At 38.6% G+C, this 137,801-nt stretch overlaps 1 protein-coding gene across 1 annotated transcript; it reads right to left on the reverse strand.

Moving 5' to 3' along the window:
• Window positions 1-57,197: 57,197 nt before the first annotated feature.
• phf8 (PHD finger protein 8) lies at window positions 57,198-114,833 on the reverse strand. Its single transcript, XM_039776268.1, has 21 exons — window positions 113,381-114,833; window positions 102,918-103,003; window positions 102,053-102,173; window positions 90,188-90,348; window positions 89,690-89,831; window positions 89,400-89,586; window positions 86,187-86,349; window positions 85,488-85,575; window positions 84,216-84,322; window positions 82,119-82,210; window positions 81,935-82,024; window positions 75,288-75,617; window positions 74,718-74,809; window positions 73,041-73,228; window positions 72,659-72,744; window positions 72,173-72,297; window positions 67,764-68,059; window positions 66,250-66,345; window positions 63,284-63,393; window positions 61,690-62,038; window positions 57,198-59,530 (listed from the first exon to the last, which is right to left on the reverse strand). The coding sequence occupies exons 1-21, from the start codon at window positions 113,476-113,478 to the stop codon at window positions 59,442-59,444; spliced, it is 3,096 nt and encodes a 1,031-aa protein (XP_039632202.1). The 5' UTR covers window positions 113,479-114,833; the 3' UTR covers window positions 57,198-59,441.
• Window positions 114,834-137,801: the final 22,968 nt, after the last annotated feature.

The raw sequence follows: 137,801 nt of genomic DNA on the forward strand, positions 1-137,801 counted from the left end.
TGCCTCTTGACAGCCCCCCAGCCTTGACTCAGAAGGCAAGAAAAAACTCCCAAAAAAACCTTGTAGGGAATAATGGAAGAAACCTTGGGAAAGGCAGTTCAAAGAGAGACCCCTTTCCAGGTAGTTTGGGTGTGCAGTTGCTGTCAAAAAGAAGGAAGTCAATACAATACACAGAACAGAACAAATCCTCAATACAGTAGAAAATTAAAATTTTAGAAGTACGGCGCAGAATTTAACAGTAGATGATATCACATAATAAGATTTGGATATTTTTAGAGTCCTGGAGACCTCATCCATCAAGCTTCCTCCCCCATTTGGCCATTCCACGGCTGAAATGTTACTCGGCCAGCCAATCCGATGAAAGGACCCCTCTTTCCCATGATTCTTGCGATCCTCCATCAGGGATGACTTTCCCATAGGCAGGCAAAACAACTTGGCAGGTGGGCCGTGGCATTGAGTGCCACATTTGAGTACCGAGAAGAGAAAAATAATAGGTGAAAGTTAGTATCCAATTATAACTATCATGTTACTTATGTTATAGTGCTAATGACTAACAACAGAGATGCAGTCTGTACAGTTAATCAGCAGCTCTAGTCTAGTCTAGGCTTTAATAACAATAATACAGTATATAAAATGATCTCGCGGGCCGGATATAATTACACGCCGGGCCGGATGTGGCCCGCTGCCCTTGAGTTTGACACATATGGACTAAATAGAACTTGAAAAGATATATTTTTGAAATGTGATCGCAATTCAGATAGAGTTGACGCGCACTACAGCCTGCATGCCTCAATAAGTCATCCTCCCCTCGCTCTTACTTTTTTACCGTTCATCTAATGAATACACTGAGTATGGCTTTACCAAAACAATCATTGATGGCGAATAAAGTATCCATTATTCGAGTATGTAGATCGGGATATATATATATATATACATACATATATATACCCGCGTATCGCAGCGGAGAAGTAGTGTGTTAAAAAAGCTAGAAAAGAAAAGGAACATTTTAAAATAACGTAACATGACTGTCAATATACAGTATTTGTTTTGTGAGTGTTACTGAGTGTTGCTGTCATCAAGGATTTGATTATCATTATTTCTTTCAATCAGGTTCGTATTTGTAGGATGTGTTGTGTTCAAGTTACATTCCGTGTTTGTCAATCGTTGTAAAGATGACAGGTTTCATTCATCGATTCGTTTCTTACTGCATCAATAAACAGCTCGTCTTCTTCTTTATCTGAGACCTGACACACTGCATGCACGGGTTTTTTTTACACTGTCTTCCTTTAGCGGGACATTGACTTTTTCCACCGTGTGCTTTGTTTCCGCAGTAGCTGGATTTATGAATATGCTTATCAGACGCTTCATATTTTTTGCTGCCTTTTCAATTGTGTAATTCGGTTTTGTTCAGCGCTCTTTGGAGCTGTTGTCTTTTATCTGTGCACTGCGTCAGTTCACGTGAGCCGCTCGGTGTACATGCATCGAAGGTTCCCAGCTGTGCTGGTGCCATCTCGTGCTATGTCCGTGGCTGTATTTAATGTTACCTTAGTCCTGGCACTTAAAACTTTCTCTCGCAGTTTCGCTGAGTTTGTGTCAAATACCACCCTGACCATCTCATCTTCCTCTCCATAAGCACAGTCCTTCACCCGTGAATATTTACCCGTGGCAGTTTGCTATTGGATTGCGCTGACGGACGGCCTTATATGGGCAGGCACTAAATTACAAACGCCAGCGCAGCCTGTCTATGAACTTAATTTAAAGTGTAGGTTTACATCGTGCTTTGTTTCCAGTAGCAGAACTCATGAATATGGTTGTATATGTCACTTTCGCCGCTTCTTATTGTTTCGCTGCCTTCTCAATTATATAATGCATGTTTTCTTCAGCACTTTTTGGAGGTCTTCCTGGTTTTCTATGTACTGCGTGATTACGTGGGAGGCGTGATGATGTCACACGAAACTCCGCCCCCACGGCGTTCAAGCTCATCTCCATTACAGTAAGGCCTTGTTCACACGGGCGTTAAGTTTTTGGATAAACAAACTTGCTCTGAACGTCCTAGACGTTTATGTTGCATTTTGTGGTGGCGATCAATTGACTTCTACACCGGCGTTCGTTTGTCTCTGTCTAACGCCAGCCTGCAGCCCAAATTGTAGTTTGTGTGTTAACCTGTGGAGGCAGTGTCGGGAACTGGATATGAAAGCCCTTGTTTTATTTGAGGTGCCTCCTTTCAATATGGACCATTTTGCTATGTTAGATATTAATCTTCTTGTTTTAAAATACTCGTATCTGGCGTAGGGAGAGAAAAAATCGCTGCTGCTACTGGGTTCATCCTCTGACTGCACAACGTCGGGTTAAAGCAGTGCTTCTCAATTATTTTCTGTCATGCCCACGCGACTATAAATAGTATCATTTGTCTATAAAATTGTTATAAGTACAACTCTGCATAACACTGTATCCTTATTAACGTATAAGAGAATAAAAAAAGAAAGAAATATGGACCAATTTACAACAACGTATTAAATGTAACAGAAATGATTTAAAGTGCATTCTAAATTCAAAAAAAATGTAAAAGAAAAATAAAAAAAGCATGTTCCCCGAGGTCAAAGCGACCCCTTGAGACCACGGCGCGCCTATTTGAGAAACCCTGGGTTAAAGGAAGTTTTTTTGTGCTTTATGAAGAAATGCAAAATTTCCGCGCAGGTTTTTTAATTACTGTCGGATGTCGGTTTCCACTTTTGATTGTCTGCTGCAGCTGGTGCAGTGCCACATTGCACGCCGATCAACCAATATGCGACTTGGTGTTAGCCCCGAAGAGAGACTACTTGTCACTTAAGAGGTAAGTAAACAGTAGTCGAGTGTGCGCTTAGACACCGGTGTTATGCACTGAAATGCCCCCGCCATGGATTGCCCCCCCTACATAATCGTTATCAAATATTATATTAGAACATAAATTAATAGGTTCATGGTTTACAAATTACATGAGACAATAAAATAAAATAAGCAATATGAATATATATATGTTTTATATGAAAACATAAAAATATTAATATTTTTCATATACAACATGTAAACTTATATATATCCGGTCCTCCGAAGCGTAAAATAAACGCGCAGAAAATGAACTAGAAGCGGTTTCCTTGCGTTCGTTGGGGTTTTGAACGCCAAGAAAAGCTGCATGCAACGCTTTTTGATGCCGATAAACGCGCTGCGGACAAACGCCGTCACCAAAGCCCGTGTGAACACTCTCATTGACTCCTCGTGTAGAAAACACTCGGCGCTTGATCCGCGCTCACCGGACGCTACGAACGCAAAAACGCTCGCTTTTAATGCCTGTGTGAACAAGGCCTAAATGGAGAAAAACTGCTTCCAGTTATGACCATTACGCGTAGAATTTCGATATAAAACCTGCCCAACTTTTGCAAGTAAGCTGTAAGGAATGAACCTGCCAAATTTCAGCCTTCTACCTACACGGGAAGTTGGAGAATTAGTGATGAGTGAGTGAGTCAGTGAGTGAGTAAGTGAGGGCTTTGCCTTTTATTAGTATAGATGGTTAAATGTGTTTGATGATCAGAAACGTTTTGTGTGACAAACATGCAAAAGAATAAGAAATCAGGAAGGGGGCAAATAGTTTTTCACACCACTATATATATCTGCGGACATTCACATTTCTGGTCTCCCTGTTATTGCCTACATTCCCTTGATAAAACGTAAGATTCTAGGGTAATGATAGGCATGATGTGGAAGGAGCGTGTAGTAAGTTTAAAGCAATCTGTGCTCCATGGTGTACTGCCTGGTAGTAAGTGTTTTCCCCCTGCATTTTAATGATTGTTTATGTGATAAACGGCCCCATAACTTATAGCAGTGTTTCTTGAACTATGGGATCATGGACATGCTTGTGTTCAGCCTTCACTCGATTTTGTTGCAACAGTTTCTGTTCCCACAATGCTGTTCATCAGCTGCCCTCCATCACTACCTGCAGCTGTCTGCAGTGCAGATGTTTGAACTCAGAGTTTTTGTGAAAAAACCCTAAAATTTTTGCCTCCAATTTTAACGGGGTTGAAGGGACAAATGGAAAAAAAAAATTTTAAAGGGAAAAAAACTTGGAGTAACAAAAAAATTTAAAAAACCGAAGAAGATTGTGAACTTCAGATGTAATATGAAAAATACAAATTACTTTATCTATCCTGTGTAAAATGTTGTCTTATTGTCAGTCTTAGGGATGATGAATGAGGGCAAAGTACATGGAATTTTACAAAGTTACTGCTCTGTCATCATGCATATACGCCAAGGGGAGTGAGTTTTGAAATTGAGGTCTTTTACACCAGAAACATAACCTAACAAACCTGCTTTCCTTGGACGAGTTTCAGCATCATAACATCCACACAGGTTCAGCTGATTCCAATGACTATGTAGAGACCAAATATCAGCTCATTATATCATCAGTTGGGTCCTAATATGCAGAGAGCTGCAGGTAGTGATGGAGGGCAGCTGATGAACAGCACTGTGGGAACAGAAACTGTTGCAACAAAATCGAGTGAAGGCTGAACACAAGCATGTCAATGACCCCATAGTTCAAGAAACACTAAGCCATGGGGCCGTTTATCACATAAACGATCATTAAAATGCAGGGGAAAACACTTACTACCAGGCAGTACACCATGGAGCACAGATTGCTTTAAACTTACTACACGCTTCCTTCCACACCATGCCTATCATTACCCTAGAATCTTACGTTTTATCAAGGGAATGTAGGCAATAACAGGAGACCTGAAATGTGAATGTCCGCAGATAGATACCGTGGTGTGAAAAACTATTTGCCCCTTCTTGATTTCTTATTCTTTTGCATGTTTGTCACACAAAATGTTTCTGATCATCAAACACATTTAACCATTAGTCAAATATAACACAAGTAAACACAAAATGCAGTTTTTAAATGATGGTTTTATTATTTAGGGAGACAAAAATCCAAACCTACATGGCCCTGTGTGAAAAAGTAATTGCCCCTTGTTAAAAAATAACCTAACTGTGGTGTATCACACCTGAGTTCAATTTCCGTAGCCACCCCCAGGCCTGATTACTGCCACACCTGTTTCAATCAAGAAATCACTTAAATAGGAGCTGCCTGACACAGAGAAGTAGACCAAAAGCACCTCAAAAGCTAGACATCATGCCAAGATCCAAAGAAATTCAGGAACAAATGAGAACAGAAGTAACTGAGATCTATCAGTCTGGTAAAGGTTATAAAGCCATTTCTTAAGCTTTGGGACTCCACCCGAACCACAGTGAGAGCCATTATCCACAAATGACAAAAACATGGAACAGTGGTGAACCTTCCCAGGAGTGGCCGGCCCACCAAAATTACCCCAAGAGCAGAGACGACTCATCCGAGAGGTCACAAAGACCCCAGGACAACGTCTAAAGAACTGCAGGCCTCACTTATCTCAATTAAGGTCAGTGTTCATGACTCCACCATAAGAAAGAGACTGGGCAAAACGGCCTGCATGGCAGATTTCCAAGACGCGAAACCACTGTTAAGCAAAAGAACATTAGGGCTCGTCTCAATTTTGCTTAGAAACATCTCAATGATTGCCAAGACTTTTGGGAAAATACCTTGTGGACTGATGAGACAAAAGTTGAACTTTTTGGAAGGCAAATGTCCCGTTACATCTGGCGTAAAAGGAACACAGCATTTCAGAAAAAGAACATCATACCAACAGTAAAATATGGTGGTGGTAGTGTGATGGTCTGGGATTGTTTTGCTGCTTCAGGACCTGGAAGGCTTGCTGTGATAGATGGAACCATGAATTCTACTGTCTACCAAAAAATCCTGAAGGAGAATGTCCAGCTATCTGTTGGTCAACTCAAGCTGAAGCGATCTTGGGTGCTGCAACAGGACAATGACCCAAAACACACCAGCAAATCCACCTCTGAATGGCTGAAGAAAAACAAAATGAAGACTTTGGAGTGGCCTAGTCAAAGTCCTGACCTGAATCCAATTGAGATGGTATGGCATGATCTTAAAAAGGCGGTTCATGCTAGAAAACACTCAAATAAAGCTGAATTACAACAATTCTGCAAAGATGAGTGGGCCAAAATTCCTCCAGAGCGCTGTAAAGACTCATTGCAAGTTATCACAAACGCTTGATTGCAGTTATTGCTGCTAAGGGTGGCCCAACCAGTTATTAGGTTCAGGGGCAATTACTTTTCACAGAGGGCCATGTAGGTTTGGATTTTTTTTCCCTAAATAATAAAAACCATCATTTAAAAACTGCATTTTGTGTTTACTTGTGTTATATTTGACTAATGGTTAAATGTGTTTGATGATCAGAAACATTTTGTGTGACAAACATGCAAAAGAATAAGAAATCAGGAAGGGGCAAATAGTTTTCACACCACTGTATATATATATATATATATATATATATATATATATATATATATATATATATATATATATATATATATACACACTTTGACCATTAAGAACTATGGATGAGTACAGGAGGAACAGCTGATGCACCAGCAGGGTGTCCCCCAATTTAATTAGTAAAGAGTCTTGCCTGGATAACTTATATATATATATATATATATACTAGCTGAGTACCCAGTGGCTTCGCTCAGTGAGTGCAAGAGAAAAAAATAAAATATAGTATTTATAAAATAAGTTATTAAGTAGTAAAACATTTTGATAAAAGAATTTGAAGAACATACAGGTGCCGGTCATAAAATTAGAATATCATGACAAAGTTGATTTATTTCAGTAATTCCATTCAAAAAGTGAAACTTGTATATTAGATTCATTCATTACACACAGACTGATGTATTTCAAATGTTTATTTCTTTTAATTTTGATGATTATAACTGACAACTAATGAAAGTCCCAAATTCAGTATCTCGGAAAATTAGAATATCAATTAAGACCAATGAAAAAAAGGATTTTTAGAAATGTTGGCCAACTGAAAGGTATGAACATGAAGAGTATGAGCATGTACAGCACTCAATATTTAGTTGGGGCTCCTTTGGCCTGGATTACTGCAGCAATGCGGCATGGCATGGAGGCGATCAGTCTGTGGCACTGCTCAGGTGGTTATGAGAGCCCATGTTGCTCTGATAGTGGCCTTCAGCTCTTCTGAATTGTTGGGTCTGGTGTATTGCATCTTCCTCTTCACAATACCCCATAGATTTTCTATGGGGTTAAGGTCAGGTGAGTTTGCTGGCCAATCAAGAACAGGGATACCATGGTCCTTAAACCAGGTACTGGTAGCTTTGGCACTGTGTGCAGGTGCCAGGTCCTGTTGGAAAATGAAATCTGCATCTCCATAAAGTTCGTCAGCAGCAGGAAGCATGAAGTGCTCTAAAACTTCCTGGTAGACGGCTGCATTGACCTTGGACCTCAGAAAACACAATGGACCAACACCAGCAGATGACATGGCACCCCAAACCATCACTGACAACTGTGGAAACTTTACACTGGACCTCAAGCAACGTGGATTCTGTGCCTCTCCTCTCTTCCTCCAGACTCTGGGACCTTGATTTCCAAAGGAAATGCAAAATTTACTTTCATCAGAGAACATAACTTTGGACCACTCAGCAGCAGTCCAGTCAAGACGCTTCTGATGCTGTCTCTTGTTCAAGAGTGGCTTGACACAAGGAATGAGACAGCTGAAACCCATGTCTTGCATGCCTGTGCGTGGTGGTTCTTGAAGCACTGACTCCAGCTGCAGTCCACTCTTTGTGAATCTCCCCCACAGTTTTGAATGGGTTTTGTTTCACAATCCTCTCCAGGGTGCAGTTATCCCTATTGCTTGTACACTTTTTTCTACGACATCTTGTCCTTCCCTTCGCCTCTCTATTAATGTGCTTGGGCACAGAGCTCTGTGAACAGCCAGCCTCTTTAGTAATGACCTTTTGTGTCTTGCCCTCCTTGTGCAAGGTGTCAATGGTCGTCTTTTGTACAACTGTCAAGTCAGCAGTCTTCCCCATGATTGTGTAGCCTACAGAACTAGACTGAGAGACCATTTAAAGGCTTTTCAGGTGTTTTGAGTTAATTAGCTGATTAGAGTGTGGCACCAGGTGTCTTCAATATTGAACCTTTTCACAATATTCTAATTTTCCGAGATACTGAATTTGGGACTTTCATTAACTGTCAGTTATAATCATCAAAATTAAAAGAAATAAACATTTGAAATACATCAGTCTGTGTGTAATGAATGAATCTAATATACAAGTTTCACTTTTTGAATGGAATTACTGAAATAAATCAACTTTGTCATGATATTCTAATTTTATGACCAGCACCTGTATAAGTAACTTATAAATTATTAAACAGTAAAACATTAACATTTAAGAAGTAAAGATACATTGAGTACTACTGCAATGGTTTCGGGTAAACTACCTGCTTGACAACTTTGCACTACGTGCCTGTGATTTAAGAGAAAAATTATTCTGAGAAATGTGGACGCTGCCATTTCATGCTTAACGGGCAGAAGGTCCAAACAATTCCCAAGTCCAATACTTAACATGAAGAGGTCAGTACATCTTCTTAGATGTAAACCCTCCATCTTCTTAAAAGAATTCATCACAAGAGCAACCTTGAATGCTGCGGTGTTTTAGTGACCTGAACTCACCTTAAGGGACAGTAAGAAGTCGTGCAGCGCAAATTACAAAGAGACTTTTGCTTCGATGGCGCCGATCACACTCAAGGAGCTGACGGGGCACTTGAAGTGTCACAAACAGTGTGAGAAGAGAGGATGCCGCCTGAAACTGCGAAGTTGTTGACCCGGCGGAGCAGCCCGACATTCCGCACCTCCCAGCGTCTACTTTGTTGTCACGACCCCTCGCCGCTGAAGGTGGTCTTATCTTCACATTGTTTACAGCTCAGCACAGCTAAAAAGTAGAAAGAGGCAAAGCTGTTTTCTTCATCTCTTCTACTATCAAGTACTGCCAATTAAAAATAAATTACAATGTGGCAGTTTCCGCGACAGTCACTTGGATGAATAAATAAAACTCTGTCAGAATACACCTGGCGGTGGAAGGCTCAGCGCTGGAGTCCAGAGAGGAGGGCTGGGAGAGGGTAACGCGTGGCGCACTTCTATAGGATAGATCGACGTGTTTGTGTTTACTTCTTTTCAATTTCAGTAAAATAACTCTCACACAAATAACAATAATTCATAAAGACGATATAAAAATAGCATCCACAAACAAAGTGATTAGTTCCTGTATTATAATATGTTCTGTGGTTATACATAATTTCCATTTCAAATGTGAAAAGAATTTTTTATATATATATATATATATATATATATATATATATATATATATATATATATATATACTGTATACACTAGGGGACTCTGCCCCCTGCTGGCTTTGCTTGCCAACTCCCTACATGCTAGTCATTTCCCGGATCTGCCGCTTGTGACGAATTGTGCTGTGCTTTTGGATAAACATGAATATCAACTCTGTCTTTGAGATCTCCGTCTTTCAAAACTATTATCGCTGACAATTCGTCACATGTTGGTTTATTGTATATGAGAGTGTGACCTTTCAGATTCGTATCGAAATTCAAGAAAACTTCTTTGTCCGTGTTTTTCAGATAAATTTCGTGTAAAGTGTGATACTTTTGGACGTATAGATTTATATCCATTATTGGCTGTAGAATTTCTAATACGTCCGATCATTTTGTTGCATCGCTTCTCTGTGATCATAAATATAAACCTCACAGAATTGTGGTTGCTTTTAAATTAAACTTGTAGTAGCTTTAAATGTTATGGGACCACAGATTCTTATAGAGTATGGTCTCGAATCGTGTAAATCTATGTTTTGAGCATTGAATGATGGGAATGTGAACAGATTACTGTTAATGCCTATATTTTGCCTGTAGCGTTTGAAGATTTCACTTTCACCAAATAACAACTCTTTTATTTCTCGCGGATACAAATGTTCATTGGGATGTAACCTTTACTTTTCCCTGATGACAACATGAATTAGATGATCTACAAGTCTCCGACTTAAACTTTAAAGCCAAACAATATCTACATACTTCTGTCATATCAACTACGAGTTGTCCATATATTTGATCTCGTTTCGCTGTTCCGTTATTTCACTGAGTAATAATTTCTGTTTTTTTTCGAATTTTAGTACTTTCATAATCTCTAACCTGCTCTGCCTGTGTATCATGCCAATGTTTTTGGACTTCTTTATGAAGTTCTACTTTGTCTTCTGCGCTTTGTCTTTTATTCCTCTCCCGCTTGGACCTTTCAGGTTTTTAATTCCACTTGGTCCGGGCTGATTATAAATTTCCTTAGTTTCCAAATTTGCACTTAGGTTATTATTGTTTGCTGGGATTGGCTCCAGCAGACCCTTGTGACCCTGTAGTTAGGACATAGCGGGTTGGATAATGGATGGATCGATTATTATTGCTCTTTTTTGAATTCTTTTCTCTCCAACGTTTTTTGGCCTCTTTTCGACAAGCTGGCCTTTCTTTGTCGCTTAGTTGTTGACGTTTCATCTAGAATGTATAAAATTAATTGTCCAGAAAAGGACTACATCGAAGGAAACAAATAGATTGTCTGTCTTGTATTAAAATGAGGAAAACGAAATTCCACCTGGACCTGTCAACATCAATTCTGGTTCCAGACCCGATGAAATCCCTTTCTCCACCCAACTTTAAAAACTCCATTTTGTTAACCATGAATCAGCTCTGTTTTGGACTCAACTCTGTAAAAACCTATTGATAATTTTTTGCTTTCTGTTTTTGGCCAAATCTTCAAGTATACAGGGTGGCTACCCCAAACCTTTTTCCGTGTTTCTCTGTTTTATTTACAATATACACATACTAGTTGCAATACCCATCAAAGATGGATTTAAATCGAAGTAATCCTAGTAGACCTCAGTGTTAATGTTTGCAGTGCACCATGCCATGGACTGTATACACCTCTGTTGAATGCCATTTGGAATGGGATTGCTAGAAGCAGTTTTAATGTTTGTGATGTGCCATCCATTGGTATGACAGGGACATAGCAACTGGACGGACACAAAGGTGTAAAAATATATGTAGTGACCTGTAGGGGGTGCCACAGAGCCCAAAGCCCCAAACTCCAGACTCCAAACACACAATTAGAGGCCATGAAATGATTGATCTTCTGAGCAGCAATAATCACAGTATAGTCAAGTGTAAAATTTATAGTTTCATTTTTCCAACCTGTCAGTTTCACTGCAGAGTTACGGTTTATGGACGTGTACACACTGACACTCAATCATGGTGGGCCAAATTACAGACACATCAGTGAAGGTGGGAGGACACTGGCGTGCCAAGAAGAAACCAACACAAACACAGACCCTGCCTTACTTCTGTCCTTTGGAACATTCATAGTCAAAACTCAATGAGAAAAACACTTTTAGAAGACAGAATTGCAAATGAAAAACTCCATGAATTGAAAACGCACTGGTCATACCAAAGAAATTTGCTCAGTTTCTTTGAGTAATGAATATGACAGACTTTGAAAAAGTCCAATTGCCAAGATTAAACCTGAAGCTAGAAGTCATCACGTCTAAGAGCTGTTTAATGGGCAGGAGACAAAGAGCAAGATATGTAAGAAGAAGGGGTATTATGGTGTGGCAGAGTTACAGATCCAGCATGCAGAGTTCAAACCCTGTGCCCAGTCATCATCTATGTGGCGTCTATACGCCCCCCCCCCATTGTCTTTTTATACTTTTGCTTTGATTTTCCACTAATGTCCAGACAGACAGACGTGTTGGTGATTCTTAACTGGCTCACTGAGAGTGCGAGTTTGCACATAAGCAGGTCCTACATGGACTTAAGCCCCATCCTGGGATTTTTCCAACCTCGCGCCAAGTGCTGCTGGCCTCCCTACGCACTGAATTGAGCTCAGAGGGTTGGAGAATACCTTGTAGGCATGGAGGAGGTCATCAGTCGAATCTCTCAGGGGTGAGTGCTAGGACTTCTACTTTCTCTAAATTACTTTCATGCTTTTGAGTCTGTTAAATGACACAATAATCAAAGGAAGAGCAAATGGTTACCTGAAATTAAGAAGAATTACGACAAACAAAAAAAATGGCCAAACTCTTTCCAAATGTAATTTCCGATGACTGCTTGGGGGTGCTTAGAAAGTCATGAAGGTAAGCATTACCGGCGTATTGAGACAATAATAATTCTTTTTTTTAAATCTATTACATAAAAAAATCCTGCGATGAGACAAGACATTTTGGGAGATCTTTTCAAGTCCCGCGGGACAAGACTTTTGACATGAGATTTTTCAAGTCACGCTCTCCTCTCAACCATACACTGCAAAAAATGCACATACAAAAACTAGACAAAAAAAACTTTAAATGAGAGCTGTTTTGCTTTTATTTAGCAAAAAAATCTGCCAATGGGGTAAGCAAAATTTACTTGACAAGATTTCTCAAAACATGCTAAATAATTGTAAATACAAGTTTTTTGACAAGTCAATAATTCTTACAATAAGGAAAAAAAGATTTAACGTCATGATATAAGTACATTTCACTTGCCTAGATTTCGTTTTTTGCAGTGTATTCAAACACCCACACTGTCCACTCACCTCTCATTCGTGTGAATGCTTTTGACAGACACATTTCCTGCTCCCTCAGCTCTTCTAAATTTTGTACGTTTTCCTCACTTTAAGTTCCCAATTAACAGATGTAATTTGTCCAAATCTTATTGATAAAAATGACCCTGAATGGATATCAACAGAAGAAATGAGTACACGGGCAATCCTAGCACCGAGAAACGACGAAGAAGTCAAATGAATTAATGCGAAAATTGTCGATCAGTTACATGGCAAATTGGTTAAATGTGTATCAATAGACTGTGCTGAGGAAAGTTGGTGGTGATGGTGTACAAGATGAAAACATCATCTTACAATATCCCAAAGAATATCTCCAAGCGTTAACACCGTCCGGTCTTCACCGATTTACTGCTGAAAGAAGAATGTATCCAAGAAAGGTAATGTAGTAAATCTTCCCCGGATAACATTAGATAACAATGGAGATCTTGATGTGCCATTTTTATCAAAAACGTTAACCGTCTCCCGTTAGAATCGATTTTGCAAAGACAATTAACAAATCGCAGAGACAAACATTCGAAAAAGTTGGTTTATTTATTACAGAGAAAGAAACGAAATTCTCTCACAGGCAGTTACACGTTGCATTGTCATGATGGAAGTCCAAACACAGAATCAAAATCCAGTGCAATACTGATGAAAATTGAATTCAGAAAATTGTTTCTACTGAAGTTTAAAAAGTATTTGTGTGTTAATTTCAAAGCCAAACAAAACAAAATCATATTACCCAACGAATAACTCGAATGCAACATGAAAGATACTTTACTTTCAAATGATTACGTTTGACTCTTGTTTAATATGGTTGATTACACACTGTAACGTAAAACAGTTCTATTGTGCATATGTAACAATCCCCATGAAAATAACAATCTGTTTAAATTGCACATCATAGGTGAGGCCAGTGCGTAGCGCAGTTCCGGGGGTTGGCGAGCGAAGCAGAGCCCCCTAGTTATATGGAAATAAGACTCACGATATTTAAAATTGGGTGGTGGGTTAATATAGGACTATTTAAAAAGGTATACTGCTTTTTTGAAGCAAATAGGATATGTAAAAAAGATTCTAGAGCTCATAATGGAAGCCCAAATATTGTATTCATTGTGGAGTTTGACGTGACCGGGTGGACAGGTGCTTTCAGGCAGGACGCTAGTCGGAGAGCAAACTGAACATTAAGGAGCAGTCTGAGGGATTTATGCAAATGCAAATGCAAGCACTTTTTATCGTGCCATAGATTTATGAGCTTCAAACACGACAATCATGCTTGTTGTATTTAACTATACAGTATAGCAGTAGTAAGAGTGGCCGCACTGACAAGCTATAAGGCCATGGAGAAGTTATCAGTCTTCCACCTTTAGCGTGATGCAACTCTGGCTTTATGCAGACTGCGTTACTTGCTGTACCGTGCTGTTCACAAGTACGTTGCTAAGAGAATTACCTCAGCGAGGCAGGCTATAAAAGAAAGAGTCCGAGAGGCCCTTCTTTGACATTGTTGTTAAGCTTGCCACTTACAACAGCACCTCAACAATCACAAGCATCCCAACTGGCTTAAGAAGAAAAGACTGCAAGTTACGCAGCTGCTCAAGGCAATCCCGCCTGTGGACACCGCTGCAAATTGCACAGGCTGTATGTTTTAATTTATTTAACTTCTAGTGTCTGATATGCCTGGCTTCTCTACAAAATAGAATACAAAGGTTAAGCTGAAATAAAGTTTGTTTTACCTCATTGAAACAACCTTGTGTTTGCTAACTTTAGCAATTGCTGAAGGGTCCTGGGTCCTGCCTGTGTTGGGTTTGCGTGTTCTCCCCATGTCTGAGTGGGTTTCCTCCCACAGTCCAAAGACATGCAGGTCAGGTGGATTGGCGATCCGAAATTGTCCCTAGTGTGTGTGCTTGGTGTGTGTGTCCTGTGGTGGGCTGGCGCCCTGCCCAGGGTTTGTTTCCTGCCTTGTGCCCTGTGTTGGCTGGGATTGGCTCCAGCAGACCCCCGCGACCCTGTTAGGATATAGCGGGTTGGATAATGGATGGATGGTTGAAGGGTTGGGGTCATTTTCCATCCTAGTCCAGGTCTTGCAGGGACATGAGGGGATACCACTGTCCAGCTCTCACAACAGTGGAATACTGGAGGAAGTTGAAAGGAAATTTCAATGACTGCAAGTCACCGTCCTGGAAGTGAGCAGCCTATCACTGTTGAGTTTCCGAGGGGTGGTCATTGCAGGGTGTGCATGTAAGCTGAGGTATTGTTCAGGGGCATTTCTTGTTCACTAATCACAAAAGAACCTAAAGGCATATATTGTGCCTTTCATGATAATGTAGCATACAGGGTTAAATGTGGTAATTCACACAGTCATACATTCGGTGGCTGTCCCGAATCAGGGAGTTCTCCATAATCTTGACGGGGCCTCTGAACTAGCTGGGTAGCAAGCCTGGAGCCCAAAGCAGCCTGCTGGCTACAGCCGGGAACAGGCCTTTGGAATGGGAAAGTAACAATCTCTATATATAATCTTCATTTGGGTCTTGATCTTTGTTTGTCCGCGAATGAATTAGAAGAAGCACCTAGATGGCAGTAGAGAGACAGCTAAAACATAGGCATTGCATTAAGAATCTCCTCCAGGCTTATACTACTGAAGACTGCAGTACTCTAGTCACACCTCAAAACGCAGACATTCCAACTAAACAAATTGTTGTGCTTTAAATTAACTAACGAGATCTTAATTTAGATCTTGATCTTTGTCCGCAAATTCCACACATGCGTAGACCACCTTCCAGTTTAGTACGTTGTTGTTACTCACGGATGTCAACAATGTGCCGGAATAACGAAAGGGGTGGTGGACAGTGTTACGCTCGTTAGCTCCTGAGGCCTGGTTAGAGAATGAGATGGCTGAAGATAAAAGGTACGTGCCTACGTAACATATGATTGAAAGAAAAAGACAGTGGGTAAAATGAATGACAAAGTAACAGCACGTTCCGGAAATTATTATTGTTACGTTGTAGCCTGCGTGTGCTGCGCGTCTCACAGTTGTACATGCTCACATGTCAGTGAAGTGATCTCTATTTATGCTTTAAAGAGCCTGGATACCTATGTGCCCTCTTTAATAACCATTGCTCTGTGTATATTGCCTTACTCTTTGGATTGCCACAAAGTAACCTGCAAGATTGTAGAAAGGTTGAGAAGACATTGTGAGAGGAAACGACAGCGTCCTGAAAACGAGACAGACTGTGAACGGACAGAAACATAAATGCTCCTACACCACCACGTAATTACGTTTCGGATAGTGATTCCGAGTGGGCCGTTCTTATCGAATCAATGTCTAAGGGTTTTCTTTTTTAATTTTGTTTCCCTTATAAAAAAATCATAATGCTGTGCGACGAAGGGCCCAGTTCACGACTAGCAGCCACGTTTAAACAGGTAGCCCTTCACAGACAACTTTAACACGCGCAACGTAGTTGGGCGCACATGGCTAGTAAATCTATAAAGTGCCAAATACTGGCAAATGAATCAAAGTGCAAAATGATTATGTCTGACTGTATAAGAAAGACAGAGGAAAAATATTTTTAAAGAAAAAAATCTTTATTTTCCAAGAAAATGTTCTGTACCACGTGAACGCACAAAAGAGCACAAAAAAGTGAAATGAATCCAATACAGAATCTGAAAAGAGTGGTGAAAAACAGAGCAGAGCTTAGGAATCCAGAGGAATAAATAAGAAATTAAATCCCAGACAAATGGCAAGAGAATGCAAATGAACCGCATTCCACCAGTGGGCCTCCTCGGCCTTTATAGGGTCTGGCGGCGGTTCAACACAGAGACAGATAGTTGGCCCCACCTCTTGGGGACCACCCATGAAGCACAAGGGACATAACAGAACATGTGACCACACAGAGATGCCAAACTTCACAATAATTAAATATTATAAAGCCACCCGTATAATATCCCTGGCTGCAAAAAGGTTTTAAAACTGCCAGAGATGTTCACAACACTGAGTCCAAAACAGAACTGATTCCTTGGTGGTAAAATGGCGGCTTTAAAAGCCCATAGAGGAAGTGACATCATCGACGAGGTGGGACCCAGAAGTGACAGCACCTGGACCTGAAGTGATGTCATTGAAGGGGCAGGACCAGGAAAAGACGTCTTCTGAGGTACCGGAACCTGGAAGAATTTCTCGGGGAAGGTCTGCAGGGAACTGAGAAAGACAGTCAGTGCACCCCGCCGCCCCCTGGTCAGATGTGGTATTACCGTTACTTAAGCCCTTCAGCTGCCTCCTATTCACACGTGTGTGACAAAACATATGAAACATACTCTAAATTACACAAAGAAGACATAGAAAAGGAACTTAAAGGGAGAAGAACACAGTCAAAGAGAACCATGATAGCAAAGAGGAAAAGTTATTCATGATCAAACAACCCAAATCTTTCATTTATTGTGTTTTGACAGCTGTTTTGTTGTCAGTCAGTCATTTTCTAACTCTCTTTGTTCTGAACAGGGTCACAGTGATCTGCTGGAGCCAATCCCAACTAGCACATGGCACAAAGCGTGGTACAAACCCTGAAAACGGCACCAGTCCATTGCAAGGGCACATGCATACACACACCAAACACACATTAGCCTTATAAATATTAGGCCTCTACTCAGTGCTTCAACATTTTCCAGGATTTCTGGAACAGCCTCTGAGAGTTGTTCTTCCTTACTGAGATAACAGTGAAGTGCGTCTTCTTGGTCTCCTCTCCTTTCATATTCTTTTGAGAGGAGTACAATCAGAGGGGAAGTTCTCCAGCTTCCTCTCTGACACTCCAAGGCTCTGCTAATTTTTATGTTTCTTGTGGGGAAAATGAAGACAAAATTCATACAGCTGTAGGTCACTGACTCACAGTCCATGTAGCAGGGATTATAAAAAGTCACCAAATATAAACGGAGCCAACAGCATAGACATCTCCTTTCCAGGGGAGACAGACTTTGGTGAACTGGGGGCTTTATACTAGACAGGGCCGTTTCTAGGCAAACACCTAGGGTGCCCTGGTCCAGGCGCATTACTGCAGCCCCATGTAGAGATTCCCATCTTTATTCTGTTTAGAAGGATTGACTACTGCAATGCGGTGTTCACTGGATGTTCAAACTGTTCTCTGCACAGCCTCCAGTTAATCCAAAATGCTGCTGCAAGAATTATTATAAGAACAAGAAAATGTGAACACATAACTCCAGTTCTTAAATCCTTACACTGGCAACCCGGTTAAGTTTAGGGCAGATTTCAAAATCCTCCTTTTAACATATAAAGCATTAAATGGCCGAGGTCCGGCTGACTTGTCTGAACTTATCATGACTTACAAACCTGAGCGCACTTTAAGATCTCAAGATGCCGGTCTGCTTAGGATTCCAAGGATTAATTAAAATAACAGTGGGAGGTCAAGCTTTTAGTTACAGGGCCCCTAAACTGTGAAATGGTTTTCCTGCTTCTATAAGAGATGCCCCTTCGGTCCCAGACTTTAAATCGCAGCTGAAGACTCACTTCTTCAGTTTAGCATATCCTGACTGGAGCTGCTGATTAACTGTACAAACTGCATCTCCATTGTTAGCATGTCCATTGTTGTTATGTTAGCATTAAAACATAAGTAACATGATAGTTATAATTTGTTACTAACCCTCACCTATTCTGTTTCTCTTCTCTGTACTCAAATGTGGCACTTGGTGCTACGACCCACCTGCCAAGTTGTTTTGCCTGCCTAAGGTAAAGTCATCCCTGATGGAGGATCGCAGGAATCGTGGGGTAGAGGGGTCCTTTCATTGGATTGGCTGGCCAAGCAATGTTTCAGCATGGAATGGCGAAATGAGGGGAGGCAGCTTGATGGCTGAGGTCTCGAGAACTCTAAACAAATCCAAATCATATTATGGGATATCATCTACTGTTAAATTCTGGTCCGTACTTGTACAATTTTTATTTTTATACTGTATTGAGAAATTGTTCTGTTCTATGTATTGTATTGTATTGACTTCCTTCTTTTTGACACCCACTGCACGCCCAACCTACCTGAAAAGGGGTCTCTTTTTGAACTGCCTTTCCCAAGGTTTCTTCCATTTTTCCCTACAAGGTTTTTGGGAGTTTTTCCTCGTCCTCTTAGAGAGTCAAGGCTGGGGGCTGTCAAAAGGCAGGCCTGTTAAAGCCCATTGTGGCACTTCCTGTGTGATTTTGGGCTATACAAAAATAAATTGTATTGTATTGTATTAGAAAAATGTGCCCGGACCAGACTGGAACACAAAGAAATGTTTATGTTGTGCGCCTCAGCAGCGCCTGCACTGTCTGCGCTATGCACAGCACAATCTGTTGCCCAGAAACAGCATTGGGTGACGCAAAACAATACAGAACTAAGAACATTCGGACACAAAGTGAATGTCCGATTATATTGTTTTATATTATTTTTGAATACTAGCGATGTTTGGTCTTAAGGTCTGACAGCCTACACAGTCCAAGAATAACATGAACAACATCATCAGTGATGCTGATGCCAATAATAATAATCCTCAAAACTGTAGCACAGAAAAGACAGACATGGTGAAATAAAATGTCAACAGGACTGTAGCTCTTCAGTGAACTGCTAAAGGCTGATTTAACCCAAACTATGATCGCCTCCAAAATGGACATACATGAAAACTTGTGTTAAAACTTAGTCAATAGCGTCCTCTGTTCCTCACCACCATTTGTGTCAGTTGCTCTGGGCACACCGAGAGGTTTAATTGGATAGGTACATTGCATTATTTGCATACATATGCATATGGTAAGTAGGAATTGTGGGTAAAGATTCCTATTTAAGGAGGATCATTGTATTCTCAGTTTCACTGAATGTTGTCATTATGCTAAGTTTTCAAATTATTTTATTAATTTAAATGACATGCATATGTTATGGTAATGTCTTAGTTAAAAATAAATAAATATTATATGTCACCATCATCAAAAGGCACACGTGTAGCTAGCCATTTAAATAGGTAACTATGGAAACTAATCCACAGTTTTAGCAATAACTAAAAGTATTTCATTTTTAGAGTTACTTAGATAAACATTAAAAGCAATAAATAAAGACTACTAATACAGTCCGATTCCCACCTATTTTCTGAAATGGCATCCGTCGGGAGCGTATTTTTCTGAGACAGTCTTGTAAACAGACGTTGCTATAACTTGAATTTGAGGCCCTAAATGCTTTGCAGTCCCCAGTCCCGTCTCAAGGTCTCAATGTACAGGACTGGCAGTGAGGATTCCTCTCAGAGCAAAGGGGGTGGCGGGGCACCATTTACAACTTTGCCCAGGGCAGCAATAATCCTAGAAAAGGCTGTGATACTAAAATTACCGCAGATACTCAGATATAAATTGGGTCTAGAAACCTGAAAAATTGATCATAAAATCAGACCCGACTTATACGCCATTTCAAAAATGCAACACTTAATTTTTATTTATTTATTTTTTTTTTTTTACATCTTCTTGCCTCCTCCAACCTCGTATCAGTTTCTCAGACAAATTGAATTTTGTTACAGCAGTGCAGTTACTAATTTCTTTCACTACTTCAACGACGTTTAATTTAAAATCAGCTTCATATTTTCTTCTTATTAAACGCTCCATTGTAAATAAGCGTTTTTAGTGCAATGAGAGACCGATAAACACAATGCCAGGTTTTAGTGCTACAAGGGACCCAATAAACGTAATGCCAGGTTTTAGTGCTACAAGGCACCCAATAAACGTAATGCCAGCTTTCTTTGGATCTCTCTTAGAGCTTTATGCTGTGACAGTGATCATGTGATGAGGTATTGACCAGATTTCCATGGGTGCTGGACCTACATTTAGCATATGACCCTGCCATCAAGACCAAACTAATGTGGGTAAGCAGGGCTCCTGAAATTCATCATAATGTATGAAAACTATTTGTTCTTTGATTTTCAAAGAAATAGTCCAGCTGCTACTGGCAGATGCAGTCCTCTTTAGCATTACCACTGTGATAACTTACCCATCCTAGTCGCATGCATGCCATCATTCATCTCTGAGTTCAAACATCTGCACTGCAGACAGCTGCAGGTAGTGATGGAGGGCAGCTGATGAACAGCATTGTGGGAACAGAAACTGTTGCAACAAAATCAGTGAAGGCTGAACACAAGCATGTCAATGACCCCATAGTTCAAGAAACACTAAGCCATGGGGCCGTTTATCACATAAACAATCATTAAAATGCAGGGGGAAAACACTTACTACCAGGCAGTACACCATGGAGCACAGATTGCTTTAAACTTACTACACGCTCCTTCCACATCATGCCTATCATTACCCTAGAATCTTACGTTTTATCAAGGGAATGTAGGCAATAACAGGGAGACCAGAAATGTGAATGTCCGCAGATATATATAGTGGTGTGAAAAACTATTTGCCCCCTTCCTGATTTCTTATTCTTTTGCATGTTTGTCACACAAAATGTTTCTGATCATCAAACACATTTAACCATTAGTCAAATATAACACAAGTAAACACAAAATGCAGTTTTTAAATGATGGTTTTATTATTTAGGGAGAAAAAAATCCAAACCTACATGGCCCTGTGTGAAAAGTAATTGCCCCTGAACCTAATAACTGGTTGGGCCACCCTTAGCAGCAATAACTGCAATTAAGCGCTTGCGATAACTTGCAATGAGTCTTTACAGCGCTCTGGAGGAATTTTGGCCCACTCATCTTTGCAGAATTGTTGTAATTCAGCTTTATTTGAGGGTTTTCTAGCATGAACCGCCTTTTTAAGGTCATGCCATAGCATCTCAATTGGATTCAGGTCAGGACTTTGACTAGGCCACTCCAAAGTCTTCATTTTGTTTTTCTTCAGCCATTCAGAGGTGGATTTGCTGGTGTGTTTTGGGTCATTGTCCTGTTGCAGCACCTAAGATCGCTTCAGCTTGAGTTGACGAACAGATGGCCGACATTCTCCTTCAGGATTTTTGGTAGACAGTAGAATTCATGGTTCCATCTATCACAGCAAGCCTTCCAGGTCCTGAAGCAGCAAAACAACCCCAGACCATCACACTACCACCACCATATTTTACTGTTGGTATGATGTTCTTTTCTGAAATGCTGTGTTCCTTTTATGCCAGATGTAACGGACATTTGCCTTCCAAAAGTTCAACTTTTGTCTCATCAGTCCACAAGGTATTTTCCCAAAAGTCTTGGCAATCATTGAGATGTTTCTAAGCAAAATTGAGACAAGCCCTAATGTTCTTTTGCTTAACAGTGGTTTATGCCTTGGAAATCTGCCATGCAGGCCGCTTTTGCCCAGTCTCTTTCTTATGGTGGAGTCGTGAACACTGACCTTAATTGAGGCAAGTGAGGCCTGCAGTTCTTTAGACGTTGTCCTGGGGTCTTTGTGACCTCTCGGATGAGTCGCTCTGCGCTCTTGGGGTAATTTTGGTCGGCCGGCCACTCCTGGGAAGGTTCACCACTGTTCCATGTTTTTGCCATTTGTGGATAATGGCTCTCACTGTGGTTCGCTGGAGTCCCAAAGCTTTAGAAATGGCTTTATAACCTTTACCAGACTGATAGATCTCAATTACTTCTTTTCTCATTTGTTCCTGAATTTCTTTGGATCTTGGCATGATGTCTAGCTTTTGAGGTGCTTTTGGTCTACTTCTCTGTGTCAGGCAGCTCCTATTTAAGTGATTTCTTGATTGAAACAGGTGTGGCAGTAATCAGGCCTGGGGGTGGCTACGGAAATTCAACTCAGGTGTGATACACCACAGTTAGGTTATTTTTTAACAAGGGGGCAATTACTTTTTCACACAGGGCCATGTAGATTTGGATTTTTTCTCCCTAAATAATAAAACCATCATTTAAAAACTGCATTTTATGTTTACTTGTGTTATATTTGACTAATGGTTAAATGTGTTTGATGATCAGAAACATTTTGTGTGACAAACATGCAAAAGAATAAGAAATCAGGAAGGGGGCAAATAGTTTTTCACACCACTGTAGATAGATAGATAGATAGATAGATAGATAGATAGATAGATAGATAGATAGATGGATAATTAATCCCAAGGGAAAATTCACATTCACATGCATATATGCCACGTCACTGAATTACAACAGGCAGCATCAGTTAGAGAAGAATCAGAATAATTGTGCTAAACAATTGGTAACAATTAAGATTTTTAGAGCCAATCAGAATCGTGATTATTGAAATGTAATAAATATGTCAGTTTGTGTTTTTTCTTTACTTGTGAGCGGTGGTTTGACAATTCGTAGGTCTTTGGACACACTGACTGTATGCTTATGTGAGCTGACCTGCAAAGCAAAAACAACCCTGGGTGGGATGCTAGGCCTTCACAAGGCCCCTTCACTCAGAGCAGATGACATTAGTGTGAGCCATTAATCTGGAACGTTCAGCACTGATATTCGGGAGGACATTCATAAAGACAGCAGAAAGCCAAAGATGTCTGACAAACGAGAGGACTCCATTCAGTCCATCAAGCTACGTTTTCCCAAGATTTCATCCACATCTTGCCTGATGAAGGTGCCAGAGTTTGCTTGAAAGGTTACATATTGTAATCTCTTTCGTTAACCAATAAAAAGATCATTTTGCTTCACTTCTCACTACATCCATAACGGCTAACAGGGTACAACACCCTAATACTACATCCAGATACTCTTAAAAGTTGTTGAGGTGCCAACTACAATTGCATGATATTCTAGATTGTTCCAGATTCTGACGCTAGAGCAGATCTTTGCGACTTTGTGCTTAAATACACTCGCCTTTAACTTCCACAGGTGTCCCAGAGTGGATTTGCTATTTGATCCAAAAATCCTACTGGATCAGTTTTACCAAATCCTTGTGAAGACCTGGAACATGTCCACATAACGAGTTTAAATTCCCTTATACTGTAATGTTACAGTAGGACAGGCCTACAAGACTCCTCTGGAGAACTTCAAGTGCTGTGAGGTGGAATAGTTGTTTAAAATGCTGAAAAAATTAAAAGGATCTAAAATTCAACTTAATTCACAGCAGGGCTGAAATACAGTAAATCCCCAACATCCAAACCTTCAAGTTATGAACTTTCAAAGATTTGAACGTGCTTGTCCAATAAATTGAAAAAGATTTAAACAAGTAAAAAATTAAAAATTGTACCGTAACTTCAAATGTTGAGCAGTGCGCCAGTTAGTTGGTGTGTCAGCCCCTAAAACCCACGCTGTTGTTGCTTACATTCTGAGTCACATGTGTGCATCCTCTACAAATGGCTGTGCTTTCTCCGTTTACATTGAGTTAACAGGCTTTATTTCAAGCCAAACATGTGATGTACTGCTAAGAAGCGGCAGGCGATAACGATAGGAACAAAAGTGAAAATAATTGAGAGTACAGCAAGGTGAGAAGATGGTGATGTTGCTCATTTCTATAACATGAACCATTCAACCACACTGGTCAACAAGCATTTTGCTACTGGGAGTCTTTCACCTTTACGTTAACAGGTTTCACTTGCTGACTCCAAATCTGAAAACCGTTTTCGTCCACGACATCCCGTTTTTTAGTTATGATGTTCCAGGACTTGGACAACTAGGGTGACTGGACAGTAAAGACGATGCATTTCAGTATTTAAGAAATAAGTCTGGTCTCGAGAAAAGTGAAGCCAAAATTAAGGAAGATGTTTTTGTTGTTCCTGAAATCCGTGAACTGATGCTTTGACGATGACTTCAAAAGGAAACTGAAGCCCACTGAATCAACAGCATGGGAAGCATTCATGCAGGTTGTCCAGAATTTTCTTGGCAGTCACAGAGCAGAGAATAATGCTGAGCTTTTGGAGAACCTGCTGAAAGTGTATCAGCTTATGGGATTCAGAATGTCACTGAAGACGCATTTTTTACATTCTTATCTCAACTATTTTCCACCAAATCTTAACAATATCAGCGATAAGTGCAGGGAAAGATTTCATCAAGATATAAAGGTGATGGAAAACTTATATCTGGGAAAATTCATTTAGAGCATGATGGGTGACTACTGTTGGTTCTTGCAAAGAGAGCCGGATGTGCAGCACAAGCGCAAAAACGAGTGCCTCCAACATTTTTGCGGACGCTGACCTCACTTTTATATTGAGGTACATTGACATAAATATGCTTTAACAGGTGTTCTGGTAATAATGTGTGTAATAAAAACACATCAGAACAATTTTGGAGGGACATAGTCCAAACTCCAAATATCATGTTCATATATTATATTTATATTCAAAAGTGACAAAATGTCAATGATGTGTATTTAAAAAACCTGACATGCTACCTTAATTGAAATTTCATATATGAACTCAGTATAAAAACTTAAAGAGCTGCTCTGAAGTTCCCAGAAGCAAACAAACAATATTTTTTTGTAGACCAGTGATCAGCATGATTCTAAAAAACAAGGACAAGATCATAGAACATGGAACGCGTTTTTGCTACGTATGCCAGCTCACCAGCCATTGTTTGTTGTTAAAATGCATTTGAAATCAATACAAAAATACTGTACATAAATAATATGTGGGTCAAAGGCTTGCACAAGAAAGAAGAAGGTGAGTCTAGATCTCGCTATTATAAAAGAAAATCCTGAGACGAGACGAGACTGTTTCCAAGAGATTTTTTCAATTCCTGCGAGATGAGACTTTGGCCATGAGATGTTTTCAAGTCACGACCTCCTCTCAAGCATATTAAACCACACGCACAGTACTCTCAACTCTTATTCGTGTGAATGCTTTTGACAGACACAGTTGTTACTCTCTCAGTTCTTATAAATCTTTACGTTTTCTTCACTTTAAGATCCCAAATAAAGAAGACGTATTATGTCCAAATCTTATTGAAGAATTTCATCCCAAATGGATATCAACCAAAGATAGGAGTACGAGGGCAATCCTAGCACAGAGAAACAATGAAGTCAAATGAATTAACGCAAAAATTGTGAATCGGTTACAAGACAAATTGGTTAAATGCGTAGCAATAGACTGTGCTGAAACAGTTGGTGGTGATTGTGTGAAAGATGAAAACATCAACTTACAATATCCCGTAGAATATCCACAACTGTTAACACCGTCCAGTCTTCCACCGGCCTAATAACTGTAGAAAGAAGAATGTATCCAAGATAGGTAATGTAGTACAACTCCCGCGGATAACATTTGATATGCCATTCGCATTAAAACTTTAATAGTTTCCCGTTAGAACAGCTTTTGCAAAGACAATTAACAAATCTCACTGCGAAACATTCGAAAAAGTCGTTTTATTTAGTAGAGAGAAAGAAACGAAATTCACTCACGGGCAGTTATATGTTGCGTTGTCACGATGAAAGTCCAAACACGGAATCAAAATTCAATGCGATATTGACGAAATGTAATTATAAAAATACTTTTACTATAAAACTTAAGTAAAAAAACCTAAGTTTAAAAAGTATTTGCATGTTAATTTCAAAGCCAAACAGAATGATATCGTATAACGCAACATGAAACATCATTTACTTTCAAATTATTACTATTTTTTTTATATGGTTAATTACTCGCTGTAAGGTAAAATAGTTAGTTTTATTATGCACGTGTAACAATTCCCATGAAAATAAAAATCTGTTTAAATTGTACATCCGCATCCCCAAACATGAGCAGTAGAAACACAAAAGAGGTCAGTGCGTAGTGCAGGCCTGGGGTTTGGCGAGCAAAGCCCCCTAGTTTTTTAAAAATAAAAGATCGGTTTTATTGTCATCTCAACGTTCTCCAAACGGGAGCTGCCTCTTGAGCACTCTCAGAAACCCCAGCATGCACGCAGTGACATCGTCGTGATCTGGCAGTTGCTCCCTTCTCAGATTAAAACAGTAGACAGACTTCATGCACAAGTGAACACACAGCCAAGTCAGCGGGCGACAGACATGATAGCCTCAGAACTTGCAGCTGCACCGGTAGCGTAGCAGATAAGCAAACCCGGCCCGCGTTAACAGAGCGCAGTTGGAGGCTTGTTGGAGTCTCAATAATCTCACAGTAAGAAAGGTAACTTTTAAAAGCTGTTGTCATAGTGTGTATGAGGAAGCTCAATGTCATAACAGCTCCTGTGACTATCAACAACATGAAAAAGCGAAAATAAAATGGGAAGGTAAAACAAAATACTGTACACAACAAAAATAACTAAAGCAACATATCCAAAAGAACGAAGACACTGACTGGCTAAGTCCTGGCACTGCCTCTTTTTAGAAGATGTGGTGTCCTTAGGCCATCTACACTCTGGGAATGAACGGCTGACTGTAGTGAGTTTTCATTTGGGCTCCCCAGCTCATTGCAACTCATTTCTCAAAGCTCTTGAGTTGTTATTACTTTAATTGTTGTTTTGTCAAGTAGGGTCTTATGGTGACCCTGATTCTCTTTAATGTGTAAACTTAACCAAAACACCTCAATTTCCACACACGTACAACTCTATGGTCAGATTCACTACTTTAGTTCTAGTGCCTTAGAAGAAAATAGAAAATGGCTTTTAAACCAAGACGACACAACCTGATGATACCACATGTATACAGTGGAACCTCGGGACACGAACGGCTCTAGGTTACGACCAAAAAGTTTGCCAAACTTTTGCATCTGTTCACGACCACACACTCGGGTGACGAACAAGCCAGTTTCCCTTCCGGTTCGTAGGCGCCGATGATTTCCGCACATGTTCAGTCTCTCCCTGTGCATTCGCTGTGAAATCTTTGTGCTCTATTTCGTTTCCCTTTCGGTTCGTTCGCGCCGATGATTTATTTCCGCACGTGTTCAGTCTCTCCCTGTACAGTACATTGTTCTCGGTCAGACGTGCATCGCGCAGAGGGACTTTACCTGAAAACTGTAATCTCCTCTCCACCCAGTTCCTCCTCTTTCCTTCATTCCAGAACTCGACTCATGCAAGGTTAGTTTTCTTGGTTGTTTATTGTTAGTTTTTGTATAAATTACGGATTTTTCAAATGTTAATTTTTTTCCCTGTGCTTAAAACTCATTAAAAAAAGTGTTTACAGTGAGCAGTTTGTAAGGCTGTAGCGTGAACTCTTGCAACGTTAGTTTTCTCTGTTGTTCAAGGTTTTTACATTTAGTTTACTATTACACTGTGCATTCGATGGTATAATTAACTATTCTTGTGCTTAAAAATCTTTAAAAAAATATATATTTATATACAGCTCATATGGTCCAGAACAGATTAATTGTATTTACATTTACATTTATGGGGGAAATTAGGGTCACGACCAAATCGGGTTGCGATCAGAGATTTGGAACGAATTACGGTCGTGACCTGAGGTTCCACTGTACTTTCAGGTGGCTTCACAATAACTTAAGGGCTACATTTGATTCTTATTGGTCAGTTCGTCATCGGCATTGGCCCAGGCAACCTGCTTTCTTCAGGTCATTATCTGGTCTGCTTTCATCGGGATGCAACATTTATAATCAAACTTTATACTAAAATGATATTTTCGCACTTAGGGAGGTCAAAAACAGTATTGGAATTTTTTCATGATTACATAAGCATTACCTAGAATACATGCAAAGTAAAGAGTTATAGTCACCTAAAAACATAGAAAAAGTTTTAGCATTATATACTATTTGTTGCAATAAATTGCTAATTGGTAAAAAACTTCATGTAGCCACATTTAATTATGATAATGATGTTGGAAATAAAAAAAAAAAAAAAAACATAAAATTAAATGTATTTTCAGCAATATGATGGGGAAGTGGCAGCTTATTTTTCCCATTACATCTTTATTTTTACATGGCATGTTCAATGTTTACACATTATTGTTAAATAAAATTAATAATAGTTTTTGAAAAAATATGCGTTATATTGAATACAGTTTTTAATATCGTGGACACGTTTATATTTCCATGATACAAAAAATTTGGATGGTTGTTTAAATAAAATACTACGTCCGGTTGAGTGTTTTCTCAAATTTCATATCTGTTTGCTTTTTGTCATTAAAAATATCTATAACAAAATTTGAATCATCTATCAGTAATTATAACCAAAGTTTACTTGAAAATTCACAAAAGTATTCAGTTAAAGTGCCTGAAGTGGCCCAAAAGTTGTTAGGATTCTTTATTTTCGCTATAAAACAGGAGTAGAAATCCTCATTGACCGACGTCAACGCGTTTTCGACACCAAATAACATAGATAGTGGTACTTTCAGACTCCGGAAGGGCTAAAATGTTAACATTCATCAAAACGTTTTTCACGATTCCTATACGAGACGTAACAAAACACACCACACGTCCACAAATTAAAAAAAAAAAAAAATCAAAGGCAAAATAAAAGAAATCAAAAGATCCAAACGTAAACGGTCCAAAAAGGCCAACAGTTTTACAAAAGAAAGGTTAAACGCAAAGGAAGCCGAAACACACTTGCCAACAGCAGCTAACGCCTCAGCACAGAAACGTGGCAAGCGGGTGAAATACACGGCTGGTGTGGCACAGCCACAGGGTTTCTTCTCTGGCTTACACGTATTTTCAGTTTTCTTCCAATTTTTGATCATTACTTTTTAGGTGTTTTTTGTTAATACTTGAATGCCAATTTATTATTTAGTATAGAGCTATGATGTATTTTAATTGTTGGAACGTGGCCCTGGTGGTCTGTGGGTGGGACCCCCATGACATTACTTCTGAGGTCCCCTCCATGACCCCCTGCCTTATTACTTGGGTGGAAAAGATGAAAGCTTCAGAAGCGTCTTTGCAAGCGAAGTCTTTCTATTGCGAGTATTCCTGGAGTTACTGGGCCCGCTACTGTTTGTTGGGATTTTCATATTGGATTGTGGATGTGGACTTGTTTGCCTTGGCTCACCTTTTTAGCCACATCCGTTTCCCTTTCTGCTTTGCAATACTTTGTACTTTTTTTTTTAACAAATGCTTTGAAATTAATGAACAAAAAGGATTTTTTTTGATATCAAGCAAGAAGGGATCACAAATTTCCTCTCTCTAAAAGGTCATTTTTGTGTATTTGGGGCATCGAGAGACGTCTTTGAACTGTTTAAGGCCTTGAAGCCTGCCTGTTGCTAGGCAGAGCCGTGAATGGCCTGTCTGGTTTTGCTCCTTTTTTTGTGGCCTTACACCATTTTTGCTATTTTGTGCTGATGTTTCACATCACCGGAGTTCTTAGGGTGCACCACAAGGGTCTAACTAGAAGTTAGTGGTGAATAAGGACAAGGACAGAACTACAAACATTACCATAAATGTAAAAAGAGAACAGATTGGGGAGTAGGAAAATACAAGCGTTCTACAAAATAAAAAATGTGTAAACATAAACACCCAGTCATAACTGCTTATTTGAAAATCCAATAAACTAGCAGGAGTTGTGATGGACTACAAAGGGTCCCACAATGCCAGGCCAGGCCCTTCACTGGCCCTCTAACCCCAGGCAGCCCTGAGGATCAAGCAACAGGCAGGCCTCTCTGGCCAGCACAGGCCCAAAACAGCTCATGTTCTTAAAGTAAAAAAATAATATTTATAGTCTTGTATATTTAATAATATCTATAGGAAAGGTACAACAAAAAAGAATGACAAAAACAGTGAAATCGCCTCCAAGTACAACCAAACAACCCAGAATGGGGTTCAGGTCGTTAGCCAATCAAAATACTCTGAATTCAAGGGAGAGAGAAACTGTAAACCTCCGGTTTAAAGGGACAAATTCCTAAAAAAAAAATGAAGAATTCATAATTAATTGCAGGATTACAGTGTTTGTGGGTTCCTCTAGAGCACAGGTGCTGAACTCCAGTTCTGGAGGACTGCAGGTCTTCATCCTAACCTTCTTCTTCATTAGTGACCTGTTCTTGCTGCTAATTAACTTCTTTTGCTTTAGTTTTAATGAACTCGACTCCGGGCCCGCAGTTGTCTCTTTTTTTAATTAGCAGCCAAGCAATAGTAAACATGAGCAACTCGCCTGTGTCCATCACACAATATCTGAAAATAAAGAAAAGTGAAGATCTCAGTAAGGTTCGTCTCTCAGGTCACCAAAACATTTGGACAAACAGAAAATCAACAGTTTTGGGAATGTCTGCTGTGGCAGAATGAGAGCAGCAACAGACCACAAAATTAAATAACGGGCTTAATTAATTAATAGCAAGAATCGGCTTCTCATTAAGAGATTAGTTGGAGTTTGAAATCCCAGGTTAGCTGCTCATCTGTCGGCTCATTTCACGTCTCATTTCTGTTTGGCTGCCATGTCATGAAGAAACAAATCAATTCAGAGGACTGAATCCTTAAAAACAGGGCTATTAAAATGAAGGGAAAAGAAGTGAATTAGCAGTGAAAACTGCTTGCTGATTAGGAAAAGGGTTAGAATGAAAACCTGCAGCCACTGCGGCCCTCAGGGCCTGGAGTTCGACACCCCTGCTCTAAAGTGCGTCTTTCTTTTGCTCAAAAACTAATCGGCACATCGTCACCTCATAACACGCTGAAGTTTCAAGTTTGGTATTTTTCTGTCCAGCCATTTTAGCTCTGAAACTGTCCTGAAGAAACTGTGACACAATCATCAAGATATCGATGTTTATTTGGTATCTGAGCACCCTAAAACATCGAGATCCATCGAAAACCAGAGAGTGAAAGTTTTGACGAATCTAAAGCGTTCGCTTCTCCCCCATAGAGGACAGGTTGTGAAAAAAGGACAACAAAATGGCAAAGCAAAGCAAAAACAAAAGAAAATACAAAAAGGGTTTGCCCAAAAGGCAATCCAAGCCTACCAAGATCCTTCTGTAATCCACAGAACTGGAGGTCACAAATCCAAAAACAGAGCAGAAATCCAATAACTGGACAAACTGAAGCATTCTTACAGAAACTCCAACAACTCTCAGCGAACCTCAGAGGGACTCAACCTGAATATAAATGAGGCAGGGCGGGCCAACTGCAGTGATGTCATGGTGGCCCCGCCTCTTGAGGACCACATATACAAACAGCATAGGCACACAATACTTAAATATTAAACCATAAATAAGCATAAAATGACAAAAAAACAAAACACCACATGAAAAATAACTCAGAAACAACAGAAATAAACAAAATAATAAAAAAAACAACCCCTGGCTGAAAATTCATTCAGGTAAGCTCTTTAGTTTTAATGAAAATGTTGAATAATGCTTACTAGTTTGTCCTTAACATGAAACCATTACAAACATTTTTGTATTTTTCATTTGCGGTGCATTTGTGAATTATTGAGAGAGAGATTAGGAGCAGCCACCACATGACGAACCAACTCAGGACCCCAGGTTAGGACCCGAGTGCAGCCATGTAGCGGGTGACACCTCAGCACCACACTAGTTCAGGTGGAATGGAACCAGTGTGAGGTTCTGTATGGTGGCTGGAGTGCCAATTCTGCCTAAAACCCCCAGGTTTTTCCCTGCAGGTTGGAAGGGCTGGATGCAGATTAACGTCACACCCACGACGGAGCAAATTGCAGGTTAAGGGCCACTCAAGGGCCCAATGGAGTAGAGTCACTTTTGGCGTTTTATGGGATTTGAACCAGCAACCTTCCAATTACCAGTGCAGATCCCTCGCCTCAGAGCCACCACTCCGCCCATAATTGTGAATTATTAAAAGCTATTTAAAACTGGTTACTGCAGCCCGGAGCATGAATCACCTCTGAAAATATGCAGCCTATAAGACCTCCATATATAGTTTTTGTAAATGAAGTGCTTTGAATGTGATACACATTTAAAGAAATATACAGCATTTATCTTAGAAATGACATGAAGAGACTGCTGAAAGGCTGAAGTAAAGAGACAGAGTGTTCCAGAACTTAAGAAACTGGCCGATGTCATGTGCCCAGTAAGATCTGCCAGTCGTCATGTACACAGTTTTCATAAAAGAGTAAGGGCTGAACTTAAGAGATACTGGAGATGTTCATTTTGGATATGTAAGCTGGCTATGGTTTCTAATTTAAACACCTCAAGACGTTTAACCAGAGTACATACTCAGATGGTGTTAGCCAATGAACCAATCAGATTAAATGTCAGGATAAATTCTGCACTGTTATGCAAATTCAGTTGTCTATAAGAATGACCATCTGAATTTATTCTGTGACCGTTTGCCGACAACCTCTGCCCTGGGCACTGCCCCTTTGTAGACTGCTGGAAGAAGAAGCTCCCTGTTCAGCAGTTGCTGACGAGAAATATACGTCACAATGAACAAGTTTCCTTCTGCCTGGTTCCTGACTCAAAGAGGTGCTAATTAAGGACAAAATATCTTTCTTTATTTCCAATGTAATGTCTTCCACAGTCTGTGGTGCCCAACATTAAGGGTGTCCAACTTCTGCCAGTGAGGGACACCCAGTGGATTGGGATTCTCAAGAGAAGGGAGGCCCACGAGGTAGCTACGTCCGGTGGGAGTAAATCCGGTTAAATTTAGGACCAGCACGTTTTCATCTGCTTGGGAACCGAAACTCTGCTGAGGAATGAACCTGCACGGGTGGGAGAGAGCTTACTCATTTGTTCTTTTGGGGATAAGGTGGATCCGAGTAACTGCTGCTGACAATAACAGGTTCAGATCCTGGAGAAACAGTCCAGTCCAGACTCCAGTCCTGGAATATAACAAGTGAAAGTTCTACTCTTACATTTATTGTGCACACAAATTTAAAAATACTTCATATAAGTTTCTAGAGGTCCAAGTTATTTTGGGTTAAAGTCTACAATTTCTAGAGAAACCAAAAGAAAATAGGGTTAAAAAGTAGAATAAGTGTGATTTGAGGTTTAAAGAGACACAACTTCTTCTGTCAGCTGCTCCCGTTAGGGGTCACCACAGCAGATCATCTTCTTCCATATCTTTCTGTCCTCTGTATCTTGCTCTGTTACACCCATCACCTGCATGTCCTGTCTCACCAGATCCATAAACCTTCTTTTAGGCCTTCCTCTTTTCCTCTTCCCCGGCAGCTCTATCCTTAGCATCCTTCTCACAATATACCCAGCATCTCTCCTCTGCACATGTCCAAACCAACACAATCTCACCTGTCTGACTTTGTCTCCCAACTGTCCAACTTGAGCTGACCCTCTAATGTACTCATTTCTAATCCTATCCATCCTCGTCACACCCAGTGCAAATCTTAGCATCTTTAACTCTGCCACCTCCAGCTCTGTCTCCTGCTTTCTGGCCAGTGCCACCGTCTCCAACCCATATAACATAGCTGGTCTCACTACTGTCCTGTAGACCTTCACTTTCACTCTTGCTGATATCCATTTGTCACAGACCACTCCTAACACTCTACTCCACCCATTCCACCCTGTCTGCACTCTTCTTCACCTCTCTTCCACAATCCCCATTACTCTGTACTATTGACCCCAAGTATTTAAACTCGTCCACCTTCCACAACTCTACTCCCTGCTGTGGTAATGCGCGGGTCGCGTCTTACCAAATTTAAGTATGTAGCAGCATTTATATTCGCTATAAGAAAGTGCACTTACCGTTGGTGTGTTCAGGGCGCTGTCGCGGGAATGCGGGGCAGTCTAGCGGGTGAGCGCTGTGAGGAGCGGGGTGTTGGACACACGTGGGGCCGGTATAATGGCCAGTACGGGCTCCGCCGCGTGTGTTCATTTTTACGCTCCGGTGTCCTCGCAGCCTGCCTAGTGCAGGCGGTTTAAAGTGCGCGCGCCTAAAGAGAAAGCCGGCATTTGATTGATTGAGTCAGAGATGGGGATCCCATAATGTAAGAGAAATGATTTTACTTACTGGTGAGTCAACCACGGTCGTGCTTGAGCTCAGCATAGCCGTTGGCTGTACCGGAGGGCTTATACGCGCGCGCGACCCGCAGGAGTTTGGTTTTAAATACATAGTTGCTCGGGGCGTGTCGCGGCGTGTGGCGTGAATGCGCTACCGTCTACCGGGATAGGTGCATGAAGTAGACATGTTGGCAGATTGGCTGGACAATCTTGCCGGTTATATTTAAAGAGTTACCGGCCAACAGGGGTCGTCAGTGGACCTAAGAGCGAGGTAGGAATAAGCACTGCTGAGCTATTTGTAGGAGCAGTTGTAATTTTGGCGGCTTTTGCATATATTCTTTTTGTATATAGAGTTATAGATCTCCTAGTGATTATTTTGGTGGAGGTATATATACTTATTTGGTGCTGGGATAGTTTTTGACTTTTGGGTTTGGTGCAATTGTTTTATTTTTGTATATACACACACTTGTTTTTGTGCATATTTCTTTCCTGCTGGAGGAACGTCTTGAACCAGGGATAAAAGAAGACAACCTTCATTATTGGAGCGTGTGTGTGTAGTTTTTGTAGGAGTGCACTGTTTTTGTAAATACACCATATTTTTCCTTTTTGTTTGTTTTTATTTATTTTTGAAGAGTCAGGGTTGAAGGACTGTGTCTTAAAGCCCACCTGACACTACTATATTTCTTTGTGTACAGCACTCTTGTAAATAAATTTGCACCATTCACCCTTCAATTTTTGTCTGTGTCTCATCTCTCCATTTGATCCCGTTCGGTTCATGAACTATCAGATGTCCAGAGTGTAGGCTGGGGCCACTTCTCACTACACGGGATATCACACCTGCATCCTCACAATTCCACTGACCTCCCTCTCATTTACACACATGTATTCTGTCTTGTTCCTACTGACCTTCATTCCTCTCTTTTCTAGAGCATATCTCCACCTCTCCAGTGTCTCCTCAACCTGCTCCCTACTATCGCTACAGATCACAATGTCATCAGCAAACATCATAGTCCACAAGGACTCCTGTCTAATCTCGTTTGTCAACCTGTCCATCACCAATGCAAATAAGAAAGAGCTCAGAGCTGATCCCTGATGTAATCCCACCTCCACGTTGAATGCATTCGTCACTCCGACCGCAGACCTCACCACTGTCGCACTTCCCTCGTACATATCCTGTACATCTCTTGCGTACTTCTCTGGCGACTTCCTCATACAATACCACAACTCCTCTCGAGGCACCCTGTCATATGCTTTTTCCAGGTCCACAAAGACGCAATACAACTCCTTCTGGCCTTCTCTATACTTCTCCATCAGATCCTCAGAGCAAACATCGCATCTGTGGTGCTCTTTCTTGGCATGAAACCATACTGCTGCTCACTAATCATCACCTCCCTTCTTAACCTAGCTTCCATTACTCTTTCCCATAACTTCATTCTGGGGCTCATCAATTGTATCCCCCTGTAGTCTACTACACATCCCCCTTATTCTTAAACATCAGCACCAGTACACGTCTTCTCCACTCCTCAAGCATCCTCTCACTTTCCAAGATTTATTAAACAATGTGGTTAAAAACTCCACTCCGTCTCTCCTAAACACTTCCATGCTTCCACAGGTATGTCATCTGGACCAACAGCCTTTCCATTCTTCATCCTTTTCATAGCTGTCCTTACTTCCTCTGGTAATCCGTTGCACTTCCTGATTCACTATCTCCATATCATCCAACCTCTTCTCTCTCTCATTCTCTTCATTCATCAGCCTCTCAAAGTACTCTTTCCATCTGCTCAACACACTCTCCTCACTTGTGAGTACGTTTCCATCTTTATCCTTTATTACCCTAACCTGCTGCACATCTTTCCCAGCTCAGTCCCTCTGTCTAGGCAATCAGCATAAATCCTTTTTAGTATCCAGCCTCTCATACAACTCATCATACGCCTTTTCTTTAGCCTTTTCTTTAGCCTTATCCCCTTGTACTCTTGTCTACTTTCATCATCTCTCTGACTGTCCCACTTCTTCTTTGTCATTCTCTTCCTCTGGATACTCTCCTGTATTTCCCCATTTCACCACCAGGTTTCCTTTTCCTACTTCCTCATTCCAGATGTTACCCTTACTACATCTGCTGTAGTTGCCCAGCAGTCTGGTAATTCTTCACTGCCACCCAGTGCCTGTCTCACCTTCTCCCTAAACTCAACCTTTCAGTCTTCCTTTTTCAACTTCTACCATTTGATCCTTGGCTCTGCCCTCACTCTCTTCCTCTTCTTGGTCTCCAATGCCATCTTACAGACCGCCATCCTATGGTGCTTAACTACACTTTCCCCTGCCACTGCTTTACAGTCTTCAATCTCCTTTAGATTGACTCTTCTGCATAGGATGTAATCTACCTGTGTGCATCTTCCTCCACTCTTGTACGTCACCCTATGTTCCTCCCTCTTCTTAAAATATGTATTCACCACAGCCATGTCCATCCTTTTGGCAAAATCCACTATCCTCTGACCTCCTTCATTCCTCTCCCTGATACCATCATAATCATTACTCTGTCTGACACTCTTTTCACCTCCAAAATACTCTTGACATACAGTTCCTTTCAGAATAACCCATACCCCATTCCTTCTCCCATCCACACCATGATAGAACAATTTGAATCCACCTCTGATCCACCTGGCCTTACTCCCCTTCCATTTAGTCTCTTGCATGCACAATACATCAGCCTTCCTTCTTTCCATCATATCTGCTAACTCTCTCCCCTTACACGTCATACTGCCAACATTCAAAGTCCCTACCCTCAGTTCCACACTCTTTTTAACTTCCTCCTCTCCTCCTGCCTCCGGACACATCTCTCCCCACTTCTTCTCCTTCTTCGGCCAACAGTAGCCCAATTTCCGCCAGCACCCTGTTGACTAACAGTACTGTTGGTGGTCGTTGTTAACCCGGGGCTCGACCGGTCCGGTATGGAAAGTTGTATTGTCCACATAATAATCTGGAAAAATTTTACACCGGATGATCTTCCTGACATAGCCCTCCTCATTTATCCGGGCTTGGGACTGGCATGAAGAAACACTGGTTTGTGCATCCCCTGTGGCTGGGTTTGAAGAGAGTGCTAATTGACAATATTCTGGACATAGTTAATTTGTCACTAGATAGGGGGGTCTTCCCAGACTGTCTTAAGACTGCTGTAGTTAAACCCCTGCTCAAGAAAAATAATCTTGACCCCTCTGCTTTTGAAAATTTTAGACCCATCTCTAACCTGCCCTTCTTAAGTAAAATTCTAGAGAAGGCAGTCATTTTGCAATTAAATGACCACCTCAATAAACATGCTATTCTTGATAAATTTCAGTCAGGCTTCAGAACAAATCACAGCACAGAAACTGCACTTGTTAAAGTAGTAAATGACTTGCGGGTAAATGCAGACAGAGGCCATTTATCTGTTCTCATCCTCTTAGATCTGAGTGCTGCATTTGACACCATTGATCACAATATTCTTAGAAATCGCCTTAGTCAATGGGTGGGCCTCTCTGGCAGTGTCTTAAATTGGTTTGAATCCTACCTGGCAGGAGAAAATTCTTTGTGAGTTGTGGTAATCACAACTCAAAGACACATGATATCCGATATGGTGTTCCACAAGGCTCTATCCTGGGTCCGCTGCTTTTCTCAATCTACATGCTTCCGTTAGGTCAGATTATCTCAGGTTACAACGTGAGCTACCACAGCTATGCTGATGACACACAGCTGTACTTATCAATAGCACCTGATGACTCCGACTCTTTCGATACACTAACACAATGTCTTACTGGTATTTCTGAATGGATGAATAGTAATTTTCTCAAACTAAATAAAGAGAAAACTGAAATTTTAGTGATTGGCAATAATGGATTCAATGAGGTTATCAGAAATAAACTTGATGCATTAGGATTAAAAGTTAAGACGGAAGTAAAAAACTTAGGGGTAACTGTTGACTGTAATCTGAATTTTAAATCGCATATTCATCAGACCACTAGGACAGCATTTTTTCACTTAAGAAACATAGCAAAAGTTAGACCTCTTATATCATTGAAAGATGCTGAGAAATTAATTCACGCTTTTGTTTTCAGTCGACTAGATTACTGTAACGCACTCCTCTCAGGACTACCCAAAAAAGACATAAATCACTTGCAACGAGTGCAGAATGCAGCTGCTAGAATCCTAACTAGGAAAAGAAAATCCGAACACATTTCTCCAGTTTTGATGTCACTACACTGGTTGCCTGTGTCATTCAGGATTGACTTTAAAATTCTGCTTATGGTTTATAAAGCCTTAAATAATCTCACTCCATCTTATATATCGGAATGCCTGACACCTTATATTCCAAATCGTAACCTTAGATCTTCAAATGAGTGTCTCCTTATAATTCCAAAAGCTAAACTTAAAAGAAGTGGTGAGGCGGCCTTCTGCTGTTATGCACCTAAAATCTGGAATAGCCTGCCAATAGGAATTCACCAGGCAAATACAGTGGAGCACTTTAAAACACTGCTGAAAACACATTACTTTAACATGGCCTTTTTATAACTTCACTTTAACTTAATACTGATACTCTGTATGTTCAATTCATCACAATAACTATTCATAGTGGCTCTAAAATCCATACTGACCCCTACTCTCTCTTCTGTTTCTTTTCCGGTTTCTTTGTGGTGGCGGCCACCACCACCTACTCAAAGCATCATGATGCACCAACATTGATGGACTGAAAGCCAGAAGTCTACGTGACCATCATCATCAGGTCCTTCCATGAAAACCCTAAATACAAAGAGGACTGTTTGATTTATGTTAGGTAGATTGCCCAGAGGGGACTGGGCGGTCTCTTGGTCTGGAACCCTACAGATTTTATTTTTTCTCCAGCCTTTGGAGTTTTTTGTTTTTCTGTCCACCCTGGCCATCGGACCTTACTTATTCTATGTTAATTAATGTTGACTTATGTTTATCTTTTATTGTGTCTTCTATTTCTCTATTCATTTCGTAAAGCACTTTGAGCTACATTTTTTGTATGAATATGTGCTATATAAATAAATGTTGATTGATTGATCGATTGATTGTTAAATGCTTAGCAAGTTGTACAAAGTGAAAGGCTTAGATTATGTTTGAAAAAAATGAAAGGTGTAAAAAATGCTGTTTTAGTTCTAACATGCATGAGGAGAAATTATTAAAATGTATTAAAAGAATGCAAGATGTGTCTGAAAATGTTGTATTATTATGCCTAAGAAACGATGTGTGAATAGGATTTCTTTGTCTGAAATACATGCACAGTATTTGGTAAAATGAAAACGGCTCCAGTTTTGCTTATAAAAATTTTTGTAAATGTGCAAAATAGCCTTCCTTCAAGCCCTGATCAACTTCTCAGAAAAAAAATGTTCTGTGAAAATTATAAAATACAAAGGAGACAATTCCTTTCAAGAGTAAGAACGCCACTGGTGTGTGTGAGGTCGAGTACACTGTGATGCTTTTGGGAAGTGTAGAATGCACGTTGAGTACAGATAATACTAGCAAGTGTATGGATATTGTTATAAATAATTTAAATGTGAGTTCTTAGGTAACTATTAAGGAGTAGTATGGTGGCACAGTGATTAGCAGTGATTAGCACTGCTCTCCACCTATAGGACTGCTGTATGTCTCTCTGCGTCTGGGTAGCTTATCTTGGGGCAGAGCCGGACTACTTGGGTGGGTTATCCTTAGGGGAGACCCAAGCTGGCTTGACACTTTGTGAAGTGTGGTTTCTTGCCCATGTGGTTTCCTAGTTGTTGGATATTTTCGTTGTTGTGGCAGAATCAGGGTTGCCAACGGAGTTCCGGTGACCTGGAGGTCAGCGCTGTGTGGAGCAGAGCTGGATGGTATTTTATTTCAGTAGATTTTGCGGCTGTGCTCCCAATTTAAAGTTAGCAGTGGCAATCAGAGGATTGTGTCAGCAGAGGCTGTTGGGAGTTTGTTTGCCCTGATCATTATGGTGACTGAGAGCAGAGTATAAAAATCAAGTAGTTAACTCGGTTTATTACAATTTGTATCTTTCCATTTCTTTTTGTTCACTGATTTGTTTCCAAACGGTATTTAAGTTCATACAGTGCATCCGGAAAGTATTCACAGCGCATCACTTTTTCCACATTTTGTTATGTTACCGCCTTATTCCAAAATGGATTAAATTCATTTTTTTCCTCAGAATTCAACACAGAACACCCCATAATGACAAAGTGAAAAAGTTTACTTGAGATTTTTGCAAATTTATTAAAAATAAAAAAATTGACAAAGCACATGTACATAAGTATTCACAGCCTTTGCCATGAAGCTCCAAATTGAGCTCAGGTGCATCCTGTTTCCCCTGATCATCCTTGAGATGTTTCTGCAATTGGAGTCCACCTGTGGTAAATTCAGTTGATCAGACATGATTTGGAAAGGCACACACCTGTCTATAGAAGGTCCCAGAGTTGACAGTTCATGTCAGAGCACAAACCAAGCATGAAGTCAAAGGAATTGTCTGTAGACCTCCGAGACAGGATTGTCTTGAGGCACAAATCTGGGGTAGGTTACTGAAAAAGTTCTGCTGCTTTGAAGGTCCCATTGAGCACAGTGGCCTCCATCATCTATAAGTGGAAGAAGTTCGAAACCACCAGGACTCTTCCTAGATCTAAACTGAGCGATCGGGAGAGAAGGGCCTTAGTCAGGGAGGTGACCAAGAACCCGATGGTCACCTCTGTCAGAGCTCCAGAGGTCCTCTGTGGAGAGAGGAGAACCTTCCAGAAGGACAACCATCTCTGCAGCAATCCACCAATCAGGCCTGTATGGTAGAGTGGCCAGATGGAAGCCACTCCATAGTAAAAGGCAAATGGCAGCGTGCCTGGAGTTTGCCAAAAGGCACCTGAAGGACTCTCAGACCATGAGAAACAAAATTCTCTGGTCTGATGAGAGAAAGATTGAACTCTTTGGTGTGAATGCCAGTCGTCACGTTTGGAGTAAACCAGGCACCGCGACATCACCAGGCCAATACCATCCCTACAGTGAAGAATGGTGGTGGCAGCATCATGCTGTGGGAATGTTTTTCAGCGGCAGGAACTGGGAGACTAGTCAGGATAAAAGGAAAGATGACTGCAGCAATGTACAGAGACATCCTGATGAAAACCTGCTCCAGAGCGCTCTTGACCTCAGACTGGGGCGACGGTTCATCTTTCAGCAGGACAACGACCCTAAGCACACAGCCAAGATATCAAAGGAGTGGCTTCAGGACAACTCTGTGAATGTCCTTGAGTGAGCCCAGACTTGAATCAGATTGAACATCTCTGGAGAGATCTTAAAATGGCTGTGTACCGACGGTTCCCATCCAACCTGATGGAGCTTGAGAGGTGCTGCAAAGAGGAATGGGCTAAACTGGCCAAGGATAGGTGTGCCAAGCTTGTGGCATCATATTCAAAAAGACTTGAGGCTGTAATTGCTGCCACAGGTGCATCGACAAAGTATTGAGCAAAGGCTGTGAATACTTATGTACATGTGATTTCTCAGTTTTTATCTATACTAATAAAAGGCAAAGCCCTCACTCACTCACTCACTCACTCATCACTAATTCTCCAACTTCCCGTGTAGGTAGAAGGCTGAAATTTGGCAGGCTTATTCCTTACAGCTTACTTACAAAAGTTGGGCAGGTTTCATTTCAAATTCTACGCATAAGGGTCATAACTGGAAGCTATTTTTCCCATATAATGTAATGGAGTCTTGAGTTGAGATGGCGTGGGGCGGAGTTTCGTGTGACATCATCACGCCTCTACGTAAGTACGTAGAGAACAAGGAAGAACTCCAAACAGCGATGAGCACAAAACGCCATTTCACAATTGAGAAGGCAGAAAAACATTATGAAGCAAATGATGCATACAAGCATATTCATAAGTACAGCTACTGGAAACAAAGCACGGCGTGAACCGTAAGTTTATATTAAATTAAGTTCATAGACAGGCTGCCACTAGCGTTTGTAATTTAGTGCCTGCCCATATAAGGCCGCCCATCAGCGGCAATCCAATACAAACACTGCCGGTAAATATTCACGGGTGAAGGACTGTGCTTATGCAGAGGAAGATGAGATGGTCAGGGTGGTGTTTGGCACAAACTCATTGAAACTGCGAGAGAAACTTTTAAGTGCCGGGTCTTAGCTGACATTACACAAGATGGCACCAGTACAGCTGGGAACCTTCGATGCAAGAACACCAAGCGGCTCACGTGAACTGACGCAGTGCACAGACAAAGAGCAACAGTTCCAAAGAGTGCTGAACAAAAACCGAATTACACAATTGAGAAGGCAGCAAAAAATATGAAGCGCCTTATACATAGAATCATATTCATAAGTGCAGCTACTGCGAAACAAAGCACACGGTGGAAAAAGTGAATGTCCTGCTAAAGGAAGACAGTGTAAAAAAACAAACCCGTGCATGCAGTTTGTCACATCACAGATAAAAGGAAGACGAGCTGTTTATTGATGCAGTAAGGAACTAATCGATGAATGAAACCTCTTATCTTTACAACGATTGACAAACACGGAATGTAACTTGAACACATCCTACAAATACGAGCCTGATTGAAAGAAATAATGATAATCAAATCCTTGATGACAGCAACATTCAATAACACTCACAAAACAATTACTGTATATTGACAATCATGTTACGTTATTTTTAAAATGTTCCCTTTTCTTTTCATAACTTCTACTTCTCCACTGCGTACACGGGTATATATATATAAATGTATATATATACCCGATCTACAATACATACTTTAGCATAGACAAGCCACACGCTGTGGCTAATTGTAGAGTCTTAAGCCTCTAACGCCGACATTCGAGGTTCGATTCCCGAGAGGGATGTACTGACTATGTAGCGCTACCGATTCATTTTACCTTAGCATCTCCTTGGTTTGGGACGTATGAAAAATATTAGGTTAACGCAGAATCATGTTACGCTATTTTTAAAATTTTCCCTTTCTTAGCACAAGCACAGCTGAGAAGCTTCGATGCATGTACTCCATAACGCGTTAAAAATAACGCATTTAATCACACTTTCAATTCCAAGCAAACGGAACTTTTGTCAATGCATGATTTCCTGGTACATCCATTACACTGATGCACACATCACAGCTACAAAAATGTTAGAGTCGGAATAAAGCGCGTTCCTACGACTGATCATTTCGACTACCCGAGTAAGCCTTGATAAAAGCATGGTTTTGTGCACACTGAAAAGCAAGCAAAATTAGATGCATTACAGAAAGCGGACTTTGTGGCTCTTACTGGGGATCATTGGACTTCCGTGACCGTTAGTAATTCTAAATACATCTAATTACAAAATGTTCAATGATCACACTGTTTTAGCCTAATGTACAAAATAATTTTGGCTAATGTTACTCAGAGTTTAAAGAGTAAGCTGGTCAAATTACCTTTTATGTTTCTGACTTATTTTTTAAGAAGAAAAACTGCACTTTATGTTGAAATCTTGGTTATTATTATTTAAAGACAATACTATTCTGAAAATGTACTTAAAGTACTTAAACTACCACTTTATTTTTAAGTCTGCCCAATTTTAACCAGGGATGATATTTTTGTTTCTGTTTTGAATTCAAATGCAGTTTAAAGCTTTTTTTCAGAAATTAAAACAGCTTCAGTTTACAATATTCATGTCCATGTCTATTATTTGATTCTGTAAGCCCACTAAAACCGCTTTTAAATTAAAAAAAAACATTTGCGATTTGGGGCAAATTTACGTGTGCGATTACATACGATTAATCAAGATTAATTCTTACACAGCCTCTAATTAATTGGATTAATTTTTTAATCGAGTCCCACCCTAATATATATATATGTAGATATATATATGTATTTGTATATATATATAGATATGTATATGTTGTATATACAGTATGTATATATGTGTGTGTGTATATATATATATATATATATATATATATATATATATATATATATATATAAATTGGAGTCCACCTGTGGTAAATTCAGTTGATTGGACATGATTTGGAAAGGCACACACCTGTCTATATGAGGTCCCAGAGTTGACATTTCATGTCAGAGCACAAACCAAGCATGAAGTCAAAGGAATTGTCTGTAGACCTCAGAGACAGGATTGTCTTGAGGCACAAATCTGGGAAGGTTACGGAAAAATTTCTGCTGCTTTGAAGGTCCCAATGAGCACAGTGGCCTCCATCATCCATAAGTGGAAGAAGTTCGAAAACACCAGGACTCTTCCTAGATCTAAACTGAGCGATCGGGGAGAAGGGCCTTAGTCAGGAGGTGACCAAGAACCAGATGGTCACTCTGTCAGAGCTCCACAGGTCCTCTGTGGAGAGAGGGAGAACCTTCCAGAAGGACAACCATCTCTGCAGCAATCCACCAATCAGGCCTGTATGGTAGAGTGGCCAGATGGAAGCCACTCCATAGTAAAAGGCAAATGGCAGCGTGCCTGGAGTTTGCCAAAAGGCACCTGAAGGACTCTCAGACCATCAGAAACAAAACTCTCTGGTCTGATGAGACAAAGATTGAACTCTTTGGTGTGAATGCCAGTCGTCACGTTTGGAGTAAACCAGGCACCGCGACATCACCAGGCCAATACCATCCCTACAGTGAAGAATGGTGGTGGCAGCATCATGCTGTGGGAATGTTTTTCAGCTGCAGGAACTGGAAGACTAGTCAGGATAAAGGAAAGATGACTGCAGCAATGCACAGAGACATCCTGATGAAAACCTGCTCCAGAGCGCCTTGACCTCAGACTGGAGCGGCGGTTCATCTTTCAGCAGGATAACGACCCTAAGCACACAGCCAAGATATCAAAGGGTGGCTTCAGGACAACTCTGTGAATGTCCTTGAGTGGCCCAGACTTGAATCAGATTGAACATCTCTGGAGAGATCTTAAAATGGCTGTGTACGCGCCTTCCCATCCAACCTGATGGAGCTTGAGAGGTGCTGCAAAGAGGAATGGGCGAAACTGGCCAAGGATAGGTGTGCCAAGCTTGTGGCATCATATTCAAAAAGACTTGAGGCTGTAATTGCTGCCAAAGGTGCACAGACAAAGTATTGAGCAAAGGCTGTGAATACTTATGTACATGTGATTTCTCAGTTTTTATCTATACTAATAAAAGGCAAAGCCCTCACTCACTCACTCACTCACTCATCACTAATTCTCCAACTTCCCGTGTAGGTAGAAGGCTGAAATTTGGCAGGCTTATTCCTTACAGCTTACTTACAAAAGTTGGGCAGGTTTCATTTCGAAATTCTACGCGCAAGGGTCATAACTGGAAGCTATTTTTCTCCATATAATGTAATGGAGTCTTGAGTTGAGATGGCCGTGGGGCGGAGTTTCGTGTGACATCATCACGCCTCCACGTAAGTACATAGAGAACAAGGAAGAACTCCAAACAGCGATGAGCACAAAACGCCATTTCACAATTGAGAAGGCAGAAAACATTATGAAGCAAATGATGCATACAAGCATATTCATAAGTACAGCTACTGTGGAAACAAAGCACGGCGTGAACCGTAAGTTTATATTAAATTAAGTTCATAGACAGGCTGCCACTAGCGATTGTAATTTAGTGCCTGCCCATATAAGGCCGTCCATCAGAGGCAATCCAATACAAACACTGCCGGTAAATGTTCACGGGTGAAGGACTGTGCTTATGCAGAGGAAGATGAGATGGTCAGGGTGGTGTTTGGCACAAACTCAGTGAAACTGAGAGAAACTTTTAAGTGCCGGGTCTTAGCTGACATTACACGATGGCACCAGTACAGCTGGGAACCTTCGATGCAAGAACACCAAGCGGCTCACGTGAACTGACGCAGTGCACAGACAAAAGCAACAGTTCCAAAGAGTGCTGAACAAAACCGAATTACACAATTGAGAAGGCAGCAAAAAATATGAAGCGCCTTATACATAGAATCATATTCATAAGTGCAGCTACTGCGAAACAAAGCACACGGTGGAAAAAGTGAATGTCCCGCTAAAGGAAGACAGTGTAAAAAAAACCCGTGCATGCAGTTTGTCACATCACAGATAAAAGGAAGACGAGCTGTTTATTGATGCAGTAAGGAACTAATCGATGAATGAAACCTCTTATCTTTACAACGATTGACAAACACGGAATGTAACTTGAACACATCCTACAAATACGAGCCTGATTGAAAGAAATAATGATAATCAAATCCTTGATGACAGCAACATTCAATAACACTCACAAAACAATTACTGTATATTGACAATCATGTTACGTTTATTTTTAAAATGTTCCCTTTTCTTTTCATAACTTCTACTTCTCCACTGGTACACGGGTATATATATATAAATGTATATATATACCCGATCTACAATACATACTTTAGCATAGACAAGCCACACGCTGTGGCTAATTGTAGAGTCTTAAGCCTCTAACGACATTCGAGGTTCGATTCCGAGAGGGGATGTACTGACTATGTACGCTACCGATTCATTTTACCTTCGATCTCCTTGGTTTGGGACGTATGAAAAATATTAGGTTAACGCAGAATCATGTTACGCTATTTTTAAAATTTTCCCTTTCTTAGCACAAGCACAGCTGAGAAGCTTCGATGCATGTACTCCATAACGCGTTAAAAAATAACGCATTTAATCACACTTTCAATTCCAAGCAAACGGGAACTTTTGTCAATGCATGATTTCCTGGTACATCCATTACACTGATGCACACATCACAGCTACAAAAATGTTAGAGTCGGAATAAAGCGCGTTCCTACGACTGATCATTTCGACTCCCGCTAAGCCTTGATAAAAGCATGGTTTTGTGCACACTGAAAAGCAAGCAAAATTAGATGCATTACAGAAAGCGGACTTTGTGGCTCTTACTGGGGATCATTGGACTTCCGTGACCATTAGTAATTCTAAATACATCTAATTACAAAATGTTCAATGATCACACTGTTTTAGCCTAATGTACAAAATAATTTTGGCTAATGTTACTCAGAGTTTAAAGAGTAAGCTGGTCAAATTACCTTTTATGTTTCTGACTTATTTTTTTAAGAAGAAAAACTGCACTTTATGTGAAATTTTGGTTATTATTATTTAAAGACAATACTATTCTGAAAATGTACTTAAAGTACTTAAACTACCACTTTATTTTTAAGTCTGCCCAATTTTAACCAGGGATGATATTTTTGTTTCTGTTTTGAATTCAAATGCAGTTTAAAGGCTTTTTTTCAGAAATTAAAACAGCTTCAGTTTACAATATTCATGTCCATGTCTATTATTTGATTCTGTCGCCCACTAAAACACTTTTAAATTAAAAAAAAAACATTTGCGATTTGGGGCAAATTTACGTGCGATTACATACGATTAATCAAGATTAATTTTACACAGCCTCTAATTAATTGGATTAATTTTTTAATCGAGTCCCACCCTAATATATATATATGTAGATATATATATGTGTAGATTTGTATATATATATAGATATGTATATGTTGTATATACAGTATGTATATATGTGTGTGTGTATAGATATATATATATATATATATATATATATATATATATATATATATATATAACTGTGTATATATGTGTATAGATGTATATATATATATGTTTATATATGTGTCTGTGTGTGTATATGTATATATATATATATATATATATATATATATATATATATATATATATATATATGCCAGCAACACTAATGACAATGACAAAACAATTACATTGTCAATCATGTTACGTTATTATTAAAATGTTTCCTTTTCTTTTTACTTCTCGCTGCCAATCGCAGGTATTTTGCTATATATATAAATAGATAGATATATAAATAGATATATATATAAATAGATAGATATGACAACAACACTCATATCAATGACAAAACAATTACATTAACAATCATCTTACGTTATTTTTAAAATGTTTGCTTTTCTTTTTCATAACTTCTTTAACACACTACTTCTCCGCTAAGCTGGTATTCTGCTAGTTTTTAATAAATTTGCAAAACCTCAAGTAAACTTTTTCACGTTGTCATTATGGGGTGTTGTGTGTAGAATTCTGAGGAAAAAAAATAATTTAATCCATTTTGGAATAAGGCTGTAACATAACAAAATGTGGAAAAAGTGATGTGCTGTGAATACTTTCCGGATGCACTGTAGATGGCTTAACATGCACCAACCCCTTATCAAGTGGGTCATTTTTGCTAAATCGCTTGTAATTCGACCTCTCCAAATTAGAATCATTGCTGTTATTGAACTATCTGGAGTATAAACACATGTTTGGTCTCTTTGTAAAGGTAACCTTCTCTAGTTTCACCCTTAGTAGTCAGAATCACTGTAGGTGTGACTGATCAAAAGTTATGCACATTAGAACTCACAAAAAACAAATTTTTTGTTCTCGCCTAAGTTTTTTATGAAAATAAAGGAAAATAAAGCTGCAGTAGGTAGGTGGGGACAGAAACACACTATGTACCAACAGAATAACTTGTTGACTACTCACATTTCAAATTTGAAAAGAATACCTGTAAAATGACATTTTTTACACCAGTTTTTATGTGGGCATGCCCAGGGGCTTTTTAGAGGGACCATTATCCACATTTTGGAACATATGGAAAAAGTGTAATAACTTTTGAATGCTTCAACCCACATATATCAATGAGGGCTCTACTGAAAGCTTACACCTAAAGGAATCTATATCTACACACAGTGTCACTCTATTAGTTATAAAAATAATAAAAACAATAAAAATACACATTTCTATGTAAAATAGTCAATACAAGTCTTATGGGCCAAATATATATATATATATATTTTATTTTTTACTTTTTTTTTTTATAAAATGCACACAAACTATATGTATTTCTTTTACAAACTGTTACAACACAGCTCAGCGTTTTTCCATGTGCCACTTGATGGCAGCAATCCCTAGCAGGCAGAAAGCACAAGGGCGTGGCACGTCGCTCTCTGCCATTAGACGTCTCCTGGGCCGACTGATCACTTTCACGCCACGTACATGCCTCTAATACTTGTAATCGAGAGTGTATTCACGTTTATCGGTACTTTTATCCATATTTAAAATGCGAAAAAACTTGGTGAAATCACAATAAACAACCACGCACCAAGTCTGCAGACTGGCACAAATGCCACCTTCGCGCAGCTCCGATCGTTTTGTTTACAAGTTAGTATGGCAAGTTACATATCTACGTGCTCAGCTGCTCATTGGCTGTAAGTTTTGAGTGTCACTCACAGTGTCCAATCAAACTGGTAGATTCTACCAGAGTTTGGAGCTATACGTCATCCTCCAAGCTACGAGGTGCCAGTCAACCCCAGACCCGTCGTAATTGGCCAACTTAGGTGTCAATCAGAAGCTAACACTTCCGTGTTACATGCGGTAGCATGGTTATCGCCGACAGAAACAAATTACGTCTGATATGATCAATAGAAATGAAAAATGCGTAGCTAGTCTCAAGTTATGAAATGTTTTCTGGAGTTTTTGTCCCTTTGCAGATATATCGTGTGTTTTGGACCTAAATCGTTTTACTGGATTATATTCGCTGGAGCCTTACGGACACAATGAGACCAATACTGCTCGGAAATATTGATGTTTGACTTGCAGGGGGTCTTCAAAGGTAGGGAAAGTCAACTCTGTGCTGTGGTTGTTTTGTGTCAAAATGGTTTATATCATCGGTAAGACGAGACTTTGAGGTTTCATTTGATGGGTAGGGTGTCGAGATGCATGGCAGACGGGCATGCACACATTACTGTAACGTCGTCAAAACGCTGTTATGTCCCGGGACCGGCATGTGTGCGCGTTAAGGGGTTTTAAAGGAAAGCAAATGTATGCAAGAAAAAAAGTAAATACTAGAAAAATAAAACTTGAACGAGTTCAAATGTGTTAAAGATAGTTGAAGTGACTTTGAGTAAGTTATGCAGTATGTGAAAGAGATCACTGTGACTAAAGCACATTAAAGAGAAGATTAAGTGTGTCTGATAATGTCATAAATATGTGAAAATATGTGCAGGTGTTTGAAAAAGCTGAAGCAACTGATAAAATAGTGCAGAAATACATACAATAAATAAATACATCCTGAAAATGATATGATCAGGTGCGAACGTCTCCAGATTTGGTATAAAATGTGCACCCCTTTCCTTTTGAGTATTGCATGTGCTAAAGGACGAAGGTTCTTGTAGTAATTTGAAATAAAAAAAACTGAAGTTTAAAGTAAAAGGAATCATAATCTCTAAGAGAGCATGAAGCTGGTGATGAACACTGGCCTCCACTAAGCTATGGTGGGCCATTAAGGATGGTGTGTGAATAATGCAAGAGAAATGTTAACTAACAAAAAAGGTCGACTACAAGATCAACACTCTGGGGAAAACGGCAAGGAGACTCTCAGGCGATACCAACGAAAGAACAACCAGCCTTAAGAGGACGTTAGGGGTAGAAGAAACCAATGTTATTATGCAGCGATAAGTGTTATATATTAGAATATTGTCTAATGTTCAAAAGACAGAGAAGCAGAACCCCCATTCTTGGTATGCAGTGGTGTGCTGCACCAACTACTCAGAAGGCACTTTAAACACAAATAGATTTAAGTTACAAGGCACTTGAAGCAAATGTGATCAACTGATAGAATACAATGTTAATGTTTGTAAGATACACAGCTGATGGAAGGTTTAGTTTTTCTTGCTACAATTTAAAGTTCTGATGAAACATTCCATACATGTTCTTAAAATTCTAAAGCCTAAGGTAGAAATACACAGTGTGTACTAATTTCAACTTAAAGGAACATAACTGCCATATGTATAAAGTAGAAAACCCGTTAAGAGATGTTAATAGACATATTTCAAGAAAATTTCTACTGATCTAAATAGCCTTTGAAATAATTTAAGGCACTTTATTTGGGAAATGATAAAATGTATTTTATATGAATTACCCTGGTAGCCGCAGACACAGAGAAATAAAAATTTCTTTTGAAATTGCTTTAAAATTTGAGAGAGCACATACTTGATCAATAATCTGTAAATTAGAAAAAGGGAATGTTGAGCCTCCCGTCACTCTGCCTTTTCTTTGGCTGTTGTTTCCCATCCCTTAACATGTTTGTGTTCTCCTTAAAGACGTTAGGATATTTGACTCTTATTACGTTGTAATAATAACGGGGCAAGGCTCAGAGTTTTTACTGACTGATGGCCGCTCGCTCCGCATTCTCTCTAATATATACAGCTAAACGGTCACAGGTCTCAGGGCGGTGTTTGCAAAGTTCTTTTCACAGCAGAAAAGATTATGTGCCAAAAGTTTGAATACTGTGAGACCAATTGAACATTTTTTCCCATTTTATATCTTAAGGTGGACTTTATTTTATATTGTGATGATTTACTTGTGATGGATATGCTTTTTAATTGAACGCAGTCCACAACAGCAATCAAACTGGATAAAACTACAGAGGATTTCTATTATTATTTTTATTTTTTTTAATTTAAGGATCCATTTTGAACATAATAAGAGAAAATGTAAGGAAAGTTGAACTTATGACTTTCAGAATTTATTTTCTCAATTAAAAACAAATTGACCAAGAAATACAAGCAGTAACTCGATTAAAATGTCTTACTGCTAGTGTTATTGTTGATATCATGTGTGATGTGAAATTTTGCATACATCTTGATAAATATTTTGTATGTCTTTAATGTATTTATAACTTAGGCAAAGTAATGTAATATTAGTGTTACATTAGTGAGAAGCATTCCTTTAGGAATGGGTCTCTCTGAATTTTACAACAGGATTGGGGGGAAGAGCCTAAAACCAGTTTGGCTAAAGTTTCTCTGCTAAAGTCTCCCAGTCAACCCCCATACAAAGCCAGGCTGCCTAGCTGGCAAGCTTCACCTTAACACATGGCATGGAGGGCAGGAGTGAAGGTATCCTGTCCACCCATTGGTCTGAAGTATGGCTGTTTGGAATTGGCTTGTATCAGAAGCATTTAAGTACCATGGTGCTCTATTGGCTGTAGGGGTTGGACAGAAAATCTATAAAATTGCTTGCTTTACCCCTCTCTCTTACCTACTGATAAAGGAGCATCTCACATCATGAACTGAAATGGACAAGACAATGAAGAGCACAGCTCAGCAGCCATATTGAAACAGGCATGCAGCCTGTTCTGAAAAAAGCTGACCTCAAATGATGCCTTAACTAGAGACATTTTACATAACTAACAAGTCTGTGTGCTGTCTGAAACTACACATCACCATTTATCAGGCTGTATGGTTGCCAATATTCAAATGTACTTTGCATATTGTTATTATATATGAATATGATCAATAATACATTATTTAAATTGTAACTTAACTCCTGCTTGTCTTTTACTACACCTAATTGCCTGACGTTATAAATGTTGAAGGGAAGGTGGGGAGAAGTTATATGGTATGTACCTTATAAACAGTGGTAAGTCTGGGAGATTTGAGGCATTCTGACAAAGGCTACATATTAATAATACAAAAGGGGAAAGTAGAGCAATATATTACTCTACCAAGACAAAACAGGTACCCAATAAAAAAGGCCTAACACCTTATGAGAAATTAAGGTGGGATCCATAAGCAACGTTCAGCAATTACAGATGAGCAAATACTGAGCAGAACTATTCCTAGCTCATCAGAGATAACGGCACTTACATTTGAAATTGGGCTGTAATAAAGGTCTGCAAACTAAGGAACTGTCCGACTCCAAGGAGAAACAAGCCCTGCCGAGGGGGATCAAGCCACAAGATTGGGCCATCGACCAACTGACCACTAGACTTCCATTTGTAGCAACGTACTCGAGCTCTAGTTAAAGGGACCACTGGTCCCTAATGCAAACAAGACAAACTACTGACACCAGACGAGATCATCGGGGGACCGGAGTTATGGACGGCATCTGTCTGCATTGAATCAAGAATTTATTAGACATGGATATCCTTTGCCTTGGGGGTACTGAATCACAACACCTGATTATCATATTAATAATTTTGTCACAACCTAATAAACTTTCTCTTTCTGCAGCAATGTCTTTCAAAAAGAATTTGAGCCGTGAAATTATGGAAGATGCAGGAAGAATAGTGAACTTATCTGCATGCACATCAGGGAAATTAATCTTTTTATAAGCAACATGTACTTATTGAATAATTTGTCATTTATGTTTTAAGGGTAACTCATCATATTAATGAGAATAATAATCTGAATTTAAATAGATTCGGATATAATCTGTACATCAACTGGGCTAACATAACTGAATACCGTATATACTCATGTTTTAATTTCTAATGCAGATAAATCAGGCTTGATTTTACCGTGTGATTTCTGGTATTTTATAATGTCGGTCGTATAAGTCGAATGCAGAAAACTCACGCTATTGGTCCAAGAGATTATGATATGCTAACGCCCTCCTGAGAGAGTAACCATGAAGCACACTAACCCTTTTTTTCTATGTATTGTGCCTGCGTGACCACACAATAATACACAAACTACTCTGAAGCAACGTTTGCACTGATTTGTGTTTTGTTAAGGATAAACTAGGGGGCTCTGCCCCCGCTTGCTTCACCCACCCCCGTGTTTGGTTTACCGGATATACAATACAATGCAATTTATTTTTTTATATAGCCCAAAATCACGCAAGAAGTGCCACAATGGGCTTTAACAGGCCCTGCCTCCTGACAGCAACCCAGCCTTGACTCTCTAAGAAAACAAGAAAAAACTCCCAAAAAAAAAAAACCCTTGTAGGGAAAAGAGAGAGACCCCTTTCCAGGTAGGTTGGGTGTGCAGTGGGTGTCAAAAAGAAGGGGGTCAATACAATACAGTAAAATACATAGAACAGAGTAAATCCTCAATACAGTATAAAAATAAAAATTCTAGAAGTACGGAGTAGAATTTCACATTAGATGATTTGGATTTGTTTTAAGTCCCGGAGACCTCATTCAATAAGCTGCCTCTCCCATTTGGCCATTCCACATCTGAAATAGTGCTAATCCAATGAAAGGACCCCTCTTTCCCACGATTCCTGCGATCCTCCATCAGGGATGACTTTACCTTAGGCAGGCAATATACAATTTAAAGAGATTGTTAATTTCTTGGGAATTGCTACATATGCATTATTTTCACTTTAAAAAGACTTGTGTAAAAACAATACCTGTGCTTTATTTCCGGCCCCATGCGTGGTTACATCTCTTCCTCGCCAGACATATAACGCTGCTCACGTTGTGAAGGGGGGGCCAGTTGAATGCACGCTAAAGATATGCCGTTGCATCATCTGCTGACTTCCTGCTGCTGGCGAGCTGCACTTCGCTCTTTTTAACGCCTTTCTAGCCACTGTCCTTTTTCCTACTTTGTGTCTCTGCTGCTTGCGTTGTGATCACTTCTCCGTCATCATAAATATACACCTGACCGAATTGTATTTTCTTTGAAATTAAACTTGTCGTTGGTTCCTTTATATGCACTGAGACACCTGTATCCGTGTGTGCTGCTTTCCTTTACACTACTAATTTTTATTTTTGCCCATTCTCTTTTGTCTCGCGGTTCTTTTGTCTTTCATGATCTTAACGTGAAGATCAGGTATCGTCTCCTAGTCATTCATTCCACAGAATTTTTTTTTTATGATAGAGAGATGTTTACATGTACAGTGCTTTATATGGAGCCCACTATCCACCTCATGTAGTTAATCACAATTTAGTGCTACATTAGTAATGATCACATTAGCACTTACAACATTACCAGATAAAGTCAGTCAAATGTAACCATTATTGGTTATTGATTAATAGTGAGATTGAAGATTGCAGGGCTTTAACATATACAAAGATTTGTTATTTGAGAAGAATAATAGTAAACGTAAGGGATGGTATGTAGTAAGTGTTTTGGGAAATGGGACACACAAGACAAAATGTCTGAATCCATTAGTATAGATAGAGGTACAGTTTAAACTAGCTGCTGTTGGTGGCAGCACAGGACAAATAGTTAATATTTTGGCTTTGTGGGCCTAAGTAATATAGGAAATAGCCGAACAAAGTAATAACTGGGCACAGCAGAGATGGATGGAACTGAAAAAGCCCAGATAAAACGAAAGACCCCAGTTGGTGGCAGATTTTTAAAAATCAGTAAGAAGCTTGGGTACAACCCTTGCAATTCAAATGTGACCCTGAAAAGGGGCTGGTGAGTGTATTATTGGGAGTTGTGATGACAACTTCTGAAGGGAGGACTGACACCTACTGTCAGCAAGATAACTGCTCGCTTTTAAAGAAAAGGAAAGGTGACTCTGTGGATGTGAGCCTGGTTGTTTGTATAAGGACTCTGCCTCTGGTCATTGTTGTACATGCCATTCACAACAGAAACTAGTGACTTCTGAAGTTTTTGAAGTATCGTCTGTATCGCCACCAATGAATACTATTAAATGATTTGATCACAGACTTATAGGACTAGATACCTTTTGTGAACTAACATAGCTAATGTTTATCAGATAAAAAGAAAATCAAATAGTTACTTTTAACATAGAAAAATATCAATTTTTAAAAAATATCAGATTTATTCAGCTTTGCAATTTGCACCACCTGGGGTTTCCTAACAACGACTGTGAACAAGCCATAGCCCTAATGAGGTGATTTAGGTCTGACACCGCAGAATAATTTATGAGAGACCTCAAATATCCTGGGGTGACCAAACTTTTGAATGGTGCCCCTTTTCTTTTTTCACTGTATAATTATGCAAAACAGAAACAATTCACTAATGTTGCATAAAATGCTGAAAAGAAACGTGTCACCTTTAACTTTATGCCTTTTGGTGATCAGTTCAACTTCTGCTCACTTAAGTAACTGTTCACAGTAACAGACATTTTAAGCAAGGGTGCCGAAACTTTTGCATGCCACTGTATGTTTTCTAGCCTGGCCTTTGAATGTTTGAACAAAGTAAAATATTTTGAATAAACATCACAGTTGTTTGTGTATTATTGGTTTACGGAGAGTCTACAATTGTGGCTTAGCTGAAGATCCATCCATCCATCCATTTTCCAACCCGCTGAATCCGAACACAGGGTCACGGGGGTCTGCTGGAGGCAATCCCAGCCAACACAGGGCACAAGGCAGGAACCAATCCTGGGCAGGACACACACAAACACACCCACACCCCAAGCACACACTAGGGCCAATTTAGAATCTCCAATCCACCTAACCTGCATGTGTTTGGATTGTGGGAGGAAACCGGAGTGCCCAGAGGAAACCCACACAGACACGGGGAGAACATGCAAACTCCACACAGGGAGGACCCGGGAAGCGAACCACTGCGCCACCGTGCCGCTCTTAGCTGAAAATTACCTTCAGAAATCCTGGGAATTCCAAAGGGTTTACAAACCTTTTCTTGCAAAAGCACTGCTGATATATTCATCTTCAGCCTTCACATTTAGTCATATTGCTCTTATTCCAAAAATATCATAATTCAATCACTGCTTTCAGTCATTTTATTACTCTTCATTTTCACACCACTCCTTATGGCTGGAAATTCATTTCTGTAGATATCATTATTTCCTCGGCTCTGGTGCAACCTCAAAACAAAGAATAAGTTAGAGTTTAGCACAATTATCTTTCCAAATTCCTGGAATTTATCTTGCCACTTGTGCTTCCACCACCAGCTAACACCAGCGGCTCTCTGCTTGCTTCAGCTGGCAACTCCCACTCTGTATGGGCCGTCTCAGTTGGGTTCAGCACTAGGTGAGCTGCAGATGGGTATCTGCCTTACTTGGAGTTTGACATTATTCATTTTATTGGCACCATCAGATTTTCAAAATTGTTTGCACTTAATGTAAGTTCTAAAGAAGTAGATTCAAAAATCAGACAACTTTGTAATATGCAGATATACTTATTCAGTTGACCATAATTTAACCACTTATTTTTCTGTCACTTGTTTTAAAGCAAACAGCACAAAACAATATGAACAACAGAAGTCCCTTTCTATTAGATAGTTGTGTTTATTAAATGGCTACATTGTTTTAACAGAGTGAAATATAAACTCATTTAACACAATCATTTCTAAAGTGAACAAAAGTGTCTGAAATCACTAGTACAAAAAGGGACAGCCAGACTGAACATGTACAACAAAGAACATGGATACTGGAGAGCAGCCTCAAAAATGAGGAGCCGTACCCCTTTATCTGAAATTCAAATTCCATTTCCACCAATTTGGAAGCAGAGCTATTTGTAATGATATTCCCGGCAAAACACCAGGGGCTTTGACCCAACAAGCATCACAAAATGGGGTCTTTTTCTCCTTTCATTAATAATTTATGAAGGACAAAAAAAAAAAAAAAAAAAACAAAAAAGAAAACAAACAAAAACACAAAAACAAACACCCCAAAGCATGAGGCATACTGGGCAAGGCTGCAAAATAAACATCTCAGCATAAAAAATACAACAATGGTAACAAATAGTTCAGCTAAAATATTTTAACAATTGTTTTTCAATTTTCTTGTTTTTTTAAAAAATAGGTAACTAATAAAAAAAATCTTCCACAATTTTTTCAGCTATGAAGATTTAACACAAAATTTAAAAAAAATGTTAGCCTATATCCCCCCACCAACCCCCTTCAAATGCCATTCCACAAAAAAGTAGTAACAGGAAGGCAGGCATTCAACACGGCACTGCTGCTGGGGCATGCAGGCAGCTTGATGGCTCTCGCTAGTAAGTGCACTGAGCAATTCACAATATTCTCCAGAAATGGTGTGCTGTGTTATAAAGTACGGTGAATCAGCGTTTTTTGCTATTTAAAGTGATGCCTCATGGGATCTTGAACAGCTATCTGCCAGATGTTCAAAACAGCACACTATCCTATGTGCTTGTTTCACTTCCATGCCTACCTGCATGTAGAAAAGCTGAGATGAATTCCAGCAAACACATAACCAGCTAGTCCTTCGGTACTTTTACGTGCCTCTTGTTAAACATTGTTATTTGCAGTGGCACAATGCAAATGGTAGAAAGTTACATTTTTGTAAGTCATGCTATGCTGTGTGCAGCAGCTTGTATATCATCTTGTTAAAATATTGCTTTTTAGAGTAAAAGTTACTGACTGGGGTAGGGGTGGTTGAGTCACAAATAAGCAGACGTTGGGAAGAATGGTATCTGCTGTGCTGCAGTGCCTGCCCTCCTATTCCTTCATCCCCACTCCACGTTAGTGACTCAGTCCATTATTGCCTGAGATTATATTCAGAAGACTATATATAAAAAGAAACTGTACAAGCTGTTAACAAATGTTTTTACACGAGATAGAAGATGAGACACAGGCAACAGCAAAGGTATGCTGGAGTGGAACCACACTGTATCGCTCATTCTCAAGGTCAGTTTGGTTTTTGGTTTTGCCAATGGGACTCCTTTATAAATAAAGGACCAGGAATGGACCGCGCAAAAACGTCCAAGGCAAAGGCAGCTTTATGCTGCCACTGAAGCAGAATAAACTAAGGCCAAGTCACTGTAACCCACCTCTCAAAATGGTTAAGTAAAAAGGATCAGGAGAAAGGCTGCCATTACTCCCATACAATTAAATTTACAAATTTCTGCAAAATAGAAAATTTTGTTTAATTTCCCCACTCCATCAGTGGATGTTTGAAGTATAAAGAAACAAAGGGAAACCTGCTCCTGCTGAGAGCAAATGAACAGTTCACAACCAAATTATTTTTTTAAGCTGGACCTGAAAAGCCTGTCATTTTTTTTCTTAAACTGTAAAAGCAACATGCTATGAATCAAAAGATCTCTCGAAGGTCTTATGAGGCTCACAAAAAGCAGGCAAGTGAGCTCTTTGAAAGCTTTACATTTAAGTATTTTTATAACCTTCCTAAAAACAAAGATTATCATCACCTAACAAAACTGTCATCTTTAAGAAGACAGCCTGAAAGACACCAAGACATATCTGGCAGTTTCTTCAATCATTTAAATTAAATCATCCTATAAGTCTATTTTCTTGCTTTCATGTTTTATAGACAAAGAAATCGCAACAAAAAGCCAGTCCGCAAAAATAAATGAAAATATGCTTCAATCAATATGCCTGTTTTAATCCACTGTGTATGAAAAAAAAAAATGTATCACACTGCGCAAGGACGGCCATAGGGAGTACTGATGCTGCATCTCGTCATGTCAACCATATAGGCTCGGGAGCATCGGTCAGGACTGAGGAGCAGGCATTGCAGCATCACAAGCTCTCAGAGCAGAAGCTTCCCATTGCGGTGAATCTTCAGAATTTTTCCCAGTCGTTGCTTTGCAGTCGCCAAACCCTTTTTTGGACGTTTGCCTAAAGAAACAAATCAAATGCTGTTATTTCTAAATATGTGGAGGAAACCCTCACATATGGCTACTACTATTTAAAGAGCATAAAAACATCAAATAACATATGAATTACTTGCTGCTTCAATTGAGGCAATATATTAAAAAAAAAAATCACCAAGAAAAGATTTTGTCTTATGGTTAATACACTTTGAATACGCTGGTTTAAGAAAATCATTAAAAAACAAAAATGTAACAATTTTCAAAATGAGAGCTGTAGGGTGCCAACAGATTTAATTTATACATAATAAAGGTTCGTGGTCAATAACTGTATGAAAAATGCCTGCTGTTGTTTGTGATTCCTAATAGTCCTTATGTGTATACACTGACAAAGAATGTCTCTATCTTTGCTTAAGTTTAATTTAATATACTTCGAATTTTTATAGTTGCGTGTAACTTTAATAGTACATAAAAATAAAAGCGACTTTGGATTACTAAAGGCCTGATGCGAAACTTACTTGCATTTTAAATGAGAGGCTGCTCTTGAGGCCTGGCTGAGAATCTGTCAGCTTGTTGTGGAGTTGGTAGATTTAAGGGCTTAACCAAACCACCAGATGGTTTAGGGGTTAAATGGAGTTTGTAGGCCTCATCCACTTGCAGCACAGCTAAACAGGTGTATGTGTGGATTTTAGGAGAGCTGAGGGTATACCTTAAATGAATCTGTCCTGTGTTGAGCTGGGTGTGTTGCTTAACTTAAGTAAGAAGAAAGGGCAGAGACGATGGTTTCCTTATTTTGTGACTTTTAATTAGTTTTATTTGTAGGTTGAGGATTCCCTGATTGGATACCATGTACCGATCTTATTTTATTGGCCTTTTGGGTGTGGTGAAGTGTCATGTCTGTGATTTCTCGTTTATTAACAGGAGAGGAAGTTCAACAATGTAGCTGAAACAGAAATTCAACTAATTGCTGACTCAAATTGGTTCACTGCTAATAAAACTGTTTTAAAATTTTACAACTTGGGTGTGTGCTTGCTCACTACTAACTGCTATGGTCCCAAACTATAGATGGGGTTGGATCTGAGATCAAGCACTGATAGCTTTTCTTGCCATTAGTGGCTCAGATTTAGGGCTTGTCATACATTCCTTAAACTAAACTGATTTATACCCTCTGGCCTTTTCTGTTTAGTCTGTGTCTTTGATGAACAGATTACTATGAGCAACTTGCCTGACTCAGAACACTGTATGAATAAGCAATATATAATTAACAGACATTTACAGTTTAATCAATTTGCTTGCAAATAAAATGCGTTTAGATTTGTGACAACAAACAGCCACTTTAAGATTAATATCATGCTGGGTTACACTTAGTCTTGACCAATAAAGCAGATAGAAATAAAGACTGCCAATAAACGTTAGCAATATTATCTTTTAATTCTTAAACATATCATGAATAAAACCAAGATAGAGATGAAAAGTCCATCACTACAGGCAATAGTTTTAAGAGGGGGCAAAATATAATGGAGAGTGAGAATTTCACAACACCAGTGTAGTGCTATGAGCAACAGTGGATAAGTAATCGTCCCTGTGTAAATAAATAATGTGAAGGAAATAAGCTCTAGCTAAAAATTAACATCTTTTAAAAATTACTAAACTTAAATATATAAATAAAAAGATTAAAGCAACATGAAAATGGTTTAGTTTACTTCTCAAGGAAAATGAGAGGACATAACACACTCTGTCTAAGGCATGTTAGACCATAATGCACAATGCTGTAACTACACAAAAAAAAAAAACAACCATGCCATTTATATAGCCCTGTTTGAAATGCAAATGGCCGATAACATTTACCTAAAAACTGCTTGGGCACATTATCTACTATGACATCATGGGAATTAACAAAGCATTTACTATAGGCGTGTGAACTTGTGCTTTATTTAATTAAAAGTCTAAATTCACATTAAACTACTCATGGATTTAACTCTTACCAATTAAAAATTAAGTATGCAACCTGTTCCTAACATTATGCGTTGGTGGTATATGTAGTCTTACCTTGTAGACAGTCTATAAACATGTAACGTCTGCTTCATAAATACTTACGTAATATGGAAGTGATGAACCAAAAAAAAAAATCACAAAAAGTAGACTTCTAAAATTTCAGAAAGTTTAAGGGTCTTCCTGTTTTCTTACCTTGTCCTGGGGTAGATGAAGTTGAAAGAGCTGCCCCACTATTTTGAGGTGATGTGGACATCCTCCTCTGGTTCAGAAACACCCCTGGTGCCATTGGAGTGGTCCCTCTTTGACTACCCAGACCAAAAGCACTAGGCCCTGCAGTGTATTCATGGTCAACCAGGCTGCCCGTATACAGATCCAGTCTAGACTCTGATAGCATATCCATATTAGTGTCCTGTCCTTCTGTACTACCACTGTCAAGTAGATCACACTGAGCGTAAGGCACCACAGCTGGAACTGGAGCAGAGGTCTCTTTCAGAGCAGTGCGCTTTTTGACGTATTTCCTCTTAGGGGTCTTCTGCTGCTCCTGTGGGTTGGGAGAGGAGATGGGGTGGGTGAGGAGAGAGAGAGAGAGAGAGAGAGAGGTAATGGAGCATGCGCTGATACAGTGAATTGCTGCACACACCACATGACAAACCAACTCAGGATCCCAGATTAGGACCCGAGTTTAACCATGCAACAGGTGACACCTCAGTACCACACTAGTCCAGATGGAGTGGAACTAGTGTGTGGTTTTTTTATGGTGGTTGGAGTGCCAATTCTGCCACCAACCCCCAAATTTTTCCCTGCAGTTTGAAAAGCCTACATGCAGGGATGGATGCAGATTAACGGCCTTGCTCAAGGGCCCAACAGAGCAGTCTCGCTTTTGGCATTTACGGGATTCGAACCAGCAACCTTCCAATTGCCAGTGCAAATCCCTAGCCTCAGAGCCACCACTCGGCAGAAAAAAGTTAATTATTTTCTTTTATTATTCATGCAAGTCTAATCTAAGCTGAAAAAAAGAATGGCAAAATCATCTTTCTTAGAAGTATTTCTGTTCTTAGCGGGTATGTTGGTTAATGATACATCTACATGCACATACATAAAACATGAACAAGAAGAATTTTCCAATACTAAAATGTAATGACAAGAAAAAAAAAAAACATTTCCTGCTATTGTGAGTGGCTTTATATTTACTTTAGGATTTCTACATCCTATACTGTACTGTTTGTCATCTGAGATAATTAAAAGTTGAATGATTCATAATTAAATCAAATATATTTAAATATATTTATTTCTTTTATCAAATATATTAAAAGATATCGCTGTAAGAATGGTATCTCTAGTTTAAGGCTTCACTCAGGCACTGCTGTCAAAGGAGAAAGTAAGCTGACATTCATAAGTGACCAAAAACCAAATCAACCAAAAATGTGTGGATATTATTTGCCAGGATGCCGGATCATATCACACATATATTTGGAATATTTAATGAATTTACTAAGATTCTGTTTGACACAACAGCCAAACGTAGAAGATCTGAGGTCAATACAATAACACCACACCCTTCAATGATATTACAAGATGTGAGTGAGAGGGCACAGATGCTAATAAGAGCAGTTGTGGAAAAGCCCATATCAAAATACAAAAATGCAAGTTTTTGTAAGCTCCCCTCAAACTTCAATTTATCTGCAGTTGTTCACTACGGCAGTGATAACTTTGGGTCCTTGTCTCTTGGGAGCTACATGCCACCTATCTGAGCCCAAGACATTAATGATGTTGAGGAGTAGTTTACCTGTTGTGCCAACTTTGCTGCCGCTGCTGCCAGGCCTGTTTCGATGGAAGCAACTCTTGTTCCCTCTCGAATTGGGCGGTCCTGTTTGGGGAGCGTTGGAGTAACACGAGCTGAAAAGAATAAAGTGTTAGATTTGGGGGGGATAAGCGTGGTTTTAAAGGTAGTTTCATTTCATATTACATTATGACACAACTTAGAAAATATTCTATGAACAAAACTGCACAGAACTAAAAATGTGCATTACATTAAATGGCAAATCTTAATGAAAGTAAACTTTGTAATCTATTATAGTATACCGGGTCCACAGCTCAGAAAAACAGGCCATTTTTAATAAATAAACAATGAACGCACTGGGGAGAGGAGCAGGAGTGAGCTATCTACGGAGAAGACAACTCATCTCCTGGTTGGTATGAGGTGGTCAGCTGATGGTGCGTTGATTTGCCGGCACGTACGGATGGTCTGATTATCTCATTATCAGCCCAGGGTGGCAATCAGGTGAACACACCTACAATTGCTCCCCAGCATATAAAAAGGGGAGCACAAGATCAGAAAAGGAAAAAGAAATGAACAAGACAGAGTGAATGTTAAAGAAAGGAAGAAGAGAGGCGGGAGAGACAGACAGCCAGTGCAAAGAAAGAAAGCAGGTGGATGGGTATGGAGCCCTAGGGAGGAGTGTGTGTGGCCAGTGCTGAAGAAGGGGCTGAAGGGTAAGTAGCAAGAATGACCATTATGCTCAAGACGCTGCTATCACAGGGAGGAGGCCAACGGATTAGCAGCGGTGAGAGGAACAATTTTAACCTCCACTGTCATTAACCTTTTATGGATTTATTTATTGAATTTCTGAGCACTGCACTTTTTGGACACTTGCTTTGGTTTGTTTATTTTAATAAAACACTTATCACCATGCCCTTGCTTAGTGTGTTTATCCTCATCTGTTCAGCTCATCCCAGTCATGACTATCGACGGTGTTGGGATCAAGAAGGTCCCAAAATGGAAAAGAAAGCATGGAGCTGAACCACAGTGTCACACCTAGAGCTAACAAAGGGACATTATTCACTATATACTACTTTAAAAAAAGCAATGCTGTTTCACAGATTTTATCCACTTTTATAATGCAGACATTAAAAGTAGTTAATGTGTTTCTTGTTATTTACTCAGCTTTTACTTGGGGTTTTCTCAGATTTCACATGTGATTTGCAACAAAACCAGGCTCTTGTTAAACACCTGGAATTTTACTTTATTTGTCACACTTTGTTAGTATGCACAAAGCAGAGCATAAATTAAAAAGAGGAAGAAAGAGCACAACCTGTACCATAGCATGTCACACCAAAATACATGCAGTATTGTAAATTTTATTCAAGGAAACCAATGTCAAAAGCCATGTATCTTAGTTAAGAATGCCATCACCTTTAACTGTTATCAGTAAAAGACACAAATATTAGAAATTACTTTTTTAAATCTGCTCAAAAACACTCTTTGAATGCCTAATGGGCAAATGGGCAGTACTGACTAGGTAACCCAAGACTCCCATCAACTCAGTGTTAAGAGTCTCCTGATAGTACAGTATTTAGTATAAGGCACTACAACCCCTTTAATTCTATCTTTTTCAACCTAGGTTTCTGATTCACACTTTATTTTCTGAAAATGTATTTATTTTTTTTTAATTAAGCAATAAAAAACAATCCATAGTCTTGAAAATATCCCCAGAGGACTGATTAATAACATGCTTATTAAAACAAATAAAAAAACTGATAGCATATGACATCCAATGTATTTTAGATAGGTCTTCTCCTCGTGTGCTATAAGGAGTAACTGATTCATTCATTTTCTGAACCTACTTCTTGTATTTCCAGTGCAGAGTCAACTGCAAGGCTGGAGCCAACTCAGGACTGGGCACAAGTCTATCATACTGCACATTCACAAACAGAACTCAGGACTCTGAACATGTGAGAAATCAGCTCTAGCCATTGTGCCACATGCTCATAACCCAGAAAAACTGTTTGGGTGTTTAGAAAACAAGGTACCCCACACTGTTCAATGCTCATTATTATTACTTTTTAAAATCATAATTGGAAGCTTTGTGTGCAAGTTGTTTGACTCCACTGTTTACTGGTGCTTAAGTGGTAGCTTTCAAGTTACATGGAGATACAACTCATGGTGGAGTACTATTGCAGAAAAAGATTCAACTGCTTTAGTTTATTTACATTCTTCAAAAAATGTATACATGTATATTGCCATTACACTTTAGCAATATATTTAACTATATATTTAACACAAATATTGATTAATGTCTGTTTTGTAATTATAATATGTAAAACACAAAAGATCTGAGTGTTTCATTCATAAAGATTAACATTCCTGAACTTGGTTAGCATTTTTCCATTTCTTTTAATAGTCATTTTAACAAATTTATGTTAAGAGTAAAACACAAATGACAATCATCTCGCTACATTTGTTTAGTTTTCAATTTTACAGAACAGAATATGAACATGAACTAAAATGTATAATAGACATACATGAAGAATAAAAATTGCTACATAATTGACCACAGTATACACCTTTCTAAACCTGTAGCCAAAAACAAGTAAAAAAAAATACTGAAATGTGTTTGTAAACTTCAAGTGTGTGAGTAGAACAAAGAAAAAAAACAAAAAAAAAAACCCCAAAAAAGTACTGAAGGCAAGAAGTTGATTTGCAAGTACTTATTGTTAGGAATGCATAGAAAGCAGGTAAAAGCTTCATGAGCCCAGTTTAAGGGGCCCTTTATGTAAAGGTGCACAATATACTGTGGAGCAATAACAACAATCACTTTGCTGAACTATGAATTTATGTTATTTGTTCTGGTAATATTAATTGTAAATGTATAAACCTTTTTACAACAACTGGTGTGTTATGTAATAAATTTTATGATGAAGGCAAAGTTGTGAATATTTTGCTTTAGTTTACAATCAACATGTCTTACATACCTTTAGGGCTCCAAGGTGCATCATCTAAGTTCTTCTTCCTTTTCGCTTTCGATTTTAGAGCTAGGTCATCCTCATCAGATTCCAAGGAGGGGTAGACTAGGAGACAGATGCATACACTTTAAATAACTGGCATCAGTAATTTTAGTTTAAACTAGCAGTGTTTTCACAGTCTCAAACTACTTCTGTGATTTGGTAGGGTTTTTCAGGAGAGACAAACAACAAGAACAACAAAAAAATGTTAATTACAGACAAAAGCAGAACTTCCTTTGTGCATGTGTCCTGCATTTATTGGTTCCCAAGTTCTTTATTAGCTCCTCAGTCTTCTAACCATGGTTCACCAAAAAGTGCCCCACAATTATTAATATGCTACAAAACATCCACTCTTTTTCAAAGAAAGTAATAATGGCAACTATTCTGACAAGTAGCAATCTCAATAAAACTAAAAAATGTTTACATTTCTGAACATAGCAACAAAGAATACAAAAGATGCCAAATGAAGATAATCTCTGTAACAAAAACACTACTGTAAAAAAAAATATTTTTTAAATTGTTAAAGTACTATAATCGAAAAATAGGATTTATTCACAATAAAAAGTCTGCAACAACACCAAGACTAACTGGGAGGTTAAATGTTATATTTGTAAACAAATATGTAGCATGTTCTGCAGGAACAACTTGCCTTTTTAAAGAGAATCACTACAGCACTGCCCAAGCATTATTACAAACCATTTTTATTGCATCGTCATAAATGATATCTTCAAAATGGTGCTGAGAATGGCCTGCAAAACACTTCTGTAATTTCCTTCAACCCACCTAACATGGATTTTAATCACACTATTTTTGATGATGACTAAAAAGATACATTTTACAGTGTTATCCAGTAGCAGGAAAATTTTTTTATGTACAAAAATAGAATTATAACCCTAAAATTAGCAGGAGATAAGAAATAAAAACTTCATTTTAAAAAAGTACATTTAATAGAACACAGAAGAAAAAAACTGAAAATAAAAGTAATCCTTAAGATGGATTAAGCTAACTATTGTTTAGTTCCTAATATATCTACTCATTTATTATTAAACCCATTAAATATAGTTCAAGGTTTCGGGGACTGGATGTAATACCAAAACCATCCCTGAATATGGAGTCAATCTACAACATAGCATACTTGTACATATACACAAAGAGGGTCAATTTAAAAATATGTACTAACATGCAGTACCCAATTGGGTTGGACGACTTATGCAGGCAAGGACAGAAATTCAACACACACATTATATGGACAAGAATTGATCCCAGAAATTTGAAAGTCTAAGATAGGTGTTGACAAGAACTATGTCTCCATACCTAGTGACTATCACATTTTTACACACAGGCAGAATAATAATTTCAAGTTGTATTTAAACAGACCAGAGGTCTTAAATGTTCTCTTAATAAATATATTAAGTTTTTTCATTATCATAATCCAAGAGAGGCCAAACTGATTTGTCACACCAAAACTCATTCCTGGTACTTACTGTATTCAGAATCCTTGAAGCAGGCTCCTAATGTTTCTTGCTCATCTAAGCTCTCATCTCCTGCATCGCTGTCATGACGAGCTGGTCGCCTGATTGTTCGCTTTCCCGGCCTCTGGATTATGCCGGCTTTTGACGTATGGGATGGAGTCCCTGCAGTGGCTCCAGCAGCTGCCTTATCAATTGCACTGCCCCACCAGGAGGCTCCACCTCCAGAGGAAGATGAAGACTGTAGATTTGCCATGGATAGCATTCCCTGAATGGCTTCTCTTGTACTTGGAGAGGCAGGTGCTTCCTCACTATACAGGGCAATAAAAAGTAACAAAGTAAATTTTAGATGTTTAAAATATTTTTGGAAAAATTAAGTAACAAAATATCAAAATATTTCAATGCTATGGGTATGCTGGAGAACAATAAGTTTTTTTATCTGCTGCTGTTAGAAATTAAAAATGTACAGTGCATCCGGAAAATATTCACAGCGCATCACTTTTTCCACATTTTGTTATGTTACAGCCTTATTCCAAAATGGATTAAATTCATTTTTTTCCTTAGAATTCTACACACAACACCTCATAATGACAATGTAAAAAAAGTTTACTTGAGGTTTTTGCAAATTTATTAAAAATAAAAAAAACTGACAAATCACATGTACATAAGTATTCACAGCCTTTGCTCAATAATTCGTCGATGCACTTTTGGCAGCAATTACAGCCTCAAGTCTTGTTGAATAGGATGCCACAAGCTTGGCACACCTATCCTTGGCCAATTTTGCCCATTCCTCTTTGCAGCACCTCTCAAGCTCCATCAGGTTGGATGGGAAGCGTCGGTACACAGCCATTTTAAGATCTCTCCAGAGATGTTCAATCTGATTCAAGTCTGGGCCACTCAAGGAGATTCACAGAGTTGTCCTGAAGCCACTCCTTTGATATCTTGGCTGTGTGCTTAGGGTCGTTGTCCTGCTGAAAGATGAACCGTCGCCCCAGTCTGAGGTCAAGTGCGCTCTGGAGCAGGTTTTCATCCAGGATGTCTCTGTACATTACTGCAGTCATCTTTCCCTTTATCCTGACTAGTCTCCCAGTTTCTGCTGCTGAAAAACATCCCCACAGCATTATACTGCCACCACCATGCTTCACTGTAGAGATGGTATTATCCTGGTGATGAGCGGTGCCAGGTTTCCTCCAAACGTGACGCCTGGCATTCACACCAAAGAGTTCAATCTTTGTCTCATCAGACCAGAGAATTTTGCTTCTCATGGTCTGAGAATCCTTCAGGTGCCTTTTGGCAAACTCCAGGTGGGCAGCCATGTGCCTTTTACTAAGGAGTGGCTTCCATCTGGCCACACTACCATACAGGCCTGATTGGTGGATTGTTGCAGAGATGGTTGTCCTTCTGGAAGGTTCTCCTTTCCCCACAGAGGACCTCTGGTGCTCTGACACAGTGACCATCGGGTTCTTGGTCACCTCCCTGACTAAGGCCCTTCTTCCCTGATGTCTCAGTTTAGATGGCCGGCCAGCTCTAAGAAGAGTCCTGGTGGTTTCGAACTTCTTTCACTTACATATGATGGAGGCCACTGTGCTCATTGGGACCTTCAAAGCAGCAGAAATTTTTCTGTAACCTTCCCCAGATTTGTGCCTCGAGACAATCCTGTCTCAGAGGTCTACAGACAATTCCTTTGACTTCATGCTTGGTTTGTGCTCTGACATGAACTGTCAACTGTGGGACCTTATATAGACAGGTGTGTGCCTTTCCAAATCATGTCCCATCAACTGAATTTACCACAGGTGGACTCCAATTAAGCTGCAGAAACATCTCAAGGTTGATCGGGGAAACAGGATGCATCTGAGCTCAATGGTAAAGGCTGTGAATACTTATGTACATGTGCTTTCTCAATTTTTTTATTTTTAATACATTTGCGAAAATCTGAAATAAACTTTTTTCACTTTGTCATGATGGGGTGTTGTGTGTAGAATTCTGAGGGAAAAAAATGAATTTAATCCATTTTGGAATAAGGCTGTAACATAACAAAATGTGGAAAAAGTGATGCGCTGTGAATACTTTCCGGATGCACTGTAGTGGATCATTTAAAGTAATAATTTCAAAGATTAAGGGTAATGAGAAGAGTGCAAACCAAGGATGTTTATTATGATGAAACCCAACTTCATCTTATTGCAACTCGCCCATACTCCAAGGATTTCTTACAAACCAAATCAAACAATCAAAAGATTTCTTTAAAGGGGCAGCAAACAGTTACAAAGGTAAAATAGTTTACGCATCAAATCACTGTGTGATAGCTCAAAACTACTTTTTATCTAAGCCAGAGCAGTCACAAAATAACATTCATCCAAGGCCAAACTTGTACTAGTTCCTTCTTAAAATATTCCACCAATAGCATGCCTGGGCTTAGAAGAGAAACCTACGACTTTAGAGCTAAATGGCAGCAGCGCTAATTACAATGGCACTATTCCTTTTTCAGATTAAGCACAATAAACTAATATAATTATAAAAAACAAATCTTCAAAAATATATTTTTTAATTTCCTTTTGGACTACCACAGAATAGCCATTTCTAATGGTCATTAATATTTCTTTCTGAAACAAAAAAGGAATGCATGAATGACATTCTATTATTCTAATTAAGGTATAGTTTAACACTATAAATAAAAAATAAAAATAGTAAAAAGTTATCTTTATAAAACATCCTTTTAAGTATGAACTCAGAAAAAACAAAATCTCTTCAGTAGCTTTTAACTGCGGAAGGTACTTTAGTAGTGAACTATCTAAATGCATTAACTTTACTGTAACTATACTCTCCATTATATTAAGTCTTACACGCATGTAACGGCATTTATTATTTATTTATTTTGGTATTTTTCTGTATCGTTTGTTGTTCTCACTATTAAAATTCAGTTTTAAAGACATTTTTATATCCTTGTAAAAAACTAACCTTTTCTAACCTCGAACTGTGAAAAAAAAGATTCTTTTATCAAATCTTTGCCTTTTTTCCCCCCGCATATAACTTATTTAAGCACAGAATGAAACAATCATAAAACTTGACAATACTGAGTTTAGTAAGACTGAACTACAAAAAGTATGCACTTATGTAATCTTTAAATAATTCAGGTTCTTTCCCTTACAGCATAATAAAACATATACAAAAAAAATTTCAGATTTCTCAAAAGTATGTATGAGAGTAAATCTAAAAACATAGGCAATATGGAAATTATGTAGTAACCGCAACTCACACAAGCTGACACAATACAAACACATCTGTGATAGCTTATGGGTATTGTGAATATAAACAGTAAAGCACAGCGCTCTGCCATTAGTCTAGTTGAAGCCAAGATCAAATGAATGTAGTCAAAGGATTGCACCATTGTTCAAAAATGGGCTGTATTGAGATTTCTTTGGGTAGATGGAGTGAAACCTGCTGGAATTCACTACAGCAGCACTGAATCATAATGTTGTCCAAGGAAGAAAGTGCAGCGCCAACTAAAGTATGCCACAATGAAGAAAAGGAGAAAAAAGGATGTGCCATGAAGGTGCTTGAATAAGAATGGATTCTAAACAATGTCAACACTGAACTCTCTTGGTAATGTTGAAGCGAAACTGGCTTTATAGTTTTCTTATACATTTTACCTCTAGCATTTAATGATTGTTTTTTGAGTATTACCTCACTAAAACGTTCTTTTTTTATTAATATCTGTTCAGGTTTTTCAAAGGTAGAGACCAGGGAAAACCAAATATAAAGGAAATCTGGTAGGAGAACTTCCTGGTGTATGTTAGGGTAACTGTGCAGCCCATCCAGGATAAATGATGAGGTAGCTAGCCTCTGGCCCCTACTTAGATATTGAAGCTGAGGAAGCCAGCCTTGGTCATATTGTTAACAAGTTTGTTTTGTGCAGCCCATTCAAAGGTAGCTTAACTGGGGAGACCCAGCATGAGAGTAGCTCTTGGCCTATGCTAAGGCAGTTTAAAAATGTAACTTTTTCAGGAGTAGAAATTTGGGTGTGCCAACAGGAGTCCGGCTTGTGAAGAGAGCGACTTAGGCCCTTGCTAAAGTATTGACAAAGAGGTAGCCATCATCGGCCCTTGCAGTCTATGATGAGAATGAGTGATGAAAGAATGTTACATAGGTAAATATCAAGTGGTGTATGCGTAGATTATATTATATTATTTGTCCACCAAAATCAAAAGAACCTTAGAAGTTAAATTACCTTTCATGAAAACTTTTACACAACAAAACATAAGGTCTTTAAAAATCTCCAGGGCTAATCTTAGTATCGATATCTGCTTGCTTCAAGAATTATGCTCTAGTATTTAAGGAACTCTATGAGATAATCTAGGCTGACAAGTTGTAGAACAATTAGATCATTTAAATTAGTTTGAAATCGAGTCAACCATAATGAATACTACCTTAGTGCAGCACTGTCCAGGCCAGCCACTTGCTTGCTAGCTTTTAGGAGGTCCAAGATCCCTCCACTTCCTCCTGATTTAACATCTTCTATTGTTAGGGCATCTTCATCTGTTGTGTAGTCCTCCTTAAATGTCAAAAAATGCAATTTTGAAACTATACACTATCATGTTAATTTAAGCGTTTCTAAAAACAAAAAAAAAATATATCACATACATAAGTATTATGTGGTCAATGCAAATAACTGACAAATATCACCAAAAGAACTTTTAGTATTTCTGGTTTGCCTGTCATGGTTGGTTTCTGAGTCCCTGCCTCTGCTCACTTTATAATTTTGAGCAAGTTATTTAAACTACCTTTGTTTAAACTATAAAACATAAATTTAACGAATGTATTATAACTGTGCACTTTTAAACTGCCCTAAAATGATGTGTACTATAGAAAAATTACTCTATAAAAGTAAATTTTGCATTCCTTATTCAATGTACCTCAATGTCAAATTCCACCTCTCCGGGTTCACGTATTCGGTTCGGATCTGAACAAGGCTTGGCACGTGGGAGCTTTCTAGGCAAACCTGAAAATGGGATGAAAAAGAAAAATAAATTGCACAGTGACCTTGTAACAGAAATGGTGCAACAAATTATTAAAAATTTCAAAAGAAAATTCTGAGTTCACACAAAAAAATATTTCATTTTGCGTCTACATCTATAGCCTTCATGATATTGGAAGGTAGCTTTATGTAGAAATACAGAAAGCTTCACTATAACACAGAAAACATTTTTAAACTATTATTCCTGAATCAGGACTTGTACTTCTCATTGTTTAAGTTCTGCTGCTTAGACATCAGGTTCTTACACAATGTCAAAGTACCTGCAAGTTTTCTCTTGCTCAGCGCTGCCTTTCTCTGTCTCCGAGGAGTCTCATCAATTTGCAAGTCTTCCTCAGAGTCATAGTCGAAACTGCTTTGTAATCCACTTAGTTGACCCTTTATATTGTCAAACTGTCCCATTAGAGGCTGTAAGCTCCTGGATGCTGAGTTTGACTTCACCCCTTTTTTGCTGCAACCGAAAAGAAACAAGTATTCATGCCATCCAAATTCCAACAAATAATGCTGTTGTTCTAATGTTTAATAAAATTGCTGTGGGTTATTCAATGGTTATGAAGGGACTATACACTGCATACCATGAGAGGAACATTTCAGTATTATCAGTTTAAAGGAAAAGGGAAATTATGATTAAAGTTTAATGTTATGTTGGAGTCAAATTTATGATTATAAAATAATGGATCCATCAAAAATGTGTGAAAAAATGCTGTATGTTAAGGAGATATGTAATTTACTGCTATTAAAACTTTCAAATTTGTATGGCGTTTATTATACTACTTTACAATAGAGGTCCATAATCCATAAATGAGTGATATCAAAGTTTCAAAGTAATGTAGCACTACTTTAATTTTTAATTAAGAAAGAGACAATGTTCTATTATACTGGCTTCTTTTAAAGTGAAGCTAGGATGTTTACTTAACAGTTAACATTGGATGGAAAAAGTAAAATATATAAACACATAAAAAATGGAATAAGAGGAACACCATTTTCAAAACTTCTTATATGTAAGAATGACAACAAAAAACTGCAAACGATTAAATGATGTTTACTTCAAGTGGAGATTTTTTTATTTTTCTTGAACTTGTACAATTTATTTGAATATATAGGCATAGCGCTCAACAGACTATCCTTACAGAATGGGATTCAATTTAAGAACCAGCTCTGTATGGGATGTCAGTTTATCTCACGGCACACTTACTTCTCAAAGGGCCAATCAACCTAACTTGCATGTCTTGGGATCTGGTGACACGAGGAGAAAGTGTTATTTAGGAATGCGAACCACTGTGCCTTTCCTCAACATGGAAGATAATCAGCAAATGACTAAAACAACTGCATATGAAGGTTATGTTCAGGTTACAATATAAACTACTAACATTAACTTTGAAATGGCCAATTACACAGAAAAACATGACAATGATGCACATAAACACAACCATGAAGAATACTTCGCAGAAAGATATCAAAGACCTTAAAATACTTCTACTGGAATGAGGATTGAAAATTTTGTGGTAGAAATGAGGGTTAAACATGTGTATACAGAAGTATAAAAGTCTAACTATTTATTTCCAATGAATGGCTACTGTTGCATTCTGCTTTTGATAAAACTGGATGTCCATTCTTAACTGCATTATAAATAAGTGTATTAACATCTGAAGCTCTATGTCAATGCAGTTTGCGTTTCCTGGGGCTGCTTTGGGCTACACTATGATTCCCAACTGTAACAACACTTCACCACCTTTCCACCCCAACCACAATGCAACCTTAAACAGGAAAATACTAAATGGTTTAAAAATAGTCACATTCAGAATTACTTTAAAAAGGATAAATAGTGAGTAACATGAACTCCAGAAAGAAAAAGTATGGATTTAATGTGTCAGAAAAAAATAAATAGGAGGAATACATGCTATAGCATCAGAAATAGTCCTACTGGGAAATAGATTCACCTTGTAGATTTTCCATTAGTGAGGACAAGACGAAGCTTACTCTCATCAATCTCACCCTCAAGTTCTCCCAGACATGATGCTGACAGATCAAACTGGAGATAAAAAAAAAACGGGAGAATAAAAGGCACTCTATCCAGCTATAAGATCATTCTAATGCAACTTGGAATATCTGTTATTAAAATGTCAATAAGTATAACATTAATTATATCTTTGTCTATTTTAACAACATACAATAACAAAGTACTCAATAAAGAATTTAATTAAAAAAAAGTTACAGGTCAAGTATTTATTTAGTTTTAATCCTATTATTTTTATTTTTGATTTTATTCTAATCATTCCATACAGTTGGATCAATTTTTTACAAAAAACAGGATTGTAAACAAAACAAACCTGAGAGAGCATGGCCATCGGAGTAAAACTTAAAGCTGGTCAAAAAACATAGTAATCCTATTATTTAAGCTTTATTTTTTTCCACAGGGGCATTGTTGGATATATAGTGAGCAAACACTACTATGGGTAATTTATTCTGAAATCTTTACACCTTTACGTTTGGCAGATTGAATCATTTACCTTTTGCTTATGTTGCTGCTCAGGTGTCTGGTATTTCTTAAGGGTGTGCTTGGTATGGATTTCAAGTACATCTAGCTCAGCAGTAACAGCCGTCGTCGTAGGAGCTGCCAATGCATCCAAGGCTATTGATTCTTTCTTCTTGCGACCTCTTTTCTTGCCTGGTGTGGAAGCTGCAGCTAGCGATGTTTCTTTCGGCTTTGGACCTCTCTTTTTTCCAGGTGGACGACCAGGAGTAACCAACACATTTCCAGGAGCATTCTGGCTCAAAGGAGGACCTCTTGGTACTCCAAAAGGTGCCCCAGATTTACCCATATTTTGTTGGAAGATGTCCTGGCAGACAGTGAGATTATTTTAATAAACTATTTTAGGAAATTAAACAAAATTAAAATTAAAGTTGCAGAAAGAATCTGATCCTTTAACAAACAATAAGTACGAGTCCAAACAATTCTATTAAAGAGAACTTCCAAATTATAAGTAGCAATACAAATAAGAGAACTACATCCAAAACACGGCTTATTAACAAATGCAATGTTATTAAGATATAAATAAAAAAAATATAAATGTATTTTTTTTAACAAAACAACTATCTCCCCAGGGACTTTTCTGGGACAAAAAAAGATTACAGGCAGTACCCAGGTTACATACGAGATAGGGACTGTAGGTTTGTACTTAAGTTGAATTTGTATGTAAGTCGGAACAGGTCCATTATTTTAATAAATGCTATTGTTGACCGACTGTAACTAAGTGCTCTGCCAATGAATGATGGAGTTTCACCTCTCTCTGACCTTTTTATTATTTCTACTTTAATTTTCCATGGTGATGGTTTTTCTCTTCTTTACTGTATCACCAGCACCTGCATCAGATTTCTGTTTCAGACACCTTGTTGAAGGGTGAAGGCAAAAGGTTAAGATAAGCTCTTCTGCATAGCACTGTACACGCTATCACAGCAGGAAGGCACCAGTCGTCAACATGTCTGGTGTACTGAGGAGAGACAACTTCCTGCTATGTATGCAACGGTACAAGCTGGCTTGCCAATGAGAATGAATGGGGGCGGCAAGGGGTGGTTCACCATTTGCCCACCACACAGTCACCTCCACTTGCAATACAGTATGCTGCCTGCAGTGTTCGCCCACCAAGAAAGAAAAGGGTGCTGTCAAAGGCGGGTAGCGAATTGCCTGCCACCGCCCCCATTTAACAGGCAACCACCCGAGGCACACTACAATGCTGCCCCATGCCGCCCCATTCACCCTCAATGGCCTCAGTTCAGTCAGAACTGGGTCACCGCTTGCAGCATAACCAGCCGCTCACCGAGAATGAACGGGGCAGCTGTTCGAGGGAGAGGGACACTGCAATCCCCATCAAGCCTCCGTCCTGCACACGAGCGGTAGCTGTGGCCCCAGGGCAAAGATGACCGAGTGGCAGTAATTGAGGAGCCTGTGTCACGTCCCCCAGACAGATGAAGCAGCAGCTGCGGCCCCATTCGTAAGTGATAAGTCGGATGTCTGTAACTTGGGGACTACCTGTACATTATTCAAGATGGAAGTGCACAATTCTAACTCTATTTTTTTCCACAATATGGCATTTCTGAGTCAATGCACAGAATGTACAATAGTTACTGGATAAATATAAAATATTCCCAAATCAAAAACATTAGCAGTTGCTAATTACTATCAAACACAGGCAATTATTGTATAATTAATATGCAGGATGGGTATAGTCATAAAACTGTGTGTGGGTGGATGAAGAATTAGGAGTGTAGTCGCTTCACATTTTTATTAAAATGTCAATCACCTATAACAATAGAGCCGCATATGTTTCACATACTTATTTAAATCTAACATCTGCAGTCCAGTATATTGTGTAAATGATAAACTAAATGTTAGAAAAAAATGTATTTACAGTTTTAAGCATTCTTCTTACTGAATGATACAGCTTATATACTTATTTCTACAACAGGTCTAATTTAAATATGATTTAGTCTTCCTTCAGTAGCTCTCGCTTACATTAAAATTACTAGTGTTAAATTAATTAATCTTAGCTAATCAAAGGCAATTGCAGTGCATTTTCCATGACCTCCAGTCACATAGTCTGACATACTTAGAGTCTCATTCTGACTAGACTGCATCTTGCTTTTACAAAATTTGTCTTAAGTCATATAGGCAGAGTAAGCGTAAGTGAGAACTGAGAACCAATGAGCGCACAGCTGTAAATTCAATACATATGCTGCATTATAAGGAACGTGAATGTTTTGGACCACGCAAACAGAAGTGGCTCATCTGTCTGGTGTTTCATGTTTTTGGCGCTATAACAGAAAGCAAAAGAAGACTGAGGTTGCAGCTGAGCTCGCCAAACCTGGAAAGCATTCCGACAATTCTGGTTCTGTCAGGCAGCACATTACTGACCACTGGAAAAAGAGACGAGCTTGCAATAATTTGGAAATGTGCAACTGTGCTGAGATGTGCTCATGGAGGCATATAATCTGACACCCACTGACAATGAGATTGACAACTGCAGTTGTCAAGTATGACATCCTTCCTATTAGAAGTGGCGTAAGGTGGCACTGTCTTAAAAAAACCTAAGTTGTACATATACTTAGGCAAACAAGCAGACAAGAAAGGTTAGATGGTCACTAGGTACAGGTTCATTTCTACAGTGTATGAACTTCAGCAAGGCAAGGCAGCAGGCACATACATCATGGATGTTCTGTAGCACTGTCTGCAAAAACATGTTTAATACACTTCAGCACTCAACCATTCAACTCTTGATAAAATAAGAGCTATAAAATAGTGTTCTGTGGCCCAAAGGCAAGATAACAAGTGTACTATCCGATTTCAAGTATAACACTGGTTAAATTACAGATTTACAGAAGGGAAAATGTTATTTAGTCTTCAATAATTTCTTTTTTTTTTATTTTTATTGTTTAATTATGTGGCAGGAGGACGGCACGGTGGCGCAGTGGTAGTGCTGCTGCCTCGCAGTTAGGAGACCCGGGTTCGCTTCCCGGGTCCTCCCTGTGTGGTTTGCATGTTCTCCCCGTGTCTGCGTGGGTTTCCTCCGGGCGCTCTGGTTTTCTCCCACAATCCAAAGACATGCAGGTTAGGTGGATTGGCGATTCTAACTTGGCCCTAGTGTGTGCTTGGTGTGTGTCCTGTGGTGGGTTGGCACCCTGCCCAGGATTGGTTCCTGCCTTGTGCCCTGTGTTGGCTGGGATTGGCTCCAGCGGACCCCTGTGACCCTGTATTCGGATTCAGCGGGTTGGAAAATGGATGGATGGATGGATGGATTATGTGGCAGGTGCGAGAATTCACTTCTACCATGGCTAAAAAACGGGTGTTGGAAGTGGTTGGGCCCGAACTATGAAAAGGCAAAAACAGAGCCAGCATTCTTGCCAGGCGAGCTAAACGAAAATGCCTCTTTGGTTAGTTACTGACTGCTAATTGATTGTAACAAACACATTAACAAGTTTTTGACATTTGGTGTTTTGTACATCATCCTCAACAGTGAATAGCTCTGTGGTGACAAGTCAGCATTGATCTGTTGAATCCAGAAAACTGCATCGAGGAGAGTATTTTTCAGACAGGAATACTGTTTTACCATTGTGTATACACTTGCCTTTGAAGATGTGAATTCTGACAGTAGTGATAAGTGTGTGTTACAAAAATCAAGTTTCCAGAGTAAATATTAACAGTGAAGAGTGAGGCCACTCCTGCTCAAATACTGTGGAATTGACTAACTTGCACTTTGAAATGAGCAGTGCTTTTTATATTTTTCTTACTGCAAATGCAGAACCTTGTTTGCACAGTCCCCATATATTAAATAGTTTCAACCAGACCAAGGGCAAAATAGTTTCTTTCTACAAAGCATGCATTTTCATGCAGCTATAGTGTCTCTCACGTGTATCCATGTGTTTGATAGTGGAATCTGATGGAGTGGCGTCCAGTTTAGGATATTGTAATGGGGTTTAAAAATTGGAGCTTTTTAGTTGATTACATATGACTCGTAACACTTAATCTGTGTATTTTATTTTAGAGAAAATGTAGCTTTTAACTGAATAAACAGTGCTAACAAGGCTATAGCTATACTAATGGACTCATAAGGTAAAACTAGCATTGCTTTAATTTTGTGCATTTAATGAAGAATTTTACATGGAGTATGGAGAAATTTAAATGCAGGCACAGGTCAGGAAGTACTGACAAGCAGGGGATTTAGCTCAGCAATGACATCATGATGTCAGGGATAGCTGGGGAAGGCAAGGCAGATACAGGTGAATGACAACAAGTATTCAAGGAAGAAAGTGAGAAAGGTAAAAGTTTCAGAACCAAGTATGAAAGAAGAAGAAGAAGAAAAAAAAAAAAAAAAGGAATCACTAGAATTTAGAATTTAAAATCAAGGCGGAAGAATTTAGGTGCAATCATGGACTCTGACCTAAAATTTAAATTGCATAATAACCATATTACTAAGACTGCATTTTTCCCCATTTCCGAAACACTGCAAAAGATACACCTACTATAATACTTCAATATGCTGAGAAATTAATTGATGCTTTTGTATTATTCAGAATTTATTAAGGACTTTAAGTAATCTTGATCCTTCCTATATTTTGAAGTGCCTATACTACTACATTCAAAGTTGTAATCTTAGATCTTTTAATAGCGGTCTATTTATTATTCCAAGAACCAAGCTTAAAAGAAGTTGTGAGGCAGGCATTTGTTGTTATGCTTTAAAAATGTGACGTCATTTACCAACAGAGATATGCCAGGCTAACACTGTAGATCATTTCCTTAAACTTCAAAAACCCACTTTTTTAATTTGGACTTTTCGTAACTACATTTTAGTTTCACACCTAATTAACTAGACATGCCTGGAGTTATGATATTCTTTAATGAACCTGTGACCAAAATCCTGTGCAACCACCTGCCATGTTTGAATGTTTAAATGAAAGCGGATAATCCAACCAGCCATGAGACCACCGTCTTTTTATTTTATTTTTTCTGTCCTACCTAGCCAGCTGACATAATCAATTTTAAATTTAATTTCTCTTAATTTGTATTATTTATACATCAGTTACATAATTTGTATGAAAATGTGGTACAGAAATAAATGTGTAATTGAAGCAAATACGATAAACTGAGAATAAGCAGTTTTATTTCAATTAAAATTTTTTATTTCATGATTAATCAATTAATTTTTATAATTCAACAGTGGCCCTTAAAAAATAAACATCTGTCTAATGCTACATATTTTGTTAGCTCCATACAGAAAAAGGGAGATGAGACAAGAGATATACAAATTTAAAAGAAATACTGAAAGAATCATAGCCAACTGCATTTAAAAAGAAAAAATCCAAGGACATTATTTTTAAGTCATTAGGTACAAATAGTGGGGAAGTGGCTTCTATGTCTATCTTCAGAATGCTTTTGGGCACATCAATATTTCAGAAGTGCACTGTGTATGTGAGCAGTAACTGATAGATTTTTATGATGAAGTTAAACAAATTATAATATTTATAAGATTTTTCTAGTGGTGTATCACCATGAGCTGAAAGAAAAAGTGGTATGTAATAATATGCTCTGTACTAAAGGTACTATATGAAACGAATGATTACTGTTAGTAATGTATTCAAAGCTCTGAATGAATAAGTAATACAAAATTAAAACTTGAAGTTGCCATCTTGCTGGATATGGTACAGAAAGCAGGCAGCACATGGCACTTTGCATTTTCTATCAAACTGCTTCAGCAGTGCCTCTGCAGCAACTTTAATTAAAAAAAAAAATTTTTTTTTTTATACAGTATATATTTATATTTCATTTTGAATATTTAACACAACCTTTCTTTGTGGTGGATACAGACCCCAAACAAGCTACAATCTAACTACTTGTGCCTGATGAAGAGGCGGGGGTGCTCCCTTGCGTTTTTAGTTTGAAAGGTACCATTTAAATAAAAAATGATAAGAAAACAGAAGTGAATTATTTCCTACACTTGGCCAATTTCTCTTCTTTCTGTCACATGCTTCTAAATCTGTTGTAGCAGGTTGCCAGCCACCATTATTTCTTACAAATGGGCAATTCAATAGATGTTAACTCATTTATACTTGCACAACAACTTTAATAAGCTCCCTTTAAGCAACCATACACTTAAAAGAGTTACTGTCAATATGTTTACCCCACATACGACGTGTTCACCTCTTCCACAACTTTCCTCTCCAACAATCAATTTTGTCTGTCATGCACTGATTTTAAGACCTATCATACCAGCCTTCTATTTTATTATTTTTCTTTCAATTGCACCTTGCTTCCTATCATCAGAACAAGCTCATCAGCATAAATGAGCTTCCACAGCATTCCTTGAAGTGCTTCTTCATTCAATACTTATATAATCACAGATAGCACAGTACTCACTTCATCTTAAAACAACCACATCTGCATCCTGGACATTATTTGTAATTCTTCATACTGTATTCTATTCTAGATGACAAATGTGCTGCTATGCAGCTTCAACTGATTAATCTAATGCTTTTAAACTGTTTTTCTTGCAATACCAGTAACTGCTTCAATGCATCACCACAAACATTATAATCATAATCACTTTTAAATAAATCAATTGCAAATCTTAAGGAAACCATTCACTCATGAATATGTTAATCTTACCTCCACAAGACGTATCTCTTTAGCCAAGTCTTTCACCAACTGTTGAGTCTTAATATTTTCAGGGATTTCATCTTCATGTTCAGACAATGCCTGCAAACAAAAGCAAAAGACAGGGTTTTCTACTTTAATATCAACACTCCCATCCACCATTTCCCAATCCAAAACTTGAAATGTACAGCCTTACTTCCTTGCGTGTCCAGCTACGAAATGCATTATTGAGAGCTTTAGCGCCATGAACTAGATATGCTGCTGGATGTCTCCTGTTCTCTCGTAAGCCTAAACGGAAATGAGGTAATTAAAAAGAATTTTAAATGCATTCCAACAAAATGATCAGTGGAACTGAACTTGGTAGTGAGCAGATGTTATGAAAAAGTACATTTTTTTTATTTCTAAGGTATATAAAGCAATACCTTTTCAGTTCTGGCTGCATGTTACTAAAGTGCTACATAAGACTATTAGGTTAAACCAAAGTACATGCTTTTTTAATATCTAAGACAAGAAAAAAACAATACTACTACTACATAGTAATTACTTTAACTAAAAATAAACCATGTAATTTTTATACCATATGTCACACTCATACATTAGAGCACATGAACACATACTGTAAAATACACTATCATTTTGAACAATTTGACCGCAGTGAAAAGTGGTGCCTGAACAGGCATACTTAGGTTTTTTTTTTTTGCTTTTTTTTCCATCTTGGGAAAAAAAATCCAAATATTTCAAGATCAAAATTATTTTATTCTCCTGTATCTTCCCTGGTGTGGTGAATTTCTGCAAGAGGACTGTTACTCTGAAGAGGGAAATCTCCTGTTTATATAGATGTAATATTTTTAAAAAATTCTAAAGTGAAATGGCTTCTCCAATTGTTACTTTGACAAGTACAAACATATGCAAGGAACTGTCATGGGTGCAGCTTGAGGACCATTCCTTCAGATGCATTGATGGGAGAATGATCTAGAACAACCTCCCATCAAAAATGGCTAACAATCAACCATGCTTAAATTTAAGTTTCTAATCTAGTTTCAATTTTGGGAGAAACTCAGGGTTGGTTAATATGACTCAACAGGGTGGCATCAGCCAGTATACACTCTTCAGGAAATCTTACAGAATTTCTTTCACTCTGAACATGCTCCTCTGCTCAGTTCTATTCAGTAGCAGAATAAAACGTCAATCTCTAACATGTTGCATTTTCAGTGGTAAATGATCAAGATAAAAAGTCTGATGCTACACACTGCTAACAGAAGTAATGCGATAACTGAGAGCTCTCTGTTGGAAGAAGAGGATTTGATTTATTTACTTACTGGTTATTTTTTTATCTAATATCAGGCAAAATACTGCAAAACTAAAAATAAAATGTATCAGAAGAAAAACAGTTCTGAAGAAAAAACATGCTACAGGAAATGTTTGTACAAAATGCCTCACATTGTTAATCAGCACCTTATCCAAAAATCTCATAATAAAAAGTAGGTTTGATGTTATTACATTAGTCAAAATAGCTATGTGTTACTACATAACACTTCTCTCTCCCAAGTGATTCTGCTTAACTGAATGCCCCCTTTTTCAGGACTATAGCTTAATTGGCTGATAGCTCTTGTTGAAAATAATCAAACACGCAAACAAAAAAGGGAGCAGAAAAGCCTCAATATTAAATGTACAAATGACACTTTACAGATTATGTTTTGTGTCTCAAGAATTGGATGAGAAAGTCAATGGAAAAATGGGGGGAGAGGTTGTGGGAGATTGGTCAAATTGAGAAGATTATCAAAAGTAATGATCATATTCATGGGTATGGTGTTGCTGTATTGGGGGTCAAAGGAAGGATTGTGAGGTAACACCAGTAATTTACTGCTTGTTGTCTTCTTCAACAGAAGAAAGAACCTTAACCTGGAATAATTCCTGTAACTCAGCCTTAACCTACCAGCAACACCTACTCTTATGGCTTATTGGTTATTAAACCCAGAAGAGCATAAGAAGACATTGTCTATGAGGACCATCGAGTGACAGATGAACAAGTTCACCACTTTGTTTTTTCCTGTCATCCATTACCCATAGCTCTGCATTTTACTGGATTTAATGCCACATACACTGGAAGCTGAAGTGATTCAGGCAGATTTGAAGCAAGCTTGTTACAATTTCTAGATGACACCCATAATCTAAACTTGTCAAGTCAATATACAGATTGCATTTGTAAAGAAATTTCAGTTCATATTACCATCTTATAAAAGTAAGAACACAAACTAAGATATATGCACACAACTGTAATGGTAACACATACCTCTGAAAGTGTCTAACAGGTGCTTGCCAACATACCAACACACTGTTTCGAAGTTAGGAAACTTGAACAAATCTGCAGTACTCAATCGTTTTTCAATCTCATATGCCCTGTGGTAAATTATGCATAAGTGAATTTACCATAAAGGTAGAAAAATTGTTTGGTTACAGAAAGGATCATTATAGCTGTCTCTCATCACAGGCAAATGTAAGTAAACAAAATATAATGATACATTAGTAACTTTCTTTGACCCCTTACACACTGTTAGTTTTTGGTCTTTCACAATATTCAAATACGGAAAACTATACACAATGAAATAAATTAGCAGTCTAGCACTCTAAACATATTCAAACCAATGTCAAGTGTTAAAATATTTTCAATTACAAACATTCAAGAAAGATGACAGAAATGTAAAACAAAAAATAGATAAAAAGAAGTGAATAAAACAGAAAAATAAATCCAAGATTGATCTGGCAAAACATTTTGTGTTTGTAGCCAGTACTTTCCTCAGCCACTGAGCAAGAAATTATTTGCAATTCTTCTCCACAGAACAGAAGTTTAATTTCAATTATTCAGGCAGATTTTTTTCCAGAACTATACAATACTGTATTATATGAAAGATACTGCATTCTAACATTTCACGCTGTCTTCAAGGCTCACTTCTACTTTGAATTAGACATCATTAACAGAGTTGGTTATATCACCATGTGGGCTTAATTCATTTTCTCACCAACTCTAACATACTCTAATATTTCCTAAAGTAATATATTTTAATATATTTTTCCCGTGAAAAGTTTGTCAAGAATCACAATTTGCAATTAAATCCATACTGAAAAGGTAAATGCAAACAGTAGACTAAATGTAAGCGGCAATCAGTGGCTACTATTAAGAATATTTTACCAATCACATGTTTAAACATTTACAATATTGTACTTCTCAAAACTATTGTAACTAACAAAGAAAAATAAGGAAACAATAATGCAAAAAGTAATGACAAATAATTAAATGCAACTTATATTATTAATGTCTGAAGTAACTCCTGTGCCATATTTAATTTGGTCAAATAATTTATAAAAATCAGAAAATATTTCCCAGAAATAAACTGAGCAGATTTGAATTAAAGGGAATAAGTAAACGTATTATGCTATATTCCAAAATGGAGTGGTATAGATCCGGGAAAATGTATCCTATTTTTCATATAGGTTGTTGATATAGTCAGTTCATACTTTTACTTCACATTCTGTTGGAATTAAAAAGAAACAGACACACACCCACCTTAGTTGCATTTCGATGTTGAGGCTATGCAAAAAATTTCCCCCAAAAGCTAAACAGTCAACGGGAGTAAGCACTCCATGAATCCATCCTGGGACAGAGAAAACACAAACATATATTTTTCCATTATTTTCATACTTTAACAAATAAACAATAAAGAAATATATAATCCATTTTAATAAAAGCAGTGTAGTGCAATTTCTCTACAAAGAAATATGCCATCTATGTGTAGCCAAAATATGTGCAACTGAAGCCGTCAACTTCACCATGAGAACACTCATTTGATGTAAAAGGCAGTTAGGAAAATGGCATATTATTTACTTTGCTGTTGGAATAAGGTATCACCCTGTCTATATGACAGCTCATTTCACTAAATAAAATGCAAATAAATAAAAGTCATCTCCACAAATCGGGAGAGCAGGTCTGAGATGCTATTAGAAATGTGAAAAAGAAATCCATAAATGTATAGTATGCTGTTTTGCTTGTGTGTAAGTTTTTATATTTTGATATTTTACCAAATAAATGATAAAGTAAACGGAATACTTTGCCTAAGAATTGTCAGTTCAAGCATTTACTGCCAGGGCATTTGGAATGTTGACATTAAATCCATTATTGCTGCAAAGAAAACCAAAATAGAAATATCTAGCCCTGGGCATGCAAACATGTCAACAAGAAAGCTAAAGCTGCAAAATAAATACCAACCTGTTGGTATAAAGAGAGTCTGTCCTTGTTTTACAGAACATTTGTAGCATTTATCCACTTGATCACCAAAGAACATTTCATTCTGATTCGAGGAGGAGCTCCAGCACTCAAATAAGGCTAGGTTTGCACTTGTAGGGCGAATAAGGTAGAAAATTTTTTCCCCCTGAGGAGACAACAGAAAATTTTGAAAGATCTCATCTGCTACATATATTCATCTTTATCTATTTGCTCTTCTTCAATGTACATATAGGGAATAGCAGAGTGAGTTGCTAAAAAATGTAAAAAAAAAAAAAAAAAAAATTCTAATTTTCTGGATAGTCCATAAAAAAATGTCCAAATCAAGTAGTCCAAAACTAATATGATTACTGCTTTTGTTTCTTTTTGCAGCAAAGAATAGCAACCATGGGCTTGCTATACAGTCTTTGCTAGTTTTGTCTACTTTTCAGAAGAGATAGCAGGTGAATGCTACAGTCACAAGTAGTGTTACAGTTTTACAGGTAAAACAGTGCAAGTATTTGTGGGATAAGAGGAGGGATACATTGCAAACTTTCCTTCAAATATTTACAATTTACTGTAACAACCTGAATGAGTAATGAAAAACAGACAATACAAAATGAAGGTATGCTGCTATTTTAATAATGTTTCAAATGTTCAATTAACCATGAACCACTGATAATCCTGCTACCGTAACAGAAATAGATTCTTAAAACATTGTGCGTCTGTTCTCCCACCCATTCATGACTAGAATAATAACAATACTAGATAAACAGATCAGTTTAAAAAATGACCATATTTATTAAATCTATGAACTTTTTTTCTGTTGGAGATAAATTTAAATTGTCCGGCAAGACACAACAAGTATTTCACTAATCAAATATATAAAACCTTGTGTAAGTAAATACCTGGCCTTATTAGCCTATATATAACAGTAAGAAAATGGACTAGCAATATAAGAGGAGCTTATGTACTCATTCAATGCAGTGGCACATCAAAAATAACAACAATAAAGAGTAATGATAATAACAAAAACTATTCAAATACAATGAAGTCTTTCATTGTATATGGTGCTGTGATACATTTCTTTCAAAGATATTAACTCTTTTTGGGCGGATGTCGAATTTTGTCGACAGGAGAGGTTGAGGGGCGCATGTCGACAAAAGTCAACATCCAGGGGTAGAGGGCGACAATCAGCTGTTAATGGTGACAAAACTCACTGTTACGTCACAGGCATTCCCTCTCTGCTTGGAGGAATGTTAGACTAACTAACTCGGCATCTAATCCTTGCGTGTGCACAAGTTACGAAATGTAAACAAAGGCAAAATGGCGTCGACATCTCACGAGGGAGCAAAGTGAGTGCAGAAAAGAAAATACTCAGCAGACGATGTTTTGCGCATTATAGCTGAGTCGGACTCTGATTTTTCGGAATCTGATTTTGTTGACAGTGATCCGGAGATCGAGCAAGAGAGAGGAACTGGCATCAGCTGATCAGCTGCCAGCTGAGCGCATTCGCGCAGCCGACACACCTACAGCAAGGATCGTGTGGGAGGAATACCCAGACATTGATCCGTGGGAGCCAAATTGGCTACCGGACTTCTCAAGACAGCATGGCTTGCTGTTGGACACGACAGATTACCAGCCGCTGGACTACTTCAGGCTGATCTCTCCTGATGCTGCTTTTCAGCTACTGTCAGACGAGACAAACAGGTAGGCAGAGAGATTTTTTGAACTGTGGGCAGCGCTTGCACTGCATTCTCATTTTTCAAAGTGGAAACCCACAACAAACAACAAGATGAAAGGCTTTGTGGCATTACAAATAGAGATGGGACTAGACTGGTGATATAACTTCAGGGAGCATTGGTCCAAATGTGCTTTGTCCCCTGGTGGCTTTGGACAGATTATGTCGCATGATAGGTACGTGCTGCTGCAAAGTTTTATTAACTTCTGTTATAACCAGAAGCAAATCCCAAGGGGTGAGCCAGGCTGTAACCCCATTTATAAAGTTCAACCCTGCTTGACATTGTGGAACCAACATATAAACAATTTTATCAGCCTGGCCGTGATTTGCCTGTGGATTAATCTATGATAAAATACAAGGGATGCCTTTTTTTCTGCCAATATATGCCAGACAAGCCCACAAAGGATGGCATAAAGGATTTTGTACTGGCAGAAGCAAACACTGGTTTCTGCCTGAAAGTAATTACATATACAAGATAGTATTCCTTTCAAATAGAAAACTGTCCCTTGACCAGTTAGGTTGTGCAGAAGCTGCTTCAGGGCTATGAACATTTGGGTCATGTTGTGTACATGGACAATTTTTATACATGCCCAGAATTGTTCATGGAGCTACAGAGCAGGGGAATCGGAGCTTGTGGCACAGTGAGGGTGAACAGGAGACACATGCCGTCACAGCTGACGCCAGACAGGCTAAAGATGAAAAGAGGTGACAATACGATTTTCATGCGGGCGGAAAACTTGGTGGCAGTGGCATGGCACGATGTCAAATGGGTAACCTGTCTCTCTACAGTACATACTAATCATACTAACAATATAAATGAGAAAGTGCAGCAACAGACAATTGAAAAGGAGGCACCAGTGCAACACATATTGTAAGCAGTGCAATGTGGCAATGCAAGCAATTGGCTGCTTTAAGCGATATCAGACTTTGCTGTGTAACATGTTTATCATATATATGTGAAATCATATGGTATGCAGGATCATACAACATGCAAGGCAGTAACATTTGTCAAAAAGTAAATATTTTTTGTTGATTTGATATGTTAAACAATTGATTTGTGTTCTTTTTTAAAAAAAAAGTTAGTTTTTGGAAAAATATTCAGCCCTGGAAGAAACCAAGATCATAAAGGAATAATGGACATAAAAAAAACACTACATTTCTACATACATTGTATATATAATATAATTTTTTAAAGCCGGAAGGACAAGCTGGATGAAAAATATAGATCCAGTATTTACTATTCAAATTAGGACTAGTGAAAATGTAACTATATGTCTAAATTCATCAGTTCTGTATTGATAAGCCAGAATATCAGAGAGATCTACAATATAGTTTGTGACAAACTGCAGGACTGTTGCCAAATGAGATCTTTATACAATGACTTAAAAAAATGTGAACTTGAGAATTTTAATAGCATTAATATTAAAAATTATCCAGGTACATTAAAAAAAAAAAACAGTTAAAAACAGTGAGTCTACCCTTAGAACGTGGTACCAGACTGAGGTGCCTCCAAAGTCAATGTGGAAATCTGTGTAGCTATCTTTGACACCCATTAAGCAGTATTTTTGTACATTGGGACGTTCAAACACAGATTCTTCTGGCCACAGGTTTTCCACCCAAGAAAGCTTCCGAACAATTTTGGGAGTCTCCACAAGATTTGACAGTCTAGAAAAACAACAGATGTACAGTTTCATATTTTGCCAAAGACCAAAATGATCCTGTACCATAAAAGGAGACGCTCTAAGGTATAAAAATTTATAGAACATACCTAGTATCAGAGAACTCTAAGCTGATGACATTCAGCACTTTATCCCGATTAGGTCTGTTGAAATAATGGACAAAGTTGCCAAGTTTCATTTTTAGGTCTGCCTGTCTGCTCACATCAATAACATCAATCTCTTTGTCAGCACCTGCAGAATAAAAAAAGGAAAGTAATATGCTAATTTAAAACATATGATGAGGATATTGCGTCCATTTTCCATTTATTCATGGCAATACCCCATCTAAACTGAATACATACTAGGCATTGTGAAAGTTAATGTAGTTTAATAATACCATGTTTGCGTGCACATTAGACCATTCATAAAATCCTTTGACATGCCAGGAAGTGGTCTATTACAGCTAGCAGTAATGCATATTAAAACAATTATCATGAATAGTTAAGAAAACACACACTTTAAATTACCATATTGAAAAAAAACAAACCTCAAAATTTCAAGTTTAATAATATTTCTCTCTCAAGCTCCAGAAGAATGTGAAGTCTTACCTATGTAATATTCCACATCATTGACTGTGAAGCTGGTGGGTGGTAGGTTCATTCCTAGTCCTTCTTTTTTGTTGACCAGTATGGGAACACTAAAGCTATTCTCCTCCAAGTACTCCACTGTCAACTGAGCCCCAGAAGGTTTTAGCAAAATTTCATCAGCACTATTAATGAAGGACAAAAAATACAAATGTAAAGAGCTACAGTAGTATTTACAACCCTAAACCTAAATATATTAAAATCTCATTAGTTTATAAAAATAGGTAACAATAATCAATATATATATATAATGTATATAAATATACACAGTGCTGTGAAAAAGAATTTGCCTCCTTTCGGATATCTTATTTTTTTGTATGTTTGTCACACTTAAATGTTTCAGATTATCAAACAAATGTAAATATTAGACAAAGATGTATGAAATGTTAAATCATGAAGTAACTGTAGTTAATCAAATTTTTTGGAAAGCTGACTTCAATTTCACTAGCCACACCCAGGCCTAATCACTGCCAGACCTTAAATAGAACCTGTCAGACAAAGTGAAGAAGGCCACAAGATCCCAAAAAGGAAGACATAATGCCAAGATCTAAAGAAATTTATGAAAAGATGAGAAACTGTAATTGACATCTATCAGTCTGGAAAAGGTTACAAAACCATTTCTAAAGCTTTGGGACTCCAGCGAACCACTATGAGAGACATTATCCACAACCAGAGAAAACATGGAACAGTGATGAACCTTCCCAGGAGTGGCCGGCCTACAAAAATTACCCCAAGAGTGCAGTAACGACTAATCTAAAAGGTCACAAAAAAACCCAGAACAACATCGAAAAGAACTGCAGGCCTCACTTGCCTCAGTTAAGGTCAGTGTTCATGACTCAACCATAAGAAAGGGACAGGGCAAAATGGCAGAGTTCCAAGGCGAAAAACACTGCTGACCAAAAAGAACATAAAGGCTTATCTCACAATTGCCAAAAAACATCTTGATGATCCCCAAGACTTTTGGGAAAATATTCTCTGGACTGACAAAACAAAAGTTGAACTTTTTGGAAGGTGTGCATCCTGTTAAATCTGGAGTAAAAGTAACACAGCATTTCAGAAAAAGAACATCATACCAACAGCCAAACATGGTGGTGGTAGTGTAATGGTCTGGGGCAGTTGTTGCTGCTAAGGGTGGCCCAACCAGTTATTTTACGTTTAGGGGTCAATTCCTGTTTAGGGGTCCTGTTTCACATAGGGCCATGTAGGTTTGGATAGTTTTTTTTCCTTAAAAAATAAACTCATCACTTAAAAACTGCATTTTGTGTTTACTTGGGTTATCTTTGTCACAGTTAAATGTTTCAGATCATCAAACTAATGTAAATATTAGACAAACATGCAAAAAAATAAGAAAATTGGAGGGGGCAAATACCTTTTCACAGCGCTGTATTTATTATATAGATATACATATACATACACATACATAGATATATGGAAGTGAAGGGCTGTGATGTGCATATTTGTAGCTGGAAATCTACAAATAGAGTAAATGAATCATGTATCTTAAAACAGTTTTTTATTTCTTAGCTTTCAACTCCTATCGGGAGTCATCATCAGTGGAAAATGAACAGACACACAGGAATCCAAGGCAATATACAGTAAATGTAGCTAGCTCACAAGGCTGACATTTCTCAACACCGGACACATTAGCTGACTCAAAGCAAGTCACTTATCTGTCAACTTAAAATAAAAAACATGAATAATTGAAAAAAAATTGTTTAGAAGTCATTTGGCATAATAGTACCTATATTCTAAATCAATTTCTACTTGATTCTGAAAAATATATAAATCTAGGTAAATGTTTAAATGATATAAAAATTGAAATTTGGGAGGCAAAAATTTGTCTTTTAATAAGTTTCAGCATTGTTTCTTTCATTCATTTAAATAGTAAGAGAGAAGCAAAATTAATTCCCTCAAGGAATTAATGGCTAACATCCTTATCTTGACCTAGTCCAGCACAAGTGATACTATTTAGATCAGGGGTTCTCAACCTGGGGCCATATGATTTTCCAAGGGGGCCACAGGTGATAATTATGTAAAAAGGGGGCAACAGCATGAGATATGGGAACCACAGTGAGAAGTGGAAAACGAAGAAAACAGAAATGTGAAGAAAACAGAAGTGAAGTGACCGTGCTTCCTAGTGGATGAATCGTCAAGTACACTCTGTGGTGGCTTCCCTTCCTTTCCCATCCTCCTATCACTTCCTCACTCCAACCCCCCTTATGGTACCCTGGGGCGATTTCAGTATAACATGTGTCACTGGAAAGGTTCATGGCTGCAGCAGTATTAGTGCTGTTTCTTCCTAGTGAATATTACGTGTATTTTAGCTCTTGTTTTTGCCATTCCTTTTGCAATTGCTGTTGAAAATAATTGCTTATTAACTTTCATTTCTTGAAATTAGGGATGCACTTTTTCCAATCAATCTGCATATTCAAAATTTACAATAGACTCATTTTGCAAAATAATAAAGAATGTAACAATTTCTTTTAAAATTTGCATATTTCGTTAAAACCAAAAAAAGAAGGTCCCTGAACATAGCCTTTCAATGATCTCTGTTGAGATATTCTAAGGGGGATTTATCTCAAATCATGCAAAGCATATATATTAACACTCACAGATTTGACTGAAAGAAATATGTGAGAGCCCCATGTCTGAAATAAAATTACCCGCATTCGTTTTCCAAAACTCGTACCAGTTTCACAGTAATTAAATAAAAAAGAGTAATATTTTTAATCTCACTAGCAATAAATCAACAGATGGTGTATCAAAAGACATGGAGCGAAATTACCTTTCAAACAGAAAAAGAATTAACATTCTACAATGACTATTTCAAAAGTTATTCGTATTTCTCTGTTCTTAACAGTTGCAAAAAGTCACCACAGGCGGACATTTTTATTATTTAATTACCATAACGCTGGTTCGAATTTTGAAAAATGAATGCAGGTTAATTTCATTACAGACATGGGGATCACACATATTTTTTTCAGTTAAATGAGTGATGGTCAATATACATTCATGGCATGATTTGTGATGAAAACCTTCTAACGCGGTTTTATTTCTGAAAAATGATATTTTGTGGTTGTAAATATACATAAAATTAATTTGCAACTGTATCGAATTACATTTTTTTTTTTTTAGATACCCCATGGCTACCTTTGCAAAAAAGAAACGTCGACAATAGTCAGTCGAATATCTTGGCTTAGGATTTATTCTGTCACCACAAGACCGCACTATTCCTATGTGTTTGATATGTACAGCTTCACTGTCCAATGAGAGTATTTGTAAATTGCAGAAGCATTTAGAAAGGTCTCAAAGACAAAAAAGAATAATACGAAAATAACCTAAAACAAAACAATTCTTGAACTTTTAATAAACAGTATTTTAGATTCTGGAAATTTAAATATTCTTGCCCACATGGAGTTTGTACATTTTCAGCGTCTGTGTGGATTTTCCTCCAAGATCTCCAAAGTTGTACTAGTTAGTTGTATTGGATATTCCAAGATGGCCCCTGTGTGAGAGTGGTTGTGTGAAAAATGACCCCCTGCAATGGACTGGCATCTGGTGCAAAGCTGGTTACTGCCTTGCTCCCAAATAATGCTGAGGTAGGCTTTGCCCCATCCTACTGGGGCCCTCTGATAAGTCTCCCAATAATTAAAGAACTAAAAGTAAAGAGCTAAGTACTATAGCAAAGGGCTGAATAGGCTGTTTCTTATTTACTTCCAATGTATTATATAAAAGTTGCACAAAAAACTATTTTTTGTTTAAAACATTTACAAGTAGTTAATTAAAAAAAAATACATTTCTGAAAATGTTATTCAAATTTGTTTATTTGGTAAAAAGTTACATTATATGAATTTTGTGTTTAATTCAAATAAAATTTCTTTACAGTCCAACTAATCGACAAAATAATCAAAATAAATCTTTAGTTGCAGCCCCTATTTAGAACTATCAGAAGAATTTGAGTTCAGAATAGACAGAATAAAGAAAATTTAAAAGTTATACATACAAAAAAAAGAAAGGTAGCATTTGTGAACATTCACATTCATGCCATTAAAGCGTATACAGTAAACATAATTTCAGTAATTGAAGTGTGGTTAGGGGAGTTTTGAGTGCCAGCTGGCTGCTTGCAATCAGTGTACTGAAGATAAGAGAGAAACAAGAACAGAGAATATAATGATTTGATAAAAAGGAGACAAACAGAGATGAATAAACACTTGATATTGAGACGTGTAACTGAAATAAGAAAAATAGAAGTTAGAGCGGTGTGACTAATTATGAATCAGGAAGTTATTTTAAGTAGAATTTGGACAGTAAAAACTTAGGTGAAGCACTGAAAGAGTTAACACAGTTAAAATAATTGTGTTTTGTGATTTTATTATTGAAGCATCTGGTGAGTCTCAATTACTGATTGTAGAGCAGAACAGCCTTGACAGAAGAGAAGTTAAGTAGAACAGAAATAGAGATCTCAGTATTACTGAAACAAGTGTATTGGTTGAAAAGTAGAAGAACAGAGGATTTGCATCAGCTGGCTCTGATTGAACTGACAGTAAGAAAAATGTTGGTGAGCATATTTCAAACAAGAAAAAGTCTTTTAGATCAACAGGTATGCAGACCAAGAACAGAGCAGAGATGAGTAAAATTGCTGTGCTGCTGAGACCTGCTGCACAAAAAAGATTTATAAAAAATGTCTAAGTAGGAGAAATGGACTAGTAGGAGGCTGGGCACTAAGTTGCCAAAATGAGGAATGCTTGACATTTTGGTGTGTGGGGCAATGGAAACCTTAATTAAAAATTCTAAAGTGAATGACACAAGCGGAAAAGAAGGAAAGGAGAAAGACAGAAAATGAGGTTTTGAAGTTGTTTAAAAGTGCTGTTAAGGAATGTGAAGCGAATACAGAATGTGCTAAACAAAGGTGAGTTGACACAACCACCCCCATACACAGATGGACAGTTCCCAGTTGTATCAGTAGTGGTAAAGCTGTCAGGAGAAGTTGAAATGGAAGACAGTAAGAGTCCCGCTACAGTTACTGAGGTAGAATTGGACGTTATAGTAGACTTAAAGAAACCCTGCAGGAGAAAATAATGCAAGAGCAGGAAAAGGATGAGCTGGCAGGTGGAGTCAGTGAGAATGTGAGGAGGAACTTGGATAAGATGAAAGTCTTGACATAAAAGATAAAAAGATGGATAGAGGACTATGCTCTGAAAACAGCTCCTTTGAGGGCAATGATGAGAGGAGTGGGGAAACAGTTGTTAAAGGTACCAATTGAATCATTAGAAGCATATGAGAAACTCAAATGGGAAAAGCAACTGGCACCTGCCCTAGCGACACCAGATTATACAAGACCATTTGTGTGGTATGTGGCTAACAGAAGCAATGGTTATACAATAGCGGTATTGATACAGGAGATGTATAGCGGCAGACGGAAATAGCCCATCACATACTATAGCAACAAACTGGATAATGAAGCACATGGATATCCAACTTGATATCAGGGCCTTAGAAAGCAACTACTATAAACATGAGATACCCAATTACTCTTTAAACGCATTTCAAAACTGTAAAACTAAATGAACAAGGTAAATTTGTGCTTTCCCAGGGTAGGATGCTGGCTTTAATGTCATTGTTTACATATTCTGATGTCACTGTAAAACAATGTAACAAGGTAAATCCAGCAGAAACGGTACAATTAGAATATGAAGGGCACCCACATGACTGCTAAGCTTAATCATCAGCATACCAGACTGTGGCCTGACTTGGAATCCACACCAATACTCAATGCTGAACTGTCTTATTTTGCAGATGGATCTTGTTAGAAGGATCACCAAGGAAATCATGATGGTTTTCCAGTAGTTGAACAACAAAGCGAGGTCCTTATTGAGATAACATCTGAATACTGTCCACAACCATGTTCAGCACACTTGATGAAACTTATGGCCTTGACAGCTGCCTTTAAGCTGCGAAAAGGTGGGAAAGTAAACAATTATGCAGATTCTGCATATCCGCTTGGAGTATGTCATTTGTTTGGCGCAGTTTGGAAGCAGAGAGGTTTCAAAAGGCGCAATGGCTCACCTATACAACACTTTGAGCAAATCCAGAATCTGATTATTGCCATAACATACCCAACACACTTTTCCATAATTACGTGCCAAGCTCATAAGAAATGTGATCATTAGAGATAATAATGCAGCGGACGAGGCAGCCAAACAGGCCTCCAAATACTTCATCCCAGTATTGGTACCTATAGTCATAACAGAGCTCTCGCTCAGACCACACAAAATAATACAAATGCAAGAATGAGCAGGCCCATATGAACAATCCATGTGGCACCAGAAAGGTGCCACTAAAGACTCAACAAGATTACAGAAATCACATGACGGGTCCATTCTGGCTCCTACAACACTTTAAATGGAAGTGCAGGGTTTTGACAATTGCACAAGGGGAGAATAATTAGAAAAATTAAAAGCAAGGGAATGGGTCACCTTATTTACAGACAGTGGTGTATAATATATTGGTAAAATGAGACATGTTTGTGCAAAACAATGTGAGTAAGGGAATAGTCAACCCAACTGGACAAATTCCAGTACCACAAAGACCTTTTAGCACTTGGTAATAGACTAGGTGGATATTATAAAAAAAGAGAATAACAAAAGGTATATGTTGATGGTGACAGATCGGTTCAGTGGATGGATTGAGGCTGCATCTTTAGTAGATCAAGGGGCAGGGACAATAATCCTGTTTCTTACACAAGAAATCATACCCAGATTTGGTATACCAACAGGTCAGCATTCTTTCAAAATGTGGTAAAACAGGCATAGCAGCGTTCAAGAGCAAATCAGAGGCTGGGGTGTGTGCATCTCCACAGTCACAGGGAATGGTGGAGAGAATAAATTGAATGTTTAAAGCTAAGCTGAATAAAATTTGTGCAAACACTAAAGTTAATTATGTGGAAGCTTCACTACTTATATTAATGAGTTATCACAAGCAGACTAACAGAAACATGCTTTTAATTCAGCAGAGAGGACCATATACAGTAAAGGGTACAGCTACTGATGGAATTTAAAGCTTACATGAGACAACTTACTGCTATACATAAAGCTATCTATTTTCAGGAAAAGAACAAAGATTTTGGACTAGAGATATCAAACACCATAGTGCTGGGGGACCAGATGTACATCAGGGCATTTCAAAGAAGGTGGAATGAGCCAAAGAGAGAAGGCCCTTACAAAGTTTGTTCGGGCTATAACCACAGATGTACAGGTAGAAGGATGCACCACACTGTACCACCTCAATGGTCACACTTGGGTTCCAGAGAGACAGAGTAGAACGAGGGGATAAGGCAAACAAGGTGGGAGTTCTGAAAGTACAAGTGGGGTCCAGTTAGAGATGGAGGCAGATTATGAGCAAAATACAGTACCAAGGACCAGTTACAGTTTGTTCAACAATCAGAAGTAAGTGACGAAGGTGATCCTTCTGATGGGGAACCTGTCAGTATAGATATTTCTTGTCCAACGCTGTAATGCAGAGGCCCTCTCAGTGGCCCTCATTTAACCTGGGTTAGAGACTACTACAAACCCATAAGAGGTCCACAGCTGAATGATGGGATGATGCTACAAATAGTAAGTAAGTGCCTTATTAAGTGAACCCCCACCACTGAAAATGGGAAAGAAGAAGACGTGTTGAGTAAAATAGACAAAAGGTATGGAACCAGCAGACTAAGATGTGATAGAAAAATGGGCTGTTTATGCTGTGCTACTGTGATCTCTTTGTTGTTTCAGGATATGGCTGCTAAACAGTTGCAAGCAACGGGCAAATTGATGGCCTGTGGGAAGATCTCCTTTATCCAACGCCCGACTGTTTGGTCCAAAGAACCAGGAAAAGCTGGGTCAAGCTGAGAATCCTGGGGTTCTGGCTTCTGTGCAGGGGTGTGTGGCTCTTGTCCACTCCTCAAGCAGAGACTACCGATATACCGCAAAAAAGACAAGTTACTAGATCTGCAACGCCCATAGCCCTGGAAGTGGATTTATCACACACCAAGGACAGAGCACAATGGACAAGAAACAGACCTTGGAGAACACTTGGTACAGATGGGCTCTCTATACTGTAAGATGTTTTCTGAACAAAGGATGTGTGCTATACACCCTATCCATAATGAGAAATTAGATAGTGTTTCCTAACCAACACACTTCTGACAAATGTCAAGGGGAGTGCAATCATAATGGTATGAAGTTAAGGTACTGCCTTGCTGAATGCCTTGGTTACATGGGAAATCTCGTGTTCTGAACTATTATTACTGGCCCTTTTCGTAATCACACTGATTGTGGCAGAACAGTGAAGTGTACTACGTTGACGCTAACATAAACAAATGGAAAATATTACTTGGTGAAATAACAGAACAGCAAAATGAGATCGCATAGTGTTTGAGGATGTCTGGGGGACAAGAAGGTGCTATACAGGCTTTTAAACGATTGTAGCACTGCACGGAATGCAGATCACGCGGCACGGCAGGAGCAGCAAGCCATGCAGCTGAGCGAGCAACGGGGAGGTAAAAAAACAACTGTTATTTGTTTCCCATTGTATTATCGTTTAAGAGGTTTCTGAGGAGCGACCGTGTCTCCTTGGAGTGCGTTCAGACTCCCCACTTCACAGCGGCACGTCACAATAGTGGGCTGGCGGGGGGTGGGGGAAGGATAGGCGAGCAAAGTGCAGATCACGTGGCACGGCAGAGGCAGCAACCAGCAGCTGATCGAGCAAACAGGAGGTTTAAACAATACTGTATTTGTTTCCCATTGTATCACCATTTAAGAGGGGTTTCGGACGGACTGCTGTGTCTCCTTGGGGTGTGTTCAGCACCCCTCCTCACAATGGCTCGTAGCGCTGGAGGGGGGGAAAAGCCCCCTAGTCTGATAAAAATAGAACCTAAAATGTTGACATAAGAAAACCAAAAATAAAGCAAAAATCTTGTCTAATATTTCTGAATTCAAATAACTTTAAACATACAGCTCCAATATGGCAGCCAATTGCTAAGCCACCTTGCTATTTCAGATGACTAGCTCTGCTCACACGAAGACCTACTGCTCTACTTTGTAGAGTGACTGTCCCCATTCTCCAGTAATTGCTGCCTTTATAAAAAGAAAGCTCTTTTTTGCTGACACATCCTTTCTCAGCTACTGAGCACTACTAATCACCAAGGTAAGAAGCTATTTCCATCATTATACTTTCCACAGTACTGTGGCTCTTATACTAAGCACAAAAGACATAAACAAAGAAGACTAAACAATCACTAACCAAAATGTTAAACAAATCAGACTTCCTTAAACCGTTGCTGCCCCAAAGCCAAACAAAAGTTAGTCTGGCCATCAGCCCGCAGACATCTGGCAAAAGGCATTGACTTTAAACCTGGCTATCTATACATATGTTTGTGCACAAGTGCAAAAAAGGTGTACAGGCTAAAAATGGCTTGCACACTTACTGACTACCTGTAGGTTAACAGGACACTGTACAACAAATACTAAAGTTTCAATTGACAAAACTGCTGTTACTGACAGGGACATACTTGTGCACAGTGGCCAGCACCGCCCCACAGTTCTTTAAAGAAAAAACTTTAGGCCTGCAATCCTGACTGTAAAGTGCTATAAAGCCTTTGACGCTACATTATGGCACCCTTTGTTTCTATGAAAAAATGGCTCCCAAAAACTAAGCAAGTGGTCAAAGCAATCCCTCAAAGGCTATATAAGGAGTGTAAAGTTCTATCTCTCAATGAGAGAAGAGTGAGTGAGTCAACTTTGCATTTTACATATGGTGTGAAGAAGCTGAACGCAGCCCCAAGTGGATGTGGCCGCTCCTCCAAAACTCCCTCTTAAACAGGGATTCAATGGGAAACAAACATTTTTTTATCTCCTCTTTGCAAGATCAGCTGCAGGCTTGCATCTTGCGAGGCACTTCGAACATTTAAAAGCCTGTACTGCAGCTGTTCTTTGGTTCACTGCCTTGTCTATCTTCCCCCCGACATCCTCTGCTTTATTCTTTATGCTTTATTATGCTGTTTACGAATAAAGTTTATGTTTCTCGAAAACCCTGAATGAATCTGTGCAACTGTGTGACCCAAGTGTGACAATATGTAGAAGATAATAATTATACACACACACACACACACACACGAGTATATTTTTTTTTCTTCACATGAAATGCACTTGCTGGAGTTGGTTTATGCACGTAAATTTAATCACACTATTGAGTTTCTTGCCAAGCCAAGGCTATGGTTTTTTGGGCAGTTAGGGCATGTACCTTTGTTTCTATGTTAAATAAACTCTTACAGTTAACTTCCTACTCTTGAAAAATGTGCCTAATTATTACTGGAGAATAAAGGAACTACTGAAATGGTTCAGGGCTTAAACTTAAGGCTAAAAAGGATTTTGTTATTAGCATTTTTATTTCAATATAAATTAAGTTAAAAAATGAATATATAGGGGAAGCTCAGTGATATCAGGTATTAATGAGGCATGTTTCAAACTGTGTGGCTCTAACCATACTGGTGGCCAGTGTACAGGTCAAATGCAAAATTAAATGTATAATATTTTAAAACCTCCACACTGGTGTAATATTCGTGTGACTCACCTCATACCAGTGGTATGAGGCAAATCTAATGATACAATACATAATACACTAATGAAAGCACATTATCGAGAGAGTGTGTAAAATGCTGAAAATTAATTAGTAAACACTACATTCATTATTAGTTAGGTTTAGAAGCAAAAACAAATGAGACAAATGTTATGACAGTAAATCCATATATTTGAATGATACAAATGAGAATGGCATGTTTTCTCCAGAAACAAGTACTTACTACAGTTAAGATCAATTGGGCAAAATATATAAAGGCTTAAGCATAAAAAAAGTCTTATCCCTTTTTTGCCATGGGGCAGCGTGGAAACAACAGAACAAAGGCTGTTTACAAGACTTCTGAAATATCTGATTACCCTTCAATTGACAGGTTTGATAACCAAAACTCCAGCTTTAAAGTTAGAAAAAATTAAAAGGAGAGAGAAGTCAAAGTAGTTGTAGTTTGTGACATCTGAATTTTAAGTTAGCTTTGTGCACTAAATATTCCACTTCAATAACAGCTACTATCCAGCTAATATCTGCTCCATATACTAAACCGCCGAACAGCATATAAGTGATTTTTCTGACAAACCTGATTTGAAATATGTGTTATTACAACAGCAGCTTTAAAGAGTTTGTGTCAATTAAAATATCCTGAATAATATTGTCAGTCAGTGATTCACTAATTTATGTGGCACTGCAATAATAATGTTTAATCTTTTTAGGATTGATTTTAATTATTTACTTTTCAGTAACTGAATGGGAATAGTCAGTGAATAAATTTAGCACACATGGTTACATAAATTAAGAGCATATGTCCAGATAAATCAGGTACAATATATTTTCATTCTATATAAACCCTATGCCGAAATCTAATAAAATGCACCTAATTTGTTTGTATTCTAATCAGCCTACCATTTCCTTCTCTGTGCTTCAGCTTTAGTCAACTAGTGTATCAATGCTACTGTTTTAATAATTTACATTTATTATCATCAATAGAGTAGTTGTACACTCAAAGATAAAGGTGTTCAAGAGTCAAGTGTGCACACTTTGCTATTTTGCTGCTTTTCTACTGCTGAAGTGAAACTTTTTTTATGTTGCTACTGCAGATTAAAAGATGTACAACTGAAGCATACAAAATGAAACTTGTCTTGTGTTGCATATTTATATCACTGAGAAAAGATGCTACACAGGTAGCAAGAATATTCCACTTTTTAATTTGACAGAATTTACCTTGGGAATGTTCTGCTCCGAAGTTCCTTGATAAACTGCTGACTGCCTGTTTGAACTGGCCGGCTAATCTCTCTCATCACACCTAAGTGATCTTGCTTTTGAATTCCTCGACGTTTTTTCACTAAAAAATAATTTAAAAATGTTAACTTCAAGTTCTGTAAAGGATCTATAAGATTATCTCATTAACCAACAAGAAAATAGTAACTCTTTATGAATGACAAAGATGTGAAAAAATAATGAAAAAAAGAAAGAAAGATAAAGAGGAAACATAATGAAGAGCAAAAAATATCTGGACACCCATAGCAAATATAAATTAAAACTTTCAGCAGCCAATTGCACTTGTATAGGGAATAGCAAAGTAAAATTCAAAACCTTTGTATTCCATTTGTAAATATAATATTATATCTTCAAGCACAAAACAAATAATACCTTTACATTACAGCATATTTTTTTTTGTCCTACTCCTACAGCACATATATATTTAAAATAACCACAGAAATCTAATTAAAACTTTTGTCTAGCTTATCTTCAACTGAATACAACAAAACTAAGATGTTAAGTTTTAGATTACATATTAAAATGTAAAATGCACCTACATTGTTATTTAATCCACTCTATCTAAACGCAGGAGTGCTGTATCCTTATTTACCAAACACCAGTACATCATTTGATTGCTTATGTCCCATAAATTTTGAAACCCTCACCTAAATACATAAATGCATTTTAGAACTGGATCAGGTAAGAAATAAATGAAGCAGATAATATTGGTGCCCCATCCGTGCTGGAGAAATAATATTTCAGTTCATACATAAAGCTACTAACAAAAGAATTTTAAAAATCTGATTATGAATGTGGAACTACTTACTGATGGATGGTCCATGCGTGACTTGACAGTTTGGACAATGGTAAAGATCGATATCTGTTGCTTTATCTTCTTCTACTCCTACACAGCTTAAAAATCAAATAAAAAACAAAAATATCAGAAGAATAACTCAAATCCACTCATACCCATATTCAAACACCAAGTAAAATGTTCTCCAGCAAAGATTTAAACTAAAACTAAGGTGTCATCTCTATGAGTAACAACCAGTCATTTTAAATAGAAGTAAACATGTAATACTAGTTGGTACACCTTCATTGATAGGTGTAGAAATTATTAAAAAATGTTTTTGATATGATTATTCCTGCATGATAAAGTGGCCGTTGTCCCATTCAGACAGGGTTTTAATGAAATACAAAGACCCCTTAAGCGAGTCTACTCCCAGTCTGCATTCCAGAGAGAACATCTAAATGAATGGATAAACTGAAGCTGTAACATTTGTTCAGCTTACTTTCAGAATTTTATCTGATAAAACAGAAATAAATCAAAGATGAGTTGCCACATCTGCATAGGTTCCATTACATAAAATGACCATTCTATAACTGCAAGCTGTGCTCTGGCTCAATATGATGAAATACATAATAAACCTATAAACAGACACTAGTTCTAAAAGTGAAAGAGACTATAATCCAATTACCCACGTCTTCACCACAAGTAGGTGCTTTCTTTCTCTTTGGAAAAAGAAGCTGACTAAATCTTGACCTCTCTTTGGGCCTGGAAGCTACCTTTCATAAAGCCTTGTAGATGGACACACTAAAATAACATTAACTCTAAGATCCACTCCTACTTGACAAGCTCTGTGCTAGTGACTGAGTAAAATCAAGAAACCATACTTCAACATGGGTAAGTTCAGTGCCTAAACATCTGTACCAGAAAAGAGTCACGTTTTTCCCAGAGAAAATGGCAAAGAACCTAAAAGCAGGTTGAAGAAGACAACATCTCATCATAGACAAAGGGCCACATGTATGCAAAGTTCACCACTCAAATCTCTTGATAGTTATTATGATTCATGCCAATCCAGCTAAAAGCTCTATCCAACCCGAGACTATTTCTCTCTGCTTACATTCAATATGGAGACTACGCACTGGATCATCTTTGATCATTTACTCCTAGTGGCTTCGATGTAAATGTTTTACTTGTATAAAGGTGATAGAATACTCTGGAAAATGTATGCATTGTTCAGTAATTCAGTTATTTATCTCATTTCATTTTCTCAGTACTTTCATCATATTAAATTGAAAACTCTTTTTTCTACTGCAGCCATGAAAACATTCATATTCAAAGAGTGACCATCACAGATAAACCTCGCAACACTGGTTTTATTAGAAAAAAGGGCTACAGAATTGATGATACATGTTGGACTGCCTTCACTGCTAAGCACAACATATACCAGTTATATAGATGGCAGGATCATTTATTAAGAAATAATAAATTGCACAACTCGCATTAAAAAAAATTATAAACCACCAGAGCTAATATGTTACTGTAACTAGAAGTTGTAATTGCCACACTTGATTTGACAGCAGAGCAGAACTGGAATGAAAAAAACAACTGAATGTGTTTGGGTAATCAGCAGCCTTGTGTGTTTAAAGGAATACTCCACCCAAAATGAAGTTTGTAGTGATAACTGAAAAAAACGTAATCTCATGCTTTCATGTGGAACAAATAAAAAAAAGTATCAGAAAGAACAGAAGTCTATGGTGGTAAGCAGTAGACATTGAAGAAATGCCCCAAAGGTTTCGACATAGAAGGAATACAAAAAGGCCCTGCCAAGTTTGGCCAATGTGCTAAAATATCTGTCATTCATTGTGACGAACACTGGTAAATAATAAATACAGGTTAACTATCTGCCATAGCTGGTTATTAATCAAGTTAACACTACAGTGTATTATTTTACTTTTACTCCATAAGTTATACAAGTTATATATTAATATTTTTACAGGATAAATGATTTATATATAGGCTAAACAATTTAAATTAACCCATTCAAGGTCATGCTATGTTAGAGTGACCCAACTGATTGTTAAATAAACAATGTTTAATTTTGGATAGGATGACAAGCTGCTGGTACCTCTTTTCTTACAGATTTCCTTTGAAAATACTACTACTCATATGGTGAGGTCTAGACACAAATATAAAGCCAAACACATATTATTTTGAATATCTGTTAATTTTAGGCTAATGGACAAATGAGTGGGAGCTTATAGTATTTCACAATTGCCAAATACTTCAGAAACTGACAAGATATGGAGTGTTTGTGATTTTAGTAAGGGTAGCTCACCATGATAAATTACTGTTTGAAATACAGGTAGCTCAGTTTCTCAGTACTCCATCCAGGTCACTCTACACCATGCATTTGTAAATCATAGATTATGTTAAATTAGCTGTGTTACTCAGGAAATTGCCCGGGCAAAGCCAAAGCAATGGACAGTTGTACTTTATACACTGTGAGTGGAAAAAAAACACACCAAAATGTTTTTCATCACATCTTCAACAATAGTCGGCTGATTTACTTAATTTTTGATACAAAGTGTATGTAATATGTTTTCCAACAACAGTTGTATTAATTACTCACATCAAACAAACAACATCGCTGCACTAGCTTATTGAACTTAAGTCTTCGTGTTTTGACATAAATGAGATTACCTTTTCATTCAAAGTTATCAAGAAGATGTGGAACAGTAATTTTAATAACTGTTTTATGATTTATTAAAGAAGTTGTTTGAAGTGCTTTCCCTTGGCACGAACACAAGCCCTCAGTCTTGGTCTCCACTGATCAACTGCCTTGTCAACAACACTCTGTTTCAGTTCAGCCCAGACAGAGATGAGGCGCTGCTTCAGGTCCTCGATGTCTCGTATTGGAGTCTGGTAGACTGGCTGTTGTTAACTGCTGTGCACGGCGCTTTTTCAAGCACTTCAGCTTCAGGTCTTTATGGATTATCTCAACCACAGTTCTTTGGCTTATTCCGATTTCTCTAGCTATCTGTCGAGTTGTTCTGTGAGTCTGTGGTGCATCTTCTTGGCTTAGTACAAGATCGTTAACAGCTTCAATGTTTTCAAGTGTATGCACCGAGCGCGGTTGACCACTGCCTGGTTGCCGGTCCACAGTGCCGGTCGACCGAATCTTTCGTAGCAGCACATCGAGGCCGTTTTTGTTCCAACCTTTCTGTGGGAACTCTTTTATCAGTCGACGACTGCTGTAACCCTTTAGCAGAACCAAATTCTTAATAAAAATTCAGTCTTCTGTACTGAAACCCATTTTTATCTGCAAATTTAGCAAGGGTCAAACTTGTTTACAAACTTTATCGTCTGCGTTCGCACGTATTGACGGCAACCGAATTTATAAATAAGTAAGATCTTATACTGCTTTGACCAGGCTTTGACACAAGTTTATACAATGTTCCAAATTTTATCAAAATCGGCCGACTATTGTTGAAGATGTGATGAAAAACATTTTGGTGTGTTTTTTTTCCCACTCATAGTGGAAGTAGTACCATATAATATATATATCTCTCTCTATCTATTTGTATTTATATAGAAACAGATATCTATCAATCTCTCTCTCTCTCTCTCTATATCTATATATATATATATATATATATATATATATATATATATATATATATTTTTTTTAATTCAGGGACACACACTATTACTGTAGTTCACTGGAGCTGCATAGTCTTGAACATGCTACATACAGTACAGTTAGGGCAGGGCGATATGGAAATTTGTTTTATAAAGTTTCCATTTTACTCCTAAGTGAGATGTAAAGATATCATAAGGTTAATTCTGGTTTAAAAGTTGAACGTGACAAATGCACTCTAGTACATTATAAAATTGTACTTCAAATAAATAAATGAGGAATATATAATTAACTAAAATCAAAATTCAAAACAGGTGTTACAGGAAAATACAAAATGCACAACTAAATTCTTTGATCAAGTCCAAATAAATAAAATAGGTAATACAAAATAAAGTCTCAATTCTGACCAGTCAAAAGCTTTCTAGTTTTATAGAACACACTAAATTTGTTGGTCAACTCCAAATGAAATAAAATCTTAAATCTAAAACTATCATGTTTTACAGAACACAAAGTAAATTCATTAGTCAGTTCCAAATAAACAAAGTAGGTATTAATACAAAATAAGATCTCAAAAACTACCTCTATACTGTATCCTTTCTTTGTATAGTTTCACACCGTTTTAAATGGTTGGGAAACAAACCCATACATAAACAAAGACATTCTGAATATATCCTCAGTACAAATTCAAGCAACTTTCAAATGTAAACGGAGTAGAACATAAACAAAATTGATATATTCACTCAACTGCGGTCAGCTTAGGATCCAAAGCAAAAAAAAAAAGAAGGAACAAGAAACCCCACTAGTGCAGCACTTGCTTAGGTCTGGGACTGTAAAGTCTTGCATTGTGCAGGCTTTAAAGAATGCCACTGTTTCAGTTGGTACAAAAGATTAGAGGTACAGTATTACTTGTCTTTATGGGAACATGCTTTCAACACAATTTGCAGTGCACGTTACTCTGCTTCTTGTAGGGCCTTAAACAGCCAAAACATCTCCAAACTACCAAATTCTTCTAACCCTTCTTTTCAACAATGTCTTCAATCTTTTGAGCCTTAGGCTGTGTCCACTGGGGTGTCTTCTTTGGTAACTCTGTTTTTTGTTAAAATTTTCAATCGTCGTTTTCTCTTTTATCTCACTGCTCCTCCTGACATTGTGTGCTGTTGCCAGTTGCTACTCCGATGCTCAGTACAGTGTGTTTCAACCTAATCTCATTTGGCTGTAGCTTTGTAATGCATTCCCCTAAAATACCTCCTTGAGCAAGGAATCAAATTAAACAGTTTCAATACTGAAATTACGTTTTTTTTTTTTAAAAAAAGGCCAAATCAATGTTTAATGGAACTTGTCTGTAAAATACGAAATGATGAGATTTTTCTGTGTTTTCAGGAGAACAATATGTGCCCTGCGATTTTCAGTACATCATCACACCACAGTGATGCTCATGCCTTGATGCTGCTCAGGTGGAAGTTTACACCTTAAAACACACTAATTCATAATCTACTACGGGTATTTTACAGTCAATAAGAGTTTTGAGGGATGGCCAGCATCTTTACCTGTCCAAGACAACTCCTTAAATGAAGGGCAGGGTGAAATGACTTTTGAAAGGTGCTATTGCCCCAAACTACTACTTGGCAGCCCCCTTGGTTTTCAACGATGCCTCATATTCCATCAGGGCTGTATGGGAATTGGTATTTGCCAGCTTAGCCCTGTTGGGTTCTGTGAATGCTGCCAGGGGGAGCTGCAGAGCCTCAATTTGGGCTTTCACCACACCTGGGAGTAATTCATGACCTCGCTAACAAGCCAACTAGAACACTCCCAGGTGTATCATAAAGAGAGCCGCCCGCCATCATTCTGGGAGCCACATCTGAGGAGGAGGAGAGGAGGCTGAAAGGACAAAGAAAGAGAAAGACAAGAAGAAAAGGCTAACTGCTGTAGTGGGCTTGTGAACTGTGTTTGGCAAACTTGTGTCTCTGCCTGTTGTGTTTGGATGTTTGGGGAACGGTGCACCACCCTGGTGGGCATAGCGTATATAATGTTTGAGTCAAACATGTTATGTTGGATTTATTGCTACCACCAGAGGAAGAAAATCCTGGGAAAGCATTATGCCTGTGCACAAATCTAGAATTTGAAACTTATGCATGCTGTCAATATCTTTACTCAATAACTTTCTAACTGTGAGACAGAATTACACTCTTCAAAGTACAATTCAAATATATGATATGTGCTTTTGCTATCAAGTTATATTAAGTTATATTAAGTTTGCCTTCAAAAGCCGTATGAATGACATACAGTATATGCAGTGTTTGCAGATTTGTATTTAACAGTGAAGCATGCAGTTTCATTTGTTCTGCTGACTTCGTTTATTGGCAAGAATGCGTCTCATTTAATATAGTAAATGCTAATTTAATAGGGAGATGTGCCTTGGCTTTTGAAGCATCACAGCACTACATACATTTTCTCTTGGTATTGAGTAGTAGGACGTTGTACCATGTTGGCCATTATGGATGCAATGAGAAGTCAAGCAAAATTATACAGTGGTGTGAAAAACTATTTGCCCCCTTCCTGATTTCTTATTCTTTTACATGTTTGTCACACAAAATGTTTCTGATCATCAAACACATTTAATCATTAGTCAAATATAACACAAGTAAACACAAAATGCAGTTTTTAAATGATGGTTTTTATTATTTAGGGAGAAAAAAAATCCAAACCTACATGGCCCTGTGTGAAAAAGTAATTGCCCCCTTGTTAAAAAATAACCTAACTGTGGTGTATCACACCTGAGTTGAATTTCCGTAGCCACCCCCAGGCCTGATTACTGCCACACCTGTTTCAATCAAGAAATCACTTAAATAGGAGCTGCCTGACACAGAGAAGTAGACCAAAAGCACCTCAAAAGCTAGACATCATGCCAAGATCTAAAGAAATTTAGGAACAAATGAGAACAGAAGTAATTGAGATCTATCAGTCTGGTAAAGGTTATAAAGCCATTTCTAAAGCTTTGGGACTCCAGCAAACCACAGTGAGAGCCATTATCCACAAATGGCAAAAACATGGAACAGTGGTGAACCTTCCCAGGAGTGGCCGGCCGACCAAAATTACCCCAAGAGCGCAGAGACGACTCATCTGAGAGGTCACAAAAGACCCCAGGACAACGTCTAAAGAACTGCAGGCCTCACTTGCCTCAATTAAGGTCAGTGTTCACGACTCCACCATAAGAAAGAGACTGGGCAAAAACGGCCTGCATGGCAGATTTCCAAGACACAAACCACTGTTAAGCAAAAAGAACATTAGGGCTCGTCTCAATTTTGCTAAGAAACATCTCAATGATTGCCAAGACTTTTGGGAAAATACCTTGTGGACTGATGAGACAAAAGTTGAACTTTTGGAAGGCAAATGTCCCGTTACATCTAGCGTAAAAGGAACACAGCATTTCAGAAAAGAACATCATACCAACAGTAAAATATGGTGGTGGTAGTGTGATGGTCTGGGGTTGTTTTGCTGCTTCAGGACCTGGAAGGCTTGCTGTGATAGATGGAACCATGAATTCTACTGTCTACCAAAAAATCCTGAAGGAGAATGTCCGGCCATCTGTTCGTCAACTCAAGCTGAAGCGATCTTGGGTGCTGCAACAGGACAATGACCCAAAACACACCAGCAAATCCACCTCTGAATGGCTGAAGAAAAACAAAATGAAGATTTTGGAGTGGCCTAGTCAAAGTCCTGACCTGAATCCAATTGAGATGCTATGGCATGACCTTAAAAAGGCGGTTCATGCTAGAAAACCCTCAAATAAAGCTGAATTACAACAATTCTGCAAAGATGAGTGGGCCAAAATTCCTCCAGAGCGCTGTAAAAGACTCATTGCAAGTTATCGCAAACGCTTGATTGCAATTATTGCTGCTAAGGGAGGCCCAACCAGTTATTAGGTTCAGGGGGCAATTACTTTTTCACAGAGGGCCATGTAGGTTTGGAATTTTTTTTCTGCCTAAATAATAAAAACCATCATTTAAAAACTGCATTTTGTGTTTACTTGTGTTATATTTGACTAATGGTTAAATGTGTTTGATGATCAGAAACATTTTGTGTGACAAACATGCAAAAGAATAAGAAATCAGGAAGGGGGCAAATAGTTTTTCACACCACTGTACCTTTTTTGGCTAACTGTGCCGATTATCTGCTCATGCCATTGCTGGTGCAGACAAGCCTAATGGTCACTTAGTTTAAACCTTCTGTTGAAGTTTACTTGTTGCTAACATTGTTTGCGCAGGCAATACTCCGACATCTCACTGTCCTATATGCATAACTGTGTGTCAAATTGCACCCCTGCACGACCCTGATGCTTGGAATGGTGGACATCTTTAGAAGGGCTCAGTACAATTACGGAATGAATGTGAAGCCTCCGTTCTTTTATTGGGGCTGTTTAGAGCATTTAAAAGCAATTAATCTCATTATCTTTTCATTTCCACTTGCTAATGTGTGACAAAGCAAAGTAAACTATTACACCTAATTTGATCAGTGATGTTATGTTGCTCTCAAAACATGCACAAATCTGTTTCTGAATTAATTCCATAATGGTATAAAAGTGCCAATGACTAAATCCTGCTAGTGTTTTGCTTTTTATTTATTTATTTTTTTTAAACATATGATTGCGTGCTGAAATTTTCAACAGTGAACACTTAAACATTTCCACAGTTGACCCCTGCTGTTGTTCTTTTCAACATGTGTTGAAGTTGTGTTGTATTATTACCACAGGGAGCCATTTTTATAATATTTTTTTCCTCAGTTTCTCTCATGTATTATTGTGCTTTCCGAAGTAATGTTTCTGCTTGCAGCAATGCATGAGCATAGTACCGACTTTCTCTTTACTCCCAATACTAAAAAAAGCTGGTACAACTACGTTTTTGGAACTTTAGTACCAAATTATTACCAAAGTATTGGTTTTTGTGACATTCGTAGTTAATAGTAAGGAACTTTCACAAAAGTTAAAAGAAGAAGTAATACCATTAGGCATAAGATTTCCTGAAATTGTAACATCCCAAGAGACACTATTGGGAACATAAGAAGGTTTACAACTGATGGCACAACTGCAAAACAGCTGTGGAGACTGCCCAAAATTTCATCAAATGCCCTTAGCAACTTAACCCAAACAAGTAAGAAAACCCTCGGTGTTACAGCAAAACACATACAGGAGGACCTGATAAAGGCCGGGACTAGTGTTAGATCAGTACTAAAATTTTGACTTCAGTATCAATACTAGCTTTTGGACGTCAGTGCTGGTACCAAAAAGATGCCGAAGCAAATAATTGGGTAACTCCTAAAACCGCCATCTTACTTTAACCTCCCTGATACAAAGCACAACTGCTTGCTTCCCTGGTGCATTGAACAATCACACCACACTATGCACCGCTTCCTTCTTTATAGCCCTTAAGTCCTGATTGCATCAAAACAATAGGGGTGAAAACCTGATCAAATCAGAACAGAACACAGTGTCCTATGAAGTCCCAATAGTGTTGAAATAATGCGGGGAGGGGGTGGTGTGGGATGACTGGCAGGTTATTGAGAGGAACATTGACTTTACTTCTGGTAAAAAAAAAACAAAAAACTGGTACCTTACTGTTTCAAAATTTGTATTGTCTGGTGTGTTTTTTTTTCTTCTGTACTGGTATACCGTACAACCTTCGCTGGGAAAAGTGTTTCAGTGGCAACTATTTGATAAACACTGAACAAATAAGGATGTTATGGCAAAACTCCAAGACACATAAATACGGAGTCATTTTAATGAGAAACATGATGCCTTTTGTTGGGGAAGTGAACTTTGGTGATCATCGGGCACTACAGCAAGACATTGATTTCCAAGCCCAACTCTAAGTCAACCTAAGCTTGGTTGAGAAATAGATCCTGAAATGCCCTGGAGTGGCCTTTTCAATTCCTGAATTTAAATCCCTTAGAAAATTATTGGTGGGATACAAAGAAGGCAGTTGCAGTACAAAGGCCATCAAACATCAATGAGCTGAAGGCTTTTGAAATAGCAAAGATTCTAACTGAGAGGTGCAAGTAGCCAGTCAGCACTTACCGAAAATTGTAGACATTTTAACGATAAAGGATGTTCCAAAGAGTACTTAAGTTGTAGGTGGAATAATACTGAACGTTCAAATTTTTGATAAAAAACACATTTTTCATTTGAACTTAGTTAAGTCAACTTATGCTCTCATGAACTCAAATATTTATCAGTAAATATTTTAGTTGTTTTATAAAGCTTTTTGTTGTATATTTTACTTAACCTCGATTCATATCACTGTAATGTATTTTGAGGTAATGGGGTTGAATATTTGCAATTGCAACGGCACAGAGATTAATCTCACTACTTAAGTTTTCGTTCTGAATGTGTTAGTAGTAACCTTATTGCTATCCAAGTTTGTTTTTTTTCTTCTGCAGTTGCCCCTGTCAACATATACAGAGAATAAGGATTACATGTTTCAACCCTGTAATATAAATTTACTGAAATCATCTCAGAATATTCTATTTAAAAAATGCCGATATCTACAATATGTTATCGTTGGCTGCCTGCTACTTCAGCCTGCTTTGCTTTGTACAGCATCATGCAATGGCAAGAGACTAACACTGACATTGTCAACACTACTGTGCATTAAATCAGAAAAATAAATTTTGCTTTTGCAGTTTAACAAACTTTCTAAATCCCCAAGATCAACTATTGCTACACCTATTTCAGTATCTGAAAAAACAAAATCAAAACTATTCAATCACTCACCTTTAAATGTTTGATTTAAGAAAACAAACTTCTTTAAAAAAGTACTGCTACAACATTTGCTATATCTACAAAATACATTAATTTATGTGAAACCCTTACCTGCCATGGAACCAATCTTGACAAACGTCACACTCGATCATGAACCTTGTCACATCATAGGGAAGTCGGCAGAGACAGTAGACTGGTACAGATGCCATGATATCTTAGCACACTTCAGCAACACTCCAAGGGACCAAAAAAGTGCAATTTACTTAATGAAATAAGTTGGAAGGAGGACTTTGTCCAGTCAGTCCAACATCTGGATTTTTTTTTCTGCTTCTGGTTGCCAGTCTTCTATTATTTTTCACAATGATTTTTGTCACTTTAACCACTAAAGCCAGCATCTGGGTGACATTTCAGAATAAATAGCATGTAAAAGTCACTCAAAACCATGATCACTGAAGTAAGTGAAAATTCTAACTTTTGAAGATGGAGATGTGTAAGGTTGTCACACTAAAAAAACAATGCACCTGTTAACTGTAATATATAAAAATAAATTGAAACAAAGGTTTTCTAATTACTATATACAAAAAAGGTTTAGAAACATTAAAAATATGCGCTAAACGAACTTTCTCTTATTCTGAAGGAGGTATATACAAATACTGGTTGACGCGTTTTTTCCTGTAGATTCAGGCTTCATACATTTAATTTTCTTTACTTAAAAACAAGTATCTACACTGACTTTATAACAAAATTTCTTTTGCGAAGGAGAGTATCTTATTTTTGAAAAGTGCAAAAAGTGATTTAAAAACCTGTACACTGGAGAATAAAAATATTTACATTATGAGAAAAAAATAGCTCCAGCTGCAAATATCTGCAATATATAACAAAACGTTTTCACAAAAAGAGGCAGTGTTGATGGGGCAGCTGCCGCGCTCGACCACAGGACTATTTACATGGAAAGAGGCGACGAGCCCCAGACGATCTTTGTCCCACGGAAGTAGAGCCGACGCCGTTTGTCTTCCAATCAGGTTCCACTGAAGCGATCCACACATAAAAGTGTCCACGAAAGGAACATGCAGGCAACTTTTGCTTCTCGACTCCGGAGTTTAATCTAGCCCGCTGCATACATACAAACGCCGCTTTGGTGTTATCCCCAATTAATGTATAAACACTTGGTGGTCACTTCTTATGACCCGTTCTTGTCTGTTAAAGGTCGCATTGTCAGTCCAAAAACTCGCTCAACCTACCCACAACCCTCCCCCCTCCCCGATGCAACGGGCCTTCAAAAGCTTCTAGACGCGGCTTCCCTTCTCAACTCGGAGCCGATGGCAGTCTTCGGGCCTTCGTCAAGAAACGTCAAATCCACCTTTCGCACAGCCGCTCCAAAGATTTACAGTCCAATGCGTTATCGAAGATACCACCAAGATTTCAAATATGCCGTCTCTTGGAGTACAGGGGCGACGTACTCGCTTTCCTTCGTTACACACAGCAAAACAATATTAGAAAAGAGCCAGAATCGCTCCGCAACACCGCCATTACACCCAACATCCTCTGCTGTCCAACAACTGCTGAGCAATAAAGTTATGGCAAATTGAATGCTCTCCGAGTGAAATAAAGTTAAGTGTTGAATAGGACGCGCGTCAGAGAATAGCGCATGTGCGTTCAAGGCTGCATCTATCGTTGCGTATTTGTACACTGCGAGGAGAAGACATTATTATTAAATGTACATATGTTTAAATATGCCAGTGTCCAACTGCAAGCAACAAGTTAAAATCCTAACCTATATCATATGTGGTTTTGTTTATTGTTTGTTATTTATTCACTGTTCTACAGGGAAGAATCACGTTCATGCCTGTAAACACAAAAATATTTAGGGCAAACCCGGCTGCAGACTTCACGTAGTGTACTTGCACCAAAATGAAATAATCATTGTATTAAAACAAAGTGTTCATACCAGAACGTGCCATTGTAATTTTGCCAAAGATACCATTATTGTTTAGTACTACTTATTAATATCAATTACTAAGCGTGTGCGAGAAATGTATTGTAGTGCCCGCGCCGAGTTCCACAGTGGATCGTATGCTCGTTTTGGCTGCTTGCTCGCCTTTGCAGCACTAGATGGAGTTTTTGTTCTTCTTAATTGTAAGTTAGCTGTTTTTATAGACGCCCCTGACCCTGGCTCTGAAGCTGCTTATTTGGAATTCTAGCTCTTGCTATGGGTAACTCACCCCTGACTTATGTAACATGCCAGCGCCATTACAATATACTTTTTATTGAAGGAAAGGAGGAAGAAATGGCTTACGAAAACATGGTTAATTTATATTCATACCATTTCAGCTAGCAAAACAAAGTAATAGAATATAAAACTATTTATGTTAACATTTTTTACAGTGTAATACCAAACCCTTTTTCTGAGCTACTTAATCTAATTTAAAGTGGGTCAGAGTCTATCTAATGTAACACATTGGGTGACCAGGCAGTTCCATTTTTATGCATCGCATCCTGTTTAATAACTGAAATACAGTACACTGCCTGGCCAAAAAAAAAGTCACCAAAAAAAAAAGGTCACACACTCTAATATTTCGTTGGACCGCCTTTAGCTTTGATTACGGCACACATTTGCTGTGGCATTGTTTCGATAAGCTTCTGCAATGTCACAAGATTTAGTTCCATCCACTGTTGCATTCATTTTTCACCAAGATCTTGCGTTGATGATGGTAGAGTCTGACCGCTGAGCAAAGCCTTCTCCGGCACATCCCAAAGATTCTCAATGGGGTTAAAGTCTGGACTCTGTGGTGGCTAATCCATGTGTGAAAATGAAGTCTCTTGCTCCCTGAACCACTCTTTCACAATTTGAGCCCGATGAATCCTGGCATTGTCATCTTGGAATATGTCTGTGCCATCAGGGAAGAAAAAATCCATTGATGGAATAACCTGGTCATTCAGTATATTCAGGTAGTCAGCTGACCTCATTCTTGGAGCACATACTGTTGCTGAACCTAGACCTGACCAACTGCAGCAACCCCAGATCATAGCACTGCCCCCACAGGCTTGTACAGTAGGCACTAGGCATGATGGGTGCATCACTTCATCTGCCTCTCTTCTTACCCTGATGCGCCCATCACTCTGGAACAGGGTCAATCTGGACTCATCAGACCACATGACCTTCTTCCATTGCTCCAGAGTTCAATCTTTATGCTCCCTAGCAAATTAAAGCCTTTTTTTCCGGTTTCCTCACTGATTAGTGGTTTTCTTATGGCAGTCACTTGAGTTCCCTTCGCATTGTGTGTGTGGAAATGCTCTTACTTTCACTAATAAACATAGACCTGAGTTCTACTGTTGTTTTTCTTTGATTTGATTTCACCAAACGTTTGTGATCGCCGATCACGATCATTCCTCGAAGATGATGGGTCCCCACAATCCTTCCAGTTTTTAATAATGCGTTGGACAGTTCTTAACCCAATTTTAGTAGTTTCTGCAATCTCCTTAGATGTTTTCTCTGCTTGATGCATGCCAATGATTTGACCCTTCTCAAACAGACTAACATTTTTTCCACGACCACGAGATGTGTCTTTCAACATGGTTGTTTAAGAAATGAGAAGCAACTTATTGCACCAGTTGGGGTTAAATAACGTGTTGCCAGCTGAAAGATAATCACCCATGCAGTAATTATCCAATAGGAGGCTCGTACCTATTTGCTTAGTTAAATCCAGGTGGCAAATTTTTTTTTTTTGGCCAGGCAGTGTATATTAAAATGTCCAGTTTTAACTCACTGCTTATTTCAATTAACACATGCAAAACTCTCAGGGAGAGGGGGACCCCACTCACCTGCGTTTCAATGTAATGCATGTTTAAATTACTTGCTTACCCGAACTTGACTGCTTGATGAATAAGTCGGGACTATGAAAACTTGGTCAGCCCAGGAACACAGCACTTTGTATTTTAATATTAAGTATTTGCTGCATTTTCTTCACCTTTGTGTTATTTTTTATATGTTACTAATTAAGTGTAAACACAAAAATGCTAAAGTGTGTAATATTTTAATATAACTGCATTAATTTAATAACAATTTATGGAAGTCAATGTCACAGAGATTCAGTGCCAATAGTGGCAAAGGGGAAAAACCCTACATGGTGTGCCAGTTCATAACAGACCATATCCATACTGGTCCAATTTAGAGCCGTCAGTTAACCTACTGTAACTTGCAGGTCTTTACAATATGGGAGAAAACCCCACATTGACATGATGAGGGCATGGCAGCTCCCACACGAACAACTAGGCTCAATTTGGAAGCCAGTCTCCTTGAAAAGTGTGGCAGTAGTGCTGCACTGCTGTGTCTTATTATTTGGCTGCTGCTGCAGTGGTTAGTGATACTACCATTCAGTTCTACAGTCTTAGGTTTGAGTCCTTGATCAAGCGCTGCATTTATGGCTCCGGGTTTGTGGTGAGTAAGCGAATGTACCACGATAAGCTTCAGCCCAACATCACCCTGATTTTTAATAAAAATAGGCTGATGGATGGAAGACAGGCTTTTCCTTTTGTCTCTTGTTTACTGCAGTTGGAAAATAATCAAAGAATAAACCTAATTTCCCACAGCATGAGGTAGAATTCCAGGTGTCTTAAAATGCCACAGTTTCATACGACTATTAGTCACATACCACTATTATACAGTTTCTAGTGTTTTCTGTTTCACGAGGTATGCTGGGTTTTCTCCCCCCACATTTTAGATTAATTCACAAGCCCAAACTGGCTCTCAGTGGGGATGAGTATGCCCTGGGATGGACTGGTGTCTAATTGGGGTTGGTTATTGTCTTGCACCCAGTGCTATCAGGATAGCCTCCAGCTATGACTACATTGAAATCAAGTTCAGCGGGATAAAAAGTGGATGTGTAGTAATTATTACAATTTGAATATGTGCCTCCACCAAGTATTAAACTGTCTGGTGTGCATGTAGTTTCTCTGAGTGAATAAATAATACTTCAAATGACACAATGTTTCCTATTTGTTTATTTTATAAATTATTTTTATTTAACACTGACAACTCACCTCCCACCTGTTAGATGCAGATCTGTTAACAGGAGAGATATATTAAACAAACAATGACTGATAACATATAAGAGAGTAGTACTGCGTTCTGGCAAAACAAAATGAAAATTGTAATGAAAAGTGTGATCAACTAACATATTTAAATGCGTTGTGATAGGTACTCGTAGAAAGAAGATCAGGTACAGAATGCAATTACCGCAGTCCTGACTTTGAGCAAATCAAACGAGTCCATCACATGTCATCATGCAGCTGGCTTGAATGCGCTGGGTAACTAGCCAGTGTTAAGTAATTAATATGGCTCTGCTGCTATCTTAGAAAGCTAAGTTATACATTCCAACAACCTTGAGTTTGTTTTATTGCCTACTGCTCTATATCAAAATAAAAAATACAGTATATTTACAGTAGTAATGTTTATCTGAGACCACTTACAATATTAAAATGTAATGTAACTAGCTGTGTGTGGTCGTTGGGACAAAAAAACAACCTGAAGACTTCCTAGCAGCTTTACTTTACTTTTGCAGAAGCGTCAGATAAATGGGCTGGGACAGGTGATAAATAGATAGTGTGGAGCCGACCCGGACACAGACAGGCGGACATGTTGTTCTTCACCACCGCACGTTTTATTAACAAAAATAATTACAATAAATGGTCACTAAGACCCAGTCCAAAAGTGCACAAACCCCAACACACAGTCCTGGCCTCACAAATGCCTCTCTTCGGGCCGCCTCCACACCTCTCTTGTGCCTTGTCCTTCTTCCACCCGACTCCAGCCTTGAATGAAGAGAGACGGCCCCTTTTATATGCTCCCGGATGAGCTCCAGGTGGTTTCCGGCACTCCCCCATCACCGGGTGTCCTCCTTAATCTTCCCCCCAGCACTTCCGGGTGTGGCGGAAGTGCTGAGGTAACAGGTCCCCAAGGCATTGGGGCGCCTCCTGACGATGACCACGGGCCCCTACATGGTGGGGCTTCCATGCCCTCAACCCGTGGCCCCCAAAGCAACCAGGATGGCGGCCCCCACATGATCCAGGGTGGGCGCAGACCCACATCCAGTCCCTCACGGCATCCCGGCCGGGTCGTTGCCCCTGGCATCCCTGACAATAGATAATTTATTAATCCCCAAGGGGAAATTCACATTTTCAGCAGTAGAAGTTGACAACCTAAATAGACGAGTCTCGGCGTGTAAAAATCCATGTCCAAATAGTAAAAAGTGTCTAGGGGCCTCATGCATAACGCCGTGCGTAGAATTCACACTATAACATGATGTAAGCACAAAAGCTGAAATGTGCTTACGCACAGAAAAATCCAGATGCATAAATCTGTCCGTTTGCCCACTTCCGCATTCTTCCACTCTATAAATCCTGCTCAGCGTGAAAAGTAACGCACATGCATGCGCCTTCTGTCATACCCCGTCTCCTCCCAAAATTACGCTTCTTTGAATATGCAAATCAATATAAATAGCCCTTAAGCTCAGCATTATGAGAAAAGGCAATGGCAAAAGCAAGAGGAAAAATATAAGAATTTCAGCGAATACCAAGTGGAGGCAAAGAAAAATGTACTATTTGTTGGTTTAAACAGTGGTATAAACAATAAAAGGAAGTTGATCGAGTAACATAGCGTGTTGGAGAAACTTGAACGCTCACGTTCACAAAGTCGCATAGTGCCCAAAATAAAAAAGAAGTTGTCACATATCAAAGTCGCTGTGAAAAGGCGAGACATAGCCCACCATCTGAGTGTCATATGAAAGCTTATTAGGGTACAGAGAAAAAAAAGGCACACAGTGGGAAAAAAGCACGAAATGTTAACTTCAATCTCAAAATTTCCACTTTGATCACGTAGTTTATTTTGTCATTAAAGTACAACATCATAAACTTCATCTTAAAATCATTTAATTTACTAATTTCTCAAATCCCATCGTAACTAAAGTAGCATATTAAATGCTTTGTTTTGTATTTGATCTTTTGCTCTGTGTGTGTGAATCACTACATGCTTCCGCTTTCACTTTCTCCGACTGGACACAGAATCCATTACATTTGTGATATTACAGCTCTCTGAATAATTAAAATACTGAGATGCATACATGATATCTTTTTCATGATGATAGGAGTTAAAACATGTCATTAAACAGGGGAACATGGGGCGTGATTGTATGCGACCTTCGATGAAATTATTGTAGCAGTACTGTTTCTTAAAACATACTAATATCCAATTCCTGTCCTTACTTTTCTTTCTCCAAATACCCAATTGCCACACAATCAGCTCTGTAATAGACGTTAAGCCATCTGTAAGCTAACAACGACGATTCTACAAAACGTTTAAGGAACATTGAAATATCTTTGTAGTACATGTTTAATTATTCTATCCATCTATCCTTCCAATGTCGCGTCAGCCCCAGAAAGAATACAGAACAAGGTAGGATCAATTCGTGAACTAGTTAGTGCTGTGGCACCGTGTCCTTACATGTTTAATTATTAACAATACAGATTATTTAAATGAAGTTAAAGTTTTATCTATATAATATAATCAACATATTTTGCTGCATTTCTTCTTAAAAATGTTATCGTCATCATATGTAAATACGTGCTTTATAAAGTGGCACAGGTTGTGTAATATTATAACTGTAGTGCAAGTTTACAGTGGGGTGATTGTACTTATAAGTACAAACAGTTCTACAAGGAGCAATTGATTGAGTGCGTTTATAGTTCTTGGGATGAAACTGTTTCTGAACCGCGAGGTCCGTACAGGAAATTCTCTGAAGCGTTTTGCCGTGGATGAGGCAGCATGTGCTTGATGCTGTATACCGATAATTCTCTTTCCGATCAGTTGCTGCTGTGATTCCCCACTCAGATACAGTGATATAAATACTCAGAGTGGTGCAGTGAGAGTAATATGGAAAAAGATGATCTGCTGTGGCAACACCTAATGGGAGCAGCTGAAAGAAGAAAAAAAAGGTGCAGTGAGAGTAACAACACTAAAGCAGTTATGGTATTTGGAATACTATGGCTGTTCCCTCTACCATTATATTGTTACAAGTTAATTACAATCAGATGCATTACACTAATAAACAATATGTGGTTAGTTTCAGTGTATTTATAAAGCCGCGTCAGGAAAATAAAGAGTAACCACACAGCAACAGTAGCACTGCTTTGACGCTGGGTGCCGCCAGTCTGCAAAACCGAGCGGAGAAGTTGCGTACAACAGGATATGAGGTATGGTGAAAATGTGTGTGGCTTTACGTTAAGTGTAGGTTTTATATATTGCGATATGAATGTGGAAAAGTTCTTATGCAACATTTCTGTGCGTACGCACCTTTTATGCATGAGGCCCCAGGAAACGAGTCCACATAAAAGAAAGTGGTAGGAGTGATCAGAGAGATAGAGAAAAAGGTAGAAAGATAAAGAAGATAAAGTCATACAAGGAGCTGCTGGAAAGGCTGCCACTCATGGCGGCGCCTAATGGAAACTACGTACCTATGTTTGAAATGGACGTGTAGTTGAGTACAGCTGTGGGACAAATTGAGTGGGAGAGGCTGGAACCTGCAAACATATGGTAGCTTGTTGTGTGAACGTACAACATATATGTACCATAAAGCAGAGTTTGTCAGTTTGGGTTGAATGAGAAGTGAGGTGCACGCAAGGGCTGAAAACATTGAAAAGTGCACATATGCGCCATCTAGAGGCTGTGGCTGAGCACAGCGGACTGCTCATACACACATGCATGCACGCACGGGTCTTTTGTTCATATATGTCTAATTATTTACATAGGTTAGTTTACAATTGGGGCACAGGTAGGTTATGCAATTTACCCAAGATCACATAGTGCGGTGCTGGTTAAGATTAAACCAGCAAGCTTGCCGCTTAAACTCCAGTTTCCTAGCCATGAAATTAGCCCTCAAATGTATGTAATAATAATAATGTTTGAGAGCCAGTAAGGGGATCAAAGTGAAGAAGTGTGTATAGACTCATGAACTAAGTAGCTTCTGCAATGGTGCCTGTTATCTAAATTTTAAGTAGAAAGTTAACACATTTGTCTTGTTTTAAATATTTGTCATTTGTTTCTTTCTTTACATTTAAGCATTTGGAACCAAGATAGACAGTAAATAATCTATTAAAGAGTAGGCTTATATTCATGAATTGAACTTCAGTGTCTGTCACACTACCTCTCTCATATACTGTACTTTACTCAGGGCAGTAAATTGCTGTAGTCATCATAATACAGTACTTGGAAATATGATATTGAGATATTTTCCACATTTTGATCAACCCTTTCTGTTTGGCCTTTTGTATCAGTATGTTAGCCAGGAAAATTAAGAGAACAGATTTGAAGCATGGAGCCCAAAGTAAATAATGACCCACTGATACATCGGGCTGAATATTTTACTTTACTTTTGCCCGTATTGTGACCCAGAATTGGATTAGCAAATTTGAGAATATAATTTTGTCAACAGCTTTATATCATTCTTGTCTGCGTTTTACTAGCTGAAAGTTTAACTTCACTCAAATGAATTCAAAGCGACCTTCACTAAACTAGATCTCTGAAAAGTTCTCTTTCTTTTACAAAAACAGCTGTAAATTGTAAGACCCAAGTCATTGACTCCAGTGAAATAATCTTTTTTTATTGTGTCTAGTCTTCTGATATTTTATGAAGTGTTTTGGACATTAACATTTTTGTCCCAAATGGGCAGCCAGGGTGTCTTATACCAACCACTATGGTTACCCATTTAAAGGCTTTCTCTGTATGTAGTAAAATAAAAGCAATTTGGTCTTGTATGAAGACAAAGTGACAACAGTAAACCTTATTTAGGAATTTCGTGCTAGAGTCTGTGTTAATAGACTTCTAGATGGTCAGAATGCCTTAGGTGTCCATTCTTTATCAGGATTTATCGCCAAAATAAATTCTAATTCAACTTATAAATACAGCAGAGATACAGTTTTCTGCAAACTGCAATAAAAATCATGTTTTCCCCATCTTGAATTAGCCGCAAGAATTTTTAATCCAGTTATGAAGTCAGTAATGGTTCTATTCCCTTGTACACTGATTACTTTGATTAACTGGGCATGCAATGACTTTAATTTGATTTTAGTTATTGTATATTGATTTTCGGAAGCAGCATAGTTTGTACCACTGCTAAAAACCTACTGGACCTCTTTACAAACAACATGGGTGATACAGTAAGTTAGCGCAACCTTCTCACAGGTCCAGTCATTGTCTGTGTGGCTATTTCTCTTGTATTTACGAAGACATACAGGTTATGTTAACAGGCAATTACAAATGGTACTGTATTTGGGGTTATTTCCTGCCTTTTGCCCAGGGATGCTGGAATAGGCTTAGCCCTCTGTGGACCCTAACCTGGATTAGGCAAGCGAGTCTGAGAATGTTATAAAGAGTATCTTAACTCTTACTGGTGCAGTGTTGTTCTCATGTTGTTTTTCCTCAAGTCCTGGGGCTCCCCTTTCTCCTCCTTGTACCATGTGCAGCAAAAATAGGTTTTGGCTTCCCGAAACTCTGATTTGGATTGGTATTAGAGTTCAGAAAATGGATGGATGGTATGTATAGTTTCATACAGAGGAAACCAATCTCTTTTTTAAGCATTCTGCTCTCAAACTGACAGTTCTGTTCATTTTACATTTATTATCTGAATATCATGACCAATCAAAATGAGCAAATAGAAAGATGGAAATTTAGAACATTACCTATGCTGTCAATTACAGGACAACTGACACATTTGCTGTATGCCTTATATTCAGGAACAGCTTAAAAATCAAAGATCGCTAAAGCTTCTCATTTAAATTGTGTACATTGTACTAAACTGACCCCAATTCATTTACTGTTTATTTGGTTTTAACCGCATGCTATGCATGATGAGAGAGGTCCATGGCAGTGTGAGTTTTGCTTAAAGCAATGTGCTCAGGCTCAGATGGGTGTAGGTCCATGTAGTGGTAAGCATATAGAGCAGCCCCGGGGCTGCTGATGGGGAATTGACGTGTCTACATTCATATGAAAATGTGCATGGTCCAGCCAAATTCTATATAAGACTCTGGGATGTGTAATTAAACCAAATGCATCCCTATAAGTTTAAAAAGGGGCCCGAGTAGAGAGCCAGGGACGACTGGAATCAGAATGGAAAAGAAGCGAAGGCAGAATTGGGGATGTGAGCCAGCATGGTGGAGAGTAGGCAGAGCAGCTGGTGGGCCTAGTTTCATCCCTGTGAGAGGAACAGTTCTCCAAGGGTGGGTCACTCATGCTGAGTACCACGGAAAAGTGGGAAGTGACTGAGTACTCCAAAGGATCCCACAGATGCTGAGGCAGACAAAGGGGAGCCAGAGTCTGGCTCCAAGGGTCCCGGCAGATGCCAAGGGAGGCAGTCAGGGCAAGAGCAAGCAGTATGAGACCACAGCTGTCGGTGTCACTGCGCGGCTGCAAAACCTGATGGGTGAGTTAGGGGAGACAAATGGGAAAAGATGTGCTGGGCTGACAGGAGGTAAAAGAACATATTTAACACATTGTTATGAATTATTTAATAGTACATTTTGGCTTAGCTTGTATATATATAAACTGCTCAAAAAAATTAAAGGAACACTTTGAAAACACATCAGATCTCAATGGGAAAAAGAAATCCTCCTGGATATCTATACTGATATAGACTGGGTAATGTGTTAGGAACGAAAGGATGCCACATCGTTTGATGGAAATGAAAATGATCAACCTACAGAGCCCTGAATTCAAAGATGCCCCAAAAATCAGAGTGAAAAAATTATGTGGCAGGCTAGTCCATTTTGCCAAAATTTAATTGCAGCAACTCAAAATTGTACGCAGCACTTTGTATGGCCCCTGTGTTCTTGTATACATGCCTGACAACATTGGTGCATGCTTCTAATGAGACGACAGATGGTGTTGTGGGGGATCTCCTCCCAGATCTGGACCAGGGCATCACTGAGCTCCTGGACAGTCTGAGGTGCAATCTGATGGCATTGGATGGACCAAAACATAATGTCCCAGAGGTGTTCTATTGGATTTAGGTCAGGAAAGTGTGGTGGCCAGTCAATGGTATCAATTCCTTCATCCTCCAGGAACTGCCTGCATACTCTCACCACATGAGGCCAGGAATTGTCGTGCACCAGGAGCCACTGTACCAGCATAGGGTCTGACAATGGGTCCAAGGATTTCATCCTGATACCTAATGGCAGCCAAGGTGCCTTTGTCAAGCCTGTAGCGGTCTGTGTGACCCTCCATGGATATGCCTCCCCAGACAATCATTAACCCACCACCAAACTGCTCATGCTGAATGATGTTACAGGCAGCATAATGTTCTCCATGGCTTCTCCAGACCCTTTCACTTCTGTCACGTGCTCAGGGTGAACCTGCTCTCATCTGTAAAAAGCACAGGGCACCAGTGGTGCATCTGCCAATTCTGGTATTCTATGGCGAATGCCAATCGAGCTGCATGCTGCTGGGCAGTGAGCTCAGGGCCCATTAGAGGACATGGGGCCCTTGGGTCACCCTCATGAAGTCTTTCTGGTTGCTTGGTCAGAGACATTCACACCAGTGGCCTGCTGGAGGTCATTTTGTAGGGCTCTGGCAGTGCTCATCCTGTTCCTCCTTGCCCAAAGGAGCAGATACTGGTCCTGCTGATGGGTTATGGACCTTCTATGGCCCTCTCCAGCTCTCCTAGAGTAACTGCTTGTCTCCTAGAATCTCCTCCATGCCCTTGAGACTGTGCAAGGAGACACAGCAAACCTTCTGGCAATGACACGTATTGATGTGCCATCCTGGAGAAGTTGGACTACCTGTGCAACCTCTGTAGGGTCCAGGTATCGCCTCATGCTACCAGTAGTGACACTGACTGTAGCCAAATGCAAAACTAGTGAAGAAACAGTCAGAAAAGATGAGGAGGGAAAAATGTCAGTGGCCTCCACCTGTTAAACCATTCCTGTTTTGGGGGTCATCTCATTGTTGCCCCTCTAGTGCATCTGTTGTTAATTTCATTAACACCACAGCAGCTGAAACTGATTAACAACCCCCTCTGCTACTTAACTGACCAGATTAATATCCCATAAGTTTCATTGACTTTATGCTATACTCTGATTAAAAAGTGTTCCTTTAATTATTTTGAGCAGTATATATATATGGATTGCTGTGTATTTAATTTTTGTGCACCACATGACACTTTTCACATGCTAATGCACATATAGTATGTCCATATGTGTACAATGTAATGTTGTAGTGCCGGTTTTGGGGACTGCACCTTAATAGGCTTGTAACCTTAAACAGAAAGTGCTTTAACCTTTTTTTGTGATTATTTATGTTTTTATTACATGGAATTTAAGAATAGCAAGCTATTCATTACCCAGGAAAACTCATTCGGTCCCAACTTAAGGTGAGGGGTAAATATTAGGGAATGACCCAACACCCAGAGAAAATGATGGGAAAGGATCCACAACAGTAGCAGGCAAAATGAAAATGAGGATCTGTTCCAGAAAACAGTATCGGGGACTACAGCAACTCAGCCGTGGGCAGATCCAATCCAATGCTGAACTGAATTGCTAGAAGCACCATTAATAAAGATACAGTCTGGTCCTTAAGTATTTGGAAAGTGACACAATTTTCATAATTTTGGCTCTGTACACCACCACAATGGACTTGAAATGAAGCAATCATTATGTGATTGAAGTGTAGACTTTCAGCTTTAATTAAACGGGTTTACCAAAAAATATCGTATGAGCTGTTTAGGAATGCAGACATTTTTATATACGGTCCCACTATTTTCCGGGGCTCAAAAGTATTTGTACAAACTAACATAATCGTAAAATATTGTATAATGATCATTTGCAATATTTGGTTGTCTTCAATGACTTCCTGAAGTCTGGAACCCATGGTCATCTCCAAGTGCTGGGTTTCCACCCAAGTGATGCTTTGCCAGGCCTTTACAGAAGCCATCTTCAGGTGCTGTTTGTTTCTGTCATCAGTTATGTCTTCAGCAAGTGAAATGCACGTCCAGTTGGGTTGAGCTCCGTTGAATGACTTGGTCATTAAAGAATATTCCACTACTTTGTGTTGAAAAGCACTTGGTTTGCTGTCACAGTAGGTTTTGTCTCATTGTCCATCTGTACTGTGAAACATTGTCATATCATTTTTGCAGCATTTGTCTGAATCTGAGCAGGCCTTATAAACTTCAGAATTCATCCTGCAATTTCTGTCAGCAGTCATATCATCCATAAACACTTGTGACTGACTTCATAGCCATGCATGATCATGCCATAAAACTGCCTCCACCATGTTTCACAGATGATGTGGTATTCATCAGATCATGAGCCTTTTCTTAGTTCACTTTGTCCATTCTAGAACTGGACAGGCTTTTAAAAAATGTTGTCTGACAAAGTCTAATCTGTCCTTCCTATGCTTGAGGTTTACCAGTGATTTGCACCTTGTGGTAAACCCTCCGTTATTACTTTCATGAAGTTTTCTCTTGATTGTAGACTTGGGCAATGATAGGCCTACCTCCTGGAGAGTGTTTTTGGTTTAGCGAAGTGCCATGAATTGTTTTTATTCACCAAGGAAATAATTCTGCAATCATCCAGAACAGTTTTCTCCCAGGATTGTCCAGGTATGCTGGTGTTGCTGAGCTCACCAATGTGTTCCTTCTCTTTAAGAATGTACCAAATGGTTGACATGACCACTCCTGGTGTTTCTGCTACCTCTCTAAGGGGTTTGTTTTGTTTCCTCTGCCTAATAATGGTCTGTTTTTTTTGTTTTTTTTTTCTTCCATGGACAGCTCTTTGGACCTCATATTGAGAGTTCCAGACAGCTTGCAAATTCAAATTCAACACTTGGAATCAATTCCAGATCTTCTACCTACTTAATAGTTATTGATGTATAAAAATGTCTGTCATTCCTAAACGGCTCATACAATATTTTTGGTAAATCCCTTAAATTATAAGATGAAAATCTACTCTTCAATTACATAATGACTGCTTTATTTCAGATCCATTGTGGTGGCATATACAGCCAAAATTTAAAAAATTGAGTCACTGTCCAAATACGTATGCACCTGACTATAACTGAAGTTGGCTTAAATTGTAGAAGGAGGACCACCAATTGTCCATAGTAACATGCTCCAGAGCCTTCCAGTGGGAGATGAAAATGTGTTTGCTACCAGAGTATTGAGACAGAATAATCTTTTTTTTGATGGGGGTTAGGTGGAGGCATAGAGATATCTAAAAGATGAAAGATTTGAGGCAACAGTATTTAAAGAAAGAAAAGAAAAAACTGAAAGGAAGAGATAGGTGGGCAGTGCCAGAGTATGTGGAGAAATATACCAGAATTACCATGAGGATATACAGTGGGTATGGAAAGTATTCAGACCCCCTTCAATTTTTCACTCTTTGTTATATTGCAGCCATTTGCTAAAATCATTTAAATTATTTTTTCCCTCATTAATGTACACACAGCACCCCATATTGACAGACAAAAAAAGAATTTTTGAAATTGTTGCAGATTTATTAAAAAAGACAAACTGAAATATCACATGGCCCTAAGTATTCAGACCCTTTGCTCAGTATTTAGTAGAAGCACCCTTTTGAGCTAATACAGCCATGAGCAACAAGTTTTTCACACCTGGATTTGGGGATCCTCTGCCATTCTTCCTTGCAGATCCTCTCCAGTTCTGTCAGGTTGGATGGTAAACGTTGGTGGACAGCCATTTTTAGGTCACTCCAGAGATGCTCAATTGGGTTTAAGTCAGGGCTCTGACTGGGCCATTCAAGAACAGTCACAGAGTTATTGTGAAGCCACTCCATTATTTTAGCTGTGTGCTTAGGGTCATTGTCTTGTTGGAAGGTAAACCTTCGGCCCAGTCTGAGGTCCTTAGCACTCTGGAGAAGGTTTTTGTCCAGGATATCCCTGTACTTGGCCGCATTCATCTTTCCCTCAATTGCAACCAGTCGTCCTGTCCCTGCAGCTGAAAAACACCCCCACAGCATGATGCTGCCACCACCATGCTTCACTGTGGGGACTGTATTGGACAAGTGATGAGCAGTGCCTGGTTGTCTCCATACATACCGCTTAGAATTAAGGCCAAAAAGTTCTATCTTGGTCTCATCAGACCAGAGAATCTTATTTCTCACCATCTCAAGAGTCCTTCAGGTGTCTTTTAGCACACTCCATGCGGGCTTTCATGTGTCTTGTATTGAGAAGAGGCTTCCGACAGGCCACTCTGCCATAAAGCCCTGACTGGTGGAGGGCTGCAGTGATGGTTGACTTTCTACAACTTTCTCCCATCTCCTGACTGCATCTCTGGAGCTCAGCCAAAGTGATATTTGGGTTCTTCTTTACCTCTCTCACCAAGGCTCTTCTCCCCAGTAGCTCAGCTTGGCCGGACGGCCAGCTCTAGGAAGGGTTCTGGTCGTCTCAAACGTCTTCCATTTAAGGATTATGGAGGCCACTGTGCTCTTGGGAGCCTTAAGTGTAGCAGAAATTTTTTTGTAACCTTGGCCAGATCTGTGCCTTGCCACAATTCTGTCTCTGAGCTCTTCAGGCAGTTCCTTTGACCTCATGATTCTCATTTGCTCTGACATGCATTGTGAGCTGTAAGGTCTTATATAGACAGGTGTGTGGCTTTCCTAATCAAGTCCAATCAGTATAATCAAACACAGCTGGACTCAAATGAAGGTGATCTCAAGGATGATCAGAAGAAATGGAAAGCACCTGAGTTAAATATGAGTGTCACAGCAAAGGGTCTGAATACTTAGGACCATGTGATATTTCAGTTTTTCTTTTTTAATAAATCTGCAACAATTTCAAAAATTCTTTTTTTGTCTGTCAATATGGGGTGCTGTGTGTACATTAATGAGGAAAAAAAATAATTTAAATGATTTTAGCAAATGGCTGCAATATAGCAAAGAGTGAAAAATTGAAGGGGGTCTGAATACTTTCCGTATCCACTGTAATTGGCACAGAGAATGAGGGGTGATGCCCTTCAGTTGGCGCTTGCAGGGAGTAGAGTATAGTCTGTGTAGAATTTGGGCATGCTGGGAGTTGTGTTTTCTGGAGCAATATCCAACATTGTGGAATATACTGTAGTGGATTGGGGGCGTGGGGGTTGGTCCGTGGACAACACTGGAATGAAGGTCAGAGGTCTTCAGGGCCACCACTTGTATTAATAACTGTTTAGGAGTATTTTGATAACTTTCTTATTCCTGAGTTTTTGATCCCTAGAGGTAGAACGGTTAGGGCTGCCAAGTCACAGCTTGAAGAGTTTGTGTCCAGATCCTGATTCAGTCACTTTCTGTGTGGCGCCTAAATGATTTTTCTACAAAAAGTAAAACTTGGTGTGAGAAAAGGAAAGAAACTGTTGTGATTTTATGAAAGAACGTAACATAACCAGTTCTGATTAGGAGAAACTAGTAATTTTCAGTCTGATTTCCTCACCGCTTTTTTTTTTTTTTTTTTTAATAATTGTACTTTTCATTTTTTCTAAAATTATTACTTAAATTTGCTTAGGGTTTGGGAAATCCTCATCTATGCCATTTAAACACGATTAAAATGAGAACTAAAGGTTGTTTGTGAAAGATGGGCTCCAGTTTACATAACAGACATGTACTTCCTGCCTTGAGTTTAATGTTGCCTTGATAGACTCTGCCACCCAGCCCACCCATTAAGTAGGTTAAGGGATGGATGGATTGGTGGTGACATTGTTCCAGACTCTGGAATCACCATGGGAGTGTCAACTACATGTTAGACATTTAACACAAATGAAGTATGCACCTTCTGAAGTATACACCTTTTCTTTCATTATTTTTATGGACAATCACAAATCTGCCTTTGCATGAAGAACAAATTGGTCTTTAGGCACCCAACTCAGCAGGAGTTTATATATTTGGAGAACAATGCACCAGCCAGTTCCTCCAACTGAAAGGTAGACTCTATTGGTCACAAAGCATTTAAAACAGTTGAAATAGATGGCAGTAGTGGCTATTTTGACAAAAAACAGAAATAGGCTGTTTCTAGAAGTGAAGTTGCCAAACAAGATGGCAGTGTTAATTAGTGACATTCAGAGTAATGCAGTAGTGATTGGAGACTTTTGAAAAGTTTACTTCTGCTTTGAATCAATTACACCTTTGAAGTTTAGGTATGAATGTGACAGTTCTTTTCACGGCTTTATACACGAGAGAGGGATTGCTCAAGGTTTAATTTATGAGCTACATGATCCGCTCTTCCTTTTTGTATGGTAATCTTTGTTAGCAAAGAAGCAGGTGAAGCTGCTACGCTAGATCAGCTTCTACTCCAGATTGTAGTGTGCTTTGAGGTTTATTATTTTACCATTGATGCTAGGATTAATGTGGATTGACAATATTACTGTATACTTGTCATCAAGTCAAATTGCGCTTATGTGGTACAGCGCATCACTTTTTCCACATTTTGTTATGTTACAGGCTTATTTCAAAATGGATTCAATTCATTTTTTTCCTCAGAATTCTACACCCAACACCCCATAATGACAATGTAAAAAAAGTTTACTTGAGATTTATGCAAATTTATTAAAAATAAAAAAACTGAGAAATCACATGTACATAAGTATTCACAGCCTTTGCTCAATACTTTGTCGATGCACCTTTGGCAGCAATTACAGCCTCGTCTTTTTGAATATGATGCCACAAGCTTGGCACACCTATCCTTGGCCAGTTTCACCCATTCCTCTTTGCAGCACCTCTCAAGCTCCATCAGGTTGGATGGGAAGCGTCGGTGTACAGCCATTTTAAGATCTCTCCAGAGATGTTCAATCGGATTCAAGTCTGGGCTCTGGCTGGGCCACTCAAGTACATTCACAGAGTTGTCCTGAAGCCACTCCTTTGATATCTTGGCTGTGTGCTTAGGGTCGTTGTCCTGCTGAACGATGAACCGTCGCCCCAGTCTGAGGTCAAGTGCGCTCTGGAGCAGGTTTTCATCCAGGATGTCTCTGTACATTGCTGCAGTCATCTTTCCCTTTATCCTGACTAGTCTCCCAGTTCCTGCGCTGAAAAACATCCCCACAGCATGATGCTGCCACCACCATGCTTCACTGTAGGGATGGTATTGGCCTGGTGATGAGCAGTGCCTGGTTTCCTCCAAACGTGACGACTGGCATTCACACCAAAGAGTTCAATCTTTGTCTCATCAGACCAGAGAATTTTGTTTCTCATGGTCTGAGAGTCCTTCAGGTGCCTTTTGGCAAACTCCAGGCAGGCTGCCATGTGCCTTTTACTAAGGAGTGGCTTCCGTCTGGCCACTCTACCATACAGGCCTGATTGGTGGATTGCTGCAGAGATGGTTGTCCTTCTGGAAGGCTCTCCTCTCTCCACAGAGGACCTCTGGAGCTCTGACAGAGTGACCATTGGGTTCTTGGTCACCTCCCTGACTAAGGCCCTTCTCCCCCGATCGTTTAGTTTAGATGGCCGCCTAGCTCTAGGAAGAGTCCTGGTGGTTTTGAACTTCTTCCACTTACAGATGATGGAGGCCACTGTGCTCATTGGGACCTTCAAAGCAGCAGAAATTTTTCTGTAACGTTCCCCAGATTTGTGCCTCGAGACAATCCTGTCTCGGAGGTCTACAGACAATTCCTTTGACTTCATGCTTAGTTTGTGCTCTGACATGAACTGTCAACTGTGGGACCTCATATAGACAGGTGTGTGTGCTTTTCCAAATCATGTCCAATCAACTGAATTTACCACAGGTGGACTCCAATTAAACATCTCAAGGATGATCAGGGGAAACAGGATGCACATGAGCTCAATTTGGAGCTTCATGGCAAAGGCTGTGAATACTTATGTACATGTGCTTTGTCAATTTTTTTTATTTTTAATAAATTAGCAAAAACCTCAAGTAAACTTTTTTCATGTTTTCATTATGGGGTGTTGTGTGTAGAATTCTGAGGAAAAAAATGAATTTAATCCATTTTGAAATAAGGCTGTAACATAACAAAATGTGTAAAAAGTGATGCACTGTGAATACTTTCCGGATGCACTGTAACTTAGTGTTCAGTCAGTGATGTCTTTACTTGTGCAGTCAACACGTTTAAAATAGGCTGATGCCAGCAGATGAGGTGTGTTGAATTCAGTTGGATGAAGGTCAAGAATAAAGCTTTAAATGGCCTTGGACATGGCATAGTAATGGACACTAAATGGGTATGAATTTGTCAGAAACAGCAACCAAGATGACATTTCCAAACACAGTAGCATCATTAGAAGTATGAAGAATAGACAACTGCCACTTACCCAGTCAATGCTATAAACAAATAGTTAATTAGAGGGCCTGACAGACATGACCAGAGTGATATGATGCAATCCGACAACTAACAGTGGAGCGCACTCTGGCACTTAAAGAGGCATGTGAGAAGTTGTTGCATTTGGTCATGTTTTAGGGTTTGGCATCTAACGAACCAGTGGGGGGCACTGATCTCAAACTCCATTCTGACTTGAAAAAAAACACATAGCAACAATCTGGTATTTTATTATAATGTTTATAATATTAGAGGATATGTGAGATGTCTGTTCATCTTCCAGCCAGGATGCCAGACATATGAAGAGATCTGTACAATTTATAAACAAGGTTCATAAATTGAAGAGGTCTACAGTAAATAACTTTCACTTTCTTTGTTGTGGTTAGGGCATTATGATAGATCAGGGGTGCCCAATGTGTCGATCGCGATCGACCAGTAGATCGGAACGGTAGTGCAGGTGGATCGTGTTGTATTCAAAAAAATTTTTTTTTAAATGTTAGTCTATCATATTTCCTCTCTATGGCATTTGCCACTTGATTGACATACAGGGCGGCCAGTCTGAGATCTCTTTTCTTCTAACACACTGGTCATCCCGCACACATCAAATGTGCAAGCTACTGCAAAACTCCGGCTATCTAAGTGATCTAGTTAGCCTTCCAATTTATATCAACTAAAGAAGGGATTTCAAAAAAAATTGTTGTTTATGGGCTGGATGTGGAATTGGAAGAGGATTTTTTTCTCTCACAATGTCACAATTGAAGTGCGTTTGTCTGATCTGTCAATCTATCATTGCTATTCCAAAGAAGGAAAACGTGGAAAGGCACTTTCGAACTGTTCATAAAAACTACGAAACTGACTTCCTTCCGAAAAGCGATCTGAGAAAGAGAAAGGAGAGGGAACTAAAATCACAGTTGAGACGCAATGGAAGGCGTGTGCGCAACTTGACAGCTTACGCTACACAGAGCAGATTGAAAATTGTCTGTCAGACTTTATCTAATGGAAAAAAAGTAACGATTTGACTGTTGCCCAATGAAGCGGAGTAAGAGTAGCATTTCTTCTTCACAAATGTACTCAAGTAAAAGTAAAAAGTAGGGTGCAGTAAAACTACTCTTAGAAGTACAATTTTTTATAAAAAGTTACTCAAGTAAATGTAACGGTGTAAATGTAACTCGTTACTACCCACCTCTGATACTCAGTGTATATATATATATATATATATATATATATATATATATATATATATATATATATATATATATATATAGCATAGCATTTTTAGTGTAGGTAGATCATTTTAAAAAGTAGCTCACAAGCCGAAAGAGTGTGGGCACCCCATGATAGAGTATTTTTTAACAAACTCAAACATGTTTGCTGCAATAATTCAAACAATATATTTTATTCATAACATAAGGATATCAGAAGACACAACACAAAACATAAAAATTATGATAGTTTAGTACTGGAGTGTCCAACTCCAGTCCTGGTGGGCCTCAGTGGCTGCAGGTTTTCATTCTAACCATCTTCTTAATTAGTGAGTCAATCTTGCTGCTGATTAACTTGTTTGCCTTAGTTTTCATTGACGTGACTCAGACCCCTTAGTTTATTTTTCCTTAATGAGCAGCCAAACAATAATGAGACACAAAACAAGCCACCACATGACCAGCTAACCTGAAAATAAAGAAAGGTGAAGGGTCTCGGTCGTGTTGGTCTGCTCAGGTCATCAAAACATCTTGAACAGTCTGCTGTGGCAGAATGAGAGCAGCAACAAGTCATGATATTCAATAACGGCTTTAATTAACAGCAAGAATCGGCTTCTCATTAAAAAACTGGTTGCAGTGAAATTGGCTGGAGTTTGACGTTCCAATTTAGCTGGTCATCTGTTGGCTCGCTTCACATCTCATTTCTGTTTAGCTGCCATTTCATGAAGAAACAAATCAATTCAAGAGGACTGAATCTTTAAAACAGGGCTATTAAAATGAAGAGAAAAGGAGTTAATTAGCAGTGAAAACTGCTTGCTGATTAGGAAAAGGGTTAGAATGAAACCCTGCAACCACTGTGGCCCACCAGGACCAGAGCTAGACAACCCTGGCTTAGTTGAACTTTTTTCCCTATAGAAAAAAGGCACATAAATTACGAATTCTGATCTATCAATTAATTTGATCAAAATGTGGTAATCCGCCTGTCAGATATAACCAATTTAAAGAAACAAGTTTTTAGAGTAGTGTAAAACGACTTAGTACGACACTTAGTAAAATAAAGGCACTTACCTTTATTAACAGTCAAAGTGACAGTGTGTGCTTCTGCGGATGCTTTAATTTTGCGTGGGCATGACCATGCTGTGAGACCCCAATAGCATCACATACGTGATTCAGGAAAGGCCTAACCAGACTTCACGTGTGCCTGGTCAAAACACGAGAATTTTCATAGCTACCTGTCATGGCAGAATAAGAAACGTGGACCGTTAGTTTCATGCATGTTTGTATGCAGTATAATCTTGAAGGGGATCCCAAGAGAAAATTACAAAAAATACAACTTACTAAAGTAAGTCCATAGGATAGAGCAACATGTTGTGGGTGTGCTCACTCATACATGCATGACCACCATGTAATTTAACACAGGCCTTGCAGGGGAGGGACAAAACATGTAAGCAGAACCGCAATTGGAGGAAGGAGGCAGCGTGATGGAGGATTGGTTGTACGTTTTACTCCCTAGTATAAAAGGTAATTCCTGCCTGCAGGAGTCATCTTTTGACTCAGTTGTGGTGGCGAGTGAGAGTTTGGTGTAGTTTATTCCTTATAGTACATCAAACATCACAGCTGTTTTTGTATACATTTTCTTTTTGTATATATAGTTATACATTTATCATACAGTTTTGATGGAGGTATTTATATGATTTGGGTTTGTGGTGCACTTTTCGGTCTTTGTATATTCACTGATTTCTCTCTTTGTAAATATTTTTTTTGTGGATCATATTATTGGAAGTACTGGGTTTTTGTGTAGGACCTTTCTGATTATATTTTAGTTTAGGACGAGGGCCAAATTTTTAAATGTATACATGTATTGCTTTTTCTTGTTTTTTTATTCAAAGACTTGCAGTATTTACTGTAAATATTACACAGTTTCACTGTTTTTGTGTGTCAGTTACAGTGAGGACTGTGTAGAAAAGTTTTCCATGCACATGTAAATAATTTTTTTTTTTTTTGCCATCCAATCTTTTTGTGTCTGTGTTTCCCTTTCTAACACCTCTCTATTCTTATCCCAATACATACTAAACTACAAGACGCAGCGTAGTCTGGTGCCATTCTTCCCTCTTGCCTTTGGTTTCTTAGGTGCACATAAGCTCGACCTTTCGGCTGATAACTGATGCAAAGTTTTCTCTGTCAAAGTTGCTAATCACTGAGATGTAGCTTTTTGTTCACTCCAAGTGTTTAGGTGGTGCATCAAGTAGATGTCTCAGGGTTCCTTCCCTTGGCTGGGGCTCAAATACATATTTTAGGTCTCTTTTGTTCATTTTTGATACTTTGATCTATGTTGTTTATGTGTATTGTTCTTTTTTATTTTTCTGTGTATTAAAGGTGGTCCCCCAAGAAACAGTACCACCTGCCAATTACCACCAGGAACTGACATTCATCCTATAAAAGCAGAGGGTCTCCCGCAGTTCCTGTCGGTTCATTTTGAAAATGCCTGGAAGTGGTGAATTTACTTGTGCTTTATTCCGAGTGTTTTGTGAATTGCTGGATTTTAGACCTATTGCTCTGTATTTGATTACATCTTTGGATTCCATTTTGGGATTTTGATAGCTCAGATTGCCTTGTGTTTCAGGCGATTCTATACTGCATTTGTGCGCCACGGACCTCATAATGATTGGATTTCTTTTTTGCTAAGAATAAATAAAGATTCACTGCTTGCCCTTATTGCTGGCCAGGGTCTGATGGGGATATCCTTCTGTAGTGGACATTTTTGGGAGTGCTTCAGGAATTTACATGCTATGTGTTTCTAAGTCACAACAGTCACTTTGTGATTGATCATTTATCAGATAAGGCATAGAGACTGCATTCCAGAGAGACCTGGCAAGGAGAACTGACACATGAGCTGAAAGTAAGGGTGGCTGACAGTTTGCTTTTTAGCAAAAACTTGTGTGCCGAGGCATAGCAAAATGGGTAATGTTAGTCTGTTCCACAATATACGTGACAGAATGCAGTTTTTAACCTAAAAAAAGGAGTGGTGATCGTGTAACTATG

This window comes from Polypterus senegalus, chromosome 13 (genome assembly GCF_016835505.1).
Source record: "Polypterus senegalus isolate Bchr_013 chromosome 13, ASM1683550v1, whole genome shotgun sequence".
In the NCBI taxonomy this organism is placed as follows: domain Eukaryota; kingdom Metazoa; phylum Chordata; class Cladistia; order Polypteriformes; family Polypteridae; genus Polypterus; species Polypterus senegalus.

Coding starts and splice junctions, on each gene's coding strand:
- phf8 (XM_039776268.1), bottom strand. CDS start 113,478: ATGGCATCTGTACCAGTCTACTGTCTCTGCCGACTTCCCTATGATGTG. Junction 89,587..89,689: donor TTAGAGTTCTCTGATACTAG/GTATGTTCTATA, acceptor TTGTTTTTCTAG/ACTGTCAAATCTTGTGGAGA. Junction 68,060..72,172: donor CTGGACAGTGCTGCACTAAG/GTAGTATTCATT, acceptor TGCCCTGTATAG/TGAGGAAGCACCTGCCTCTC.